This window comes from Drosophila obscura, unplaced genomic scaffold (genome assembly GCF_018151105.1).
Source record: "Drosophila obscura isolate BZ-5 IFL unplaced genomic scaffold, ASM1815110v1 contig_150, whole genome shotgun sequence".
NCBI lineage: Eukaryota > Metazoa > Arthropoda > Insecta > Diptera > Drosophilidae > Drosophila > Drosophila obscura.
Genome location: NW_024542736.1, coordinates 11,512,606 through 11,656,784, shown reverse-complemented (window position 1 = coordinate 11,656,784; position 144,179 = coordinate 11,512,606). Strand labels below are relative to the sequence as shown.

The 144,179-nt window shown below is 46.0% G+C and overlaps 1 protein-coding gene and 1 pseudogene across 4 annotated transcripts; both read right to left on the bottom strand.

Annotated features, from left to right (window-relative positions):
• Positions 1-4,230: 4,230 nt before the first annotated feature.
• Positions 4,231-6,257, bottom strand: LOC111066499 (annotated as a pseudogene).
• Positions 6,258-29,003: 22,746 nt separating this feature from the next.
• Positions 29,004-143,310, bottom strand: LOC111066512 (homeobox protein homothorax). Of its 4 annotated transcripts, none has more exons than XM_041591757.1 (14): positions 141,640-143,310; positions 132,570-132,850; positions 130,048-130,189; positions 119,341-119,391; positions 116,650-116,700; positions 110,357-110,542; positions 84,682-84,805; positions 79,739-79,741; positions 54,593-54,688; positions 49,986-50,009; positions 39,967-40,115; positions 32,642-32,718; positions 29,813-29,871; positions 29,004-29,604 (listed from the first exon to the last, which is right to left on the bottom strand). In XM_041591757.1, exons 1-14 carry the CDS (start codon positions 141,652-141,654, stop codon positions 29,444-29,446), a joined length of 1,419 nt encoding a protein of 472 aa, XP_041447691.1. In that variant the 5' UTR covers positions 141,655-143,310; the 3' UTR covers positions 29,004-29,443. The 4 variants fall into 4 exon arrangements, with proteins under 4 accessions (XP_041447691.1, XP_022210891.1, XP_022210892.1 ...); XM_022355199.2 differs by lacking the exon at positions 79,739-79,741 and adding an exon at positions 70,724-70,771; XM_022355200.2 differs by lacking the exon at positions 79,739-79,741 and adding an exon at positions 70,724-70,771 and having other exon boundaries at positions 29,004-29,586.
• Between the last annotated feature and the right edge of the window lie 869 nt (positions 143,311-144,179).

Sequence of the window (144,179 nt, the reverse complement as noted above, 5' to 3'; positions counted from 1 at the left end):
GATCCTGAACTTATGCTCAATTTTAATTAAACTTGCTGCTGGGTAATTAGAAATTGTGTGTAGGCCAAACTTTCGCCTCAAACAAGAAGATGCCCAGCCCCAGCCACAGCTCCAGCCCCTGCCCCTGCCACCTAGGCCGCCAACACTGTAGAAGATCCCCGAAAAGCCCAATAAACAAATTCCCTGACATGTTTAACACTTTCCGCTGGCAAAGCCCAGCCCAGCCCAGGAGGATACACAAAAATTAAGGGCCATCTCTGGTCTATGTCAGGGCAGGGGCTGTGAGCTGTGTGGTGTCTGTGGTACGCGGAGAAAGGCTGCTGTGCTGGGGGAAGGGAAAACTTTTGTGTTTAAATTTCATTTCGTTTGGCGATTAGTGTCGCTACTCTGGGGCGGGTTCCATTGTTGGAATTGTTATGCGACCATTAAGACATTTTATAATTCTTTATGGGCTCCCGGGCAACAGTGAAATTTAACTAATGGAAAAACGAAAGGGCTCTCCACGGGCGGTCGGGGTGGCAGGAGGATGCTCGAAATTAGCATTGAGTGGATGCCGCCAGCTCGAGCACAGGACTTCCCCTCCATTGTCCTGCTTATCGGCAATACATAAAGCGATAATTCGCCGCTTCCTGAGTCGCATATCAATATCTGTGGAGCCGAAGAGAACGAATCTCTTGTCCAGAGTCCTGTAAAACACATTCACAACTCAATTATCGTACACACACGCACACAGCCAACCCCTTTTCTCTCTTTGCAAAAGGAGAGTGCCAGGGGGTTGGAGGCTGCGGGTGGCGAGGTTGATTTACGACACCCAGGCGGCGTCACCTGAGATTAAAAAAGTAAAAAGCTTGTCGAAAGTCGAACAAAAAAAAAAGCAAGCACGGAGCCAGCAAAGAAATGAAGGAAGTCGCAATCGAATGCCGTGGCAAAGAAAAGGGCGAAAAGGGGTGGGAGTGGAGTGGGCTGGAGTGTGGGTAAAACTTGGTGGCAAGAGAAATAAAGGCATTAAAATCACTGACAGCCAAAAGGATTGTGCCGCAATCACACAGACACAGACACACATATAAAACACACACACATGCTTGCTCGGTTAACGGTAACGGCTTTCACAAGTGCCTCCCGTGCCCCCCGTGCCTCCTGCTTCGAGTGCCAGTGCGATTGCGACCTTTGTTGCTGCCTCGCCCGTTGCGTTGCCGTCAAAAAGGGCAGCATCATTGGCACCATATGTTGCGTAATTTGTGTTATTGCCACACCAAGTCGCATCTGCATATGTGTGTGTGTTGTATTTTCTTTGTAACCCTTTCAGTAAGCCTCAACCCTGCCACATTTCTCTCTGTCCCTCTGTGTAGTTGCCTCTTGCGGTTTCTTGCTTGCTGCAATCGATATTTAGTTTTTAATTTTAATTCCAATTGCTGCATAAAATATATGCCAACAGCACTTCATTTTAATTGAATTCACACACACATTCCACATATATATATATATATTTATATATCTGTGTTCGCGCATTGTCACGCCCCTTTTGCAGTGTATGTATAAATTACCTCATCGACGATAATTGCAGGCCATCAATCTTGGCCACATCACACAGCGAAAATTGTCAACGCGCGCAAAAAGTCATCAGACATGAGCACTTTTCCAGCTTAATGGCCAAAGGAGTAGCTACCTACCTACGAGCGGTGGGGTGGGGAGTGCCCATATAGGTGGGCTTCATTAGGGCGCCACATACCTGTGCCTCGTCGCTGTAACGTTGGGTGGTAATTGGTGGCACACACTCTCGGTTAATATTGTAATAGAGTGGCATAAAAGGCGGGCAGGCAGGCAGGCAGGCAGGCATAACCAGAGCCATCCTTGACTGCACCACTTGTGCTCCCCACCGTGCCCCATACCCCAGACCGACTTCATTAGTTGCTGCTGGTTGCTGCCTCTCCCGCTCCCCCTACCAACGCCAGCAGACTGGGTTGACAGCCGCTATGTCTTGGCCCGCAGCTGTCTTGCACTAGGCAATTACTCTTGGCTTGAAATCTTATCACGCATCCCACTGCTTGGCACCCCCCTCCCACTCCTGATGGCACTCCCACGCACGCACATCATTAACAAGGCCGCTCAGTTCCATTCGCAGCGCAAATTACTCATTAGAAAATGTTGTGTGTGTGTGTGGGGCAGGAGCCGCCGCAGCATCTGGGTGGCTGGCAAATCCTCGTTGAGTTGGAGGCCACCAGCCACGTCTAGCGTCCAAGCAGTAAACACAGGCGATACAACACCCATGCCAGCAGAAACCCATGCCGCGGGGGCAAGTTGTCGATGGCGAATCTGGGACTTTGTCGGCGGCACGGCACGAGACTGCGACAAAAGTCAAATTTTGTAGATTGCAATAAATCAAATAGCAATTACACGAAATTAGGCATGTTTTCTCAATTTTGCACACACACACAGGCAGACAGGGAGGGAGGCAGATAGGGGGGTGGGCTGGTAAATGCGTGGCACAATCCTCAATCCGCATCCCACATGGAGCATTAATTGCAGCAGCTGGGCAACGGCAATGGCAGCGACAACAACGGTGTTTTTGGGCCACATCCCCAGACCCAGCACCAGTCCCAGCCCCTGGCCAGGCTTGGCAATTGGTAAAAGGGTTCAAAGCGGCAACTTGAACTTGTCTGGCGGTGTCTGCGGTGGTTGCTGCCTCCCTCTCTGCCTCTGGTGTGGGCGGCAGCATATGTGGCAGCTTTCTAATTATGTAAACTTCTTGCTGCCACCAATGTTGCTGCTGTTGCTGTTGTTGGTGATTGCTTGGCTAGTTGCAATTTTCCCAGCCACAGCCACAGCAGCAGCAGAGGCAGCAGCTGCAACAAGCCCAAAACGCCGCCGGCCCTGACCATGGCCATGACGGGAACGACAACGAGGACAACGGCGACAACAGGCAGACAAACAGAGGGACAGAGGGACAGAGAGACAGACAGACAGGCAACTAGCCCGTACCGTACGTACATATAACATGCAGCAGAACCAATCCTGACCAGAACCCAGACCAGATCTGTTCCTGTTTCCCCGCTGTTGCTGTAGCCTGTAGCTGGAGTGCGTGCTTCAAGCATATTTATCTTATTTCTGCAACGTTTTGGATTTTTATTACAAATCAATTGAAGCATCATTAGCATAATTTATACAAAGCGTTCGCTTAATGAACCTCCATTGGGGTGCGGTTCGACTCGGTTGCGGTGACTCTGGCGGTGCAGGGCCCGAGAGTTGTTAGACTTGAGCCTGGGATCTGGTTCAGCCCATTCCAGAGATCCAAACAACTCCCAGCCCGCAGCCTAATCACGATCATCAGTCAAATGGTAAATCCGCCGCTCCAAACGGCGCCCTGACACTTTGACTTGTCTTGTCTCTTGGCCTGACTTGAACCGTGGGGTGTGGAGGGGGGAGACAAGGGACAAGGCACTGCACTGCCTTCCTGGTGCCCCAAGCCCGAAGCCCCAAGCCCAAAATAGTCGGCTGGGATCGCTGTGGCTGTGGCTGGGACTGCGACGCGTATCGCGAACGGCGATCGGTCACGTAGCGGCGCGTTGGTGCAGCTCCGTGGCCAAATGTAGCGCCAATTGCTACGCATTTGCGAGCACCGAGGCGCCTATAACAAATGCCAATCGTGTCGTGGACGACGCCAGCGATATTTAATTGTTTCTGCGGCGACAACTTATCGGGGAATTCCAATCGGAATTTTTAATTTCTGCAAGGTCTGCAAGGCCTGCCGACTCCGCCACTTGGCGTCCTCCTTCTGCTCCTGGTCTGATGAGTGTCACTGCAGAATGCATAAAGGCGGCGGCGGCACTTGCTGGATCGTTGCCTCTGCCTCTGCTGTTCCTCCTGCTTCTGCTTTCTGCTGATGTTGCAGCTTTATGCAAATATGAGAGACGAGTCACAAAGAGCGAGGCGGGGCCAGCGTATTGGGCAGCATCTGAAAAGTTGGCCAACTGTAATTACCGGCCCCGCCTTCGCCTTCGCCCTCAGCCCCCCCTGCTGACAACTTTTTCACACCTGTTCAAACAAGTTAATTAACAGCTCACACAACTACTTATTAAAAGTGAAAAAAAACACACAAACGCCAGCACAGAGAAAGAAAAGAAGAGGAAGGGTAAAAAACTGAAACAAACAGCCGCGGAGAGCAGTGAGTGGAGAGTGGAGCGCGGAGAGCTGGCCCCCGAGCCTATGGGAAAGTTTCTAATTAAATGATTGTCATCTCTTGTGCGCCGAGCGCGTCTCTGTCCTGTCTCGCGCGATGGCCACTCGCTGGACAAATGAATGCTGACCACCGACGAGCAGCAGCTGGAGCTGGAGCTGGAACTGAAACTCAAGCTGATGCTGGGACCTGGGACAACAGAGGCAGCGCAAACTTTTGTCATTATGCAGGCGGAATGCGCAAAACAAAGCCAACAAAAAGCAGCAACAAACTGAAATTATTAGCACCGATGGAGGGGCAGAGTTGGAGTCAGAGTCAGTGCCAGAGCCAGAGCCAGACCAAGTTAAAGTCCAGTCCAGGTTTTTGCATAATCTGCTAGCCCAGGCCTCTCCCCATCTGTGCTGGCAATGAGGTCATCAGCGCCATCGTCCCATACATCATCCGCAATGAAGTGATTCCCCCAGCAAACAAACAAAACAAAACACACAAAAAAAAAAACATATTAAAAGTTGCCTTTTACCTTGTGGTTGGTTGGCTGTTTGGTCCACCGATTTGGGGGTGCTGCACAGGCGAAGGCGACAAAAAATTAACAGAGTTTCTGGCTGAGAGTTGGCTGGCATGCCGTGTGTTTGCCATTCAATTAATATAACTAATGGAAAAGCAGCTACACAGCTGAAACTTTGGCCAGGCTGGACTGCCTGGTGACTGCCAGTCCGAGCCGGGGCTCGAGCTGCATCTCAATTAAGCGAGAAATCTGAAAAGCTAAATCTCGAATCGGCCATGTAATGAAGTTGCTCCGATGTCGACGGTGGGTGCCAGCTGCTGTCGCTGTCGCAGTTGCTGTTGCTCTTTAAGGATTGGCAATTTATGATGAGCCAACAAGCAACGGACAGAGAGAAAATGTCAATATTATTAGATGAAGATTAGCCAGCAGCAGCAGTCCACTGCCAGTGGACCAGTGGACCAGTGGAGAGCCTTGACCGCTTGATTGGAACACTCCGCATAAGCTGGCCAAATGTCAGCAGTTCGGTGTGAGCCTCAGTAAGTCTTGAACTTCCATAGAACTAGAAACAGACTCAATCAAAGCACCCATTGACCTTTTTCTTAGCTCTCTTGCACAGTGGTAAGTCCCTCTTGTGTCTGGTGTGCTGCTCCTGGGCTTATGCAAATGTCCACTTTCTTTTCATTAGACTAAAAGCGGCTCCAATCCGGCCCGGCCCGGCCCGGCCTCGACTCTGGCCTGGCCTTCAGTAAATCGATGCATTTCAAATGGACTTGGAGGGGACTTCATTAAGCGACATCGGAGTGCAGTTTGCAGCACGCAAAAGTGAAACTTTACCCCTGTGGAGTGTGGAGTGTGGGTGGTGGCTGGGGGGTGGCTATCATATCCAAATGGTTCGATTTCAATGGTAACGGGAGGGGGAAGAAACAAGAAAAAAACAAGCGACAGCCAGCAAGGAAAGCGAACCAACCAAAAAAGGGTTAAAAAAGCAATAAATAAAACAAGTGGCAGCCACGGCGACAGCAACGATATTTGGAGAGTTAGGAGTAGGACGGAATGGCCAACGGACGAGCAGAGCAGACGAAGGGGAAGTGGAAGTGGATGGCTGTGACAGGCAAATCGCCAAACGAATACCGTGGGGGATGCTGCCTCCTGCCATCTCCTGCCACCTCCTGCCACCTCCTGCCATCTCCTGCCACCTCCTGTATGTGGCATTTTCATTTTGTAAATTTGTTTTGCTTGTTCCGTTTGGCTTCATTTCCGTTTCCTAGCTATCTCTCATTCTCAGTAGATTTTAATGCGAAGGCAGAACAAGTTTGTTTTTTTGTTCGTTTTCCATTTGCCAGAAAGCGAATGTCCACCCATTCCCAGTGCCACTCGCACTCCCAATCATTCCCTGTCGATAAGAAAGTGCGTGTGAAAAGGGTTCCCTGGCTGCATAAATTTGAATTATAATATTGCAATCCGCCGTACAGTTAACAGGCGGGTAGGCGGTGACTCCATCGTTGAGGATGGCTATGGACTGGTCAGGGCGCTGTCGCTGGCTGGGCTGCAATTTGTGTGCGGAATATGTTCCGGCATATATTATGGAGATTTCTTTCTTTCCGGCTGCTGCTGCTCTTGCCGTTGCTGCTGCTGTTGGGGTGCCATCCGATCCGATCCGATGACTTCTGCCAATGCATGATATAGTGGTGCGGGTGCTTCACATATCCAAGTGGGGATTTGCCTAAATCAAAAGTGCGTGCTCTTGAATTGATCAAGGTGGTTGGACCGGCCAAGTCAGTCAATCCCCAGTCCTCCCCCAGCTGCCCAAACTTGGCTCCGACCCTTCGGAGTTGTTGCTGTTTGCCTGGCTGTGGTTCTGCTTTCCGGATTCTGGGACCACGGATTTGTTTGCCAGCTTGTTTGTTTGGCAAGCGCCGTGATTTATGGCTCAAAGTTTTTGGCGTTTGTTGCTGGCTCCGTGAAGGAGCGCGTGCCAAGTCTTGGATTAGGCAATGGCCACAAAGCAAAGGGGTGGGAGTGGGTGCGGGTGTGGGTGTAGGTCACTGGTGGTGGAATGGCCATTAGTAGGGGATTCGCTTGGCCCGAAAATCCATGATGCGTGGCCAGCTTAGACGCAGCCAGACCGAAAGTGCAGAACATGACACTTGGCGTTTATGTTAATCACCTGGCTGAAAGCCCCCGAGCAGCTGCAGCCACAAGGAGTCACCACACCACACCGCCAGCTAGCTAGCTGGCTCCTCCTGCTGCTGCTGCTCCTCCTTGACTGGCATCTTCTTCTCCTTCTTCGCCTTGTTCTACACCAATGTTGACAATGACAAATACGCACACGAGTCCACGAGATTCAGCACCAGACACAGACCAAGACACAGACTAGCGAGTCCCCACCCCGATCCTAATGTATGCAACAGTCGGTGGGGCATGGGACATGGGGCAGGCAGATGGAGACACATTTGCACTTTTTGGCTAGCAGGAAAAGTACAGCTAATGAGTCGAATTGAACATCGCTTGAGAACTCATTAAACGCACCCAGCCCAGCCCAGCCCAGCCCAGTCGGACGGGCTAGTGGCCATCGCTATCCGAGAGCCAGCCAGGAGAGGAGATAATGATGAATTTCCATAAGTCGCAGCAACAGAACGCGACTCGCCCATTAATCTTGCCCCGACACGGCATGCTGATGGTGTCTGTGTGCCACGGCACCTCCTCTACCAAACGATGTTCTTCCCTGTGCTTCTCTGCTGCTCTGCTGTTGTGTGTGGTGCTGCCCGCTCTTGTGTTGTGTTGACATGCGTATGCGTTGTTAATTGCGAAAAAAAGGATTACCAGCAGACATCCACTCGCATGGCCCCGTCAGCGTTTAGAAAGTTTAATTTCGCCAATAGCTCTTGAGATTAGCATAAGCGATGGCAATATATGCATTTACGCGGTAAATAAGTGGAGAAATATCAATGAAAAATCTTAAGCAGATCGCAGGAAATATTTCTTCTTCATTTCTTGAGAGCTGAAAGTCCACTGAAAATCTTACCTTTGGGGGGAAAGAAATAAAATCATAAATCTCCAATGGAAGCTCCCTGGAACAATTCAAAGCAAAAGTAAAATATATTGGAAAATCCCACAGATGATCAGAGAGACCAGCAGCACCCTCGCATACGCGCATTCGAAATTACTTTTCCCTTAATTAGCTGCAATATGAATGGGATTATTGTGCAGTTCCCAGCCACATTGCGCTGAGCAACCCCTGCAGGGCCCCTGCAACCCACATAATCCGCCTCATATTGGCCACATCGAACGTAATCAGGTTTCGGTAACTCTAGCCAAAATCCATCGATAACACTTCAATGGTCGTTTTCTTCTTTCGCCATTCGCCATTCGCCCCTCTCCATTGAAACGTTTTAAATTTCCTTCCGAAATGCCCAAAAACCTTCTGGCCGCAGACAATCCGGCAGTCTGACAGTCTGACAGCCTGACACTCCAGGGCACAATGCACGCCTCTCGATAATTAGTAGACATGCCCATTTAGAGGTTGCCCTTTCGCCACAGAGAGAGAAAGATGGCCAAGGGTAAGGGTAAGGGTAAGGGACCCAGAGACGAGGGATCAAGAGCGGTCCGTAGCAGACCGGAACGCGGCATAAGGACAGCCGATGACCATTTCGGTCACGACATAAATCGTGTGTCGGAGCGTCGTTTGCAATTAGCAGCGTTACGTTGTCGAACTCTTAATCAAAAGTATTGGGGGGGGGACCCCGAAACCCCTCTCGTGTCCTTTTATGGCACCATCCCACGCACACACACACAAACACACACATACTGGCAGTGAGAACAAAAACAAAAACAAGAGAGCAACAGCAACAGCAAACAGCAAACATGCGGATGTCCTCTGACACTTCCTGTTTTTCTTATTCACTGATTTTTATTCGCTGTTTGAGGATACGCAAATGACCCATTTGGGGGATGTTATTACAACGGGCCAACCAACCAACCAACCCAGCACAACACAACACAACCCACCGACACGACGACGACGACGTTGCTCCTTATCCCTCCACCCACTCCTTCATCCCTCACCCCGCTGGGCCATGGCCCCTGCCGACTTGGCCCCGGCTTTGGGTTTGGCATAACGGCACATGCCAAATGGTCCCATAAAAAGGATAAAGAAATTATTTTCACATTGAATACAGCAAGAGAGAGAGAGAGAGAGGGAGCGAGAGCTGCCATGAGATAAGAAAGAGACACAGAGAGGCTGTTAGGAGCAGAGAAAGCGAGAGAGAGAGAGCGAGAGATCTGAACTAAATCCATTGATGTAATTTTTACAGCATTTTGCGTCTTACTTCTTGAGATTCTGTGGCGCCGTTCCACTCCACTCGACACTCCACTCGACTGCCTGGATCCTTGGATCCATTCCATTCTCCTTCAATCTTTTTTCTTGCCCGAAACGAGCGCGCGGGGAGCTGTTTTGTGTGATATTATGACGGGAGGGGGCGAGCTTTGAGATTCTTTAATAGTTTGTTGTTGTTCCTGCTGTTATTGTTACTGTTATTTCTGCGGCATTCTGTTGCGGTCAGAGGTTGCGCATACGCCACGTGGCAAGGCGTCTCAGGTTCGCTCCTGCTGCTGCTACTGCTGCTGCCACTGGAGCGAGAACGAGCCAAAGTCAATGCGAAAAATTGCAACGCGTGCCAATAATTAAGTCGTCGTCGTCGTCAGCCGCCTGAGACCCGCTCCCAGTGCCAGTCGCTCGCCAGCATCTCAGTTTCCGACGCCAGCAGGGACCTCAGGCCGATGAACAACCCTTTTGAGGCACTGCCTTTGTGTGGCAGGGCATCAAATTGCAGGCCCCTTGCTGCAGTTGGTGTCCCTTTGTTAGACGACCTCACCAGGTTACTCGCCGAGTGTCCTTCTGGCCATTGTGCTGCTGCTGCCATTGTTGTGGGTGATGTTGCTGTTGTTTGCGTTAAATTTTTGGTATACGCCCTTTGTTGTTGCCTGCGCTTTTGTCTGGAAATTCTAAAAATTAAATGCACAAAAGGCGGATTTTATTTCATCAACAAAACGGGAAACAGCAGCTTCTGTTGTTTGTTAAAGCATCGCCCACGCAACAGCAGCAGCAGCAGAAGGAGACATTTTTTTATGCTCTGCTCAGTGAGCACAGCCCACAGTTGCCTGTCCTCCATCCTTCCTGGCTTCCTACTAGTCTTCCTGCCATTCTCCGCAGGCAGTGGCAGAGCCAGAGCCAGGCACAACAACAGTTCGAGAAACAGACGTTCCACTCAACGCAGCTGAGCTCTCCAGCACTACAGCACACCACACACCATACCATACCATCCTATGGCATCGCATAACTACCGTCTCATACCATTTCTATTTCCATTTGGTTCGAGCGGATCTGGACACAAAGGTAGGGCACACACAGCACACAGCACACAGAACACCGTAAACTGGAAACTGAAAACTGCAAAACTGAAAACTGCTGCGCTTTGCATTGTTTTCATTTCGGACTCCAGTTTCGAGGGGATTTTCCAGTAGGTTTATTTATTTTTTCCTGCTCTTCCTCTACCATTTTGTTGTTCCCGAGTGCAATCTCCTTTGAAAGGGTCCTGCAGGAATGACAGTGGAGGGAATTTGAATTTGTTCCGAAAACATACGCTAAATGTGGTGGAGGTGGGGCCGGTGCCGGTGCCATGTGATATATCGTTGCTTATGCAATCGAGTGTTGGCATATTTGCTCGAGTGGCATGCAACGTGCCCGAAGAGGGCTTACTTTCTGGATCTGTTGCTAGCACAATCGTTCACTTGATTGTCAATCCGTAAAGATTTGGCTGAGTGCTGCACCTGGTACAGTCTCAGCCATAGCCCTATGCCCATGCACATCCCACCACAGTTCCCCTCTTAGGGGTCAGTCGTAGCAGTTTCGGGCTCCCATCCGAAAGTTTCAGCTGCCGGGAGCACTTAAGTAATTGTAACTACTTGGCCTGACTGATATTGCCTATTTCACAAATTATTATGAGGCCCATTTGGAGGCACATTCCCCCTGCCTCTGCCCCTGTCGCCGTCGCCGTCGCCAGCCCACACTTACGCCGGCAGTCCCCAGGCAGAGCAGAGCTGTTGTTACGCCTGTTGTTTAACGGCTTGATGCCAAAAAACGACGCCAACGATGGCTATGAGCCTCATCGCATTCAATTATTTCGGCATTGTGTTTTCCTTTTGCCATCTCTGTCTTACCCCCTGTATACCGCCCGCCAGCCTGCTCTCTATCTGTGTCTGTTTCTGTGTCTGCCTTTCAGTCTAACTGTTACCCGGGAAAAAAGCAAACGCCCGCAGCCTGATAGTGGGTGGCAAGTGGCAGTGGAGGAGGTGGAGTCTGGGCAGGCTGAACTGAAGGTTGAATTGGTGCTGGGAACTGTTTCGGTGCGTACGCCGGAGTTTAATCTTATCGCCGTGCTAAGATCGCCTCGTACACATTCGGGGTCCAGAACTACTTCATTTGACTCCAGCTTCCCTTGGCCCCTGTGCTGTCTCCCCTCCACCCAGCCGGCGGAGTGCGGGAGCGTATTGCATAATTTCACAATTTTCCATTTGATGCTCGTTTTGTGCCCTGCCGCCGTCGAGATGTTTGTCTAATCAACTGTCATTTGTTTGACGTTTCCCTCAGGGAAGACACCAACGACAACTCTGGCTGAGCAAGAGGATGAGGTCTGTAGGACTGTGGGTCTATAGCACTGGATTGAGGCTTAGGTGGTGGAGTGTTGGGGTGGGGTGTGGAGGGAATATGACGACGCACTGAGACCAGGAACAACGCACCAGGACGCAATGCACAGCATCGTGAGCAGTGCCACTCTTGTTGATTGCTGCGGGGTGTGCTTCGTGCTGTGTGGGTTGAGGGGGAGACACAGAGACACTGGCTACAAAAAAGTTAAAAGCTAAATGTGTGGTGCCTTTTGCCGTTGCCGTTGCCTTCCCCTCCCCACAGCTCTCTTTCCGCCAGCGACAATGACAGCGAAACGTAAACGCAAAGCCAAATGTTGTTTTCAGTGAATTTGATGACTTTTATGTGCGCTCCGACAAGAGATCAGCCGTTTAAGATGTCCGTGGGGTGGCAGTGGCCCATTGTCATCCGGCGATTGTTGGTTTTACGGTTACTGTTTGCTTGTCGGCGGTTTAGATCGTTTTGTACGGCTTGTTTGCCGGCCACGGCAATTGGCCTAAGGCGCTTAAACTGAAATGATTTCTAATTAGCCAGCACTGGCTGAGGCACACCTGGGAGTAGAATTTCCTGACGCGGCTTAATCGATTATGGGCATCCTTCGCAATGGGTATTGGGGATTATCTTTCCTCTATTTCTATTGGATTTATTTGCTCCTGCTGCAGATCACCTTTGTCGCCGTTTGTCTTGGCCCTGCTCATTAGCCGAACGTGATGAGATTCTCGCTTGGCCCTCGCATTGTGCCACATAAATTCCAATTATGTCAAATGTAATATTTTAATAAACACTTTCGCAAAGGCCGCGCCGCACCGCACCGCAGCGCGGCGAGGAAAGTGGTGGAGCGCAATAAATCTTTTGGCTCTTGGCCGTGTCAGAACGGGCAAGCGGCGCAATTAATTAACGCCTCATTAAAACTCGAACCCAAACCCAAACCCGAAACCGACTCCGACTCCGTAGCCGTACTCGTGCACGTAGCGGGCCAGCCACACTCTCAACGGTGGCCGAAATACAAAAAGAAAAAAAAAAACAAACAAACTTTTCTCAACGAATGTGGGAAAATGCCAAAGCAGGCAGGCTGTCAGGCAGGCAGGCCATGAGCTTTGTTTGCCAACCCAACCCAACCCATTGGCTTGGCCGGCCAGGTAATGGTAATGGACCAGGAGAGATCACTCCAGCACTGTTCTTGTGGCTTGGGCGAACCTTATCGATGGCTCAATCGCCTGGCTGACTGGCTCACATAATGGCTTGATAAAGAGTTGCCCGACAAGCCGCGCAGGGTTGGTGGGAGGGTGCGGGGGCTCCAACTCCCAGTTGTAACATTGAAAATCAGCTCAAATTGCCATTAAGATTTTTGGCTTAGCATAGGTAGATAGGCAGGTCTCTGGCAGGATTGCATCGCTTTTGTGGCGAGCAGCAGGACCAAAATGAAGTTGCTTTGCCGGCCAGGATTGGTGCGGTAACTGTTCAAAGGGTTGCTCTGGCTCCCACTGCTGCTGCCTCCATCTAGCATTCCCAGGGGCGACATTTTGCGTTTTGGTTTATGCGTCAGATGGGCCCAAAGCAAAAGAAGCCGTCGCCGTCACCGTCATTGTCTTGACTTGGCATCGCCATTGCCTTTTTCCGCTTCTTGGCTGCGAGAGGGTTTTCTTCTCTGATATTTACCCTTTTTTTTTTGCTTACTCCGATTTTTATATACATAAAAAATTGCATTTTTAATTATCAGCTACGCGCCCGCAGGTTAGAAAACTAATTCCACAGCAACCCCAAGATGCTTGGGACGAGCTGTCGTTCGGGTTGAATTACGAGTGTGCGGCAGACAGGATACCCCCTGGTATCATGGCTGGATGGTGATGGGAAGGGGAAGGTCTGCGCTCGGTTTGGGGATCCTTTAATGGAGGGCTGTCCCACCTGACGGCATTGATTTGCCTTGTAGAACATCGGCAATTATTGAACTTTCAACGGGAAAATTTGCATAGAAAGGTGCTCTAATTGAATCCGCCCCAGCAAAGGATTTCCTCTCCCCCGGCCCCCACCACCAAAAGGAAATGCTGGAAAATTAAAAAAAAAGAAAAGAAACGAGGGAAATAGAAAAGCTGCTTTCCCCACTCCCACTCCCAGCACTTCCTTCTGCTCTCCTGCTTCGGCATGGCTCTGGCTCTGGGTCGGGGGCAGACTCCGTAATAAGAAATTCAAATAAACCGCGCGCTGTCATCTTAAGCTTTGCCACGCCTTCTACCAACGCACGCCCCAAAGTGGCACAGCCCCCCAGTCTGCCAACCGCCAACCGCCACCCGCTCCACTCTCCACTCTCCAATCCCCTCTCCAGCCCAGACCCAGTATTGTGGGTTTGGCTAAACTCGAGCTTAGCTGCTTTGGCAGTGCCCGCATTGGTCCTCGTCCTCGTGCTGCTCCTTCTGCCTGCTCTGCGCTCGTCCTGCTCTCGTCGTGGCCCTCGACGTGGCCTGCGCTCAGCGTCCTTGCGTACTTTCCAGTCGACAGGATTTCTCAAAGATAAGGGAATTGCTCTGTCAAGTAAAGTGATATATGGTCCGAAAGGACTTCAATTTATACAATTTCTCTTATTTTTTCGCTACTTTTTGCGTTTGCTTTTTTCACCATCTCCTTCTGCGTTCCCTTTTTGCCTCCCCCCACCCCTCTGCTGTTGTTGCTGCTGCTGGTGTTGATATTGGGTTCAGCTCCGAGGATGGAATCCGTTCCATTGGATGCCGGGATGCCGGGCTGCTGGAGTCCTTTCTTGGGGCTCGGGATCCGGGATCTGGGGTCTGGGGTCTCGGGTCTGCTGCGTGCTCGACAAAAATGCGAATTTGCGAGTTTAGTTTATTTTTCTGCTTTTAGACAATTTTCATTTATTTGTTGTTGCTTTTGGGGGGTCCGGGCCGGGGAAAAGGCAATACGTTAAATGGGAAAATAGGAATTCATGACCTTCGGTGTGTGCTATAATTTAATACACTACATCCAGCATACAGCATCCAGAATCCAGCCAAAGGATATTCATGCAATACGTTTTCAGCCTGGTCGAAAGGAGTCACCGAAGAGTTTGATCCTGTAGATTAACTGAGTGCAAGTGGAAATGTGCAAACAGAATGAAATAGAGCAGGGGCAAAAGTCGTTACCCAGAAAGAGTTACTGGACAGGAAAAAACATGTAATTGGTGTACACAAAATACGAACATATAGATGGAGTTTTTTGTATCATTTTTATCAAGGTATCTTCTGTTTTTGTTCTTAGCGTTCATTAAAATTGGTCTGCATACATATTTATTATTCTTCAGCTGTGTTTCGAAACTGAGTAGCCGCCTCTTACCCTACAAGAGCGCGCTAAGTGCTCAGGCACCTCCAAACGGAGGCTCCTAATGGATATTTACAACAAAAAAATCCACTGGGCTGTAAAGTGGAAGGAAACATTTTAAATGACAAACAAATAAGGCCAAGCATCTGCTTAAGTCGCTGCACTGAGAAAATTAAATAAATAATTTAAAAATAAAATGAAAATAAATATTAAATTTTATAATTAAAAGCCTATGTGAGAAAAATAATGAAAAGAGCATTTAATAATCGAATTTCAAATTTGGAAATTCACTATTAGGAAATTTATAGCCTTCCGTCAAAGTGGTTTTAGCGCTTTTGTGATGATCTCTTCTAAGATTAAAGATGGAACAATTCTCAGTACAGATAAAGAGAGAAAAACTCGATCATCAGAAACCGGAATATCCACTGATTCAAATCAATTGTCTATCGATTCCCACTAGAATTTTATCCAGCACAGTGTCAAGTTTATGAAGTCCAAATTAATCCAGCCGCACGGAAAAATAATTAAATACTTTCAGAAAGTGGAAGAAATATAAGAAAAATATCAAATGGATTTTAAACCAATAAAATGTAATCTAAATAAATAAAATTGCAATAAGCAAAATATCCATTAAAGAGTTTGAAATAACCAAAAAATTCATTAAAGAGTTTGCTGCGAGATTCAGAAATTGCTTTCTGGTCTGATTTTCGCGCAGTGCAGCTGCTAACTCAATAGAGAGAAAAGAAATTGCCAAACGAAACAGAAATATGTATTTTAATTTTAATAAATAAGCAAAATGGCGACTCGCAGATTTATGCGGCTGAGCCCCAGCCACCGACGCCGCCAGTAAATGGAGTAGACGACAATAACGACAACATCCAAGGAGGAGAGGGGTTTCTGGGCTGGGTGCTGGCTTATGGGCATGGGATATGGAACCAATTTACGAAACGAAGCATTCAGAAGGACACAAACAACAAACGGGAAAAAAAACAACAAGAAAAAGTCGCGACTCTGCTGGAAGATGAACCTCAAATCAAGCCCGAAATGAATAACTTGGTGAATGGCATCGCTGTCGGGAGCTGAGGACTCTGGACTCTGCCCTGAACTGGTTTGAACTGCTGTGGTTTGGTTTGGTTGGGTCTGAGTCCTGGTCCTGGTGCTGGTCCTGCCACTGATGCTGATGCTGAGTCTCTCCTAGAGCAGTCGAAAGGAGCTGTCAGCGACAGGCCAGCGAGATGCGTGTCTGCAATTGACGGACGCATTGTGCGGCGGCTGTTTTAGGACTGAGCCAACAAAGGAGCTTACACTCGCGCAACAGGGGCCGCCCCCATCCCCCATGCTAAGGTGGTTGTGGCGGTGGCATGCCAAGGGGGTGGCTTCTGCAAAAATTTCGGCCAAAGCATCCGAAGCACTTCGATTGCTTTAAAAGCAGCAAAAATAAAGCAGTCAGCCATAAGGACACAAAGACACAGACATCCCATCCACACACCCAACCACCCACACACCCAACCACCCATCCACCCACACATACTTAGCAGTATATTGTACGTATATATAATATATATTCTGCGCAGGATATTGTCGATGGCACAGACAAACGAATTTGCGTTAAATTATAATTAGAATTTCTTTTTTATAGGCAATCATCTCTCCCGCTCGTGTGGGTGTTGTCTGCCCCCGTTTGCTGTTGTTGTTGCTGCTGTTGTTGCTGCTGTTGTAATGTGTCCTTGGGGCGTCGTTTAATTGCTTTTACCAATTTGATTTTCAAGTGCCATTAAGCCAGGCACGCCCCACATGCCACAGTAGCACACCCAACCCACAACCCGCCTGCCCATTGCTCGCCCGCATGTGGTGGAAAAACGAAAAGCGAAAGCGAACCCGAAGCCGAAGCCCTGGAAAATGGAGGGAAGTGAAAGTAACCCGCGTGCTTCAATTAATTGGAAAATGAATGAAGCGGCGGCGACGGCGACGGCGACCACTCGCCTTTGTCTGTTTTCGGGGCAGCTCGAACTCCGCTCAATGGGAACCTCCGTGCCGCCGCCGCCGCTAGTGACTTTTGCAGTGGCAGTTGCAGTGGCATCTCCGAGCGGAAAATTCCTCGAGCCGCCATAATTAATTGCGTGTGTTCGGGCTGGGCTGGGCTGGGCGGGAAAAATTATTAATTGCCACAACTGGCAACTGTCGCCATGTTTGTTGCTTTTGCAGGCAGCCAAACTGACGCTGTCGTCGCGTTGTATTTTCAACAGAATTCTGACAGAAGTCTGCTCCTCGTTCCACGTTTCTTTGCCCCGCCCCCTCCCCCAGTGCCGTGCCCATGCCCATTCTCCTACCCATTGCCATGTCATAAGTCGTATGCAACACAGCGGCTAATTGTTAGCAGCTTCCTTTGGTCACACAGGCTCCTGGCCCCCCATGCCCCATGCCCATGCCCCATGCCACACCACACTGCCTGGTGGCTTATTAATAGAAAATTAAAGCAATTATCAGCGCGAGTACAACAAAAAGCGGAGGAAAGCTGAAAATATGGCAAAGAGATCGACTGGCTCTGCCGTGCATGAGTAATTCAGAGCCACATGGGTAATACGAATGACAAAAACACAGGCACACATGCCACAGCAGCAACAGCAGCAGCAACAGCAAATGGCAACAGCAGCCTGAGGCAGGCAGGCAGGGAAAAGACTTCTGTGCCGCTTCGTTGCATTCCGCATGAAATTAATTACTTTTGGCACTTTTCATTGAGCAAACACATTCTTTTTTTTTTTTGGTGTTGCTGGCTCCTTTGACTGCTGCTCGGGCTGCTGCTGCTGTTGTTTCATTCAGGGCCCCAAAATGAAAAATTGTTGTAAAAATTAATTACGCGCCAAACGCAGTCACAGCCTCAGAGGCAGGCAACAAAAACAAGAAGAAGAACAGCAACAGAAACAAGAAAAAGGAAAGAGAACAACTGCAATCGCAAGATATCTCCCCTAGAAGGAAAACCAGAAAACAAATCATCATTGGCTCGCTTCAAACACTCGCCAGCCAGCAAACCACTCAGGAATTCATTCATTCATTCGTTCGTTTGTTCGCCGCATCCGCATCCATCCATCGATGGCACATCCGTCCAGCAACGGCAACAGCAACAGCATCAGTTCGAGCTCCAGCTCTCCAGCTGCATCTCTGTCCATCTCTCCATCTATTATCCATCTCAACGCTCTCAGCGCTGGTCGGCACTTTCAATGCAACCTCGAGCGCAGGCTAATTAAAGTGGTGTCCACCCACCGAATGGCGAGGCCATGCCATCACCCCAGCCATAACATTCGTCCATCCAACACCACGGCCAATGTCCAACAACTTGGTCAAGAGTCCAACTGTCCAACTGTCCATCTGTCTGTCAGCGCCCTGACATTGCCACTCTGGCACTGGCACTGGCCCTGTCTCTGGCACTGGCCCTGTCCCTAGCCTTGGCAATGGAACTGCTCTGATGGAGTGAAGCCTGCCGTTCGGAGCGGCACTTTTGTTGCAACTTTCGTTGCGACTGCTTTCAATTTGCGATTTTTATGCGATTTTTGTTACTCTTCGGACATAACATATCCAATAGCTATGAGCCCTGGGCTGCGCTACACGAGACTGGGGCATAGGCGAAACAACAGAAAACGGGGAAACATATCGCGTTGCCTTATGTGTCGATTCAGAAAGCACTAATTTAGAGTTGGGAAAGAGGAAAGAAGGGAATCTAAACCCTTCCACGAAGTAGCGCACTCGCAATGTCCCACTAGCCGGATGAGGTCCGGTCGGTCCCCTTGCACTATCCTTCATATAGCTATCCCGTTTTACGACTCAGCGGCTGACGCTTCACATATATTTATTAAGACTTAAGGCCCGCACTTGAAGACTTTCTTCCCTCCCCACCCCCTCAGACAATCCATACCGCAGCGGCGAGAGAGATGGCAAAACCCTCGTCATAATTATATTTTTGTTTTATGGCCTGCAAAAGTGACCAGCCCACCAAAACGTCTCGAGCCCTGTGCCATAAAACAGAAACTGTTGCATAAATGACACCTAGACAGGATGGTGGGATCCTGGTCGAAATACAATGGGGCGCAGTGAGGGGCGCGCCTGCTGAGGGGTGCCAGCAGTTTATTAAAAGCGTTTTCCGTTTTGCCGACAGTTGGGTGGTGAGGAGAGGAGAACTGGGCGGGGAGGGGTTGGTGGTGGCATATTGGGGGCTTGGGTTCGGAAATAATTCAAATAAATTGACAGCCGCACATTACGCAATGGCCTCGTTGCAGCAGAAGGAGCAGCCAGAATGCAACGTTGCACTTTCCGAATGACCACAAAAACACGAACCCCAGCACCAATGCAACAACCAAACAACCAACAGCCAATAGCAGCAACAGCAACAACAACAACAGCAACAGCAACAATGAGAGCCAGAGCCAGCGCAACATGCACGGAGAATGCAGAGACAAATCTAATTGCCGAATGCAGTCGATGCGAAAGTGCAAAATCATGTCAACAGCAATTTTCCATTGTTAACTGTGTTGGCGACACCGAGAACCATAGAACCATATAGCCCAGAGAGCCCAGAGATGAACAGAGAGAGATGGAGAGCTAGAGAGACACAGAGCGCGAGAGAATGAGAATAGAAGTGAGCTGGCTGAGATGGGATTGGATGGCATGGGATGACATGGAATGGCACAGGGTTGGGTTGGGTTGGGACTGAGGGAAGCTAAGTGCAATGTACGTATACTTGATTATGGTTTTATTATTATCGAGGAGAACGAGAAAAGGAGAGAGAGAGAGCGCTGCCAGCTTCTCTTAGCCTTTTCTTTGGCTAATTTCGTAGAAAATCCCAGGCACTTAAATTTGAAAACTAAACCCAATCCCCCAGGCACTCATCCTTGCCGCAGTAGCAGCAGGAGCAGCAGCAGAAGCTGAGCACAGATTGCCACGTACAACTTAATGCGGTCTAAGTGCAATAATATTACTTTACTTCATTTATTTTGCGCAAAAATATAACAAAGATGTGACAGCCAGGAAGAAGAAGGAGCAGCAGCAGCAGCAGCATCCCATCCAAGACAACGACAAGGAATACAACGACAACGATGGTAACCAAGGAAGCCAAAGCTGATGCTGATGCAGGAACAGAATCTGCTTGCTGGATGCTGGAGCTGGATGCTGGAGCACGCAATAATGATGATGTCATTGTCAATGGTAGCGACAGCAACAACGATGTCACTCCACAGAGAAGCAAAGGCAGAGGCAGAGGCAGAAGCAGCAGTAGAAGCAGCAGCAACGATGTCAGGGGCTGGGAAGAGACCAAGCAGAGCAGCTGTAACTGAATTAAGCATTAAGTGCGGATATATAAACAACCCCACCGAAAAATCTCTCCATGTGTGTCCCATAGCTGTGTATCTGTGTGTGTATCTGTGTGTGTGGGTTGGAATGATCCAGCAAAGTTCGTCTTGAGCTAACGGAAGGAAGCATAAAATAAAATGCAAGGCAGCCACAAAAGCATCATCATCATAATCATCATCATCATACAGCATCTTCAGCTGCAGCTGCAGCAGCCTCATCCTCATCCTCTCAGCCTGCTCTCTTGCTCTTGTCCAGACAGCCAAAAATATGCAAAGATTTTATGAAATTATTATTGTGACTTTTATAATATGGCCCACACACAACACACAAGCAGAACAAACCCCATAAAGAAAAGCCATATAGCACTGGGAAATTTGTTGACATGCGCAGAGTGTTGGCCACAGACATTTGCAATTGTTGTAAAGTGTCTTGTTCTTGTTCTTATTCGACTGCAACATTTTCCATAGTTTTCGATATAAATTCTATTGTGTGCTTGTAGCTACATCTGCAATACGAAATGCAGATGCAAAACTTTCTCGTAGCTGTCCCCCCGTGCTGTACTTTTCAATACCTCTAGACAGCCTCGCCTCGCCTCGGCCCCTTGCTTTCCCATTCAAATGTACGAGTATTTGCTATTTTTCCCTTTGACAGCCACAACAGAAGACAGTGGGCGAGGGCGTGGGCGTGGCCGGACTGGCCTGCATTGACAGCATTTATATAAATTCTGTTGAAAGGTTTTTGTGTCAGGGAATGTAATTTTTGGCTGCGAGATTGCGGGGTTGGGTTGGACCACATCAAATGCCACTGAAGAAGAACAAACCATTTTTGATTGCAGTTAAATGCATTAAATCTGATTGGTTGCACATAGAAGTATGTATTTGCATATTAGTAGTCAGTCTTAATGACTAATTCAAAATTAAATTGCTTTTCGTTTGCGGCATTCACAGACTCACTCGTTTTAAAATAATTGAATTGAATTCCCTAAGCAGCGCCGGGCAGAAAAGTGAAAGATGCTTAAATTAATAATGGAAAATAATTTTAAATCATTTCTAAATCATTTCTGTCCTGGAATGGCAGCCTAACCCTTGGTTCTCTGGTTCCCAGCCACAACTCCGACTAAAATCCAGTGGGTAAGCGCCCGCAGGCACACTTCAGTCACTCAAACGGAGGAGATCTCTTCAAAATCCGAAGTGCACCATAATCTGATCATTTAATCTGCATTGGAAATCATTAAACGCATTAAAGTCAAGCAGGCACAGCGCATCCAAAAGTAACAGACAGCCGACGAGGGCCCGCAGAACGAGGCTGGAGCTGCCACAGAGGCAACCACCGAGAGGCAGGCCACAAAAGCAACCACACCACACCATACCATACCACACCACGCTTACTCGCTTACTCGCTTACTCGTATATGGACTATAATTTATGCCCGCCGATTGTTTCGAGCACATTCGCACACTTCACAATCTGTTCGAGTTACATTTTTATTGACAAATTGCGTTGATTTTTGCGCTCGCTGCGGATGAGGGCTCTGTTTCAGCCTCTGATGCTGATTCTGTTTCTGATTCGGTTTCTGGCTGTGGCTGTGGCTGTAGCTGTAGCTCGGGACCTGTGTCTGTCTGTCTCTGCTCTGCTCTGCTGGCCCAGCAGCATCGATGGCACTTCAAACTGAAAACGACCGGAACTAGCAATTGTCAATTTGATGATGCCTCCCGCACGGAGTCGAGCCATCGACAGCTCGACAATCAAGCAAACAAATTCAATTATGTAAATGTAGACATCAGCACAGACACGGAAACAGATACAGCGACAGCAACAGCAACAGATACAGATACTGGCAGATACTGGCAGAGATATGGATACAGATGTGAGATACAGATACTCGTACGGGGGAAATTATGCCAGGCCAGGCCAGGCCAGGCCAGGAATGTGGGACAAGTACGAGAGCACACGCGACATGCCGCCGCTCTTCCCAATGAAAGTGTAAAGCTAATCGAGACAAAAGTCGGCCTCATGACATATTGAAGCTGTCCGACGTCTGCCCACGCGGCCGCATCGGACACTGGACAGTGGACAGCAGGCACTAGACAGGCAGCATCCAGCGGGCAATGTCCAGTGCACTAAATATTTCATTGAATCAATTGTCAAAACAAAGTTTGGGATTGTCGCCACATCGTCCGCATGGTCCGCGTGGAGAGCCGCGACTGTGCCACCGTCCATGGTGTTACTTTCAATTGAGCTTAATTAAATTTGTAAGTGAATCTAGTGCGGGCACAGCCCAGCCCGCGCACATCCCTTTGCACGCCTTTCCTTGGACCCAGCCCCAGCCCCTGTAGATAGATCCATTCAGCAGATGCATTTCAAGAGAACATCGCGGGCTGCCTTGCCATTGTCTGGGGCGACAATTTACATAATTTAAGTCATTTAAATTATCCGAAAACATTTCAATTCAGGCTCTCGCTCCGCTCTCTCTCTGTCTCTTTTTCTTCATTTGACATCCACACCCACATCCAAAACCCACACCCACATCGCATCTCCTCCAGCCTGGGCCTTTGTCTGCCGCCTGACGCTGGCATTGTCGTCATCGTCATCGTCTGAATGATTTTGCGATTATGCAAAGTGCATTAATGAGCCTCGGACTTGGACACGGGCTCGATCTCCTAGCCCCGGGCCATTGTAGAAACGGATGAATGAATGGAGCCGCAGCCTAGCGAGTGAATGAGTGAGTGGATGAATGGATAGATTGTCAAACACGCAGCTCGGCTGAATGGCTGCATATCACATTACAAGCCAAAGACAATGGCTAATGCTGCTAAATAGATTTTGGCTCGGGGCAGGAGAACGGGAACGGGAACGGGAACGGCATGGGGAACGGGGAGAACTAAGTCCCATGAATGCAAAATTAGCTAACTAACAAAAGAAATCCATATCCATTGTAAGCTATGGCTAGATGGGTGACTTAAAGCTGGAAGGAAAAACCCCAAGAACAGAAATAGATTCTGGGTAACTTTTGGGGGAAACCTTTGACCCTTTAAGCTGTATTTCGCACCATCCCTATGCCACAATGCAACCCCAACCCGCCAACCCACCAAACCCATTCATATTTCTCTTCCCATTCCCATTTCCCATGAATCGAAGCCATAGAGCGAGTACTCTGCCCCCTTTGGCAGATATTGCTCATAATACGCTCGCACCTGCTTTGATCTGGCCGAGCATTTAACCCAATGCCTGGCTGATCCCACTTAAGACCCTGGCTGAACCCGCTGAACCCCTCGGAATACCCCAGGATACCCGGGACCGAGTCACACTTGCCTAGACGATGATGTTCGGGCTGATGATGATGATGCCATAAAGGAGATAAACCCGTCGCATAAAATGGTGTCACATATGCGCAACATTAATCTGTTTTGAAATTATAAAAGTGGAGAGTGCGCAACAAAGTCGGGCAAAAAATTCGAAATTAAAATAGCAACCACCACGAAAGGGCAGAGGCAAGGCCGGGCAAGGTGAGTGCTCTGGCAAGGGCAGGCAACCACCAGGGGATGAGCACGAGAATGTGGCAGGGGGCAGTAGGCAACAGTGACGTCTGCGGCTTTCGTAAGCGCAGTTTACAATGTTTTCTCGCTCTCTCTCTCTCAAATCATATTCATATGCAAAGCGAGAGGCAGCAAAATGGCAAAAGTAATGATGCCAGCACCAACCGTGACATTATATAGCAGGAACAACACGGAACAACGGGGAACAACAGGGAACATCGGGGAACATCAGGGAATAGGGTACAGGGTACCCGGTGCAGGAGGCAACAATAACGAGCGAATTACGAGCATCAAAATGCGCAATGAAAATAAATTAAAGTTTTAAAAACAAGAGCCACAGAGAGGCCAAGAGTGAGGTATCGGGGTGGATGCCCGATTCCGGATTCCGGATGCCCATGTCCTCTCCAATTGTGCAGACAATTTAAGGAACTTTGTGTAGGTGGACACACGGAATGGGAAAAATTACAAAACTTTTTCTGTTTCATTTTTTGTTTTGTTTTTTTTTTTGGGGAAATAAGAAATTTGCATAAATTGACAGCAGAAATTTTTATATGCCACCACATAATGACCACTCGGAGCAGCTGTAAACAGCTCGTAAAAGTAATTACAGTTGCCGACAGACAAAATGGGGGAAAGCGGAGAGATGCGTAAAGGGAAAGGAAGGGAAAGGGGCTGCCCCCAGGGCGGGGGTGTCACAAATGAGCGGGTGTTTTGCCGGACTGGCCCGACTGGCCACTAATTATAGGCAACTTAAACGCAACTAATTTTCACACTTGGAAAATGATTAAAACTCCATTTGTCCGTGTGCGTGTGTCTGTTTGTCTGTCTCTCTACGAGTATGTCTGCGAGGAGCAACAGCGTGAGATTCAGCGGGAGAACGAGAACGAGAACAAGAACGAGCTACCAGCCGACACCTTGGCTAATTAATATTAATTGAATTTCTTGGTCAAGCATGCGTCTGTTCGGGCCAGGCCGAGTGCGTGGAAATCTACGCAGCTGCTGCTGGGTGCCACTCGATTGGCAAACCCCCATAGAGGCCGCAAGAGAGCGCCGCCTGACTCTGATGGAGCGTTAGTGCTGGCAAAGTGCATTCACTTCACACCAACTTAGAACTTGGGACGTGGGACGGGCTAATGCCCGGCGTAAACGATCACGAAACCCGAGCGGAAGTCCAGCAGATGAAGCGTGCTCAGCACGAAAATTTCGAGGCAATTATAGTTCAATTATATTGGTCGAGAGAGCACCGGAGATATATGGCCACGCAACGGTCGGTCAGGCAGCGGGTCAGGTCAAGCAGGAGTTGACCGGCTGACAGCTGGCAAATTGCGAGGCCGTACCCACATCAGTTGTCAGTGGGTGAAGGACGCAGGACGCAGAATGCACGATACAGGATACAGGACACAGGGTTTCCCACGCTTAAGCTCCATCGTTGATATTAAAAGAGTTCGCATTTGGTTTTCATAATCTTTTATTTCATAATTTATTACAATTGAAAATTATGTTCAATATTTTCTCGTATTTTGTTTCGTTCTTGTTGCTCCTTCCCCACCATGATTATGGTTTCGCTAGAGATGGAGAGAGAGATCCCTAGCACTCTTCCATTTCCATTTCAATTTCCATCCACCCATCCATCCATACGTCCATTCATCGATCTCATACAACAAGTTCAGGAATTCGTTAATTGGTTTTTATTTCTTTACATAGAAGCTTCAATTAGTTAATTAATTTAATGATACTTTCCTTTCCATATATTTATAATTATATTTATTATAATTTACTTTAATTCATTCCGGCTTTAAGTCTAGCAATTTAGTTAAAGTTAATTTTTACACGCACAAACATTTATTTAATTCAATTCTCCATATAAATATATTTATAATTTTTTACTCCAATGCATTCTCGGATTTTATTTCGCAACTTTTTTGTTTTGTTTTTTGTTTTTCATTGATTTATGTATATATTTTCGTGCAACCAAAGAGCTAGCTCTCCCTATCTAACTCTTCAGTGCTTCAGGCGCACGCTCCCGCTCGCTGCCATGCTCGCTCGCTCGCTCTCCCGCTCATGTGTCTATATGCACCCATCTCTTTCATTCTTCTGGGTGTTTACTGATGCTTTCGCGTGGGTAAGTTTTATAAATTGTTGTCTCCTTCGTTCGTTATGTTCTGTTTCTTGTGCATTTTTTTTTAGTCTATGCTCAGGGTTGCATTTGCTCCGCTTCTGCTTCTTCTGCCATTTACGATCTAGCATTAGACTTAGGTTAAGATTAGCATTACAGTTAGTGTTTATGATGTACTTAAGTTGGGAGGGGGGGTGTGATCTATGCAAATGTTGCGCAGTATTTACAGAGTATTCTCAATGGGAATTGTCAAAAATGTACAATATTTATTACATACATATTACACTCGTAAATGTAGCGATTATGCTTATAATAATCCTCATAGTAATCATAATAATAATAATAATGTTGCTGTAGCACTTAATAATCATATTCATAATATTTACGGCGTATACATTTAAGTTTCGAGAAAAATCACATTTTAATTTAAATTCTGACACAAAAATTAGTTCAAACATAAAAAGCCTTCAAGTTTGTTTCCATATACAATGCGTATTATAAATCGTATTTTTACCGATCGCCATGGATCGGTTTGACATTTATCAACACTGACTTGACACACACACACACACACACTTACATATTGCATTCGCCCCAAAAGAATCGTACTATCCATCTACAACTGATTCAATTTACAAGCTTTTGTCGTACCAGAGTAGCGATGTGTTTTCTTCCCGAACCAACCCATCAAGCTGGTCGGGAGAGGAAGGAGAGCAGAGTAGATCCCCCTGAATATAGAATGTAGAAAAATGCATTAGCCAATGCATGATGGGGGTACCACACCAAAAAGCTCATACAAAATACTTGGAAGTGCTCAGCGATGGATGGGATGGGACTCTCTCGCAACTCCTTCCTCTCCAAACCTATCCAAAGTGGCCGTGTCCGGAGAAGGTGCTCACCGCTGTCTGGTGCGACTACATTTGGTTCGTTTTCTTATGCCATAATGCGTATGATATATGTATAGATATATGTACTAATCGAGATTTATTAAAATTTAGTTACTGTATAGCTATGTATCTATGGTTTATGTTCTCTATGTAGACTCGTATACATCATTCATTCATTCAATGCTTCCACTTTGGGTTTCTCATTTAAGGCGTTCTGTACAGTTTGCGTTTAAACGTTCTGAAGTCAATTGTGTCGATTATTTAGCTACTCTATATATATATATGTATATATAGTCTAATAAATTACTAGCGATGCGTACTCGTACTCGTATATCGTATCGTATCGTATAGATCTGTTGTATATTGGGAAAAGGTTTCAATTTGCTGTCAATTTCTCAGTTTCAGCTTTTGCGGCTTAGCAAATTTTGTAAATAAATTTATCGCTTCACGTGATAGGTGCAAAAAATTCGCATAAAGATTTTCATTCTTTGGGGATTCTTAGAGAAGTTCGTATACATTTGAGTGATTGTTTCGAGTGTGAGATAATTAGTTGGATGAGTGTTTTTTTGCCTAGATGTGTGTGCTAAACAAATGATGGGTTCCCATGCAAAAGAAGCTCGAGTTTCATCCAAAGCGCAGGCTAAACAATCTTTCGCTTGTGGGTTTTATTTTCTTGTTTTTCAAAAAAGGTACTCGCTTTTCCACACCCTCAACCACAATCGGTTTGTTCATCTTCAATAAATTCCAAATAAATTACTTAAATTTCGATTTGTTGCCCTCTGCATTTACGTATATTCGTTACCATTTATAATTAATCAGATTCACAAGCAATGTAAATTCAATTCAGTTCCTTAGCATGTGTCGGGTCGGTGATCCAATTGTACACTACACCAAAAGAAACAAATCATATCTGTGTGGGTGTGTAGGTGAGAGGATTCCATTCTCTTGGAGAATGTCTCCTCGGTGTATTGCAACGTAAATGATAAGTGCATGCCCCGCTGTAAAAATAAACCAAAATCAAATAAAAACACAAACACAAAATGTTATTTTTTCAAATATTTTCTCATATATGCATTTTGTTTTCATCAATAAATCATCGCTTGTACAATGGTTTGTTCCTCCTCTCATTGTTTGAATTAGTTAAATTTAAATCATTAATTAAGTAAATGTAATAATAATAATAATAATAGTTAACTAAGGATTAACGCATACAAATTAGAATACATAAATAAAAGTACAGTGTAAACGTAATCATAATTTATTATTAATATTTACGTATACATATTCAGAGCTACATATGTATATGCCTATGCCATTATTTGTATCGCTTTAGTCGTATCTCGCATAAGATCCATACATACATACATACATATGTATACATTTATATTTGTATATATTCAAATCGGTCCAATGTGCTTCAGTTGGAAAATAATACTACAAAATCCGCACACAATGAAAATGATTTCAAGCAAATTCCATTCAAATCAAAGGTTCTCCTAGTATAGTATATTGTGTATCTGCTATCTCTCGTCATTCTTCCTTCGTTTTTTTTGTAAAAATTAAATTCCATTTCGTTTTTACTTAAGTGTTGCAAGGCGTAAAATTAGAAAACAATTCAATTTATTTAAATTAATCGTCTAAACGTAGGATACAGTAGGGTTCTATCGCCTATAGATAGGGTTCTTCTAGGTGTATCGTATCGTATCGTAACTATGTATATATACTCGTATGTTTAGTTAGTTATCGATTTGTTTTGTATTTACATATACATATGCATAAAGGGTATAGAAAACAAAGCGTTACTACAACTGACTCGCATTACATAACTAAAAAGAAACTAAAAACTAGCAAAGAATTCTCCTCTCCTTCATTCTCCACTCTCTTCACTATCTTCACTCTCCATTTCGATCTCCATCTCTCCTATTCCACAAATTATATGCTCACTCACAAATTCAATTTATTGTGTATTCAAAACTGATCTAATTTCGTGCTGATTCTTCTGCATTGTCTGCTGGTGGTTTTGGTTGGCGGTTCGTGCGGGTCGTGGCGGGGGCGGTGCGGGGCATTTACTAAAATTCAAACTAAAATCTACTCAATTTTAAATGAAATAACAAAATCGCTTTTGTTGCTTGTTCTGTTTTGTGTTCTGCTCTGTGTTCCATCATTCCGGACTGCGCCTAAATTCATGCTTCAATAAAAATGTTTCATCTGAATTTTGAACCTAAAAATTTGCATTTTGTGTGTGTTTGTTTGTTTGTGTATGTGTGTGTGTGTATCTGTGTGGGTTCTGGCTTTCATTTTGTTTATTTAACTTATAGCTAAGCGTTCCATTTTGTTTATGCATAAATATCTTCTTCTTTTTTGCTTTTCTGCTGCGTTATTTATGTTTTTTTGTTTCGTTTTCATTTTCTTTTCTTTTTTAAGGTATACACAAATAGTTTCTTTTTTAAAATTGTAGTTTCTGGTGTTGCTGCTGATGTTGCTACTGATGTTGCTGCTGGATGTTGCTTCTGTTGTATCTGCCTTCTGCTTGGCGAATATCATTTTTAAGATTTCACTACACTTGTTCTTTGCTTTTGTATTTTGTTGCTTTTCCTATAACTTGACTGATATTGCCACTCGGTCTGCTTGGTTTCGGATGGGATCGGAATGATCCATGGTCCATTCCGGGGTCCTCTCCTGCTCCTGTTCCATGTCCTGCCGCTGATGCTGTTGCTGCTGCTCCTGATGATCCGCTCTCCGTTCCGCTGGATAGTAGTAAATTTAAGCTATGATTTTGGCTTTTTCGCTGTCGGCCAGCTGCTCGTATGCAGCTATTGGCTCAGCCTCCGCCGCTGCCGCTGCCTGTCCGACCGCCGCTGTCGGCTGGCCGCTGCATTACAAGTGCTGGCCATAGTACTCGGCGGGCGGGTAGTGCGGGTAGCCCTGATGGAAGCCGGGATCGCCGGGCGGACGGTGCATCATATGCGCCTGGCTGTCCATCATGTAGCCCATGGCGTCGTGTCCGTAGCCGGAGGGACCTGGATGCGGTGTATAGACTGTGGGTCAGTGATCGTCGGAGTGGGGAAAGAGAAGAGAGAAAAAAATGCGCATAATTAGAAATTGCGGTCGAAAGGATTGCGAAAGAAGGAGAGCTGAGAGCCCCTCCAGCTGAATGGGATCGATCAGCTCTCTTAATTCCTAATTAAATCAGCGCCATTTCATAGTTATGGTTATTTTTCGCATACAATTCAGAGCGATAGTTACCTGCACGATTGGATTGATCGATCATCGGCTGGACAATTCTTCGCCGCGCATTGATGAACCTGTAAGTGGAGCAAGAAGTGGAGACCGTTTTAGTGGCATTCGTTAATTAAACAAACCAAAATCGAAAACGAAACCGAGATAGAGTCGGAAATGGAATCGGAATCGGAGCTGGAATTGCAGAGTTGGAATTGGAATTGGAGTTGGAGACCGACCCAAAGATGGACGTATGAATTATGCATGAATAGGCTGGGATTTGCAGGGATGGCTGCTTTATGTGCCCAACTTAGCCATAAACCAAACCAAATCTCCGCCAGAGTCACACTTTTTGTTGAGTTGGCACGACCGGGCCAGGCCAGGCTGTGAGCTCTGGGCCAGATCAATGGGCCATGCCGACTCTGGTTATGATTGTCGTTTAATAAATGCAATAAGAAATAATAAGCAGTTGATCCAGCTACTGCGTGAAGGATCAACGGCGACACAGAAAAAGAGGAAAATGATTAAAGCGAAAAGCCGCCACCGGAGTGACAGTCACTTGGCTCTGACGATGTACCCGCCACAAAAAACCACATCCAGCAAACAGCAAAACACGCGAAAAAAAAATCTAAAGAAAACACACACACCAGACGCATCGGTTACAGATGCGAGTACAAGGCCAGCAGAGAGACAGAGAGAGGATACAAATACAAATACTCGCATTAGCCGAAAAACAACGCGGCTCAAACAGTTGTTGAACAGTTAGCGGGAAGGTTAATGCACTTCACGACTCCTCTTCAACGAAAATCTGCTGCTCCTCTCCTCCCCTCGTCACTCCTCGCCGACTTTGGACTTTTCAATTTGCAGTTGATTTCTGCTGTGTTCGAGCTCTGCTCATTTTAGGGCGGAAATTGTTGCAACGCCCTGAAATCGTTTATCAAAACGACAAAATGGAATTGAGTTCCGTTGCCTTGCATACATATAAACATCTTTCCTCTTTTTTTTTGAAGATACAGCAACAGCAGCAGTGGCAGAAGCAGCAGAAGATGCGGGGCCTTGTAAGCTGCAAATCGATTTGGCCGCTGGCCCAGGCAGTTGATTGGACTGATTGCAAGAGAGTTCGAGAAAGAGCGATACAGACACAGATACCATATACCAGATACAGATGGAGAGACCAACTTCTAGTTAATATTGGTTAGTAATGATGGCAGCTCGGGTGGGACACGGAGGACACGCAGGACATTCGGTTGGTACGGCGGTGAACATTTGCAGAGTTATTTATGTACTTAGGGCATAATTATAACTTTGCTTCTTGTGCAGCTGTACGAGTAACTAAGCGTTAATATTTAAAACTTGGCCACTGAGAAAAAAGCGAAACTTTTTCGATTACCAAAGTTCCTTGGGCCGTCTCCGCCATCTTATTGGGTGTTAATGGACTTTTCCTCCATCTCCATATCCATGTCTATCTCCAACTCTGCTCTGTGCTGCGATGGTCATTTGAATTGCTTCTTATGCAGTGTTTCTGTGTGTGTCTGCCCCTGCGCCCTTGCCACGATGTTGCCTGGCTTGCCTCAAATTGCGCAAAATAAATACACATTTAGAGGGAGATACGCAGAAGGCTCTTGGCTATTCCCCGAGGATTAGAGTCCTGTCCTGCCAGCCTTCTTGGGCCCCGGCTTTGCTCGGCTTTCTTCCAACCCCCAGCCCCCTGCAAAGGTGTCGTCCGTTAGCCCATAAATAACCAAAAGTGTCAACATTTTATTTTGCTATTTTCTGCTTAGGTTTTTCTTTTTTCCATGGCCATCCGCTACCTCCATCCGCCATCCTCCTGCCCTTTGGCCATCTCTCTCTCTACGCAGTGTTGCGTGCCTAAGCGAAACGGGCAGGACAGGACAGGACAGGAGGGGATAGCACAGGACAGTGGTCCTGACGCAGGTCCTTGCTACTATTTGTTAATTTGCAGTGTGCTTCAGTGAGCGCGAAATTCAATTTAATTGAGCTGAGTGCCTGCCTGCCTGCCAGCGTAACCCCAACTCGATTCAATCCCTGCTGCCTGCTCCCTGCTCCCTGCTCTTGCCTCACCGAATCAACCGACTCTCTCTCTCTCTCCTTACCTCGTTGGATAAAGCTCTCACACATTTTTCGCTAGATTTTATTATGGCCTGTCCCTGCTTAAAAGCATTCCAGGGCACATCGGAGCCGGGCCAAAGCCAGCTGCATAAAAGATTCAGCAAACGCTTTTAACTTGCTCTCCAGCGCTGCTGGCAGAACTTCTTTCGTATTTGCAACTGCAGGAGGCAGCTTAGGCAGCCTTGTCTTGTCTTCTGCATTGGCTGTGGCACAGTGTCAAGTTCTGCAGCATGTCGCATAATGTGTAAAATTTGATGAAGTTGCCTGCGAGAGCTGCTGCTGCAACTCTCCATCTCTCTATATCTCTTTCTTTGTCTCTGCCTCAAGCCTAATGCACTTCTGGATCTCCCTAGGATTTGGCTTTCAGTCTCCATCCCCATCCAACTGTCTGTCTGTCTGTCTGTCTGTCGGTCTCCTGTTCCGTTGCTTATGGTGCCGTCTAAGGTAACAAGGCCCATAATTTTGTTTGCCACATTCTTTTCAGCTCTCTGGCCTGTGGCAGGTTGACTTTGCCTTTGCCACTCTCAGCTCAACGAGTGTTTCCTTGGCGTGGGCTGCGTGGATGTGCTCTGGTTTTCGGTTCAGTCTGCTCCCCCTAGAGGCATAAAGCGGCTAAGTGATGGCCTGCATTTGCATTCGCTCTGTTTATTGTGATCTTTGTCATGCAGATAAGCTGATCTTGGTCTAAATCCGCATCTACATCTTCATTTTTATTCTGTTACTTACCAATTATTCACTTGCAGTATCGTTAGGCCTGTATCCTGGGCCAATTGTTTCTTCTGGTCCTCGGATGGGTAGGGATGCTGCAATTCAAGAAAATAAAAGAAGGATATTTAATAAAGATATCAGGGCATAAAATAATCAATAATTAAATTAAAGTTTACTCCACTGCCTTTGGCACCTTCACATTTCACACACAGAGAAGAGAATGTTGCTGGGGGAAACTGTTACAGGCCAAAATTTACAATCTATCTATCTATCAGGGGGCGGAGACAGGAGAAGGAGAATCGATCAATCATTGCCAGTAAGCAGCCGCAATAAAACCAAATGGGAACCTGTCACCCCGGACCCGGACCCGGTCCCTGGGCTGGGAGCTGCCTTCGCACTTGAAATGCTGCACAAGAGAGTGTATTTTTCGGCTGTTTTTTTGTTGTTTTGTTTTGTTTATCAGACGAGAGTGCACTTCTTATCAGCAGTGCCACTCAAAATGTCCTCAATTTGCTGCCACTGCCGCTGCCTCTGCCACTGCTGCCTCTGCTGGCTGGGCTGCAGTGCGTACGCGTGTCTAGCGCCAAATGGGCAAACAAAGGCCAGGGGGAGTGCTGCCTGTGACTGGGTCTTTGACAGGGGCTACTTCCCCATAAATCTTGCAGTCGACCCGCCGACACAGTGGCGTCAGTGTGCAAACAATCCGAAAAACAGAGCCGAGTGAAAGTGCTTCCCCCTTAGCTGTGTGGAGCTGTGGAGCTATGGAGCAGCTAATCTAATCGTTTGTTTTGGGGGGCTGGCGCTTATTACAATTTGTTTTATTTGCCTTGTTGTTGGCTGTGCTGTGCTGTGCACTTTCTGTTGATTTAACGATTCCGATCGCAACACAAATTCACTGTACTTACTACTGTACAAATGCTTGTTTCGGCGGGGCTTCAGAAGGGGGAACCCGGCACCTGGCTGCTGTCAAAATTTCTAAGGATCTGTGGCGGAAGTTGCTGTCAAACGGTTTGGCTTTGTTTCGCCCTCGAATCGGGACATCGCTTTGCGCGTGCTCCGCACTCCGCTCCACTCCTCACTCCGCACTCCGACTGCGACTCTGTCTGAGGCTCTGCCTCTGCCTCTGCCTCTGGCCTTTGTATTAACCCTTGATTGCCGCAACGTTTCCGGCAGCTGTGGGCGTCGCTTCAGCTTTTGGCACTCGTCACTGCCGGAGTGGAGTGCTCAAACGATAATTGTGATTCTATAGAGCCCAAAACTCTGTTCGAAACGGGAGGGGCAAGTGACGGAGAAGGAGGAGTAGAAGGGCTGTCTGCAAATGCAATTTGCTTCTCAGCTAAGAAATTGTTTGGAAATTTACGGTTTTATGTCTTGCACCCCGCCACTGCGCCCCAAAATATATGAACTGTCTCGTGTATGGTATGAGAATTGCATGTGGCATGTATTCGATGGCCAGTGGAGTCGCCAGAGGAGAGTCGCCAGCAATTCCAATCGAAATGTGCAACGCTGCACATCCTTGTCTGTGTCGCCTGTCTTCGTCTGTCTGTCTGTCTGTCTGTCTGTCTGACTGTCTGACTGCCTGAGTGTATCTGTGTGTCACTGTTTGTCTCCACTGTCTGTGTGTGTGTGTGTGTGTGTGTGCCAGCATGTCCTGCCTGTCTGTAATGCAATTTAGTAGCCGTTGTAGTCCTGCCCTGACCACACACTCCTCCACACCTCCAAAAAGGCTTGGCCTGGCCTGTTTGGTAGCTCCTTAAATGCATTTGCCTTATTGTTTGTGTTTAATAAATTTTACGTGTTGTCTTGTTGCTGCTGCTGCTGCTTAGCTTGTTCGTTGTTGTTGTCTTGTGTCCTGCCTCCGGCAGCAATATTTGTTTGCTGTCTTGGCCAGGTCGAGGCCAGGCCATCCATCCCAACCCATCCCTCCCTTGCCACGCCCGCACGCTGGCCAACAGCAAATACCAAAACTATATGAAATTTGCGTATTGACAAATAAACGTAGAAGCCATGTAAATACAATGGACATGCCAATGGCAATGTTCCTCCTCCTCCCATTTATTGCTGCTGCTGCTGCTGTTGCTGCTGCTGCATTTGGCTATTCTCCTATACACCTCCCACAGTAGTAGTAGTGCTCGTATACCCGTAAAATGTCTAAGAAGTCAGAAGGCATAAATTACATGCAGGTAAATTAAAACGGAATTTATAGCATACTTTGTGGCGCACATCTATTTACAGAGATGCTGCCATTCCGTTCCGGAGAGAGAGAGAGAGTAGGAGTGGAGCAGCCTGGTTATTGATTTGATATTGCGGACAAACAAAAGCCAAGACAGCTGCCAGTGACAGTGCAAATGCAGCATGAGATCATTGTGGTTGGAGATAGTTTAAGAGACAGAAAGAGCCTCTGCACACATGTCTTCAGATGACTTAATAATCACAACATTAGTTATATATATTGCCGAAATATAATTAATATAAGTATCAAAGATCAGAGAGATACTGTGGCCTAGGCAGGCTAAGGAATCTGCGGAACTAGTCTGCATTTAGTCCACATTAAAGAAATGCATTTCTAGCACTGCTGTATTTGCCATGCCCCCAAGTTCAAGTTCGTTGACTTTTGCGATCCGAATAATATGCATTTCATTTGCAAAAGCTTTCAATTCAACGCCTACACCAACAACAGCAGCAACAGCAGCAGCTGCAGATATATCCCCAAGAGCTTAGCACTTTTTGCCCTGAATGTCTCTTTAAGCGTTTTTCTTTCAGACTCCACTTTGTTGCACCAATTAGACTAATGAAAGCAATTATGCATTTTGCACACACACACAAACTGCACACAGTGTAGACACACACACAGAGGTAGCAAAGACAGGCACACTAGCCCGGCGAGTGCATAACATGTCAAGTAGAAACAAAGTCCATTTGGTTTATTAATTTACCATACGACAAAATAATTAATTACTGTCACGCCTTTAAGTTGCTTTTGCCATGTCGCCCCAGCCCCAGCCACAGTCCCTAGCCGCCTCTCCTCGTCTGCCGTCTCTCTGCCACTTCACTGCCCCTGATTTCTGCTGTCTTGCTGTGGCTCTTGTCTATGTGGCAACTTAACTCGCTCCACTTTTTCCAACATACATATTTTCACTTTGTTGTGTGTTTATTTAAACTTGGCAAATGAATTTAAAACAATCATCGCACACACTCACACACTGTAGGAGTGAGGAGTGAGAGAGGGAGGCCGAGGGCTGTGCGGACTCCTTTCCCCCTGCTGACAAGTGGCAGGCATAGGGACTGGCATTGTGGCAGAGCCAGAGACAGAGGCTCCCCTCCCTTCATTGGACCTGGGCCTGGGCCCAATGATGTCAACATGACTGCAGCGCTGTGACACATGGCACAACAAGCCCAAGAAGTCGAGGCTGGCCCCGGCTCGGTAATGCACACACGTACAGCCAAAGCCCAGAGCCACAGCCAGAGCCAGAGCCAGTGAGACCAGGCCAGACCAGACCAGCGATGCCGACGCCATTAACAACGCCAAATGCGACGCCATTTGTGAAACAAGCAACAACAACAACAGCAACAGCAAATTGCAACGGCGGCGGCGTTGGCGGCGCAACGTGAAAATTGCATTGCCACAACGAAGAAGGCGACGGCCTCTGCTGTTGGCCATTATGAAGATTTTTTCCGTTGCACTGCATGTCTAAACAAAGCCAAATGAGTGTTTCTCTTCCACTCTTCCAGTCCTTCACTCCTCCACTCGGCGCCCTGTGTGCCATGCCCCCTGGGAAGGGGGCAGGAGCAGAAGCAGGAGGGTGCCAGAGCGGGACAGCTACGGTGGGCTAGAGGGAGAGAGCCAGGCACTAATCGCAATGTTGTCCACATCCCCAACCTCAACATGTGGCAAACAACAACAGCAACAAAAAAAGAAGCGGCAGAAAAGAATCATAATAATTTGCAAGAGCCACAGGAACGCGGGGCATTAAGTTATGAAGATGCCCTACGCTTGGCAGCAGGTCGTGAACCGCAGCCAGAGCCGCGAAGGGGTCAAGGAACAGGCTCAAAGGCTCATGTGGGGGTCCAATCTCTTATAGAAGCGATGACTTGGATAGTTTCCTTTTCGCTGTTTAATTGGAAAGTGCTTCAGGGGTGGAGTAGGGACAGAGAGCAATAGCTTGTGGCCTTTCATTATATTCTATATCACATCTAACCAGAGGGAAAATTTAGATTTGAAGATCAGAAATAATTGTAAATATTTTTCCATTATTTATCTCTAGCTTTGATTCTTTGCCATTTTTATGTCTGATTGATGGCTCTGTGCTGCATAGAAATCTCATCAGCATCTTGCTGTTGCCTTTATTGCCATGCCATATCCTTTCATATCCTTTCCATATCCTTTTCCTTCCCGTATTCTCGTGTAGCGCATCGCGACTTCGACTTGCGCCGCCACCATAAACATGCCACACACTAAGCGCCGTTGCAACATGACTCGCTGACAACAATGCAACTCTTTCACCGCTGCTGCACCTACATACACACACCGACTCGCTCCTCCTCCTGCCCCCTCAGCAACCTCCTCATTTCTCGCACTATGGCTTCCTTTGGCCATTTTTGCCATGGCTTAAAATTTCGCGCTTTGCGCAGTCTTTTTTTTTGGGGGTTGCAACGGCAACGGCAACGGTTGCCAGCAAAACGTAGGCCCAAAACGGAGCCAGACAACAGCGAAGGCCGGAAGAAAATTGCATGCAGTGGCAGTGGCAGGGACAGGGGTAGCGGCAGGGGCAGGAGAATGTGAAACGGGAATGGGAACGGACCGACCTGGGGCATATGGGCACATGGGCACATGGACACATGTGGCTGGCTGTTCGAGTAGGCGGAGCACGCGAAAATTAAACTTTTTTTGTTCCCCTTCTTTCTTTCGTTCTGTGGTGTTTGCCCGTTGGTGTTGCTGCCGTACGTTGCCTTGGTTGCAAGTGCTGTTGTTGCCTGTCTGCAGTGCGCGCCAAATGTAAACAAAATATTCGCGCGCCTGCCATAATTATGGCAACAACAGCCGCAGCAACAACAGCAGCAGCAACAACAGCAGCAGCAGCAACAACAGCAGCAGAAACAGCAACAACAGCAGCAATCAGCAATAAGCAACCAAGCATTGCCCTCAATGCTGCCGCTGTCTGGCTGGCTTTTGTTTTTTGGTTGGCCAGTCGCCGCCGCTGCCACCGCCACTGCGCTTAACCCAGCCCCAAGTTGCAGCCCCGGCCCCACTGCCATGCACTTCATTAGCACCATCATTGGAGTCGTCGTTGTCGTTGTCGCGGCGGTCTTATTAGGGGTATGCGACTCGGTCTGGGTCTGAGCACTTGGGGGGGTTTGGTTTCTTGACGACATCGTCGCGTCGCCATTTGCCGACACATATCCGTCATGGCCGCCTCGCAATACACTTGTTAATTATCTCAATTGAACGGCACTCTGCTCTCTCTCTCTCCCCCCCGACCCAAGATGGGTGATAAATCAAATTGCCAAAACATTGCATTATCTCAAATCGAAGTCTTTGAATACGAAATTAAAGTTTCCATCGAACGCATGTTCTATCCAAAAAAAAAAAAAAGGCACAGAGAGAGGCAAAGAAAATGAAAGAAAACAATTTCCCTAATGCGTTGAAAAACTGTTAATGGCATTAAGCCGGGTACAACGGAATCAGTCAAGGATATGCAGGCCAAACAACCGCCGCCCGTCGCCCTCCGCCTTGAGGCTGGGGAAGTCGAGACGTTGCCGCCGGGCAAACATGAGTGATGCGCCGATTTAAACGGCAATTCATCAATGTCAGCCAAGAGCCAAGCGGCAGGGAGCAGGGGGGGGGGGGGCAGCACCCAGTGTGGGTGGGTGGTTGGGCTAATGCCACTTCCTTGCTTTCCTTTGCTTTCGCTTGCCAGAGGGGTGGGTGCGGTGCCACCATTTTAAACTGTGGATTGGTCCTGTGCGGCAGCCTCAACTTTAATTTCCGATTTGCTTGCTTATCGCTTGCTCTTCTAGCCAGAGTCTGGGCAGGATCTGGGCAGGGTCTGGGCAGGGTCTGGGCGTTGGTCAGCCAGCGCTGCTAGCCGGTTGCCGGTTGCTGGCGCTGCTGGTCTTTAGCTTTGGCCACACATTTACAAAATTCCATTAAGATTTTTATCATATTACATACGCAGCAGCCACAGCAGCAGCCACAGATACAGCAAGTCCCCACTCCAAGAAAAAAGTCACCCAGCTAAGAGCTAATGGCCAAGGAACGTAGTTTGAACTTCCTTGACCGCCGAGCATAAAATCTTATAGTTTTGTTTTTCCCTCTTTCGGTCAAGTCAACCCTTATGGAGCGCCCCCCGGCCACTCTACCCGTTCGTGTGTACCTTTGCCATCCGGGCATCCTTTTTTTTGGTTGCTCCCCTCAAAGGATTCCTGCGTCGTTCTGCTTAACATAAAGTGGCGCATAACAAATCTGTTTATTTGTATTACACATCCGTTGGATTGGAATCGACTCGACTGGACTTCCGCTAGGCAGATCTGAAGCAACTTTGAACTGCAGTTTGAATAGTTTTTGCCTCCGGCAATTTATTTTTACTGCCGCATTCAGGACAGGGCTGAGGCCGTTTAGCCAAGCTCTTTGATGGCCCCAAATGGAAATCTAATTGGACGCGATGACCGAGCTAAGAAGCTGCCGCTTGCCGTCATTTCAAAGGGTATTGGGTCTAAATGGGATGCTAGGGTCTTAGCGTGAATGGACTGCGGATAAGGACTTCGATTGAGTCACGCAGTTGAGGTTTGCCAAGTGGTTGCCCGCCCCACAAATCCCGCTGACCGTGCGGACCCCTTTCGACCATGCACACACACAATCTTGTTTGCATTTCCCACCCTAATGGCCATATAATCAAGGTTCCAATGGCGCCTCGCCTCGCCCGCTATCGTTTACATCATCGTGCACCCATCAGAGCTCCCAGGCCCACCCCATTGACGCAAGCCATTCATTGGGAGGGAGCCCATGAGGGAGGCAAGGTAATCTTATCAACCTGCCACGCCACGCCAGGCCAGGCCCCGAACAAAAAATACCCACTAACTACGAAGTGGGGTCGACGAAGCTCTCTCCCTCTCTTATCAGTTGGAGCAGCAGCAGCAGTATTGCGGCTGTGTCAGCGAGTGGCACTGCGGCTGAGGGTGGGGCCAGACCAGGCCGGGCCGGGCTGGGCCGCTGCCTAGGCAGCCAGTAAGAGATTCCCGTGGAGATCCCGATAACATCTCTGACGTGTGTGCGCCCCATTGGCCGGAATCTGGTGTGTTGGGAGTGGTAGGTGGGGGGTAGAGGGGCTTTAGTTTGGACTCACCGTTAAATGCTGAAACAGCCACGCTCTCAATATGTTGGTTGCTACTTTTGGGAAAATGCCACGTTTCTTTTGGTTCTTTTTGCCGCTGGAGTCGTCGTCCTCCTCGCCGGTGCCCTCGCCACTTCCTATGCTGGCGTTGCTGGCATCACCTGGAAAATGGGAAAGAAAATGTTGGTAGAAAGATGAGTACTGCACTGCTCAGAGATCTGTTCTATGCCTTTGCCTAGCCTATGTCAATGTTGTCCCCGTCCCATACTCTGCCACACTGCCTCTGAGGCTGAGCATCAGTCTCTGCTCTGGTGCTGTTTGCTCTGCTGGTTTATGGCTGTTTGTCAAGTGGGCATAAAATTACTTTACTAGCCATAACGATAATCATATGGATGACATTGTTTGTGGCTGCCGTTCAAGACACTGCAGGTCACCGGACTGGATCTCTCTGGGCTCTGCTCTTGCTCTTGGGTCTTGGGTCTTGGTCTTGTTTAGAAACAAAATTAATATTTGTCAGGGGTCGGCTGCTACTGGAGCTGTAGCTGTAGCTGTTGGAGCTTCTTTGGTAATGTTCGTGCATAATTTTTGGTTAATTTAAATTTTCCAGGCTTTTATCTTTTGTTTGCCCTGGCCAACAAATGCCTTTCTCTTCTCCCAACACCACCACACAGAGGCGTTTCCGCTTTCGGTCTTTGTTTTCCCTCTCATCATCATCATGACCATCAGTACTGGGATATCTTTTTGGATTTTGTATATTTTTGTTTAATATTAAGTATGTTATTTGTGTGTTTACCTAAAGTTTTAGTTACACTTAAGTAACTCAAATGCCCCTCAAACAGGAAGCCCAAATCGCTGCGCACATGCAAACAAAATAAACCAGAGACACCCCAGCCCAATCCCCCCATCAGAGATTGCATAATTTCACGCTCCTCGGCATACCCTCGGTCTGCATTCCACCCCCATCACCATCATGCTCATCATCAGCCTCATCAGATTTCGGGCCAAAACAAATATTTCCCAACACCAAACATGGTGCGGTGCGTCGCCTACGAATGTCTAACTTGGTAGCCATTGCCATTGCCACTGCCACTGCCTCTCCTCCTTAGATCGCTTTTGGTTTGCTTTGGTTTGCTTTGGTTTGGTTCGGTGCTGGTCTTGCTGTTCCTTGAGTGGTTCATAAATTTTCCATGCTTTATCTTTTGCACAACACCTTTGGCATTTGCTTTCGCTCCACCTTCACTGTGGCTGCTTTTCATTAATTTTTCAGTTAACTCATTCATTAATTTTCACACTCTGAGCTAAAAGTATATGCACAGTAGCCACACACACACACACACACACACACACACAGTCGGACAGCCACAAACAGCGACGAAGACGGAGACGGACATGGTGGCAGACTTCACGCCATTTTGCGTAAACCGGAAGTTCGTTTTGATTAATTTAGTCGCCGATGGAGACGTTCGCTCATTCGTTCCATTCCGGCCAGGTCTCGACAGAGGGGCCGGGTGGGGTGTGCTTGATTTTCTAAACATACCATAAAACAAAAGCTGATGGTGGGCATACCAAATAAAAAATAAAACACACAACCGAACAGAAACCAGAAGAACACCACGCGAGAAAAAGCAGAACACTGGATACCCTCTTGCTCCACGATGAAGGTGGGAGAGGGGGAAGCAGAGCCACTAACCAAATCAGTGGACTCCACACCGGAAAACCCTCTGCGGGGGGAGGAGGGGTAGAAGAAAAAGCGCATTGCATTAAAAGTTGTAAAATTAATTTACCAGAAACACCCGAAAAAAAGAACAAAAGAAGTTCCCAAAACAATCACTTGTTGGACCCTTTCTAGCGCCTCGCCCGCTCCGCTCTCTGGCTTGCATAATTTAGCAATTATGGAAATGCGTCGCCCCAATGAGATAGGCGCTGAATGACCAACCGAATCTGGCCAAATCGGAGAGGAGACCGACCCCGAGACCCACAGACAGCTCGGAGCATGCGGAGGAGTCCATTACGGAGAGTGGTAGAACAGATGCCGCCCGCTCTTCTGGGCCTTATCGAACTCTCTTCTCTCTCTTATCGCTCTCTTAGGCTCTCTGCCTGAGCTGCACTTTAGCCGGAGCAACAACGCATTGAGCAACTAGCTGCTGGCACTTAACAACTTCATTAAAAGTTGTTTATGATCCTCGAAATTGATTATTCCACTCGTACGGAAAGCGGAGACGAGGCTCCAGAGTCGCGAGTGGGGAGGCCAGAGGAGGCCACGGACTGTGGCACTCAAATCGCGACGGGCGCGCGCTTAAGAAAACATGAAATTGATTAATGCATTTGCCTGCAACATGGTCAGGAGATGGAGTTGGAGTTGGGGGCTGCGACGACGACTGCGACTGCAACTGAAGATGGGTATGGGATGGGATGCGATGGAATGGAATGGAATGGATTGGGACTGGTGCAAGAGCCAGCCACGGTATCTGCTGGTGATATGTAAATTCCTTCAAGTGGATTGCACTTTACGCCGACGACTCTCGATGCGCCGCCGCCACCGCCGCCTCTCGTCTTTCGTCTCTCCTCACTGCCAGCATTTCGAAGCAATTTCTGTGTGTGTGTGGGGTTTTTTTTTTTTTTGTTTTTGGTTTAGTTTGGTTTGGATTTCGGTTTGGTGTGTGCTCCCATTTCCATTTCCAGAGACCCAAACACAATTAATCTTTGGCAAGAGCCGCATCTTCGTCCCCGCGACTGCCCCGCGACTGCTATCCGAATGCTGCTTATTATTGTTATAATAACGATGTGCAAAAGCACTTGTGCCACTTGAGCGGGGCACTCGTGTAACAGGGAGATTAGGACGGAGGCCCTGAGTCCGCAGAGTCCGCAGAGGATCGGTGCGTATCTGGGGCTGCCGCCGCCAAGTGCCAGCGGATGGGATGGGGTTGGGGGATGGGGATGGGATTCGGGTTTGAAGCTTTCCAAAGTGCTTTTCGCTGTACCCGCTGTACGGGCGAGACGATAAAGCCGCTTGCATTTTTCTTTTAATTGAATTGTTAAGCGCAGCGCAAAACTTAATTAATTTCCACTATAACTTTGTCGACTTTATGGGGGCCCAACTCCAGCTACCCCAACTCCCAGCTCCCACAGCTGCCAGCTCCCAGCTCCCTGTTCGCAGCTCGCAGCTTCTGGCTCCGATTCTGCCGCCCCTCGATTCCCAATAAGTTGTTGCTGCTGTTTTTTGGTGTGCCGAGGGGAGTGGGGAAATAAATTTGATGCCGTCGCAATTTTCGTTGCCATTTCTGTCGTGGGCGAGGGGGTGGGGGGTGGTTGGTTGGTGGTTCATTCGCATTCGTTGGGGCGGTCGGGCGCTTCTTGTGGCAAGCATTTTTATTTATTATTGGCTTAAAGGACGAAGGATGCAGGAACCAAAGACGCCATTTCAGAGGCAGACAGACAGACAGACATGTGTGTCTGTGTGTGTGTCTGTGTGTCTGTGTGTGTGTGTTGGTATTGTTGCAAGAAACCTTCTTTCCTATTCCAGAACAAAAACCGAAAAAAAGAAATAGTTTCCCCAGTTGTTGTTGTTGGACTGTGCTCTGCTTGCCACATTTTCATGTTTGTTTTCTGTACTCCCTTTTCCTTCTCCTCCTTTTTTTTTTCTGTTATATTTTTTTTTTTTTTGTTGCCTTCTACAATTGCGCAAAATTCCAATTTGCAGTAAATTTTGCGATTTTTCCTTTATACGGACATACAAAACATTTTTAGTTTCCTGCTGGCTTTTCCTTGCCTGCTGCCCTCCTTCCCTCCCTCCCAGGGAATGCAATTATAGAGTAAAGCTGACCCAAAATGCTTGCAGTGGAGAAGGTTGAGGAAAGTTCCTCGATTGATTAAGATTTCTGCGTAGCAAACGGGGCAACTCCTACTAAATCTTTTGGACTTCAATTAGATACCAAAATGTTTGCTTTCTATACGGATTTCCCAGAGAAATCTCAGTGAAATAAATGTATAATGTAGGAGGATGGTAGCCACACAAATAAATATCTGTGGATTCTGCATAAAATTCAATAACAAAATGCACTTTCCGGACAGCAAAAACAAACAAATTGTACAAGAAACAAACAGGGAGAAAGAGACCGCCAGGGAAAAGCAGAATGAAATGCGAATAGAGACTGTTTTCCCACTCTTCTGGCCTGGCAAAATATTTCCAAACTACTTGACTGCACAGTGAGGAAAGAGGAGGGGCAGGGGGAGGGGCAGCAGTTCCGAGCAGTTTTCAATTAGTTTTTAAATAAACTTTTCCTCACAAAATGAAAAATGCCAAATGCCCCCTCTATGCCGCACTCGCCAAGAAAACTTTCCATTTTCCATCGGCCGATTGCGATGGCGAGTGTGAGTTTTTCCCATTTCAAACTGTTTTTGCGCCTGGCGCGTCTTTCAGGGGCCCAGGCATTTGTTTATACAAATCCATGCCAATCGTCTGTCAATCATTTTCCAATAGGAACGCACCGAACCGAACCGAACCGGGTCCCAGTCCGGGCACCAGAGAATATGGCGGAAGTCTGCTTAGACTCATCGACATGGACCGGCCCCTGTGCTCGAGTGCTTTGCCACTGGTTCGGGACTGTGGCTGTGTCTGTGGCTGTGTCTGTGTCTGGGCCTGACCGTCGACCAACTAACAACTAATTGAGTTCTGCTTTAAATGATAATAAACAGCAGCCGGGGCGGCGGCAGGAACAACAGCAATTGTCTATTGGGGCACGGCACTGGTAGTCAGCGGACTGGTACGTGCAGATTGCGACTTGTGTGCCTTTGGGGTCGGTAATTGAATTCAAAACATGTCAAAAGAAATCAGCCAGAAACGCCTTGGGTGGCCACTCCAGCAGCAATGTTGGGGAACGTTTGTCACAAGAGCTCCAAGACACCCAAGACACCCGAGTCCCGTACCCAGCTACAGCTTCAGCTGCAGCTCAGCAAACACTTGAGCCAGCTGTGTGCTGTTCAAGTGTAGGCAAAGAAGCTGCGCTTGAGCTGAGCCTCCAACTTGAACACTTCAGCAGAAGCAGCAGCAGAGGCAGAAGCAGCAGCTACAGCAGCCACACACATGGCTCACAAAAGCTAAGAAAAGGGCGTCATCATCATCAGCTACACCAACAACTTGGCGATTGTCAAGTGGGTGGCTGACTGAACAGCAAACACTAGAGCCGGGATCCAAAGTGAGACCTCCAAAGGTGTTGGCGCGCTTATTAGCCACCAGCCACCAGCTTGAGCTGCCGGGGCATGATTTATGTGACTGCATTTGTGGCTTTGCTCGTTTCAGTGAAACGTTTAATTGAATCGAATTGAATCTCTAGCCAACAGTGATAAAGATCTGCGATTAATCTAACTTTAGTCGGGATCAGCAGTGACAATTATACGCCAGTGCACGAGTCCACAAATGATCGGCCAATTAATAAAGCTCTAGCCGGAGAGTACCAGTGAGTGAGTGCCTGTGAGTGAGTGCCTGGGCTACGACTTAATTAAACATTGAATAATGTGCACCGCTGAACTCTGCTTTGATCGGCAATGCCAATTGACATGATCTATTGGCTGCAAGTGCGGAATACTTGCACATTTTGGTAGCCCTTTGCACATAGTTCTCTTCCAGCCTGTGCAATTTTGCTGGCCAATTTTCATGTGCGAATAACCCCAAAAAAAAAAAAACAGGATGAATAAACTGCAAATTATCAGAGGCCACAGAATGATGATGGATCACCCAATCGCGCAACGCCATAAAACGGCAACAAGTCAATAAGAACAACAACCTCAGCTCGGTACAGCGCTGGCCAGCAGACTCCAAAGTCAATAGCAATTTTTGTGGCCATTTTTTTTTTTGATTTGGCGGGGTCTCTTCCCAGAGAGTAGCGGCAGCACACACAAAAAACAGTTTGAAGTATTAACACAAAAGCCGCTTTGGCTTTTGGCTTTGCACCGTCCCCTACCCTACCCTACCCTCCCTCCCCCGAACCACTATGTACGTGTACATATGGAGAGGCTTTTTATGGAGGATTTGTGTGATCCGCTGCAATATTTTGAGCCCCGGCAAACCAGGCGAACCAGACAAAACCAGGCAAACAGCCACGGCCAACGGGGCATCATCATTGTCGGCTTGTTGCATTGTTTTGGCCGGCAAACAACCGGGCGGAAAAAAAATGAGAATAATAATAAAAATAATAATAATGTTGCAAACAAAAAAGGCAAAGCAAAGCAAAGCTGTTGTTGGTAGTTGCTGCGGGATGCTGCAACATGTTCATGCCTCATTATTTTCGTACGGATTTTTGCGGTTCGCTTGGATCATGAGAGGCAGAAGCAGAAGCAGAAGCAGCCTTGGACCCGTTGGATCTGGGACTCGACTTTGGTTCTCAGGCTGCTGCTGCCAATGGCTGGTGCTGGTGCTGGTGCTGGAGCTGTTCCATTCATTCAATAGGCTTACTTTTTGCGCTTTCCAGCCTCAAATTGCAAAAAGTTTATTAAAATTCCAAGCCAGGCAATACACACAGAAAAAAAACACCGAAAAAGCCAACACATGTTTTCACGCCTACCCACAGAAAAACTCGAACCAAAAAATGGCTTAAAAAAGAAAGAAAGAAAAAAGCTGTCGGAGGCAACCGCCTTATATGCAGATTAGCCATATGTGTAGCCGCGGTCCCAGTCTTCAGACTTGAGTCTTGAGTCTCCAGTCTCGCCCCGGTCGCTGTCGTCTCTCCCTCTGCCTCTCCCTACACATATGCAAAATCAAATTATTCAAATTCAATTATTGTCAATTTTATTTATTATTAATGCGCATAATTGTCAAATTTGCCAAATTTATGAACCTCTTTCGAGCGATACACACCGAAACCCACCATACTCGTATATCGTTCATATCGTTGTATGGGTGCGTACATCTGTGTGTGTTTGTATGTATGTGTAAGGGAGCTTTATGCAAATGCCAGGCACCGCAGATACCTCCTGGACAGGATTGTCTCTTTTTTCTTTCGTGGTGTGCGCCTCGCGCTCAATCCGCTCGAATTTATGAGACATGTTGAAATGCATCTCACCTTGATTATGTGGATGTGGATGTGCATGTGCCACGGAGTGGGGACCGCGACTCTGGCTGGGATTGAAACTGAGCCTCAGACTGAGGTCTGAGCTCTCTGAGGTCTCTGAGCTGATCTGCCACCAAGGGAGTCGGGTCTCTGCCATTGGCTGAGGCTTGTCTCACAGCACACAGCTCCGAAGATTAATGGCAGCGGGTTTAATTTGTTTTTGGGTGTTCTCCCCGACAGAGTGTTAGGCTTTGGGAGTGGGCTGCAGCTGCAGCTGGGGCTGGGGCTCGGATTCATTATTCTTTATGCACTCGCATTGACACCTTGCGTGGCGTGGTGGAGTGGTGCGGGGGCTGGGGGGTGTCCACAGGTGACTGACTTGAGCTGAATCTGATTCCCTTTGACTTGGGCCCATGAACCTTCCTTCAGCCCTGCTCTGTCTGCTGTTTTTCTTTCCCTCTGCTCTACGTTTATTTTCTCTGCGGTTCGTTTTTTTTTATTATTTTATTTTATACATGATATTAAGCAATTCATAAGCGTGTAATTTCGTTTAGCGTACAACAAACGAACCACAAAAAATAAACACAGGCAACAACAACAACAAAATAAAAGGAATGTCTGCAGTTGATTTTTGACATCAAAATTGCAGTCGCGCCGCAGCAGACAACGCGGCAAAGTCAAGGCGGGCCCCACAGCACCAACGGGCAACCCAGACAGACATTGGGGATGTTACCCTTCTTCTTCCTCTTCGTCTTCCTCTTCAGCTTCCTTCCTGCCGCCTGCCCCTGCCACTTGCCCTTCTCGTGCTTCCTGGGTTGTCTTCTCTTTTTTCCATTTTTTATTTTGTTTTTTTTTCTTCTCTTAATAACACACTGAAAATGTTTTTTTAACAGCATGAAAATTATAACGCATCAGTCACGAAACACGAAGACAACAACGAAACTTTGTTTGTTGCACTGCACTCCCCTCACCGTCCCACCCACCCATCAGCCCCTCCTAGGGATTCGACTGCATGTGAAAATCTTTCAGCGCCCAAGTGCAAAAAACGTTTTTCTCCCCGTCTCTCTGTGTGTGTTACCCCATTTTGTGCAGCTTTGTCGGCCATATTGGAGGGGAAAAGTCAGGCAAAAGAGTGAGTGAGCGAGCGAGAGAGAGAGAGAGGGCAGAAAGGGAGGTACTATGCAGAAAGAGACAGCGAGAGGGCGAGCAAAAAAAATAAGCGCACTTTTTTTCCAGCCAACAAAATGGTTTATTAACTTGAAAAATAAGGCTCGGGAAAGGAAGGGAAAAGCCAACAAAACAGAAAACTAAAAAAAAGTCTAGAAAAATGTTCCGCATTCGTTTTCAGTTTTAGAATATGCAAATTAAGTGAAATAACAACAGAACAAAAACGGCATAAATTATAAAATGAAAAAAAAAACACACAGAGACTCCAAATGAACAACAGAATCTAGAGATTGGATGGCAGATGGGAGATGGAAGATTGAAGATGGGATCAGATGAATCTCTGAGTTTTGGGGGCCCGCTCGGCAACTGTCTAATAATAATGAAATATTTCCAGCTCGAACCCCACCATTATCAAGAGGGAAGAACACGCTTGTAAAGATATGTATGCTGCTGCTGCCGCTGCTGCTGCTGCTGTAGTTATTTATGTTCCCTCCACTAATTTCGAATTTGAATCTTTTGCTGTGACCTTTCATGCCTACCACGCCAGATCGATACGACTGTGTGGATGTATTTTTTTTTCTCTTAATTTTGAAAGCGTATTAAATTACATATACTCGTAGAGGGAGACCCAGAGCCCCTTCGCCCGCCCCCTTAAGCGGCAACAACCAAATTGAAACAAGAATTTCAAGTATGTTTAACCCAAAACACAACACACACACACACACACAAGCAAACTGGGAATCAGAATCAGAAACCAAAACTGAAACAGAACCGAAAACCGAAAACTGAAAACTGAAAACCGAACCGTACTGAACCGAACCGAAAAGAAGAGTCAAAAACAGGCCTCCTCCTGTTCATGCCATGGGCATGCCTGGGCTTAAAGTATTTCACAGGAAATCTTCGGAAACGAAATGAAACGAAACGAAACCCCAGCAACAATATGTTCTACACATTTCTCTTCCCCTGCCCCAACCCCATCCACATCCCCATCCACATCCTCATCCCAATCTTCTTTCGCTGTTGGGTGTGTGAGAAATCGAAATCCCAAAAACTAAATCCTATAATGCCTTAAAGGGGCACAGCACAGCACACACACACAGAGACCCGACCAACAGACCAACCGACCGACCCGCACTCCTCACGCACGGCTACATTTTGAAATATCTCTCCCTGGATGTGTGTGTGTGTGTTCGGTTTTGGTATTTCTTTTTTGTTTCACATCCCCAGCCAATGCCCCACACCATGCCCCATACACCATACACCATACCCCATACCAATTCCGAGTCCCTCCATTCAAAAGTCACAGGGCAGGCCCTGGCACAGTCACAGGCACAGGCCCGAGCGTGCGCTCACTCTATAATAATGATAAGATGGCTCTTAATCAGAAAATTTATATGCCCCGGCATTTAGTTGTTCGTTCTCTCTGGCCCGGACTGGCCTCACGCTCACGCTCACGCTCCCCCCCAACCAGAACAGAACTCAACTGGACGGATCCGAGCAGTCTTGAACCGAACTGATGATGGGTTATGCTCGTTTATAATTATGGGTCCTGTCAGGGGCTAAATGAAAGCCGCATCTCAAACTCAAACTCAAACACTACAATTTTCAGTTTAGAGCCAGACGAAAGGAGTGAGAGAGAGAGATCTGCTGCTTGCTATGTCTTTCCCTGTCCCTTGATGCTGAATCTGCCATTTTGGCCGAAAGTGGACCAAGGAACTTTCTGTTCGTGGGGCGTGTCACCTTCTTGCGCCTCCCGTTTTCATTTCATTCAAAAAAAAAAAATACAAAAAATTATATTTTAATAAAGAGAAAACTTACCGCTTGCACTCGTTCCAAAGTTGTCTGAAAGTAGAACAAGAAGAGTGGGAATTAGATAATTATTTGGCCAAGAGCAACCTGTCTGTCCCACATAGCCCAGAAATATTTCTCAGCCCTAGCTACAATAAATCTTCCCGTATTTGCTGTGGCCCAGCGCGTAACCCAAACACACAAAACATTTCAAAAACCCAAAACCAGAAAAAAAAAGATTGAAAAATTTCGTGCAGACTTTGACCGCAAATTGTTGTAGTGCCCGTCGCAGTGGTTTTTGTTGGCTATAAAATATGAGATGTATATTCACACGCAGCATAGACCCAAGCAAGGGCAGCGACAGAGGGAGAGTCGGGGCGAGCAATCAATCAAAACTATGTGAAGCCTGTGGAATCAACGCCAAGTGTGAACCAAAAATATTTGGAGCAAATCAAATGCAGTCCCAGTCCCAGCAAAAAGCGAAAAGGTAAAGTCCGTTTCGTTTCGGTTCCGAATTTGTTATATACACGTATAAACATTTTAGTTTATTATTTTTACTTTGTTGTTGTGGCTGGGAAACCTACAGCCATACATCTTCTCTTTTATTTGTTTGATATTTTCGCACGCAAATCATTTGGGAAGAATTTTTTGTATGATTTCGCTTTGGGCATTATGCAAATGTCTGCTTGGGGCTTAAGTATCTATAGAATATCCCATATCGGGCAGATCTTCAGCTGAGTTTGCTGAACTAATCTCTGGCTTAAGGCAGGGTCTCTTTCCTCCGATCATTCGGACCTGAGTCTCTGCTCTGCGCCACGTCTGGCGGTGTCATTTAGTCAGTTTGTAATGACATGGCTAAGAGTATTTTGTGAACTTGGTTTGTCTGCTTCCCTGCCCTCTGGCCTCCCCAGCCCATGTCCCCGATCCAGCTCAATTGCAGCGCTGGCATCTTCCATCTCCCATCGTCCATCTCCATCTCCGTCTGCAGTGGACGCGTTCTTCTTGTCATTTAAGTCATCGAACACGCATTGGTACAATGTACATGGTGTCGGTGTCGGGTTTGTTGTCGTTTCTCCTTCTCGTACTCCATCTCCAACTCCATCTCCATCTGCAGCCCCATGGCCATTGCTGTGTGGATGTCAGTGTCCTGGAACGGCCATTGCCAGCCAGCCAGTCAGTTCCCGTTCCCTGCCCTCCCCTTTTCTGCTCCTGCTTCCAGCGCAGTTCATAAATAATCGTCTTAAGTTGATGGCAATGCGGTGACTGTCGACGATTGCTGGGTGGCGTGGCACTCGCTGCAACTGATGGCCTCTATGCCCGACTCGGTTCTCAGCCCCAGCCCCGTTCCCGTCCGCAGATTAAGCCCGACTTCGACTGGGCTGTCCAAGCCCTGCTTGAGTACTTAACATTGCATTTCGAAAATGAAAAGGAACAGAAATGTACACGGGTATCGCTGCAGTGCAGTTCAGTGCCCAAAAGAAAGCCGGGGGAACCGTTCAAATATTCCAAAAACGTTTCAATGAATGTCAGCAACGCATTGCTTCAATTTTTTCACCGTCTCCCCAAAGCCGCGCTCTTAACTCGCCAAAAAAAAAACCAAAACAGAAAACTGAAAACAGACGAAGAGTCAGCCAGCCAGTCAGCCAGCAAGCAAGCACTTTGGTCGTGTCTGATCCCATTTTAATATTCTAGATACTTAAATAAAATACGTGTCTGGCCTGGCCAACAAACGTTTATTGTTTGTTAATTGATTTCGCAGCAAAGTTCTCTGCTCTGCTCTGCTCCTCTGGTTAAAATGCAAAGTGCAACTTTTCTCAAAACCGAAAACAAAACGAAGAGCAGAGCAGAGCAGAGCAGAGCAGAGAAACTTTGCACAAGCCTCAGGCCTGAAATGAACTGAAACCGAACTGAACTTGTATTTGGTATGCAAAATTTGTTTGCCTTGCCTCTGGGCCAGGCCAGGCCGGGCCGTCCCAGGCCAAGTCATCTTCCTCTACCTCTACACTGCGCGCGATACTCCTCAGCTGCTTTGGGGGCTTTGGCTTTGGCGTTGGCTGGTGCCGGTGCCGGTGCTGGTGCTGGGGGCTTTGGCTTTTGGGCGCAATTAATTTGCAGACAGCGAAGCAGCCTTGAGGCTGCCAACAGTTGACAATTGTCAAGGACTGCGACAACTTGGCGGCAAGAGTCAACGTTGTTCGTCTGCCTGTGGTTGCCGTTGCTGTTGCAGTGCTGTTGCCGTTGTCTACTTTGGCCTGACAGCTGACAGTCGGCGGAGACTTGGATACTTTGTCTCTGTGTCTTGGACTTGGGTCATTTAACGGTAATTACCAAAACGCTCTTCGCACAAAAAGCTTTGCGCGAAAGAAAACTGCCCTGGAAAACGCTTGCCTCTTCTCGGCCAGCTTTTCAGACACCACCAAGAGCCAAAAGCCAACAGCCGCCGCTCAAGTGCCGACAAAGCCGGCCAAGTGAAGCATAAAAATGAAGCACCCAAAACGAAGAAAAACCTTTAGAAGAGCAGCCAGCCAAAATGGAAGAGGCAGCAGCAGCAGCAGCAAAGGCAGAAGGCAGCCACACGATTTTCCATTTGGGCCCAACACACAAAGTTGGGAGAGACGAGACTCTCGAGCGCGACTCAAAGTCTATTTATGTGACTATTGAAGTGGGCCTTTCGGCTCTTGGGTTCTTCTGGCTGGGGCCTTCTTCAAAAATACAGTCCCAGCCAGTCCCAGCACACATACTCCATAATACTCCATCCAGCCCTGAAGAGGCTGAATCTGAAGCTGAACTCAGTCTGTGGCTGTGGCTGAGACTGAGGCGGCTTTGGCTTTGATTTTTGCTTGATTTCTTTCAAAATCGGGCGGCTTCGGATCCGCTGAAGCAAAATAGAGATGCAGAGCAGAGTCGAGTCGAGTCGAGCAGAGCCGAGAGTGGAGATGCTCGAGTTGTGGTTGTTGTTCCTCTGGCTGGTGCTGCTGCTGCTGTTGTTGTTGCCTGTTGCTGTTGTTGCATGTGCATTGACTGTGACGCCATTTTCAGGCAGACAACCCAAGAGTGGAGCGTATGCAAAAGAGAGACTCTGACTGAGGGCTGAGACCCAAGCCCAGGCCCAGGCCCGAGCCGAACCGAACATGTCCAAAGGCAAACCGCCAAAAGGATAATCAGCAACAATTTAGTATTATTACACCACGTTCGAAGCCATCGAAGAAGCACCCAAGCAAGCTTGTCTGCGGCGGAGGGGTGAGGAAGGAGGTGGAGGAGGAGCTGTGGGCAGAGGCAGAGGCAGCCACACAAAGTTGTCTGTCAGAGCCGGGGCTGGCTGATTCTCTTTCCGTGCTTCGTTCTCCCTCTTTAAGCCGGGTCCAGGCCTGGCCTGGTCTGGCCTGGCTGAGCTCTCAAGTATGCATTTCAAAGAAAATCATTATTATCGATGCGGCAAAGGCAACTCCAATGGATTTAGCTCAGGCTTAGGCTCAGGCTGAGGCCGCGGATGCGGCTGTGGCTGTGGATGAGGAAGAGCCAGGCAGTGCCTCAAGTTTACCTTTTGGTATTTTCACGTAGTCGTAGATTGAGTTTCAATGGAAAAATGATTTGCAAATTGACTTTAACGAATTGCTAGAGTGAGCAACCTGCTGTTGGGGCATATGGCATGCTTTTTTCTGGTTGCTTTTGGGCATGTTATGGAATTTTGATTACAGCATTTGCCCGCCAAGAGGAGCGCAGGCGGAGGAGATCGCCTCTCTATTAGAAAAGAGCTGCGGCTGGGGCTGCATGTAATTGGCACGCATTTGACTGGAGCCAGGGACTCCGAATACAATGCCCAGTGTCGGGGAGTGGGAGTCGGAGTCGGATCCAACTGGGAGTCTCCTTTGGGCCACTGCCATTCAAAAGACAATCGAAGGCGTATGCCTGGACTGGCCTGGCCTGTTCTGGCCTGGTCTGAACACAGCCATGTCTGTCCCGATGCCATTTTGATGGCCATTTCATTGGCATTGGCCAAGTTTAGGGCCGCAGGCGGGCCTCAATGACGTCGACGTCTGATCCATGGCCGATCCATGGCGGCCGCTATCAGCCGCACTCTCCGAACCAGTTGGTGGACTGAGACTGACTCTGGGACTGGGACTGTGACTCCACTCCAGTCGATCCCCGGCTGTTGGTTGCTTTTTGGCCGTTGGGCGATGCCAGTTCGTATATCATTATAGAAATTACCTACTCTCTGCTCTATGGCAGCAACGGCAACGGCAGCAGCAGCAGCAGCCGCTCCGGCAACGGCAGCAGCCATTGTTAGTATTTTGCCATTAACGTTAACTCTTTGGCACAATCTGAGCCGGTTGATCTCTTGTTGGCCGCCACATCGATGGGGCAGCAACAGAAATTAAAAGCAGCCAACCAACAACCAGGCAGGCCCAGCCCCGAGAGGCAACAAAAACTGTCAAGCGGAAGGCAAAGGCCGGGCAAAAAAAATTGATGTTGTAAATTATTGAAATCTAATGGAAACGTTGACGTCAGTTGGTCGCCTGATGATACCTCAAGTCAGCTGATAGGGCACGGGCATCCGTATCCGTATCAGCGGTGCACACTTAGTAGGAGCTGGACAGATGCAGGGATGCAGAGATACAGAGGAAGGAAATACTTACCAGGACTACCAAGGAAGACTGAGGAATACAGTCGCCTGGAGGCGTCTGCGTTGCGAGCATCGGCAGGTGAGGACCATTCTCTTCGACACCATCGTCCTGCAAGAGATAGAAAAGCCGCGCATTAGCATTGTGAAAAACTCCTTTTTTTAATTAGCTTAAAAATAGAAACAATGAAAGTTTTTTTTTGCTACGTACAACAAGTTGTACGTGAAATAATCAAAGTGAAACTCCGCTATAAATATCTGAGATCCCATGAGCAAAAACGAATAGCTGTTAATATCAGCAGTTGAACTACGCAAATAAATACACAGTGAATAAATTCATTCCAACTCTGTGTACCTTTGGATGCGAAAACATAAATTATATGTCCACAAATTAACCAAAGGCTCCACCACTTGGCTATCAGGCAGCGTGAAATAAAGTCTACAATTATTAATTCAATTTTCCACGTACCAAAGCCTTTCGTAAACTAAAACTAAAACTCATTTCCAGGCAAAGGCATCCACCACAGCATTAAGATCTTAAGCCACTCTAAGCCACACCGACTGACTGACACAATTTGCAACACTTGTCAACTTAATGCCTCTCCAGCGATATTGACAGCACGCTGAATATCTTAAGCCAACGCATATCTCTTCCATATTCATATTCGTATTCATATGGATAAGGTGCGACTGCCGACTGTCGACTGGGGTGGAAGGTGGACGGAGAATATTTGTCTTCGCTTTCGTCAAACGCCTTTCATTGAGTGACAGGTGCGCCTACAATTGCAGCCGAAAAGCAGCCTGCTCCCATAATCTCCCAATGAACCAAAAAGAAAACAACAAAAACCTCCAGTCAATGTCGTTGCTAAGGCAGTGTCTCTCCAGCCACAGCCACAGGCACTGCCCCCCCTCGTGAGTCAGCTGCGTGCCGCTTATCAGAAATCGGCCTACCATGACCACAAATATTACCTACATATATACTTACCGTATACCCGGGTGTTTTTATAAGAACCTCCTCAATGGACACTTTGCAGCCGTAAAACTTTAAATGAAATACGTAGTGTAAAAAAGCGAGCAAGAACGAATGAAAATGGCGCTAATAATAATTTGGTTTATTGGCTTTAAAGCACAATGAAGACGGCCAGAATAAAGAGGCGGAAAGTGGAAAGTGGAGGGGCGTGCCAGGGTGCGAGGGTGGGTGCGAGTCGGGTCAACCCCCGGCCAATCTGCACGGCAATTTCTATTATTTTTTTAAGCACTTTCTTCAGCTCAACTACGGGGGCAGACGCCCAGTCGACGCACCTTTATTTAAATTTTCATTCTTTACCATTTTTTTTTCTTCTTCTTTTCTGTCCAGCTCAAGAAGAAGGAGGATTGCGTGAAGGGGATGCAGGGGGCAGGGGGTAGTCTGCGCTTCTTTTTTTCCTCTTAATGGGCAATTTTCTTGGTAGTAAATGGGCACGTTTTATGAACGCTTTTGTGGGGTGTTTATGGCGGGCGGGCGGGGATGGATGCCGACTGGAGCCAACGCCAACCCCCTGGCCGAGCATCGAGCGATGGGCGTGTGTGCCGACGACGAGTGCCGAGTGCAGTCCGCAGCAGGGTTGACAGCAGTCTCGCAGTCGCGTCGCTCTTTTTAATGGAACATTAAATCGCCACTGACACTGCACCTGTCCAATTAAAATGTAACATAATCGCAGCGAAATAAATTTAAAATGCAAACCAAGAACAAACCAAACCAACAAGCAGCAAATCAATAATAAAATTAATAGAGTTTTCTTTGCTGCTGCTGCCAACAAGAGCGGCAACAAAACAATAACAACAACAGCAGCAACAACAACAATGAGCCACCGAAAAAATTGTTCGCACATAAATCTTTGCACTAAAAAATTTTATTGTCGTTTTTATTGTAAAGAAATAAAATTAAAAAAAAGACACAGAGAGAAAAGCAAAACAAAATGAGACAGAGAAGAGCCAAACAGTCTGCGGCTGTATGGCGGCGCTCTCTCAGAGAGCACACACACTCACACGCACACAGTTATAGCGATGTGCTGCTCTCACTTCTCACTCATTTCCCCTGACGACTGCCTTATCGTATCGTAAGTTGGCTGCTTACGAGCAAATATCGTAAGAAGGCAGCGCCATTTGCTTTGGCGAGCACGCCGCGAGTGTGAGCGGGACGAAGCTAGTGAAGAAGTCCAAGGCGAATTGGCAGAGCGAATTGAAATGCCAGTCAATGAGAGGAAACACTCTCCTCTTCTCCGCCAGCGACACGACCCGTTGTTGCTGTTGCTTGGTTCGAGCCAAGTTAATGATTTTCGTTCAGACTGTCTTGACTAATTCGATTTTGGATGAGTTTGTGCTTTTTTCCAACGGTTTCTTATGCAATATTAAATCAATAAACCAGCGGATTCGCCTCGCTTTAACCGTGGCACAAGCTTGAAAAATTCACTAAAATATAAATGTTTTTGAATTTATTTCGCTATGGTTTTATTGCACTATAAATTGAATATAAGAAATGCACTTTTATTTGGCAAATTTCACGCTACAGCTGATCGCTGAAACAACAAGAAATGAAATCTAAAAGAAACCCATTTATTTCTTGAGTTCTGTTTGCGAGTTAATTTGTAAAGATTTCTTTGTTTATGGGGCTTTTAAATGTCACAATTCTCAATTTTTGAAAATGTGCTAAAACATTTATTGTTTGCTTGTTTCCCCAAAATGTATTTTAAATTATCTTTCTGTGGCATTTTGTTGTTTTGTTGTTTTGTTGTTTCTTTGCTGCTTTTGTTTCGTGTTTCTTGTCGCTTTTTTATTTGCTTTTTGGCCTTTTGTCGGTGAAACGATTTTCATTTTCTATTCTTACTGGCACTATTTTTGGTGGCGACCCCATTTGCCGCTGTGCCTCTAGCTAAGTGTATTCTTCTCATCCTCTCCCTGTCCCTCTTGCCACCTCCCCCCTTCCCACTCACACAACCAATGCCGCCATGCATTGGGTATCTCTTGGGTGAAGTGCCTGTGGGGCTGATAAATGGCGCTTAGGCATTGATTAGATGCCAGCCAGCCAGCAAGCCAGCCAGCCTGCAGCAAGAGCAACAGACAAATGCATTTGCCTTATCACCAATGCACTCCACAGACACTGGCACACATTATAACCGACACCCATTACCCATTACCCTGGCCCCCATGTGCACCCCTGCCATTGCCACTGCCACTGGCCCCTGCCCGTGCTCTCCTCCTCATCACACAACACTCTTCCCCCCATGAAAAGAAAAACACAACAGTCAAAACGAAACGAAACGAATTTTCCATTTTCCATAGAGTTCTCCTCCTCCTCCTCCTCCTCTGCACCCTCCCCCCACAAAATGCCAGAGACTCTTCAATTCTATTCCGTCTATGTATGTCTGTCTCTGTGTGTGTGTGTGTGTGTGCCTCTGCTGTATCTGTGTGTGTGCTTAGATAAAATTGTGTTTCGAAAGTGACAGTTGAAATGATTTATCACTTGCCAGCGACTGCAAGGCGCAAACGCCAACGCTGCCATGCCCTGCCCTGCCCCCGGTCCCACAGCACCCTCCCTGCTGCCCACCACTTCTTGGCTGTCGTCAAAGTTTTTAGCACAAGCTCGAATGCCCTCCTCTGGCAACCCCACCCCCGCCTACTACCAAGGCATGTTTGGCATTTTTGTGTAGAAAAATTGAAAATTGCTTTTTTCGTCAGCAGCCGCCGCAGCGTACTCCACTCCCCGCGCCCTACCCTGCTATCAGGGGCAACTTCATCTTTCCAATTTTCTACTATTTGGCTTTGTGCCCCTCCAGCAGCAGGTCCTACTCCTCATCCTCCTCCTCCTCCTTCGCAACGCTCACTATTGTCGTTGTTTTTGTTGTTGTTGTTATCTGTGAGTTTTTCATATGAAAATTTAATTCCGGACTGGAAGCCCCTCCCACTACCCCTCCTTTCCACCCTACCAGCACACACAGAGTCATTTCCCATGCGAGCTAATTTAAAAATTTTTGTAATTTTTTCGCTTTGCTCTTTTGGAATTTTTGCAATGCGCGACAAAATGATTTATGTCGCTGCCTGGGCGAAATTAAAAATATTACAAAAAGCAGCAGCAACAGCAATGCGAACACATTTAAATAACATAAAAAAAGTATACATATATGCAAACAGGAGAAAGAGGCGGTGGAGGAGGGAGAGCAGGGAGAGCGAGTGAGATACATTTGTATATTGTGTCACTTGAAGCTTTAAAATGAAATTGTTGCCGTGTGGAAATTTACGCTGGCTTTTCTCAATTTTTATGCCCAACAATTTCGAACAAGAGCAGACCATGAAAAGCAACAACAGCAACAAGCGGCAGAAGCGACAAAAAGTTAAAATAAAATACATAAACCGCAACAATTTTTCAACATTTTGCACGTGTAAATTTTCCAATTGGCTGAACGCGTTCGCCAAATGACTGCAGGGGGTAGAGGGAAAGAGTGCCGCAGAGTGGAGTGAGAGGACGGAAGGTAGGGGGAGTGTAGATTGAGGATGGTGTACAGAGTGGGTGGGCGGCTGGTTCGCTGCTGGGCGTGTCTGCTATTATGAACCATCTGATGGATTCATTTAGTCTATTCTTGAGGCAGGTGCTCCAGCAGACAGAGAGAGAGAGAGAGGGAGACACAGGGGAAACCCCCCGAGGAGAATTATGGCGGAACATGAAATTTGCATTGACATGGCAACCTCTTAGGGTTGCTGTTACTCCTGTGCGAGAGTGAGTGACCAGCAATTGTCGCTGCCTCGATTCTTTTTGCTCTGGAGTCTCTCGTCTGGCCATTTGCATTGCCGTCGGCAGTTGTCGGCCCGCTTTTTTCTGGCGCTGTTTCGACTAAGCGATACAAAAAGTGCACCCAGTGATCCCTTAGTTTCCATTGAAATATATTTTATATATATACTATATATATGCTATAAGTTAAAGCTCATCGGAAGAGATTACGACACATCAAAACAGTACATTTCTAAGAAACGAGAGGGAACGTTGTGAGTCGCTGATGTGGCCACGACTCTACTTCAGTATATATGTAAATATTTTAACAGTTTACAATTTTTTGCTACATCTGTCATCTACATCTACAATGTAGATTCTACATCTGAAAGGGGATGGGGTAGAAACTGAAAATTAATTTTTTCATTCTGGCTATAATAATCTGATCTGGTAGGTATGGTCATTTTCTATGATACGGACAGACAGACAGACAGACAGACAGATATATATATGTACTCGATAAGGTCGAAACCGTTTCCTTCTGTGAGTTACACACATTCACTTTGACCACAAATCTAATATACCCCTTAACTATTCGAGTACGGGTATAAAAATACGTAAAAGATTCACTAAGCAATTCCACAAAATATTTCTAAGAAAGTCCAATTATTTTGTGAATGAATGTAGTTTAAAGGTTTACGTGGAACTTGATAAGATTAGCCCCGGACTAGATTAATTTTTAATTCAGCTGGGTTTTTTCTTCTTGGAGTACTCCAAGTACTCTTAGGTCTTTATCGTTGGCCCTACTCACTCTACGCAATTACAAAGGTAAAACCAAATATTGTTATTGGTATTTCATCTGTGCAATCTTTCAGTTTGCAACCTTTTCCATTTTTACTCATTTAAATTGTTTTTTTTTTCTGGCTTTTTGTGTAATTATTCACATTCCCAAAACGAATTTCTGATGCAGTTTTGCGCCGGAAGGTTGAGTTGCTTTACGAGCAGAAAAGAAACAAAAACCAGAATAGTTATCTATGTATTTTGTTGTTGTGGTTGTTGGCCGGCATTTTCCGCCGCCGTTTTCACAGCATTTTCCATGTTTTATTTTTTTGTTGTATTTTTTTGTTTTTGTTGTTTGTTTCAATTTAAATGAAAAAGCTTTTCGCGCATAGTTATAAAAATAATGGCTGGAACTCAACGAAAGAGACAGGCATGCAGAGCAAGAGAGAGAGAAAGAGAGAGAGAGAGAGATAGGCTTATACAATGTGCATCTAGAAAGCCAGTTCTAATGCATTAAACTCGGATAAATGGATTTAAAAAAGGTTTTAGCTCGCTTTCGGCTTTAAAGGCAATTTCTTTTTGTTTTTTTCCCATGCAAAAATTCAATAAAACTAAAGGGCCACACCTCGACACAGAACCACATGAACATTCGGCCCTGAACATGACTTGTAACTTAAGCTATGCAATTTTTGTGTCCCCTTCTTTTGAGCCTTTTCCCCCCTACACCCTCCAACATCCCCTGGCTGTGTGTGAGTGTGTGTCATCAGTTTTGGCGACATCCTCGAGCCACATATCGCTTTACACTTGAAACGAATTTGAAAGTCTGGATCGAGCAGCTCGTAACTCTTGTCTCGCATTCCCCTGCCCTACCCTATATCCCCCCCACACATACACATACATATGTATGCAGTTACCCCTCTCCCACCCCACCGCTCACAAGCTTCATTGGCGTTCTTTATCTGGGCGAGCTGGGCCGCGACTAATATAAACGTACAATGGACCAACTTAAGCTGAAATGACAGTTGCGACATGTTTGCGTAGGCGTGTGCGATCTCTCCCAGACAGACAGACCTGCGGGACAGACGGACTGAAGGAATGAACGACCCAAGGAGGCAACCAGTCAGCCCCAACCCCAGCCCCAGTCGACACCAGCAAATGTTTTGGTATTAATTTTTTCTTGCTGTTGCCTTTTGGCATCTGGTGGTCTCCTCCTCCTGCTGCTGCTGCTGCTCCTCCAAACCAGGCTGACAATAAACTTTATCGCATTCATGTGAATGCACTTTATGACACCTAACCAGTCGGAGAAAGAGACAGAACGAGCGGTGTGGACGGGGGGAGAAACTCGTTTACCTGCCTGTAATTTCTGTGGCCGTTTAAAGACCCAACAAAGAATCTGCTGGAATTCGAGGCAATTTTTGCACGACTGATTTGAATTGAAAGACTTTGATGAGCTCTCTATGTGTAACCCCCCCAACAGTACAAGTAAATACATATATATTTATATGTGTGTGTATGTATTTATGTATGTATGGGTAAGGTTATTTTGTGGTCGTCTGGCTGGCTCGTGACTCGTGCAATTTCAGTCGTCCGTTTGACGGTCACGTGACCCTAATAAATCACAGAATTAATGTTACGTAAAATGGAGTTCGCATTCGGCTTTGGTTCTGGCTTTGGCTCTGGCTCTGGGCTTTCCTCGCCTCGCCCCGACTCGGACTGGACTGCAATGTCCTGCCAGCAACCACCGTTGAGTGGTTAAACTATGCCAGCCGGAAATTGAAAAACGTTTGCGGCATTTCTGATAAGCCGTACAATGGCGAGAGTAAGGCGACGAGTACGAATGTTGCTCCAACTTAAAGATCAACTGGTAGAGCGTTCGGTTAATAAAGCATATTTTAAATTGTTAACCAACGCAGATGAGTCCCTCACAGACAGAGAGAAAGACACACGAGAGAGAGATAGCTGAGGAGCGCCAGCGGCAAGCGACAACATTACGGCCATTAAAAATACCCAAAACGACAACGACAATTTCCTCATTATCGTAAAATTTATTCAAGCAAAATAAATTCATTGGTCGTTAACCTTGACACTGGTTTTTCTTTTTATATTTTTATTCTCCCTCTCCCACTCTCTCTCTCTCTCTCTCACCCTGGGTGAGTGTTGTTCGAGTGTGTGTGAGTGCTGTCTTTTGTGTGCGCATAAAATTCATGCCATGACGCGTGTTAAATAGTCGCTGTCATTTGTCGACAACTGGGGAAAACTTTTCAGCTCAGAGCTGTAAAATGATTTTCGCAGACCAGACATGCTGGCCCAGACTGAGTGGGTTGTGGTGATGGCAGAGAAAGAGAGAGAGAGAGAGACACAGAGATAGGCTCAAGATCGCCTTAAGTTAGACTACATTAAATAAAGGCAGACAAACAAATTGTGATTACAGGCAGAAAAGCGGCAGAGAAAGAGAACCAAAACTGAGCATGACTTTCATTATTTTAGGCATACCCTGCACACCCCCTGGCCAACATTAAGCTCTGGCTTTATAGGGAGAGTAATCCGCACTACCCACAAAATGTAGCAAAAAAAAAGCGAAAAGGAAATTACGCCTGTAAGTATGCTACAATAATCAATAAGTGTATGGCGAGTAGGCACGTTAGTGTGTGTGTGTGTGTGTGCATGCGAGTGTGTGCGAGTCTCTGTTTCTGTTTTCTGCCGCTTGACTGCGTTTTAGGCTGCCAGACACACACACAGAGAAGTATAGAGAAAGAGCTGGAGAGGGAGGGAGGCAGGTTGTTGGGTGATTTGTCATGGGCCTGCCGCGAGTTTTGGGAGTTTCCATTGCAGTCCTAGTACTCGCCGCCAACCCAACGATTTTTCCAGCTCAGACAGCGCTCTGTTTGTTTGCTATTGCCGCTGCCGTTTCCCCTGGGCTGTTTTCGGGCTTAAAGTGTTAATGTATCTCATATTGGTGTGTGACAGTTTGGCATTGTTCTTCTCGTCTCGGGAGCAGAACTCCCGCTCTGTCCGTCTGTCTGTCTGCCTGTCTGTCTGTCAGTGAAATTTATGCACCGAGTTTCGGCGAGCCTCGAACTTGTTGAATTGCATTCCAGAGAGATGCTTGTCTCAAGATTTATGGGTCTATACCTGGGCAGGTACCTCCCCCTCCACCCCCTACAAACTTAAAGCTGCAGCACCCAAAATTGCCTGCCAGTTAAAGCCATTGAATGTGGAATTCTGCGATTCGCCTTAAGCGTTCGACATTAGCCATAAAAGCAATTCATATGCAAAATAGAGACTCCAGGACTCAATATCCCATATATAAATTATGGACCCGAGCAGTTCTTAGCAGCGACAGAAATAGGATCCCTGGGCCATGGGCAGAAGGGATAAATAAAAAAGGCAAAGAAAACCATATAGAATGAAGGAAAGCTTTTTCATCCCAAAAGCTAGCAAAGCAAGGCAAGTCAAGGCATGGCAAGTCCTTCTCTACTCTCGTGGAGTGTGTTCGTGAGTGTGAGTGTGAGTGTGCGGCAGCTGTCTGTGTGCGTATTGGCGAGGACTCTAGCTTCAGCCCCGACCAACTCCGACTCCGACGTCGTTTTGCGGGCTCCTCTCCTCCGCCTCGTGCCCAGCTCAATGCTGTCGTCGTCGTCGTCATTTCGTTCTTTATATAAAACCGAGTCGAGCACAGCCAAGGAGAATGCTCTCTGACACACACACACACTTGCACACAGGACAATATAATGTTGTTGCTTTTTTCTACATTCTTCTTTTCTTTTTTTTTCTCTACTATTTTTCTACATTTCTTTTATTTCCAGTCAGCAGAAAAAATTCTTATACACAAGCTGCGTTTGTCAGAGTGTGTTTGTGTCTCTATGTGTGTGTGTGTGTGTGTGTGTGTGTGTGTGTGAGGAAAAGCTCTCTTGGCATGTGTGTGTGCGTGAGCTGGAGCAGTCAGCTCAGTTTTCTTTTGAATGATTCGATGATTTTAAGCGCCTGCGTTATATGAAAACCAATCGCATCAAAGCACCCCATTAAATTTCATCGTCAGGCATATATCCTTGCCACACTCACACTTACACACACACACACACATATCACACACAGAGAGACATGGGTCCTGGCAGCTGCTGCCGCTGTGCTGTGACTCCTGGGTGGCTCTTGGCTCTTGGCCGTGTCTGCATCTACGTCTGTCTAAGCCGCCCAAGGCAATGTTTGCTATATGCCAGGGAAATCCGTCAGAAAGCGCAGCCGCTGCAGCTGCTCCTCCAGCTTCAGCAGCCTTCCTCCCCTCCCCTCCCCAACCCTCCGCCATTCCTGTATAGTCCAGAGAGGGGGGGGTACGGCAGCCTCTCTGTCCCATCATCATCATCATTATGTGCTGACGGCGTAAATGGCTCTATCAGCACATTGTGCAGCGCCTTTTCGTGGCACTGACATGTGGCAAGGCCCCGCTCGATACCAGCTTAAAGTTGCATATTTTTGGCCAATTTAAAGTGCTCTTAATGGCTTTATGCTATGTTGAGGAATGGCAAAAAAAAAAAAAGGAAAAATGAAATGCCAAGTCATGGTGGGATTGGGCTGGGTTCGCTGCTCGGTGTTCGGTGCTGGGGGCTCGGGGTTGGTGTTGGGATACTGTCGTTAGTTTTATATACTTTCTATATGCACATAGTCCCAGTCTATCACAGGACAGAGACGCCATCTTCTGGCTCGGCTTTTGCTTTTGCTTTATTTGCAGTGGGTTCTACTCCATCTGCCCCGCCGTCCAGGCCCCACCTCCACCTCCACCTCCGGCTTGGATTCTTGCTTTCTTTTATTCTGCTATTCCCGTACTCCTTCTATCCTCCCTCCCTCTCTCACGCTTTTCTTTTTTTCTTTCTTTTTTTTTTTTGATGGCAAACATTTAATGGGTTTTTCAGAAAATTGCATTTTCTTCTTTGGCACTCTTTAGCCTTTTTGTTTAGCTGCTACTTTGCAGCAGCAGCAGCAGCAGTGGCAGCAGCAGAGGACTCGACTCCGCTCGACGCTCGAGTCTCAGTTGGTCCTGTTGTTGTTGTTCCTGCTGCTGCTGCTGCTGCTCATGACCATGGCTGCCATATTAGATTTTGAATGCATTTCCGCTTTTTGCCGCAGCGAGCAAAACTTTTGTTCGCCATGTTGGCTCTGCTCTGCTCTTCTCTCTCTCTCTCCACTGTCTTCTCCTAGTGTGTGTGTGTGTGTGTGGTGCTGGTTTGGGTATATTTTCCACTGACTGACAGCTGTGCAAATGGGCGGCAACAAGGACGAGGCGCGTTGCAAGTTTGTCTATCTTTTGCCGCCTCCTTCGCTCCATTTCACTTCCAACCCACTCCGAGTGGGAGTGTGTTTTGGTTGGTTTAGTTGGCTCTTGGTTGGCTGCCTGGCTGCCTGGCTCCTCCGTCTCCCAGCTCGTGTTTCTGGCTGCATTAAAACTTTGTTTCATTTTCCCAATGCCTGTGTGTGTGTGAGTGTGTGGGTGCTTTTCCTTTTGCTTTTGTTTGATGAAAAAGTCCAAGTTGTTGCGCAAAAGTTTTTATGCAAGTTTTGCTATTTTGGCAAATGGATATCCTTCTGCCACTGCTCCGCCTTCGCCTCCACATCCATCTCCCCCGATCACCCGTTGTGGGTGTTGTGCTGCTTGCTATCTATCCGACTTATAGGAAAGTTGGTCATGTATACGGACGGATACATAAGTATATGTATATGTATTCGACGCTTGCTATTGGCATTTCTCGACTGGGGGCTTAATCAAACTTTGCTCCACCGGCACTCCGCTGCACTCCGCTGGGAATCAGCTGAAGTCTGAGTTGGGCAAAGCATTTAACCCGATGAATTAATGTGAAATTCTTGTCTGTCACAGGAGGCATGCTCTCCACACACCTTCCAGCTATGCCACACACACTCGAGAGAGAGAGAGAAACCAGAGCGTAACAAAAAGTGCTGCATAGCTCAGGGCGCTGGCTGCATATATGCAAATGAAACAAACATTCCACACATTCCCCCAGGCAGGCAGGCAGGCAGGCAGGCAGTCAGGCAAAGGCCATAAAGCGTCAAGCCCCAGACAACACACACACAAAAAGCGTTAAGGTTTTCAACCCGTTTTTCGTTGACCAAATTAAAAAGCCATTTAGGTTGTAGGCCCACCAAAGCGACAAGAGACAAATTTCCATTCGAAGTTACCTCCGAGGTGGCAATTATACATCGATGGCCGAATAATTTGGCTGGAGAAAAGCGAGCACAACCGGTCCGGGGCTAATCAAAGTCTTTCGTTTCATTTCGATTATGCGACAAGCGACAGCAGTTCGTCTGTTGAATTGATCCGAACCACGGGTCTTCGCCACTGTGAAGCAGATCTTAACGATTTTGAACGGCACTAAATCTTCAAGGACAGGCGCACCAGCTCAGCAGCAGCTGAAGTGAGTTAATCATCCATGATTTAACGATTCGTAGACCATTTAATTGCCATTCAGACCCAGACATGACAACCGATCGGTGATTAAAACTAAACAAGACAAAGACAAAGAGAAACAACAGACACACTTTTTTTTTGGTGTTATTCACTTTTAACGACTTGACAAAGTCATTTAAAGAATTTCTTTGGACAATTTTTGACGCACCAACAAGTTTTGCCATCAATTGGAAATGGAACTGGCATCAACTGGCACCTGTAAGTGGTGGGTGGGCGGTAGCTGGGGGTAGCTACCAGCTGCGGGTGTGCCAGCAGCAGCACGCGCCATTTCGTTGGAAATTGAAAACGTGTCCAACATCGAGACATCAATTTTTAAACAGAAGTAATCACTTTGTAAACGTTGCCAACGGGACCAACAGCAGATACTCGCACATACAATATATCCATCCTTTGGGGGTTGACTTTGGCTAAGCCAGAGGCCAGGGACCAGGGCCCAGGGACCAGAGTGCTTTTGGTCCTTTAGTTCTTGTGGCTGGGGGGACCAGACCCCTGGCACCCGCTACCACTGACAAGTATGCCTCAAATTTCTGGGGCTGTCTGCTCGGCGCTTGATTTCCAAATTTCTGCACGTAACCACGTAAAGTTGCAGAAATTTTTATACAATTTGTTGCATGCATAATTCACGAGGACCAAGGGCAGGCATTTGCTGCTGCTGGATTTATGTGGGTGTGGCGTGTGTCTGGCCAAGTAACTTTTCTGGCTCCGGAATTATGATGAGCCAAAGCATCAAAGAGAAGTTCCCCCTTCCCTGCTGCAAGGGAATGGAAGGGCTTAGCTCGTAAGTTAGATGAGAACTCAATTCAATTTGATAAAAGTGAAGCAGACATAAAGTACTGCGAAAAATCATTTAAAAGATACCAAATCCAAATCCAAAACGAAACAGCAACAAACACTGAGACACTGAGAGACAGCATTAAACAACATTAAGACCCTGTTAATCTATTGAAATAAGCGCCACCATTTGTCTATCGAATGCCGAATCTGAAGCTTTATGGAGAGCGTACTCCTACCCCGCCATTCCATTCAGATATCCCCCAATTTTAATTGCCATTCCGGCAATGGCTTTACAGTCAGTCACACACACTAAAAACTGTCAGAAAAAAGCAGCTAAATAAGCAAAATTTATTAAATTCTCATTTATCAAACATCATAAATCAAAGTGTCTGTGTTGTATTTATTTCGAATGATCTATCAACAGTTTGCCATTTGGATGGATACCACGCTCACCCCTTCGCTCTCTCCCTCTCCCCGTCTCCACTGTATCTGTATCTTTTATGACTAGCTAATTTGGTTTGTTTTTGATTTTGATTTGTCAGTTTATTGTTTCTGGCTGTCAATGATGATGATGCTGCTGATGCTGCTGCTGCTGCTGCCTGTGCTGCTCCTCTTCTTTCACGAGAATGGAGCTCAATGAACTATAAAAAACTAATGTTTCAGCGGCAGACAGGCACGCCGTGCCGTGGTGCCGTGCACTTGACAAGTGAATGAAAGGCTGAATGATGTCAATCTATCATGCAGACCGCCCCGCCCCCCCAGGGCTGTGTCGCCACGCCACGCGACGCGTCGCGTCCGTCAACTTTTACTTTCAGTGTGACCTTTGCTAACTGTCAAAATTCGCTGTCGCCTGCAATGTGTCAAAAGTGTGGCAGTAGCTGTTGTTACTGTATTTGCATTTGACAGCTCCTGTCCGGTGTCCGCTGTCTGGTGTCCGTTCCCCACTGTCCGCATCATTTTTCGCACTTTTGCAGCAGAGGCATGGGGCAGCGACTGCGACGGCGACGACGACGGTGGCGGCATCGAGCACAAAACGCGGCTTTGAACTACTAAATCATTTTTGACAGTTGGCAGCGACGCCGGGGAAAGCCCCAAGCAGCGCAGTCGGCGTCTGTTTTGCTGGCCCTGGCTCTGAATATACATGTGTGTCGGTGTCGGTGTCTGTGTGTGCGGACACTCTTTAACCATGACCTTGAAAGCCGTTACACACACATACACATTGTTGCTGCTGCTGCCTTTGTTTATGCAATAAATTAAAAGCAATAATTTTTCATCTTGAGGCAGCAGCGGCAACGGCGGCTGAAGCAACAGTTGAAAGTTCGCCCGCTGCGGCGCAGCGCATTAATTTTGTGTAAACTTCAACAAACACACACAAACACACACTGCCACACAGCCATGCACACAGATACTCCAGAGAGGGACAGGGACAGAAAGCAGCAGCAATAGCAGCAGCAGCAGCGGCAGCGGCAAAAGTGATAAAGCACCGCAATGGCAATGGCAGCGACGTCGACATTGTTTTTAGCTCGCTGCGACTGCGCTGCTCTGCTCTGCCGCTGCTCCCTTAGCAATAAATACAACAGCAGCAACAGCAGCAACAAAACAGCAACAAGAGGCAGCAGCAACAGAAACAATAATTCAACTTGTGGCAACTTTGGCACTGTGCTCCACATACCACACGGCCGGGTCCGGGCCCGGGCAGGGCACAGTGCAGGTTCAATGGACGCTTTGCGCCTGCGCAGGGCCCAACAAATTGCAGCCAGCAGCTGTCTCTCTCTCGCTCTCGCTCTCTTGCTCTTACGCCATTAATTCTAGCGCTTGCCGGCTTGTTTGACAGTTCTGACAGACGATTATTTAAAGTTGTGCTTAAATGCTCGCCTCTCGCTCTCGCTCGCTGTCTCCTGCCCTGTCTGGGGCCTGCGATTGGGCCTGGGCCTGGCCCTGACCCCCCGGCTGTCTGCACCCCCCCGCCGCAACCAGGGGAAAATAATACAAATTACACTTTTGGCATATTGTTCTGCGGGGCTCCGTCTGGTCTCATCGCCCAGCCAGCCTACAAGCGAACCACTTGTTTCTGTGGGTTAGTGGGTCTCGCTAGTGGGTCTTCCGCCTTCGCTCCACGCTTCCCGCTCCCTGCTCCGGAAGAATGCGGAATCGGGGAAAAACAATCGAATTGAAGGCGTTCGGGCAATATTTCTCAGATATTACCGCGCAGGTTTAACGATTTAAATGCCCCGGCACACCATTCTTCAATTTAACGCATCATAAAGATGAGGGAAAACTGTGTCCTACAGCGGGGACTTTTATGAGCCAAGAAGAGGCGGCTGACGCTGACTGGTACTGGCACAGGTATTGGTATTGGTATTGGCAGTGGGCATTTCTTAGTCGGGACAAGAACCCCCCACACTGTGGAGCGCGCGATCATAAATCAAATTTCAATTCACGTGCCGTTCGTTCGCCCGTCCATTTGCCTCATGTTCATTAATGAAAGCGAAATGCTTATACGCTTATATAATAATGCCACAAACGTCGGCTGGGCAGGCAGTGGGGGGCATGGCCATGACGCAAGCGTCCAACTATCAGCCCTCGGACATCATCAAAACTGCCACTGCGCACAGCACAGCAGAGCAGCGACCAGAACTGAAGAGCGCTGAACAGATTTTCACATCAAAAAAATTGGCACAAGTTCATCATCATTGTGATGGTTGGTCCCACTGAATGGGGATGACTGCTGTCCGTCTGGGGGGCGTGGCCACATGCACGTTGAAAGCTCGGAGACCGCCGATGTTCAATTTATGAGCCGCAGACAGTCGCCCGCCACTGGCCACTGTCCCTATCCCTATCCCTGAGCTGGCCTGGCCTGGGCTGGTCTGGCCTTTGTTTCCTTTGCTTTTTCCCCCGTTTTAATCGATTGTAGTTTTTAATTAAAATTTAACTTTATAATGATTTTTTATCAGCTGTCCCAAGTAGCGGCGGCGGCTGCCTTCGCAGCAGTCTGTTTAAGTCTAAATTAAAAAGAAATTTCTCATCTTGAATGGAGCATACGGGAAGCAGAACAGGAAGCCGCAACCGTGCGCAAAGTGGGCGTGGATCGGGCCGGAACGTGATCGCGAACAGGATTAGTGACAGACATCAGAGCCCCCTTCCCCCCGCCCATCCCAAACTGATCGATCGATGCCAGCAGCTAACTTGGGGCCAGCTTTGATTGATGTGCGAACTGGAGCTCAGCACGTGTATGCATCCTGTCTCTGTCGGTCAGCTGTGCTGTTTTGGCTCAGATCTAATCTAATCTATCTTCTAAGTAATATGTAGTATATGTACGTAGTATCTACTCTACACGTAATGTGTTAAATGACTTAATGTGGAATGTGACTTACCATCATATGTTAGTTCTGAAGGATTGAGTGATGATAAGAACTTACCATCTGAAATGGGAAGAAAATACAGCAAAGGGTTAGCCAAATGTATATTTATTTCAATTAGGGTTAATAAAGGTTCATAGAGGGGCAGGTAGAAGGTGTTGTGGTGGCATCATTGGTTGGCCGCATTCATTAAACTAATTACCAATAAATAATATTTACGGATTATACGCAAATGTTTTTATAAGCCCAAAAACGGCACTCAAATGGGGATTTTTGTATTTTTTTTTTCTTTTAATTCGATACCCTGGCTATACACAGAGGGTACTTCTGTTTTGCGCAATCCCCTAATTTCCGTTTAACCAAAGGATATTCAAGGCTTCGTGTTCATCCAATCGTTTTGTGTGTTTCTCACTCTTTATCCATAATTGCAGTATTAAAACGCTTAATTACAACCCTTTTATTTTGGTTCGTGTTGTCTATAGTTTTTGTGTGGCTTTGTTGGGCTTTTGTCTGTCACCTTCCTGCAATTTTTGGTTTTTCCGCCCCCTTCCACGCTCTTTATTCTAGCGCTTTTTTGTTGGTTTAATTTTGTTTTGTTGCTTGATTAATTTTATTATTGTGCAGCATTTAATTTAATACGCATTGCGGCGCATAATGTACAATAATTATTTTAAATTCACTTTGACAAGCACGCACACGCACTCCACTCCACTCCACACCTCCCCTTCTTGCCTAACCGCTCTCATTTCCCTGTTAATGTTAATTTAATATTTTTACATTGTGCTCGTGTTTTAATTTTGCCTGCGGTTTGCCATGTTTGTTGCTGAAAATGTTTAACTTTTTCATTTTCATTTAATTTTATTTTTGCTTTTTCTTTTTGTTATCATAAAACAAAAATGCAAATTAACGCAGAATCCTCTTCGGCCGCTTCATCTCTTTTTGTATTGTTAATTATTTATGGCTGTCAGGGTGTTTTTTTTTACGTTTTACGTTTTGTGCTTTATCTTTTTTTTCGAGCATTTTATTTGCACGCATTTTATTTCGATAAATTATTAAATTTGTTGTTATTTTTACTTTCTGACATTTAATGGCATTTTAAGGCCATAAACATTTGCAGCCACTCGTATACTTAAGCCGAAAAGTCGAAATAATATCGCATTAAATGTTTCATTTCGAATAAGCAAAGTGTTAATCGAGAAATCGCTTATAAACTGTTGGAAACTTAAGCCCCGACCTTTAAAGGGATACTTTTATCCTACCCTACTGAGAATAAGTATTTCCATGAGCATATATCGATCAGCCCTGATTTCCGTTCGTTTTTACAATGCTGTAAGTTTATTTTATTTATTTAATTTTATTGTATTTTTATCGTATTCCTCAACTTGATTTGTTGTAAATAAATCAACCATAATTAACCTTCTGCAGCGCGTAGAAATAATTTTACTGTCAATGTTGTCACCACTGACAGTCGAACATCTTAAATCATTTTGTGGCTGTTCTTTTTGTGTTTTTCGTATTTTGTTGTTGCCGTTGCTGTTGGGCACAAAACGAAATTAAAAAGCGCAACAACGACGGACACTAAACACGGCTAAATGATCAACGCTCCCCGAAAATGCCAAATGCGCCAAATGAAATGCCAATTTCGCACTCAATTGGAGGGCGGATCGGAGGCCCAGAGCGGTACTGGGTACCGGGCTCTCGACTGGCGACAAAACACCTTTCGGAAACACAGAGAGGGTCTTGGACTTTGACTGCGACTGGGACTGGCACTGGGTATGGCACTGGGACTCTGTCTCTGTTTCTGTCCTGGTCTCTCCCTGATGCGTAGACGTCAAAATGCCGTGGTGGCAATTAAATGCCTTCGACGCTCATTGCCAACGCCTCAGTCAGAGGTAGAGTCAGGCGCAGGCTCTGGCTCTGGCACTGGCACTGGCTCAGAGTCCAAGTCCCAGTCGGATACCCAGTCTTGAGCTGCTTGAGTGTCTTTGTCCTGAGGCTGCCTACTCTACTCCTCCTCCTGCTCTTCCTGCTCTACTCTTCCACCTTGAAGTCGGGCCACAAATAACGCCCAAATATGGCGCAATTTCATTCGCAACGCAACGAATCGATTGCCGATGGATGAGACGATGCCACCGCTGCTGCTGTTGCTGCTGTGGCTGCTGCTTTTGCTGTTGCCTCTGTCGATTCATTTCAATTCGTTGCGTTTCGATTTATTTATCACCTGTCGTTGAAAATTGAAATTGCATTCGCTTGGGCCATCACCCATCGCCCATCGCCTTCGCCCCAACCCCAACCCCAACCCCAACCAAAACACAGTCGCAAACCCAAAAGAGAACTCAGTGCCAGACCCAACAACCCGAGTCCGCTTTTTGCTTTAGTTTCGTTTCGTTTCATTTTCTTGAGGGCCAGGTAATCATTGTCAACAATTAATGAACAGCCATTGGTGGGCGTGGCAGTCATTTAATGAACAACCAGCAAGAGGCCAGCCGCATTTTGCTTTTCCTTTGGTTTATTTTGTTTCTCTTTCTTTTCTTCTATTTTTATAAATTAGCAGAGAGGCCTTTTCCTATTAGAATGGCCAAAAAACTCATCAGCATAATGTAAGATGTTGTGGCTCGGGGCGATAATGAGCTATAATGGAGTTGGCCAAAGAGCGGGAAAAGAGGTAATGGAGTGGGGGAATGGAGACTGGCGGCTGGCGACTGGGAGAGTCAGGTTCGGAGAGGTTCTGAAACTGGTTCGAGTCTTAAGAGCTCTTAGTGCCGCTGGCTTGGCTGGCTTCACTTTTTCCCTTTTTTTCCCCCTCTTTTTGCATATTTAAAAGCTTGATTCAGTTCAGAGCGAACATTGATCGACTAATCAGCAAAAGGCAAAGAAAGTGCAGACGGGGGGCGAACAGGACGAGCAGCCGCAGCACCAGCAGCAGCCTTATCAATGCACTTTGCCGTGCTACACGTAAACTTACTTTAAACGCGCCAAACTTTTCATTCCAGATAAGGAACCGAACCCAAAGCGAATCCCTCGAACGTTCTCCTCTCCATTGATAGCATTTTGCATTGATTTCAATCATTGTTTATGTACTCTGAGTCTGCTGCTGCTGCCCCAAGGATGTGCCATGCACTTGATTGGCGGGGACTGGCAAAAGTTGGCAAAAGTCAGAGGGAATCATTAGACCAGGCCCAAAGCAAAGCAAAGTAAAGCAAAGCAAAGCTGAGCGATGTTCGTGCCGTGCCGTGCCGTGCCATGCCGGCAGCGCGCGCTTCAACGCTTTGCAGCGGCCACAAGTTGGGGTCTGGTCTGCGCTCTGGTGCCTGGGGTCTGCGCTGCTCTGCTCTGCTCTGGTCTGGTCTTGTGGCATGCGGACTTTTGTAGCAGACAAAATTGTCGACAAATAGTTTACACAAGCATGAAATTTTGCTGCCCCGACGAGCAACAAAAGAATGTTGTTGCTGTACTCGTACTCGTACTTGCCGCAGTTGTTGTTGTGGTTTAGTTTGTAGTTGTGGCAGGAATGCAGGCAGCAACATTTGCTTGCAGCGTTTCAGCGAAGTCAAGCCGCATGCAATACAAACCTATTGGCAAATGTCAGCCAAAGAAAGCAGCAGCAAACAACAGAAAAAAAAAGGGGAAGGGTGGGCTGGGTGCAACATGATATCCTCCTCTACCCTGTCCCGCTGCACCTGCCACAAAATGTTTAATTAAATTATGTGAGGAGCGTTGCCAGAGGGTGCGAGAGTGCGATATGGAGCCTGAGGATTATGCATTGTTATGCGGTCATTAATTCATATCAAAGGGGTAATTGAAAACCGCATAAATTAAACAAAAAGCGCGAAAAAACAGTGCAATTATTTGCGCTTTTTTTTAATACGGCAGAGCATCATTTTTTCGCCGCTGTTTGGATTGCATTTGAGTGTGTTATCCGCTGGGGAATAAGCGCGCGCGGCTTTGACATTTGGCTGCATTATAGTTTAATCTTATTAAAATATTTATTTTATTAAAATATGCATGCAATTTGTTAATTTAACTGCTGCGTTTGCTGTCCTCCCCACCCATTGGCCAGACAGATTGCTTGCTTGCCTGCTGCACCAGCGCCACCCACAATTTTATTTATGCGGCATTTTTCTTTTTTTGATACCCTACGAGAGGTTCCGCCATGAAGTTTTTATGTGCACAGAGACCAATTGAAAAAAGTCTAAAACTAGCAACACGTTTCATTTATATATTACTTCCCCTTGTATGAAATTAATATATCAATAAATTCCACCAGACAGCATAGGGTATGCGGAGCTTCGACGATTCTTCGTTGCTGGTTTGGTTTGGTTTTTTTTTAGTTGGTCGTCACGGATTTCGTGTTTTTATTGTGGCAGCCACTGCGCTTAATTGCATTTTGTATATGAATTAATGAATTTTTTATCAGCAACAATACACCTACATACGTATACAATACACACGGACAGATGTGCCATATAAGCCTCTCTATATGCGAGTTTTATTTATTTGATGTTTTTTTCATCCACTTTTTTTGTGTGTGTTTTTTCTTGTCATGGCGCCTGATAATGCAATGAAAACAACAAATACAGCAGCCGCAGAGCTTCAATATTTTTATATCTCTTTTTTTCCAGCTGCGAATATTTAATTTCATTTGTGGTCTGACCAATAAGGCCAACCAGAGATAGATAGATAGAAGGTAAATCTCTCCCAAAGCCAAACTATGCCCCAAGAGAACTATCTCCAAGGACTGTGTGCACTTACCATATCATTAACAACTTTATACGTATCGGGCAGTTAGGATCTTGTTATAGATCTAGATTCCGCAGAAAAAGGGTTCGCTATGGGCCGGAAAGTTTCTGTTTCATTAAAATGCAATTAATATAGGCTTTCAGCACATTCTGATGACTTTGGGGACTTGGCCAGAGGCAAATTACCCAACTAACTTGGCCAACTCGGCCAGTTCGGCCCCGAAGGCAACAAATTAGGGTGCGCCTATAATTAATAACATTTTCAACAAACACATATAGAGTGGGAACCGTTTCATTAACTTCACATTACACATTACACGAGCCCAACGACAGAGAGACAGATAGACAGAGAGCGAAGACCAACTGCAATTGTTCCAAACTGGGACAGAGACACGTGTAAGTATGTATGTTTTTCCCTTATGCACACAAGAAGTGCACGCAACTATTCACAGAAAAAGAAGGGAAAGAGAGGGAGAGACAGACAGGGAAAGAGGAGACAGGTATGGTGTGTGAGTGTGAGTATGAGTATGAGTCAATCCATTAACGTTTTGATAAAAGATCTTTATGACGACACTCCAAGCGACGCCGGCAATCATCATCATCAGCAAAAGCAAAAGCAACAGCACCAACAGCCAGAGCCAGAGCCACAGAAATGGCTTTGGTACGTGTCAGCAAGAAGCGAGAGACCCACAAACAGACACACACCATCGAGTGAAAAGTAATTGCGTTTAAATGCGTTTACATTAGGGCCCAAAAAAGCCGTACATATCATACATGCATGATGTGCAATGGAACTCCAGCTCAGCTCGAGTTTGGACTAATTGCAGAGTTCCATTGTTGGCCAGGGGCGGGCAGCTCCATCAAGGACAATTATTACATTACACTTGTAATGCCGGCCCTTAATGGCATTATTAATGCAGCCACACTCATCCGACCCGTCCCGTATAATACCATTCCCAACGTGTTATCATCGGGGAAGCCCTGAAATAAGTCTCAATCGGCGACTTTACGACAGCCAAAGGCCGCCAGTAAAAACACTCACCCACAACCTCAACCTCAACTCTCTCAGTCGGTTCGGTTTGGTTTGGTTCCCCCAGTCCTCGCCCAGATAACTCTCACACCCCTGCACGGTTTTCCTTTACGACTTTTTAATAGTTCTCACATAGATTTTATAGTTTTTTTCCCCCATTCCGCGTGGCTCTGTCTATCTCCCTGGCCGCTTTGATGGGGCATTATTTGTTTTTCTTACTTTTGGCCAGAGCGCATAAAATTGATTTCCTTTCCCGGTTCCCGGTTCCCAGTTCCCGGTTTACGGAGCGTACTCGCTCGGGCGTTTACTCTTTCGCCTGTCATAAAATTTATGTTTATGTCGTAAAATTTAGTTCGATTTTTTCGCTGCTCCAGCTCCGTCTCTCTGTCTCTCTCTCTCTCTCTCTGGCTATAGTAATCAATGTGCGTGCATTTTACTGGATTTTCAGTGGACCACACCAGGTGTTTACAAAGGGTTTTCCCTCAAACACAGAAGCACAGACAATGCGGCGTATACGCAACTTTTTTTCGGCTTCTAGAGAAGGGAAATAAAAGCACGAGGGCAACAACAACAACAAAAAAAAGGAGGAAAAAAATTGTCGCTTTCTTGATATAAACAAACGACAGACATTTATTTTTATTACACACCTTTTTCGGCCTTTTCGGCAGAGGGTGATGGCCCACAGAGGGTGGGAGGGATGACACTTTGGTAGTAGATTCTAGTTATTCTAATGCACATTTCATAGGCAATTCCAAATTAGGCAATGTTTGGCAATGTACTTGGCTGTCACCCCTCCACACAACACACACCTCAGACCTCAACCCTCAGGATTCAGGCCGCCTCCCTGGTCTGGTTCTCAGGACTCGGTTTCGCTTTCGGTTTCGGTTCCCCTCAATGTGTGTACATCAAGGTGTGGCTGTGGCTGTGACTATGGCTATGGCTATGGTCGAGGGGTGGTTGGACTCATGCTTATAAAAAAGTAATTTTCTCATTTCTTGCCAACGTTCGAGGCTTTTTGTATATTAGAAGAAATGGCTTTATTTATTTCTTATTTCCTACAAGTGGAGAAAAACTTTTGCCGCTTTCTCTCTACTCTCTACTCTTCACTCTCCATCGTGCCCTGCTCCACTTTACTTTACTTGTATGCCTCTTTTTTTTCTGGTTGGGCGCCCGTTAAATTGGCAAGTTTGTTGTGCTAAGTTTTCGGGGTCTCGCTGCCTCGGAGAGCACATAAATTAGACGCACAAATTAGAAATTATGTGCGCATTTAAATGTGAAGAGGACTGGGGACTCCAGTTACAGCTGCAGAATGGCGCTGCCGCTGTTGGCCCCCTTCCCCCGTTCGCCCATTTGCCCATTCGCCGTTTTTCCAACTGTCTGCTCCATATGTTGGGCCAACTTCGAGCTAATGAAATGGCGGATGGAGGAGGCAGGAGAGACAGCAGGCAGGCTGAGTGTATGCCCTGCCTTTTAGTCAAACTCAATGAATATTTGAAGAGCCTCAAACGAATGGCAAAAGCAACCAAAAAAAAAAGGCACAGAAATACTCGTAAGTAAGGAAAAGCAAAAACCGAAATGGAAATGGAACTTTTATGCCACGGCGCCACAAAGATATTTTTCCATTGAAAGCGTACGGCTACGGGTACAAGAATATGGCCGGGCAAAAAATAACAAAAAAAATGGTTTAAATTTAGCCCAAGACACATGTGTGTATGCCCCGTGCATGCAGTGGGTGTGGGTGCTGGGTGCTGGGTGCTGGGTGGTGCTGGGTCTGGGGTTGGTGCTCCAGGGGCGGTGGTTACAATTCCGCATTTCGCGTTCTTTGTGGCTGGCGTCATTATTTGCTCTTCTTTTTCGGCCGGAGACAATTGTCAGGGCAGAGATTCACAAGAAGTTCAACGATCGATCCAAGGCTCTGAGGCTCTGGGTCTTTGCCCTCTCCCGCGGACAATTTGTGGCACTTCCTCCCACTTTATCGAAGCATTTGCATCCGCAACAACAACAACTTCATTTTTCCGTACCCTTCCCCTCGCTAATGTCGTTTATCATTAGGCTAACCCACAATTTCCATTCTGTTGAACAGGAAAATGTGTGTATAAATATACGTGTATCTGGCCCAATTTTCTACACAATTTTTTTCCCATTGACGCTAGATAATTTCTGTGTTGTGTTTCTCTTCGCAGAACAAATTACAAAATGTCAAATTTTCCCCAGCACACGCCCCGAACAAAACGCCCCCGGACACGCTCCAACTCCAGGTAAAGGGAGGCGGCAGTGAACTTGTAGGTTTGTAGGTGGCATAACGAAACAAGGCTGGCTGGCTGCCTCCTCGTCAGGTGAGCCGACCACGCCCCCTCAAGCACCGGGCGCATAATTTGTCATTGAATGTTTGCCTTTTGAGGGAGGTGGCACGCCCTCTTCTGGTCAGTGGCCACAGGATAATGGTAATGGTAATGCTAATGTCTTAGGTGTTGCTGTTGATCCAAGAATGTTTGTCCAGGAACAAAAAGCCCGAACAAGGTCGCTGACGCTGCCACTGCCGCAGAATGGGGGGAGCAAAGTGGTCGCGGTGAGGGGCGTGTCCACTCGAGAGGTTTGTTGCTGTATCCTGGCTAAAAACATTTGATGCCTAATTTTGTTGGCCGAGCATTTAAAAAGCATTTAGCATACAGTGGCGTCTCTCAAAACCTGTCCGCTTGCCGCTATCTGCATGTTCCACATAGACAGAGGAGGAAGAGCAACTAGGGGGAGAGAGAGAGCGAGCGAGGAAGAGGTCGTCAGAGCTCACTACACATACGGCCATACATATAAAGCCATATAATTATAATCGCTGATAAATGTTTCATACTAATAAACACTTAAAGAGAACAAGAGAAGCATGGCATGGAACTGTGATGGGGAACAGTGATGGGGAACTGGGTATGGGAACGGGGATCGGGATTGGGATCGGGACGTGTGACGCTAATGACACTTGGCTCCATCGCTGTCGTTGTCGTTGTCGCTGTCGTTGTCGTAGTCGTTGTGCTGGGCAAAAATGAAATGATTTGTGTGAGAGATTGCATGCCTCGCAGTGATTTGTGATTTGTGTGTTGAGAAATGCAATTTTAAACGGAGGGGAACGAGGGACGACGAACTTGCAACCGAACCGGCAGCTTGATAAGCCGGCACTGTCATCAGCAGCATACAGCACTTGATAGCTCTATTAACGGCACGCCAGACAGACCCCGCCGATTATTAACCCCCCTCCAACCGACCGACCACCATCTATCTCTATCTGTCTCTCCGAATTGCAGTTGGAAAGGAAAAATCCAAAATGAATGCGAAAATAATGAATAATAAAAGTCAAGAATACATGACTTTTAATGTTTCGCAGCGAATGAATGGCCGATGCTAGATGATAGAGCATCGAGGTTAAAAAACAAATCAAAAATAATCACAAAACAGAAAGATCTATCCCTGTCTCTCTCTCTCTCTATCTCTCTCTCGCTCCGTGTGTCTTATCATCTTTGTGGCTGAAGTGATCGTCCAACTGTGTCCAATTTATTCAACCGCCAGTGTTGCAGATCCATAACTAGACAAATTCCAAGGCAAAGTCAGCGACCAGGCGACCACCCATGAAACACGATTCCATCCCATGCCATCAGCGTCAGGATGAGCCGCCCTCAGCCCAGAGAGACAGAGAGAAAGATATGGAAAGGAAGTGTGCAGTTTGTCAGGAGTCGCAACCCTCCGCCGTGTGGCAGCATCAATGAGCCGTTTGTTGCCGCTGTTGGTGTTGCTTGTTTGTCAACTTCCTCCGCTGCTCTCCACACCCCACTGCTGTCCTATCCTCTCAACCGAAGCTGTTCCTTCTGGTGTTGATGATTCTGTTGATGTGAAGGTTACCTTACCGTACCGTACCCCCCTAAAAATGGAGAGCAAGCTGCTGTAGTCGAAAAAACCCAACCCAATCCCCGAGCTTGGGAAATTCGATGCGCATTCTATTCATTGGCGTGTCGGGCCCAGAAATATGATAATGTGAACGAGCGCAAACGAGCGCAAGCGAGAGGCAGAGCCAAACAAAAAAAAAGCAACAGTCAGTTCGTAAATTTTCATTGTAAAATAAGAAGTGCCGAGCGCTAGAGGAGTCCTGCCTGCGCCCTGCTCCTGCGCCTGCTCCTGCTCCTGTCGTTTGTTTTTTTTTTAGGGGATGAAGATGTATTGCCTTTTGTGCTATTTGACGTAATGTTACATAAGCTCTGGTGCCTGCTTCTGCTGCCCTTCCCTTCCCTGGTTCCTGTTCCCATTCCCATTGCCTGCTACTCATTATGAAACATCGTATTTCTGTTTCAATTTTTATGATTGTTAAAATTGGTGTGGTCCCAGAACAGTACAGAATAAAACCCAAAGCAAGTCCCGGGTGTTAGTTAGGTTGGGCCCAATCATACGTGCAGCAGCTGGTGTTCTTTATGCGGGGATTTCGGTGGTTCGGGCTCGACCAGATACCCAACAACAGATATGGGCAATTTCTGCCAGCCGGGGAGGAGATTTCCATTCAAAAGTTTTTTTGTTTTGTTTTTTTGCTTTTTGCTTTTTGTCAATTTTTGTTAATGCGTAAAATTTTAATTTCATTTTTTTGTGATCATCGTTGGTGGCTGGCTTGGCTGTTTGGGAAATTGTGTCATCGTTATGACAAAAGAGTTAAAAAGTTGTGGGAACAGCGATCCATATCATGGCAGATGCTGTCAAGGTGTGAATGGATGATGGTTATTCGAGGGGTCAAATGGGCGGAATGCAGATGCAGATAGCTGCCTTCAATTGAAGAGTGATCGGTCCCAGTGTCTCACTCTCTCTCTCTGTCTCTCTTTTGGAATTTGAATTTGCATGCGGAATGTGCATAGAATTTTCACTTCCTTTCACAGAGCCCAGCCCCATCCAACCAGCCCAAAAGTAATACAATTAAAAGCGAGCTAAAAGAATGGGAGTGAGGGAAATGCTTTCACATGGCCGCAGCCCAAGAAAAACTCCCAAGCCAAATCCCTGAGAAAAACTGTCAACGGGCGGCGGCCCTGGGGCAACAAATGGAAATTGTCTAATTGTGCGTGGCAAGATAACAAACAGAGTTAGAGCTTCCTGTTATTGTTACCCGAGCGAGTGAGTATTCCTTTTGCCGCTGCCTTTGCCTTTGCCTTTCCGATTTGAATGTGGATGGGATGTGGATGTTGTTGTGGTAGCTGTAACACATTTCATCAATGTAAATAACAAGAGCAACAACGGCAGATAATCGCCTTAGTGCTGGAAAAAGTGCACTCCAAGTAAGGTCAGCAGCAGCAGCAGCGGCAGCAGCAGAGGAGGAGGAGGATTTAAATGCCACAATGACAAAAACAAGCTGCCACACGGACAGATCCACCATCCCTCTCGGACGGCGGCAACCCTCCGCTCCCGGCACGGCTTTAAAACTGTAACAATTGGCAATTGTGTGGGTCTTGCGGCTTGACGAACTCCGTGCGTCGCCGATTGCCGACTGCCGAACAGGAAAGGATAACACGCACTTCTGGGACCAGCCCCCACCCTCTTTCTCCCTCTCTCTCTCTCTCTATTGCCACCCGGCGACCCGCTGCCATGAAAGTTAATTTACGTCACGCAGCATTTTCAATCAATGTCAGACGGAGGGTAGCCGGAATCACAAAACCCAGCCAAGGGGTTGCTGCTGCTGCGGCCCGCCTGCTGTTCTTGTTTATTTTCATTTTCGATTCTATTTTTTCATCGAATTGATCTCGTTTTGATTTGCATTTAAGCGCCGCAACGCAACACTTGACAAGTCGCCGTGCAAATAAACACATTGAGCTGTGTGGAGTGAACGAAATATGTACACATTGTACATGCAATAACAGTCGACACCCGTCTTAGGGGTCTTTAGCAGGGCATTACCGTCAAGTGTGACGGGCCGAGCGACCCTGCCAGCCATTAGCTCATCATCATCATCGTCAGGTCGAGACAAGTCGAAAATATATACATAGATATATTTTTTAATTGAAACTCTCTGTGATGGAAGAACTTGCGGAGTTGTGGTTGGGTTTTAGAGTTGCCTGTTGCCCGTTGCCGTTGATGAGGGTGCCATATAATTATGCGGACTCCCGAGGTCTGCGGCTGTCAGCTAGCTGGGGTTTTTACAGGGAAATCTATCGTTTGGTTGACGCCCCACACTCTCTCCTCGCTTATAGCTAGCCATCTATCTATCTAGCCACGAGTGTGTATAATTATGGACAAAATTAAAGACCAGAAAGATCTCACATTGAAGTTTTCCCCCACCGCCGCCAGCTGAAACCCACTTAGGGACTCTTTCTCTGGCTCCTTATTCATCGCACTGCCCTGCCCTGCCCTACCTCTCATGACCTCTCACATACAATTCGGGGAAATTTCAGGCCAGGCAGGACACGCATCCTTGTGCAGTGAGGTTTTTCCTTTGTCGGGGCATGAAATTCCTGTCAAAATTGATAAAAATCACATTTTCCATTTGAATAACATTTTACGAATTCGTGCATAAAATTACGACAGAGAAGTATCCCCGCTCCCCACTCTCGCTCTCTCACTCTCTCTCTCTCACCCCTGTGGCACTGTGGCACTGTGTACTCTGCAGTGGAATTTCTGCAGCTCGGAATATTCTTTGCTAACCACATTCCTTTCATTCCATCCACTCTGCTACTCCCCTCTCTGCAGAACCCGGTTGCCATGTCTACTTAAAATGTGGAAAATATCTATTTGCTACGCCCGAAATACGCGCCGCAAATTTAGCTAGACAGAGAGCGAGAGAAAGGGAGACAAAGCGATAGAGAGAGAGAAAGAGAGAGAGAGAAGTTTTCTTGCCATTTTCTTATCGCCGCAGCAGCAACAAAATGTACAAAATTAACATGAAAATTTTGCGCGTTGGCTGAAATTATTCAACTGTAGATAATTTTCATTGGCAGCGAACAGGGAGAGGGATATGGAGAGTGGGTGAGAGGGAGGGGAGGGATGGGGCGACAAAAGTGCACTGCTTGAACTATGCCAAAATTTAATTTGTCTACAAAGTCAGGCGACGTGTCGCGACGTGTAGATAAATCAATCAAAATGGCGCGTCAGAGCAGAGCCCACACAGCCAGACACACACACACACACACACATACAGATACACGCTTACTCATAAAAGTTTCGTCTCTGTTCGGCTCGCTTTAAAGTTTTGTCCGAGCAAAAATTTGACGTCAACGTCAATGGATTGGCTTCGGAACGCCTCCTCCTCGTCCCAGCTCGGAGCCTCCAGCCGCGTTCCCCTCCACTGCCATGCCTCTCACCCAATGACACTGCTGTGCTCAGTGGAAACTGCATTATCACCTTGGACCCCCACTCAGCCTTTTGGAGAAGAGCTGAGCGGAGCTGAGCGGAGACGAGCAGACGACGAGTGGCCCCAGAGTGTCTTTTTCGAGTGCTGCTTTGGGCCAGGGCTTTTGTTTTTGTTGCCGCCACAAACAAAGGGGAAAACAACGCACTCACACACACACACACACACACTAGAAGAGGGAAAAAATATATAATATTATTTTTGCCTATCACCATAAATAATTCACCTGACCCCCGCCAGAAGAGTCTCCCCTCGTGCACTCGTTGAATCTTCAAAAAGAAGCGCCAAGTGCAAAGTCAGTCGCACTCGAAAAAAAATATTGAAAAGCAACAAAAACAACAAAAATATGAGGAAGAAATACTAAAAAAATACACATAAAAATCTTTTCAAGTTGGCGTTGCTGGAGAGTGGACTGGAGTGTAGTTGGAGAGCTCCACAGAGCAGCACAGAGCTCCACAGAGCACCACACAGCACCACAGTGCCCCACGAAGACAGGCAGTCTAGGGTCTCGTCTCGTCTCGATCTTAGGGCTGTCCCTATGAGTAGTCTTCGGATCCAGTGCTCAAGTTGTTGCTGTTGCTGTTGCTCTTTTGTCAAGTTGTTGTACGATTACGCTAGAGCGCATGTTCAAAGCTTTGGCGGCACTTGAAACTGAGGCAAACAACATAATCAAACGAGAGAGCGCCCAATACCTGTCCAACAGCCTCAAGAGGCGTGAAGTGAAGTGTGTAACACATTCAATAGGGATTAAGGCGATCATCTGGATCGATTTAACAGCCATGGCCCATGGGCAGTGATTAAGATACACCCCTCAAATATAGAATAGAATACGAGCAAATACACTTACCAGGGTCTGATGTATCTAGGACAGGTGGCTGCTGTGACAAGGGACCCGGTGTACTACCAGCGCCCGGCGATCGGGCGTCGTCGTTCATTGCTCCGCCATAGGAAAGCGATGAGCTTGGCGGCCGCTGCAAGTAGAATTATTTCAAATGAAAATAAATAAATTAATACGGTGCACAATAAAGGTACATATATATGGTATAGGTATGGCGGGATTGAGACACTAATGTGTGGCATAGTCAAGAGGTAAGGTATGTTGTATGTAGGGGCATGCGTTAGCTGTTTGTTAGAATTGATTACAAATTGGTTATAAATGTCGCTTTAAATTGACACGCCTGGCCATTAAATGAGCCAGACGATATGGCCAAAGTGGCCCGAGCTCTGGCCAATTGCTATTGCTATTGGTATTGGTATTGCCATGGCCAATGCCAAAGGCAGACATTGTCATGTCTTGTCCGGATTCTTCCGCCTGCCGCCCCCCGGCCCCGTCTGACTGTCTGCACGACTGTCAAGTTGTCAAAACTGCCACGGCCTGGCCATATTGTGGCCAAACAAATGCTCAAGATTGTCGTGGCCTAGGCCTAGACCAGGCCAGACCAGACCAGGCCAGGACCGAACACAACAGACAAGAAAACTTCGTGTGCAAAAATAAATATAGCTATATATATATATATATATATATATATGTATATAACTATATAAGTTATCAAATTAATATGCAGCGACTGGCTCTGACTCTCTGACCGTCTTCTAACTAGGAGTAGACTCGACTCGTCTTCATCATCATCCCCATCATCGCCATCGTCAGCAGCAAAGGCAACGGCAACGGCAACAGCCGACAACAACAGACGACAACCAGCCATCGACAACGACGACAACGACGGCATATTAAGCGCTGCTAAAAACTTATGCAGAAACCAAAAATGTCAATGTCCAGGTATATTGTATGTGGCGTACGTAAACCCCCTCCGCTGCTCGAAATCGATCGGTAAGAGCAATTTAAATTCTGCTAATAACAAATATACAAACCCGGGGGGCATTAATTTCATGCACGTGCAACCAGGGGGGCACAGGGGTAGTGGCTTTGGCCTGGACTGTGACTGTGGCTGGGGGCTCTCTTCCAGCTACAATTTTTAGCCATAAAATTATTATTTTCCCAAGCTCGTAAAAATTCTTGACTTTCGAATACAATAAATTCGAGCGGCCGTTTCGTTTCGTTTTGATTTCGGTTTTGGTTTCGGTTTTGGAGATTCATTTGCCATTCGAGTCACAGTTCGTGTGTTTTCGCTAAATATTTGTTAAATCGCATATTAATAGCGCCCTGCTATAGACAATTTGTCGGATGTCTTATAATTGTTATTGGCGTTGGGGGATGTGTCTGTCTGTGTGAGTTGTGTGTGTGTCCCCCGCCAGTCATAAATTTTGATTTGCTAGATAAATGAATGTTTGTGGAGTGCCGAGAGACCAATGAACTGTCTGTCATATATCAATGTACAGCAATAGATAATCCTTCCTTAGATATATGCTTAGATAGGTAGGGTTATCTTCTGGCAGGTTGCAGACTTGGCCAAGTTCCAATGGAGCGGTTCCTGCCTTCCTACTTTCAATTTCGAACACACTCAGCCGCACTCTGGCAAATCTATTAATAATTAGACAACGTTGTCTGCATTTTAAACAATATATAGTAGACTCCACCTTCTGTGCTATTCTATCCCCGGGTTTATGAGCCATAAGGTGTCTCTTGATAGTCGCATAAACAATTTCCACTATAAACGAGTGGGACCCGCCTGCAATTGTAGCAATTGTCGTTCCGTTTATGGCTTATAAACAAAGTATAAAACGCTCAACTCTAGACTCAACTGACCGCAAACTAATTTGTTGGCTCCAAATGGAAATACTACTCGTACGTACATTTAATTAGCGCGGAGCTGGGAAAACCAAACTCAAATAAAACGGCTATAAAAAAGATAAAAGCAACGCAACAACAACAACTTTCCTTTTATGACAGTGACATTTGATAGGCCTGTCGGCCAGTCTTGGCCTCTCTTGGCCCGGTTGAGAGTCTGGCTCTGGGACATGGTCGAATCTTTCACACTTGCCGCACACTTTGACTTCCCTATTCTTTTTTTTTGTTTTTTATTTTGGGTTAGGGAAGGCTCTTCTGAGCCGAGCTTGGGCGGCTTGCGAGGCGATTGAAAGTGTATCGGGTGACGGCTGAGCTCAGGCCATGTGAGCGTGAGGAACACGCTCGAGTGTTGGCCAGTGCGTTCCCTGGTCCGTGCTAAATGCCAGGCGTGCTCCTTGGACAGTACAGGACAGCAGAGCACAGGACGGAGGACCAATCGAAGCGTGCATTAATTACATTTTCAATTAGCTAGCGGCCAGTGGCCAGCAAATGAAGCTATCGAATTGCTTTTGCCTGCTGCTGATGCCTTTGCATGTCCTGTGACAATTATTATCGAATATTGGTTTTATTTAAATGATGCCCTGCCCTGTGGGGCGACAGCTTTTAATATTAATGAAAGCGAAACGGGAGCCAAAGGTCTCAGTGTCAGTCCCAGTCCCAGTCGCACTTCTGTGTCCCCATCTAACCCCAATTCCGATTCCACGTCACGTAATGTTGGGCCTGTGCACCTCCCTTCCACCTCCACCTCCATCTCCTTCCGGAGCAAAGAAACTTTTTCACTTTTTCCTTTTCTTTTTTTTTGTTTTTGGTGGGGCTGGCTGGCCCTTTGGGTGCATTAAAATGATCAAGAAACAATTTTCGTTTACCTGCCAGCCCGGGCTGGGGACTCTCTAAATTATTTATTTAATGCCCACTCCCAGGCCTCCCATTCCGCGCCATTCCCCCCCCCATCCCCTGGAGTCGCTAAATTTTTGATGATAGCCAGAGAGGAACGACAAAATTGTGTGCTCAAAATTCAGATATGATGCGGCCTCCACAACCGCAAATTTCTATGGCCAAGCGGGGCCATAAAAAAACCATCAAAAAGTAGAACCCAATGCTGTGGGAGGGGGGTGGGGGGAACTTTGCTCAATTGTTTTGGGTTTGCACTTCATTAGGGGCCCTGGCCAGAAGTAAGTTGGACTGCGGTCAGTCCGAGTGCGAGTGCGGAAACTTTCCAAGTGACTGCTCTAAGTCGGCTCAGCTGCTGGAGATACTCATTTAGGTACACGCTCGTAATTGCCCAGGAGGGCTTGGGGTTGGGGTTGGTGCTGGTGCTGGTGCTGGGGGTTGTGTATCGACGTTCGACGCGTGTCGTCAGAGTCCCACCCAAAAAGTCAAAACATGCAATTTGCAGTGAGCAAAAGTTGAACTGTATAATTTCGGGGAAAACTCTCAATCACAGCTCCTTGCTGGTTAATCACTACAATCAACAGTTGGACGCAGTCTGGCACTGCCAGACCCTTCAGCTCCCAGGGCACTGGCAAAACAATCAAATTATGGCCGAAGCTCAGTTAGTTTGGCGCGTGGGAAGTTTTCTTATATGGGGCGTGGCCGCAGAGACAGAGTCAGAGAGGGAGAGAGAGAGATTTCTCCCTTGTAATTGTGCCGAGTCCTGCGTTTGACATCTGAGAGGGGTTCCATGGGGTGTAGGCCGCTGCATGGCCCACGGCGGAGGCTGAATCTGAATCTGAATCCGAGTCTGAGTCTGGCCGGGATTAGGACTTTGCTTCGGGCTCATTTCACAATTAAAAATACAAACTACCGCTTAACTGGGTATGGGAAATGGGAATCAGGAATGGGATTGGAAAAAAGGGATTGACAGAGAGAGAAAAAAACAACAGCAATAATCATTGGTTTGGGTTTTGTTTGTTGAGTCCGTGCAAAGTGGACGTGAAACATATTTTTCTCTATTTGTCGGCAAACACTCGGGCAGACAGTCCGTACAAGCACCCTCTCTCTCTGTCTCTCTCTGCCTGATGGCCTGCGTGGATATATATCCTTAGAGCAAATAATTAAATCCTTTTTACACGGCCGCATCGAATGAAAGTTGTTTGTGTGCTCTTCATGCGGTTTTTGGTTTCCGTTTCGCAGGGTTCTCGAGGATTTTGCGGGAGATGTCTAGCTGGCAGAACTGAGTGGCAGAAGAAGCAGAAGCAGAAGCTAAGACCAAACCCCAAGCCGAGGCAATCCCTGACGGCTGTTGGTTTTGATGGATTTGCCGTTGGTGTTTTTCCCGGGCACAAAAGCTTTTGTTTGTCTGTTTGTGTCATGTTTGTTGTTCTGCTGATTCTCTCATGTGGCTGTTGTTGCTGCCACTGCTGCTGCCACTGCTGCTGCCCCTGCTGGCTGTTTGAGCGCCCTCCAGCTGAAGACTCTGGCGTCTTTTCCCCCTACCGCCATTTCTGGGCTGGGTGGCTTTGGGGGTTCACAGGCTGCTTAATTAACGGTATATAAGAGTGCCACCCATGGCACCCCTTTTGCTGAAGTGGAGAGTGTTTGTGTATGTGTGTGTGTGCCACTTGAGGAGCAGCAGCAGATGTTGTTGTTGCCACCTTTTGTGTATTTAATTGCGCGCATGGCATTTAATTGTTTTTCAAATTTGCTCAACTTGTAAAATGTTTTTGCTCCCCTCCCCCCACAAACCAAACATACATATGCGTTTAGCTTGTATGTGTGTGTGTGTGCTTGCCATTTTGTATGAGGGTTGAATTTTTAATTAAAGCTCCTGCCTGCCTGACAGTCAGTCGAGAGAGGTGCAAAACTCGAAGGAGCAGACAGGCAGGCAGAGAGACCAATGGGTGAAACAATTCAATATGGCTGACAGTAGCTACCCCCCTCCACTTATGGCATGCAAATTGCTTTAGTTAGAAACACACACACACACACAGATGGCAGGGAGTGTGTGCGTTAGTGCTGAGGTATAATTTCAATCAAATGGCAAGTTAATTACACACAATTATTTTGAACATACTCAGACACACAGCCAAACAGACACCCCAGACAAAGGGAAAGGAAAGGATGGCTTTAACCTTGCTGCAGGTTAGCCTTAAATTAGTTGAAGAACTTTAAGTCGAAGTGGAAATTCAGGAGCAACGTTTCATTAATAGAATTCAAAACGATTCAAGGATTCATGAAATTCCCAGCATTATTCAGCATTTTCCATAATTAAATAATATTTACTTGCAATCAATAATTACTGGGCCTGTGTCTGGGCTGCTTTCATATCTGCAGAATTTAAAGTTAAATACACCCAACGACAATCTAATTTTCGTATCATTGATTCTGCCTCGAGTGGCAACATTTTAATTTCGTGTCGAAACACTTGACATAATTAAACTAAACCAAAGAAAAATATGCTAGATATAAACCAACAGAGACAGAGACAGGGCCAGGCTGCGGTCATTACTCATACGCGACGGTGTGCCAGCACCAAAATCTTTGCTGGAAATGCTCGACTATCAGCAGCAAATGAAATAAGAATAAAAATAATAAAGAATGAAAGAATGGGAATGGGAATGGGCATAGAAATGGAAATGGAAGTGGGAGCCTAAAGTACAGGTCTGTGATTAAATATTTATAAGCTGATAAGCGCAAATTGAAGCAGGTAACGTACATGCATACGTACGTACATACATACATACATATGTACAACAGCAACAAGAAATTTGGAAATCTTGTGCAAACAATGAAATTAGTATTTTGATAATAAAAATTCAGAAGCTACCTGAAACTACTCCAGAATCAGGCAAACAACAACAAAAAAGAAGGCAACGAAGAAGTCAAGCAGATAAGGAAAGGCAGCAGTCAGACGGAGCGAGAGAGAGAGCGGCATATAGCTGTTAGAGTGAGAGGGGAAATGCCAAAAGAAAGATACAGTGACGGAGGCAACGGAGGCAACGGTGGCGCGCAATTGTGAGTCTATGAAACTTATCATTTGTTTGCCCTTGTTATTATGCTCCACAAACAGTGGAAACGTTGAGGAAACTGCAGGCCTGCGCCAGGCCTCAAAACCAACATGGAAACAGTGGGCAGGGGGTAACAGAGGGCCGGTATACCGCACCAGAAAGAGAGCGGAAATGAAGCAAATGGAGCTGCACGCGATTTTGCATTTCACACAGAATGTCAAAGGGGGGAGGGAGCGTGGCAGAGCGGATCGTATCGGATCGGATTGGGTTTATCTGCTCCACAAATCTCCGAGCTATCAATTTGAACTTTTCACAGCGGAGATTAACAAATGAGACTGAGAGCTGAGCGCAGCGCAGACGAGACGAGGAGAGCGGGGGGAGCAAGAACTTTGGACTGCATTTTGTAGTTTCCTCTTTTTATTTATTTGTTGTTGTTTTTTTTTTTGCTTTCTGTAATTTGCACTTGAGTGCATTTCTTGTGCTGGCTGTCCCGGGCAATGCAAATAAGATAATTATTCAAATGGCATGTTTCACACAATTCCAACACAAATTCCTGCCTCTAAGCAAGCGGGGATGTGCATGGGGCATGGGGTATGGGGCATGGAGCATGGAGCAGGCGAATCACGAAAGGCAATGGAATCATTTTCTTAGCGGCAAAGATATCAAGATAGCAGTGCATGCAAATGCTGCAATGATCGCGAGAAATAGATTTGCATAAGCCCAGAGAGGCAGAGAAAGAAGGGGGGCCAGAGCGCGCAAGAGGCAGATAAAAACTGAGAGACTGAGACGGAGACAGCGAGAAGACTGGGTTGCATGTGAGAACATTAATCGTGTAATTAATTTGATGCATGTGTATGCAAAGTAATTTCATGTAAACTGTCACACCCGGCCACCTCTTTCTCTCTCTCTCTCTCCATCTCTCTCGCCAGTATATGGCCAGATATAGCGTGCTTAAAAGTCTCCCGGGGCAGACAAAAATCAAGCCAGGCGCAAACGGAAAGACAACGACAGCCCCAGAGCAGACCCAGGCCCAAGCCAGAGCCAGAGCAGTCGAAGGCATACCAAAAACTCAACCCGGGACAGAGCCAGACAGTGTCAAATAGATTCCGCAAGGCGATAGAGACGACAGACGTCCAGACTGGGCCAGAAAGAGGGCTGAGACGACGGGGCACGGTGGACAGAGATTAGCCAAGACATGGGGCCAAGACAGGACAGGACAGGATCGGGATCCGGATCGGGGTCGGGATCTGTTCGTGGACGTTTCCCTGTCAGCAGCCAAACACAAATCCCCCGACCAAAAGGAAAACATTTCCATTTCGAATGAGAGATTTCATAGATTGCATTTTGCATGACATACGATTACAAGGCGGCCAAAGGTGTTGGCCAACACTTATCGCCGCTTGGAGCGGGCCAACATGCAGACCAACGGGGACCCGAGCGCGATAAGCTGACAGCTGAAATTAGCCTGACTCTCTCGAATGGGGCGCACATAGAGGAAACATGCCCATAGACAAGGCATTACAAGGATTTGTCGCTATCCCAGCTAACTCGGCGAGTCATGCCAGGCCAGGGACAGGGACGGGGGGTGGTGGGTGCCCGGCTAACAGCCCAAATAGTTGTCGAGTCATTTGGCCAAGCGGCGGCATACTCGTAATATGAAATTTATATACATAGTATTATTGATATGACCCCACTGATAAATGGACTACAGTGACTCAAATGTAGATCAAAGATTCGCGCACAGTAAAACTCATACCTCGTACTCGTACCTCTCTGAACACAGAGGCGGGCACACAGGGGGAGGGGGCACACACTTCACTGCCCAAACAATCCGCATCTGAATGCGATCCAAACACTCTTGTTTCGATTTTAGTCCAGTCATCTTTGCCGCGAACTTCAGCACGGCGCTTTTCATTCTACTATAGTTTTTTTTTTTTCTTCTCTGTCTGTATTTCTGTTCATTCTTTCTGAGATTGTCTTGCCTCTGAGTAGGGGCGGCGGCGGCGAACGCCGACTCTTTAAAAGCCTCTGAAAAATGTGTCGCATCATGGCCGGGGCGAGCAGCAGACTGGAAGACGACGTCTTCGTCGTCGCCATTGCCATGACGCGGCACAAGTTCCGCCCCTCAACTCCGGCTTTACGGAAAGAAAAACCCTCCCAGAAAGTACAGATTTCGGCCGAAAAGCCTCTCCATCGCGAGTGCGGAGTGCTTAAGGTTGGTTGAATCATGCCGGAGCTGCCGGCCACTGCCAAATCAATTAGAGTTGGTCGTGAGCCTCACTTTTTGGCCATTACTCGCCCATGGAGAGCCATAAAAATTAGAAAATTTGATTATTGCAACACGAAGCCCGGCCAGAGATTCACTTTACCCTCGCTCGCTCGCTCACTCACTCAGTTAGTCAGCGAATCGGAGCGGAGGAGGGTGGAGAGTTGGAGGAGTGGACGAAGGACGTCCCACTGGGCCTTGCTATTTGCATATTATCGTGGTAGGCCGACTGGCAGCCTGGCTGGCTGGCTGGCAGGCAAAAGATGCTCTACCAAAAATTTCATTACCCAAACCCCGAAAAAGAGGCAAAACGCAAAAACCGAAAAACCAAAGCAGTCCAACAAACTGAGAGCCCCAGAGTGACGGTAGCGACGTTTAAATGAGTTTATTACATCTTTTGGCGCCTTTTACAGCATTTAGCCGGGGAATGATGGAAAAAACTTTTCAGACTGTAGCTGGGGCGGGGCCTGCCCCGCCCTGCAAAAGGGGTGCATGATAATGAAATTTCCATAGATTTGCATAAAGCCAAGTCAAACGAGAGAACTCGAGTCAGTCAGCAGTCGGCAGTCAGCAGTCAGCGGTGGGAGATGCGATGCCCTAAATTAGATAATGTCTAAATTGGATTTAAAACACGCATTTTGCGGGTTTCCAACCGGTAAGAACCCACAGAGAGAGACCCCCAGCACCCATTGAAGACCCATCGAGACAACATCAAAATATCATTAGACGGTTGTTTTTTTTCCACTCCTCCTCCTCCTCCTCCACCGCTCTGCTGTGCTCTGGGTGTCTGGGCATTTGAAGGGTTGCGTTGCCAGAGCCCTCGTCTGATGGCGCCCTGATTTGTATGCAAATGTTTTTGGCCGGGATGCATGAAATTTGATTTTCCATTGGGTGGCAGGTGGACAGGTGGCAGGCCGGGATGGTTGCCTCTCGCTGCATGTAAGCCGATTATAAAGCGTAATTAAATTACGCTGCAAAAGTGTGTTCTAGCGCCTGTATAGGTAGCACTACATGGTAGCTGCTGTAATCATATCTTTGCTTGAATATATCGAAATATTACAAAATAAATTGTCTGCATGGAGGCGAGCAATAAGGAAATTATTTGATTTGATTAACAGTCCTTTCTGGCCCTGATACTGCGAGACAGGATGCTCAATCGGTGTAGGGGACTTTCTCCACTTCCTTTACGTTTGACTCCTCATTGGTTAAGTTTTGACGCGGCTAATAAATCCTGCCGCTAGCCACATTGTCATTACGTCATTTGCATGCAACGTCATTGGGTCAGCCATTTACGTATGACCCCCACACTCACACATCACACGTGCAGCACACATACTAACGCACACACCCACAGAGTCGGACAAGTTCATAAACTTTCATTTCATTGTGCCTGAGGAGGCGTTCGTTCTCGTGCTGTTTTGCTGTTTTCGTTTTTAGTGTGGAGATTGCGTGGCATTTTTCGCATATTTCTGCTGCACATTTCGTGCAAAACTTAATTATATTAACTGAGTTATTTGCGGCATTTGGCGCGCTCTGCAACTCCGTCTGGCCCTCGAGAGTGCTTGTGTCCAGGTACCCCGTCCCCGTCCCCAGTTGCCGCCACCATCACCATAGCCATCTCCATCTCCATCTCTCTGTCCGAGTGCAGGTGTTGTTGAACGACAAAAATTATGACAACTTAACTTGACTAACTGGTGTAGATGGTCGGGTCGTCGGTAAGTCGCTACGTCGGTCGGTACGTTGGTGGGATCGGGTCGAGTCGGGGGCTGATTGCTGCCGGAGTTGGTGTTGCTATTGCTGTTGCTGTTGCAGTTGGAGCGCAAGGGAGATGCAGATAGTTGTTCGCACCTAAATGGCCAGAATGACGGACAGAAAGCGGACAGTTGGACCCGCGGACAGCGACAGGGACAGCGGGCAATCAACAACATAATTAAAGACAACAAATGCTCATGTCCCCAGTCAAGACTCTCTCCTCCTGCTGCTGCTGCTGCTGCTGCACGATCTGACGAGTCGAGTGGTTGTGTTTTATGTGGCTCTGTGTCCCGTCTTGTGGTATGCAACGAGTTGCAATTAAAAATCAATAAAATGCGTGATTTTTGCAATTTTTGCGCTTGCCACTGCAATTTGTAATTGCAATAATTAAAATGTTGCCCAGACGCAGACCGAGAGAGAGTGTTCCCATACCTCCCTCCCTCCCTCGCACTCCATCTGTGTCAGTCTCTTTCTCTTAATCAAATTTTCACCTACGAAAATCCCGACTGGCAGAAAACCAACTGAGCTCTGAGTCACTGTCAGAGTCAGAGTCACAGTCAGATGGCAATGAGATGCAATTAAATGCGTTTTCAAACAATTTCACTTCACCCATACACACACACACACACACACACACACACAGACAGAGCTATGTACGCGTTTGCAGGGGAAGCGGATGGCTTGGGCATGGGGTCCAGAAACCAACCCTGACAAAATCAGGCAATCAATCACAGAGCCGCCGCATAACTCACCCTTCGGCGGGCATCGCTGGGAGGGCGCAACAAATCGGATTAACTCCGCCAGACTGTACCCAACCCGAACCCGAACCCAAATACCCAAAAACCCAAAAATCCACGCAGGCGCAGTCGCTCGCGAGGATGCCCAGGATGATTTCTGATTCCTCACTCTGCCTCGCTCTCGCTTGCTCTCTCACTCTTTCGCTCGCTCGCTGGCTCTTTGCCTCCCTCTGCTCATGCCAGGGGGTAGCTGGGAAATAACAATTAACTTTTTTGTTGAGGTTTTTTTTCTGCCCTTCTTGTCTCTTTTTGTATGGGCGTGCCCGGGGCCCTCCCTAAACTAGAGTCGAACCTGAAAGCGAGCAATCAACTGTAGCCCGAGATTCCGGCTCCAGCTGCGCTTGTTGATCGTTAGCCAACACTGGCCTGGAACTGTGCGAGAGCGAGATCACGTGGCCCTGCAGGGGGAAGCGTGGAAGTGGAAATGGGATTGGAAATGGAAATGGCACACTGTCCGCCGTGTCAGTTGGCTGTCAAAATAATCATTATCGATGGTACCGACTAGTAAAGAAGAGATCACGAGCGAGCATCGGTTCAGGATCGGGGTTCAAGCGGAGATTGTCTGAGTCAGATAAGGACTGTGCATGAGGCGGTGCAAAGGTTGACTTTGCCACCGAACTATATCAATCAAGGGGCCTACGATTTGAATCTAACTCTGAGAATCGATCTGCAGCTCTTTCATTCAATCTGTTAGCCAGCCATGTATCTCCATCTGCTGCTCACTAATTCTATCTATTGGAGACAGCATTTACTTCTAGGGAATCTATCTCTATCTACATTTCTCTCCTCTGCTAGAGGTCTATCTGTCTGTCTGTTTCTACACGCGGCCCACAGTCAATTGAAATTCTACGCATTCCAACAAACAACAAACAAATGCATACACACACACACACACACACAGATACGCACGAGCACACACAGATACAGAGAGAGAGAGAGAGAGTTGCATATATAGAATTCTCAATTGCTTTCGCATCATTACGTCTGCGAACAATTTATTTTTATAAAAGCGAAGCGACCGCCGCCAGTCCAAAGTTGGCGTCATCATCATCATCCTCCTCATCTCAGTCGCAGTTGCCGTTGCTGCATTTTCATTTTCCCGCTTTTCAGTGGAGCAACAGAAACAACAACAACAGCAACAACAACAACGATCATGTTCAAAAGTGCAGAGAAAATTGAAGAGAAATACTGAGGCATGAAAGCGGCGTAAAGAAATCAAATAAATTTTATTGTATAAAAGCGCAGCAGCAACAAAACTCAGGCAAAACAATCATTGAGCCTGCTCGGCCGTAAATAGTTTACAGTTCTCCACTCTGCTCCACTCCACACCGCTCCTCAGCCTCTGTCTCTGTGGCCGCTGCGGTTGCTCACACTTTTCCTTTGGCTGCCTGCAATCGATCGCAAAATTTCCTCAGTTTTTCCCTCACTTTTTTTTGTACGAGTTTGTATTGTAAACAATTCTGTTGGCGGCTAGCGGCTGGCGGCCACATCATCATCATCATCAGCAGCAGCAGCAGCGGCAGCCAGACCGACAGCCAGAGGCCTAGCTAAATGGGTGTTGAGTGCAAAGTGTTTGTATTCCCTGCCCCATCCTCATATCCATCCATCTACCCCATGGAAAATGCAATATGGCGCTGCTGCTGCTGCTGCCTCGTTCTCAATCCGCATCTGCATCTGCATCTGCCTCTGCATCGGATTCCCATTCTGATTTCGATTCTGATTCTGATTCTCAATCGGAATCTCTCCACATTTCGAACTGCGATCGGATGGCTGGCAGTGTTAAATGCTCGATAATTTTCGTGTGCATATTTTTCGCCCGGGGGAACGGTGGGACTGTGTGTCTCCTCAACTGCTCGTACTTGGCGACCCATTGCCCAACGAAATGGATTTTATTTTGTTCCTCTTGTTTCGATCTCTGTTCGATTCTTTTTGGGTCGCAGCGGGAGATGCATCTTTTGTGCCGCTGCTGCTGCTGCTGCTTCTTGTTCGCTTTGTGTGTCTTTTTAATTTTATGTCTGGCCTTGTGCACTGAACACTAAAGGGGGGCAGGGATGTGGAGGGGAGTTTTTGGAGCTGACACTAAAAATACAATTTTAAAATACGAAAAATTCGAAATCAAAGTAAACCCAGAAAGAAATCATACAAAGGCCACGGCCAAAGTCACAAAACAAAAAGCAAAAACAAAAACTTCTCTCCTTTTTTTTTGAGAGATTTTTCATAATTTTTGCGCTGACCACAAAAAGGCTGCTGCAACAACAGCAACGGGGCAATGGCAACGACCACCATGTTAACGACTCTGGGCGCAGCTTTAACTTCAACTTCCAGCAACAGCAACAGCATCATCATCATCATCTGGGGCTCCGGTCCCAGTCGATTCCATTCCCCACTCCTCAATCCTATATAACATTGTCTGCCGGATCGTTTCCTTAACGTAAAAGTTTCATTTTCGTTACCTTTGCAGTGATACGATACCAAAAGGCTAACGAACGACCAGCCAAATGAAATGAGACTTTGTTCGGGGGGGCCAGAACCAAACAAAACCCAAGCCAAAACCAAAACCAAACCGAAACCCAAACGAACCCAACAGAACAGAACAGAGAACCTCAGAATCGGAATCAACAGCGGCGAGCGACCTGCAACAAATGAGTTTTTTTTTCTCTCTCCATATCTCCCTCCCTCCACTTCCATCTGCGTCCCGTCTCTGATGATTTTTGAATTGATTTGTGTTGTTAAATATTAAATTCTTATAAGTCATTTGCACTCGGCGTTGTCCGGGGCCCTGGACCTCAACCTGGTCCCGAGCTGGTGGCTGCTGGCTGGGGCTGGTGGCTGCTGCTGCTGGGAGCTTTGTGTGGCTCCGAAATGACAGACAAGACCCGGCCCCTGTACCGCCTGCCCACATATATCATTTACACTCTGCCAGATCTCGGAGAGCCTCGCAATTGGAAACGGAATCGAGCTGTAGAGTCGGTCAGAGAGTCGGACATTCAGTTGGACACGTCTGTGGGTCTGTGAGTCGCTCACAGCGGTCGGTCCGTCCAAAAATGGCAACGGGGCAGCATCTCCCCCCTGCCCCCATACGATTGTGGTGGTGTGGTGTGGGGGGCGCAGCTAGGTGGGGAGCCTCTTGGTCAGCCGCTGTGTGGCGCGCAAAATAACAAAAATTATATTTTCAAGGTGTTCTTTTGCACATTTTTTTATAATTTTAATTAACATTGCTCTGGCTCTTAAAATTGCAATTCGCGTTCAGCTCATTCGTAGAGAGGGGGCACGGGGGAGGGTAGCTGTTTAACAAAAGTTAATAAGCTTTCGGCTCTGTGTTCTGTGCTGATTTTATAATGCATGAATGTATGAAGCTGGGTTTTATTGCCATTTTATGGCATTTTATTAATATTTGTTAATGTCCGGAGACGAGACAGCCAAATTGGCCAGTTCTGGCCCCTTCCCCTCAACAGACTTTCTTTCTGAGTTTACGCTGCGCTCCGCTCTGCTCTGCACTCTCCTCCTGGTTAGCTTTCACGCAACATTCAATAAACACTCACGCAGTGCACAAAATGGACTTTAAACAAGTGCCACATGAAGTCAGGAAATTTATATGGAAAGCTTTAAGTAAGTCTCCAGCTGCTGCCTGGCTGCCTGCCTGCCTGCCTGCCTGGCCATCCGCCTTCCTTCCTTTGCTCGTTCTCCATGGCTCTGGCACTGGCACTGGGTCTGGGTCTGAGTCTGTCCTCTGCGGCTCGGTTCGGTTGCATTCATTACAAGCGAGCCAAAGGTTAACATGCAACGAACGGCAAACAGCAACAGCAACAGAAACAACTGCTAAAAAGCTTAAATTTCACAACACGCTCTCCGGCAACAGCAGCAGCAGCAGCAACAACGAGGCATGAGGCAGACACACAGACACTCAGACACACAGCATCAACATCAACGTTCGTTGTCGTCGTCGTCTCTCAACTTTTGCGTTTGAGCATTTAAGTGCCAATTAATAACAATTTTTATGAACCGAAGAAATAGTTGACAACACGGCATGGCCGCATCCCATCGCCTCGCTTTACTTCGAGTCGACTCGACTCTCTCGTCTCGTCTTGGCTTGGCTTGGCTTGGCTTGTCTTGTGTGTGGTGTGGTGTCCGTCGAGTGATGAGCGTTGCATGCAACAAGCAACATGCAACATGAGCCTGTGAGTGCGAGAGCCAGCCAAACCTCATTTGAAAACACATAATATTGTACATTTTATGAACAATTATTATATAAGTTTTATTGGCCGCTCAAAAAAAGCAACAGCAGCGGCAGCAGCAGCAAAAGGAGGAACCAAGGAAGCGATACAACGCGAGAAACTCTTTAATTAATTTGTGATTTTTCTGCATCAGCCACAGAAGCGAAGCGGCAGGAACAACGGCAGCAGAGTCTACGCCAGTAATTGCAGCTACTTTTGTGGCAGCTTCGGCAGGCACGGCAGCAGCAACAGCTGCAAAATCCGTTGCAGTTGCAGCAGCCACATATACTGCAGTGGCAGGAGCTAGCACAGTCGCAGACGTAAGAAACAACAGCCACTCAGCAACTTTGTGAGCATTTCCAGAAGCCACAATGTCCGTAACATTCGATTTGGCTTCAAGATCAATGCATGAGAAACAACTGAAGGAAAATCTTTAGTAAAGATTCTACATTTGAAGGCAACAGCTGACCCCTTCCAGTGCATTAGTGGCAATTTATGCCGGCTTATTGACAGGATGCCAGAGCCACGAAAAACCCTCCGAGGCGCGGCAATAAGCATGCAAAAGTAGGGCCGTTGGGGTGGGCTAAGAGAGGCAGGCTGACTTTGAAACATTTGGCGACATTAATATGATTTAATGCGTTAATTAGCGCCCGGCAAACAGGCACAGCAACAACAGCAGCAGCAGCAGCAAAAGAGCAGCCACAAGAGGGTGCGAAACCAGCAACAGCACAGACGAGGAGGCAGCCACTCGAGAGCATCTGACGCAAAGTGTTGCGTTGCTGCTGCTTATGGAAATCCTCCTCCCGGAAAAGTATGCTATGCCGCCGCTCTGGTGCTCTGCCCGAGAATTCCCCAAATCCCCGAAGCGGATTAGACCCAAAGCAAAGGCATGCAAAGGATGTGGAACTGGTGTCTGGCTGGTGGTGTTCCTGCCCCTGTTCCTGCTCCTTTGTTCCTGCCACGGTGTGCATTGCGTAATTGACGTCAATTTTGTTTTCGCACCGCGCATACCAACGAAAGCTTGGGGGGATTGAGGGCGCGCTGTTCTTATCCACAAGGGGAAATCCAATACCAAACAGCAAAAAAATAATTTGCCAAAATATAGAAATTGTGTCGCCGTGCGGAAGTCGTCTGCCCACACCACACCACACCATCTCCCCGAGTTCCTGGGGACTGAGGAGTGAGGGAGATATTGAAAAGTTGAGGCCGGGCCAATAAACAGGAGCTACGACAATGCGAGAGGGTGGCCGTGGACCCAGCCATTGGCATCATATTTCATTTATTAGCAGGCAGAAGGCAGCCGGCAGCAGGCAGCCGGCAGCGTGGCAAGCATTTTTATTTATGCCCCATAATGCTGGGCATATGTGGCCCAAATGGGAATTGGCTCGGCGGATAAGCAACCAAGCAAACGGAGACACTAAGAGCTCTCAGCGAACTCTGACAAGCGGGGAGAGACAGCGAGAGACAGAGAGAGTTCTCAGAGCTGAGTGCCGCCTCGCTAGTAAAAGTAGCTTAGAGATTTATGCGGCATTTGCTTAATAGAAATTCCTCGCTGAGCTGCTGCACTTCAGTAACTCTCACAGATGTCTGCAAACTTTTGCAGATAATTAAACCTCCGGAAAGAAAAAAGTTTCTGCATCTCTGGCAGGAATTATTGAAAAATATTTATATTTCTATAAAGCATATTTTGTAGGCCAAGGCTCCGAGAATGGCAAGGAGGAGACTGGGCACCACCCAGGCACGTGCGCCATTAAATATGCAATAAATTATTTCTGTTAGTTTTTCTTTTTCTATTGGGGAATCTTTTGCTAAGCTGCCTGCAAATTATAGAAAATCCCCCAAAGACGCGGGGACCAAAAGAAAAATCCAATGTAAGCAATAAGCAGGAACACCATTATCTAATGCTCGGCGCGCCATTCAGGCATAAAGCCCATCCCCATCTCTCCTGCCCCAGTACAGACAGACACTGGACAAACTTCTTAGGCCCAAAAAATAGTGCGCAGGAAATAAAGCACAAAAAGGCAATAAAATTGCCAGAAAGCCCCCCAAACAATACGAGCTCCGGGGCTGACTATTTTGTACATGCTCGCCGCACAGCTTCCGGGCCAATAGAAATGCCAGCACAACAAAGCCAACAGCGAGCAACCCCCCCGAAAAAGGACCAAAACTGGGCCTAATGGCCAAGGCAAACAGACAGATAGAGATTGGGACTGAGACGTCGCCAGCAGCGGATTTAAGTGCAAGTGATTTATGGGCTGCTGGCCAAGATGTGGGTGAGATGTAGCCAGAACCAGCGACAGGCTATGGGGGCCATGGCCAGAGCCATATTCTAACCGAAAGCAACGACAAATTAGCCAAAGAAAAAGATTGAACTAAAGCCAAATATCAATCAGAAAAAGCATTGCATTAAATATTAAAGAAGTAATACTGCAGAAGGGCTAAGCGGGGCTAACCCCAGAAGGAAAGATTAAAGCCAATTCAATTAGTGGCTGCCCCTTTTTGATACTTGAGCCGCCTCCTTCTGGTATAGGCAATAGTTTTTCCTTTTGGGCTGGATTCAGTTACAATTTACAAGTGGTCAATAGAGGCTAAGCGGACTTAAGGGCCGACCCCCTCACTCCACGGGCAAAGAGCAGAACGCAGCGTACCCCTTTTACTTCTGTGGTCAGTCGCGTGATGATAATTGAAAAGCACTCAACATGCTCAATGGTCAATGGTCAATGAGGCCTGGGGGGGAGATCGAAGGGAGTGAGTAGATAGGATCAAATGCTGACTAATCGAGTTTAAAACAAGCGTAAATTGTCCTGTTGGCTTTTCCTTTTGATATCCGAGCGGACTTCAATGGCCTTTGCGGTGCCAAGTGCAGCTCCCGACTCGTCCGGGTAATTAATGGTAATTGTTCGAGCACTCGCTGGGCCCCACATAGGGCTTCCCTCAGGTGTTCCAAGCTGCGAGCCAAAGGCCGGTTGGGGGACCCAGAGACACCTTTGGTTAAGCTCTGGTTCCTCGACTGCATTTGCCTAATGACACAAAAGTAAAACGACCAACGGACTTTGTATAATTTTTTTTTTTTTTCTGTTAAGCTCTTAAACCGATTTGCAGCAGCTTAGTTGAGTGGCCCAGAGATAGGGAATGGGACGGACGGACGGTGTAGATGTGGCAGAGGAGTGCAAATATTTCGCGCGCAAAAAAAAAAAACGGAGAAACAAAATCATTGTGCGTATATGTTTCATTGGAAAAAATGCTTTGGCCAAGACAAAGACTCGTTGGCTTTTTGGTGGCTTGTTCTGTGGCATTTTTACGGCATAAATTTCCATTGAATTGATACTTTTTTTGTTGGTCGATACTCCCTCAACCAGCACACCACAGGCGAACCCTCAACAGTAAAAAAAAGGGTTGACACAATCAGGTAGAGTATTGGACCTGTCGGCTGCCTTCCTTTGAAGGCAACACTTGACTAGGGGACCGGGGAATGCGAACTAGGGGCTAAGCATAAAAATTTCATTAAGTTTTCAAATGTTTTTTTTGGCCATCCAAGATTTCCTGGAACTGGTTAAAAGAGTTAAAATTCAACAATCAATATAATTCTTATGACTAGAAATTAACTTTGTGAACAGAGTTTTCTTTTTGTCGGGGATCCCGTGCGTTCGAGTATATGACAAAACCTCTTCTTCAATGAATTGGGGACCCGTCAGTTTGGCATGTCTGTTCACGCCACCAGAATGCTGCCTGCCCCCAGAGGTATCGCATTCAACGCTCTCGAATCGACTGCGACTCGAGCCGCGATCTGACAGCCCCAGGCCCAGCCCCGTGCAATTCCCTCGACGAAACCAAATTCTGATCAAAAATTGCTAACAAAAAAAAAACACACGAGAACATCAGATCAGCCGCAGACGAAATCTTGTGGCAACTGCATTGAAACATTAGCAGTGATGACATTTTTGCGGTCAAACTTTGCCCCTGGGCCGCCTACCCCTCTCGGGCTGACAGTGTCTGCGGAGCGTCTGCTGGGCAGCTTTTGTGTTTGTTGCACAGACATTCCTGCCAACGCGACACTTCATACATAATAACAAAAGATCGCCAGATCACAGGGGCACAGCTCGTCAAGCACGCACGATCCACTGCACAGGGGACAAATGCTCGACTTTGGGGTTTTTTTTGGTACCCTCTTTTATGACGAGGGGTGTATAAGTTAGAGAGACTAGGAGTAGGAATAGCCAAAAATAAGAAGTAATTTGAACACTAAGATCTGTAGGAATCACGTAGATTCTTTTATAGAAAGAAATCACGGAATACTTTTATTACAACTTAATCTTCAAGGGTATTCAAAGCTTCGTTACTTAAAGACCATCTTTCACAATTCGGTTCGTTTTTTTGGGGGCTTTGGGAAGCGGGCATTTGTAGGGCTTTCGTGGACTGTTGGTTTATTAATTGTAGCCTTGGACTTGGAGTTGGCCCGTCTTTGTTTCACAAATGAATGCACAAATTTCGGGACAGGTCTGCGCTGCGGTTTCGTTTGTGCCACAAAACGCAGACAGTATGACGACGCCGAAAAAGCCGCAAAAACAACAAAATATAAAAGTAAATTATAAGAAAGAAATCCTTTTGGCTAACTCGTATTTCGGTGGGCCCGAGAACCGAGAGCCGAGAGTCCAAAGTCTTTGAGGTGAGAGTGCGGCTAATGAGCCGAGGCCAAAGCCAAAGCCAACACCAAAACCAAAGACTTGGATCCTTTTATACTTTTTTATCTTACGTTTGGCTTTCGTTTGGCTTGGGTTTGTTGTCTTCGATTTCAGACAAAAAAAAAAACAGAAAACCAGTTCACGGAGAGTGGGAATGGGAGAAAGGGAGTGGATTGACTTAATGCCTAAAAAATTATAGGTTTCTTCTGCTTCTGCTGGCTGGAAAATTGTGTGTCAGATTGTGTGAGCTGGCCGGGGCGTTGCTCAAGAAATTAATACAAAACTCATCCAGCACGAAAGAGCATTTTCTTCTTGGGTCTGGAGTGGAGCGGAGTGGAAAATGCCCTCTCGAGTTCGACTGACTTTGAAGAGCCCAGAAACACGCCCCAGGCAATCACGCAAAATGCCAAATTACACGGAGCTACCATTAACCGAACAAAATCATCTAACACGCACACACGGCAATCCCCAGCACGGTGACGGAGACGGAGACCGGCAGCAGAGGGAAAACAAACGCAACCAAAAACAAGAAGAAAAAAAAGAGTCATTTAAGGTGTTCTACACACGTCCCTCTCCGGCAGCTGGCCAGACCGATCGGGTTTACTGCTCAAATTTCAACAGACAGACTGGGAGAACTACAGAGGATCTGGCGCACTTATGTCCTGTGATCCTTGTGCTGATGACACACGAGAGGAGGCAACGGCACCCCCAGCTCCGGTACTCCCTCAGCGTCCTAATCGGCTTACACGTGCCGCCCGCTCTTATGACTGGGGTAATATGAGACGAGTTTCACTCAATTTACACCAGCTGATAGCAGAACAGGAGCCCGAACTGTTTCCAGTTACCGTTTCCAGTCCAACTTTAACCTATGTATTCCCTGGCCTGCGTTGAAAGTCACATGCAAGTTTTCATTTTTCACATATCGATTTTGAGCACAATAATATTATAAAGCTTCAGCTTCCAGGTTCAACGCACGCAAACAATCGTAACTCTCTCGATATTATTCCAGAAATCATTTTGAGTTCCATGAAAACATAAAGACAGTTTGATCAATTGCATGGGCAAACCAGAGAAGAGTTTGAACGTACGAAATCGCGGCTGAAATAGAGAAAAGTCCCTAAAAGATAGTTTTGATGGTACGTCTAGGGGGATTCGTGTGATTGATTCATGGCTCTTTGACCAAGATGCAGCGGTTCCTTTAGAGATGGTTGAGAAATTGCTAACTGATATCTAGAAAAGGTCCCTTGATATAAGGGGCCCTAGTAAGTTATCCAGCTGTTTATTGTTATCCTTCGGGGGTATAGCTTTCCAGAGTTTCCTCAGACGATGGTCTTCCATTACTTTGGCGATGATCTTCAGTTTCGTTCTCGGCTGGTTCTTCTTCTCCTCTACGCGACTTACGTACTAGTGTACTCAGAAAAAAATCGATGTTGTTTTGTTTTATACTTTTCAAATATATTTTGGTTTTTTTTGTTTTTTTTTTCTGTTTCTTCGTTTGTTTCATATAATTATTGGCTAACTCTTTAAACTTTACTCTGTACTTTTTGTTTTGTTTTCTTCTTAATTCTTCTGGTTTTTTGTTTTCCTTTTTTTAATTATATTATTAGTATACATATAAATAATTAAAAATATTACATTAAAATGTATTCGTATATCGTATAGAAGTTGCTGGTTGTTTTGTTGGATTTTATGTTTTAGTTTCTTTCTTTCTTAATTTTTGATTGCGTTTTTCTTCTCCATTTCAATTCGTCTCCTTTATAACATTTACTCTCATTTTACAATTTTGCTAAAAACTAAATAAAATTTCTTGTTTGTAAAAACAATAATAATTATTAAAAAAATGTATGCTCAAATAAGTTTAATATTTACTTTTCATATTTTATTTATTTTATATATTTTAAAAATAGCAAAAAGCAAAAAAAGCGCCTTTCTATCGATTTTTAAAACATATTTACGTATATTTTTTTGCATCATCTTTTCATCTTTAAGTTTATTTTTATGCTATTATTTTTACTTTTGTTATATTTTTATAAAATATCACCTAAAGCAATTACGTATTTCAGTTTCAGTATTTTTTTGTTTGTATTTTAAATTTATTTTTACAATGCAACAAAATTTTGCTTTGTTTTTTGTGTGTGTTGTATATGATTTTTTTGTTTTTGGTAGCAAAATATTTAATACAAAAATTAATAATGAAATGATTTCAACAAATATGTAAAAAGCTCACACAATAAAAATCATATCAGTTTTTTGCAACAACTATTGGTTGTTGGGGTTTTTTTTTAAACTAAAAAGCAGCGAATTATGCTAACAGAAATGGTTACATAATTACAGCAAGTTTTAAGTTTAATTTAAATTTCTTACATACAAATTTTTGTTTAGGGTTTTAGGTTTTTGGGGTTTGAGACAAAGTACAACAACTAATTATTTTTTTTTTTGTATTTCTGCAAATTTCTAACCTTTGCAAGAACATTTTCTTTTTGTAGTTTTGAAAAAATAGTACAAAAGCTTTACACGTTGTTGGTTTTTTTTTTTGTTTGTTTTTATATTTTTGTAGTTTAGTTAGTTGGCTATAATAAACCGCTGGGAATCGGCTCGACTATAGTCTAAGTATACAAATGACTGCCCATATAGCTGAGGAACTGCTCTCGACTGAGGCAGCCCGATTTAAGTACATTTCTGTGGTTTTTGTTGTTGGTTTAGTAGTCTAGAACTCAAAATAGTAGTAGAAATTAGCAGAAGAAAGTGTTTGGTTGGTTTTGGTAGCTAGAAGAAGAATAGCTGCTAAGGTTTTTCCCTTTTCTAGATTGAGTTTGGATTCCATTAAATTTCCAGTTTGCAAGTTTAGTTTAGCTTAGCATACAACTCCTAAGTTGAGGGGTTCAAGGGTTCAGGGGCTCAGAGGTCTGACTAAGAACTATATAACGTACGCTATAGTATACAATGTGGGGGCGGGGGATGGAGCGAGGGGTCTCTAAGTATCTCCGCTGAGCACCAGAAGCTGCCGCTCACTAATTCAATTCATTAAATTACATTTAGCTTTCCTCTCTTTTCATTACATTTATATAATAATAATAGTATCGCGTAGTTTTCTTCTTTTTCTTATCTTTCTTCTTCTTTTTTTGCTTTAGTAAATGCTTAAAGTTTGTTTGCTGTTGCTGTCGTAGTTTGTTTGATTTACGTATATCAATTGTTCTCGAAAGTGTCTCGCACGCTTCCTTGGCTCATTTAAAATGTCGTTCGTATAGGTGCGTTGCAATCCTCAATTAATTAAATTAACTTTAAGTTTTTATTTTGTTTTTGTATTTTTTTTTTGTTGTAATAAACAATAATGTTTTATTCGTATACTTTGCATTTGAACTCAGGTTGGGGTTTCTTTTCTGGTATCTCTTTTTACGTATATGCGTTGCATGATGAGAGTTGAACAAAAAAGATCAACGAAAATGTTTTTTATTTTATTTTGTTTTGTGTTTTTTTTTTCTTTCTTTTTTTTTTGCAAGTTCTCTTTAGTGTTGTAAAACACCAAAGGAAAAAGGACGTATTATTTTGAAAAATCGTATACACGTTGGCTAAGGTGAAATATTCCCAAAACACAAATAAATTGAAACAATATAATAACTAAGCAAAGAAAATATATGGATACAAATTTCTAGGAATTTACTATTCTCTTAGCGTTTGTTCTCTTAATCCCAAGTTTTGTTTTTAGATCTGTAAGCAGCAGCCTAGACTTGATTTTTAGTTACAAACTACATGGCTAGAGTTTATCTTTATATTATATAGTTTTCTTTATATATATATATAGAGAACTTTTTGGGGTTCGAATGGGGGAGAGAGGGTTGGATCTGAGGTCTGGACTAGAAGTCCGCCTCGTGCTTGATGCGATAGCTGGCATAGGTCTCCTCCAGCGGTGAAAAATCTTGGGTGCTGGGCTGTGATCAAGTTCCAAATGATTGGCACAGATACATACATATATACAACAGATATATGCATATAGATAGACAGAGAGAGATAGAGAGATTTTAGAGAAATTATAGGATAGGACCAAAGGGACTCTTGAGTCTGGAGTCTAGAGTCTGGTTCTTGTCTGTGTGTGTTTGTGGGCTATGTCAGTGTCGTTGTTGTTGCTGTTGTTTTTCTGGTGGTTCTTTGAGAGGGGACGAGGGGCTGTCAATTATTTACAAAATTACAAACTCAAAGACCGATAACATTCATCGAACTGAAGCTATCGATCCCACTGGCTGACTGTACCCAAAGCAGCTCAGAGTTAAAGAGTCGGGGCCAGCTTTCGTATATCATACATATCATATCATATCAGTATACATATATAAATAAATATATATTTATACATATATATGTATGCATATGTGTGGGGCGTATATATATGTATATATATATTTATATATAGTTTCTATATAGAGTTATGTGCATATGTAAAATTGTTAAAAATTGGTTAGTTTTTGGGGTTAGTAAACTTTTTCTGATAATATATATAGTAGGTTTCATTACTTGAATTTTTGTTTCTTGTGGTTCGTGTGTTAAGTAAAGAAAACAATAATAAAAGTAGTTGGTTAATGGTGTGTGAGTGTTGGGTTTGTTAATAATATTTAATAATATATTGGCGAGCTATATGGGCCTCTTGCAAAAACGAAGTTCTGGAACATTTTCTTGTCTTGTAATTTAGTTCTCATTCTTTTTTTTAGTTTTAACTTGATTTCTTTCTCATTCTTTCAATTCATTTCATATTCTTTTTTTCTTTCTTTCTTTCTAGTTGTTGGTACTTTTTACAAATTAAGCGAAATTGTTTGTTTGTTTCTCTAATTATTGTTGCTCAGTTGCTTTAGTTCTTGTAGTTTTGTTGTTGTTGTTGTTTTGTAGTTGTTACTCTATATTCATTTACAATCTGCTTGGTTGAGATGGACAGTGTGTGTTGGTTGTGAGAGAAAGTGAGATAGACTGACACAGCTGGGCATGCGGGCGCACAGTCGTCGTCGCATTGTTTTTAAGACTGACTTCCTTTAGTGTGGCCTTGCATTCACAGCTGTTTCGGAACTTAAATTTATGGCCTGTACTGTACACAGAGGAGAGCAAACGAAGTCCAGCAGTAGCAGTGTTGTCAGCAGTAGCGCACATAGCAGCAGCATCAATCGTCCATCAATCGGGTAGTATAAGTGGTACTATAACTGTTCTCTGTCTGTTCAGTTCGGCGCAGTTCGGTTCGATTCGGTTGGGTTCTGTTGGTTGTTGTTGTTCGGGTCAGTTCGGTTTGTGGTAGGAGGGCCGAAGCCGCTTGGAAGCTCGTTTGTCGCTTTGTCGCTTGTTTTTTGTTCTTGTTGCGGTACTTTGCTGTCTCGTGTTATCGTGGTCTCTGTCTGGCTGCGGCTGCTGCTGCTGCTGCTGGCATCCTGGCCAGCCATCGCTGTCGCTAATGCTGCTTATGCTGCTGCTGCTGCTGTTGTGGCTGGCTGCTGCTGGCTGCTGCTTCCGCTAGATGTTCCTTTGCTCTCCCTTTCGCTTCTATGGATAATATATATTTTTTTTGTTGTTTTTTCTGTTAAGTTTGCTTTTGTTTTTGCATTCGCTTTGCTTTTGCTTTGCTTCTGCTTTTGCTTCTGCTTTTGCTCTTGACTAATTTACAATGTGTGTGTGTGTGTTTGTTCTTGACGTACAACTTCTTCTGCTTTTGAATTTTTGGATTTGAATTCATCAATATTAATATTCTGATTATTATTGGGTTTTTTTTTTAATTTAATTTAGTTAATGCTTCGCTGCGTGTCGCTGTTGCGCGCTGCTGTTGTTCTGCTGCTGCTGTGGCTGCAACAGGTGAATTAATGTGACTTAATTTCCTTATGCAGGTGGTAGCAACATCAGCATCAGCATCAGCTCCGCGTGGCATGGCATCTCTTGCATCATTTGGATGATACACGTGGCTTTAGTCATTGATTGATTGATTTATTGATCATTATCATTATTATTATTGATTCATTTAATCCCAGGGCATTGTGAGCACCCGCTTCGTTTTTGCAAGAAGGTCGTTATCGTACTACGAACATGGGTGCACCACCGCATTGTAGCTCGCCAATATAGGACCATGTGCTCCCGCGAAGGGGGTACTCACAACGTCTGGTGTACTAGCTCCATCGGTGTGCGATGTGGAGTCGGCGTTACTCCGTCCCTCACCATTTGCCGAACCGAGTTCTGGTGGTTTGGTGGTGTCCCGTTCGTCGATCACTAAATCTATTGGCATTTTACCCTTTAAACACGATATATAGCGGTGACAGAAGTTGTCGCACAGTTCGTGTACCTGCAACGAGACATTCCCGCGATCATTTCAGAGCACAGAGAACAGAGCAGAGGAAGAGAGAGAAAGGAGAGAGAGAGAGAGAGAGCATCAGTATGGGTTCTTTTGTTTTTTGGAGTACGATTACTCCAAAATTTCACTTATCATCTAATAATGGGATCGGGTTGGGGTTGGGGTTCGGTTGTGCAAGGGGGGTGCTGAAACTGTATAGATATATATAATGGGAAGGGGAATAATGGTGGATACATAGATCATCTACATACATTATCGTACATACTTAAACTAAGCTTAAACATTGCAATACCTTCACAGAAAGAGAGACAGAGACAGAAAGAGAGGGAGAGATGGGCAGACAGCTGCCACACTTAGCGCCATTGCATTCTTGCCACGCCAAGCGGCAGCGGCTGCGGCCTAAAACCTGCTTCCTCCATCGCCTTGCAAATGGCATGCAAATTGCTTTTGATGCGTTGCCCCAGACACAGACCCCAGACCCAGAGCCAGAGCCCAGAACCAGAACCAGGCAAATGGTTGATGATGGCACTCAAAAATGGCCGTAGACAACAGCTAACCTAAACCTGGCTCAGAGCTTGACTCTCTGACTCTGGTTCAGGCCGTATAAATATGCATAGAGACTCTCGGACCCGAAAAAGAAACGGCAACAGCAACAGAAACAACAACAGCAACAAAATAATGCATTGGCCAAAAAGGAAGTGCTGGGGCAGCCAGGCTTAGCCGCAGGGCACACTTTTAAGCATCCAAGCAGCGCAACAGCACAACAGCAACATGGGGCAGCACGTGCAACATTCACATTAGCAACATGGAGACGCACTCGCCGCTCAGAGATAGCCGTCCAGGGAGAAGATCACTGGCGTCAGACCAGGGTAGACTCAGAGCCACAGTCACAGCCACAGCCAGAGACGGAGCCAGGCCAAGACCAGTGCCAGGGCCAACAAAATGCGTTTTTAAAACCCTGTTGTTGCTGCTGCTTCTCTTGTGTCTGTGGCAGTGATGTTGCGCAGGCAGCGTCTCTGCCTCGGTGTGTGTGATAAAACAAATGCGATAAGGCCAAAGTGAGTGTGAGTCAGGCAGGCAGGCAGGCAGGCAGGCAGGCAAAGGCAAGCAGGCAGGCAACGGCGTTGGCGGAGGGGGAGCCGCCAGCCGAGGCACATATGCAAATATGCAACAAAGAGAGGAATGCAGCCGCCGCCACGGCTAAAAAGAAATTAATTGCACTGGGCTATGGTAGCAGACAACAACAGCAGCAGCAGCACCAGCAGCAACAGCAGCAACAACAGGGTGCTCCATTTAGCCGGGGCCAGGCATTTAATTTACGAAAAAGTGCGCGTTGCTTATGCAAATTGTTTGCTGCTGTTGCTGCTGCTGCTGCTTGATGCTTCTTTTCTTCATTTTTGTGGATCGTTTTTTGGCCTGCGAAAGCTGCAACAGTGGCTGGCTGGCTGGCTGGCTGGCGGGCTGGCTTTCTGGCTCTGTGGCTGCTGCTGCCACTATTAACTTGTTGCCCATTGCCCAAACTTGTCAAACTCGTTTGCAGGCTGCTGCTTTCAATGTTATTGTCACCAAAAAAAAATACAAAAAGATGATGATAAAAAAAGCAACGGCCTGCAACTGGTTTATGACAGGACAATGTCAAATTTGTCGCTGTTGCTGATAAGCAGCAGCAGCTCTCCACAGCAGCAACAGCATGTTGCAGGCAACATATCAGTGTCCCAGTCCGAGTCCGAATTCGAGTCGAAGTCCAAGTTTTATGATTGTGTTTGCTGTGTGGTGTAGCTGTCAAAGTGACCATAACAATATCCATAAAGCTTGCAATTAGCACGCCAGCAACATGTTGCTGCCACTGCAGCACTGCTGCACTGCAACTGCACACATGCAACATGAGCACACACTAAATTGATATGTTGGAGAAGAGGGCCCTTCGGAGACTGCCAGACTGGCCGAGACGATGCTGGGACGCTGATAACTTTTGATTAATTTGTCAGCATTGTATGTGACATTTTCGAACGGCTCATTGCGATATTTATGACTCGCGGGGCCCCCATGATGTGGCTGCTGTTGCACATCGCTGCTGCACATTGGGTGGGCCCCCAAGCAGCAGCAAGAGGGAGACGGACGGACAGTCAAAGCAGAGAGGGCGTTGCTTGTAAATGCCACACACTCGTTTGTACATCCTGTTAAGCACAGCTTTTCACAGCAGCAGCGTACTCATTCTGCCCCCTTTCTGCAGCAGCTGCCTGTTCTGGCCGGACGGGCCGGGACGGGACGACCGTCAACTAAGTGCAGAATCCAATCTAATCGCAATGCAAATCGCTCCAATCTGCGCAGTGGTAATTCTCGATTTCCGCTCATAGATAGCATTAAATATTCCCCCCCAACCAGATTCAGATTCAGAGTCACACGCAAGCCACAGCAACAGCCTCCCCACACACACGAGTCGCCGTCTAACAAGTTCCAGCTCGGACTCGGTTCTCTTTCTTCTTGCCACTGACATTTAAATGAAATGTAATTAAAAATAATTTGAAATAAATAAATGTTTGACAGCGGGGGGGGCATTGAGATGAAGTCGAGTAGATCTGCGGCGCTGTGCTGTCTTCGCAAATTTATTTCAAATCGCTGTAACTTATTTCTACATATTTTATCCGTGTTCATAATCCGCTTCTAGCATTATCTTCTGTCTCGATTTCTATATATTGTCAGGGAATATTTTTGCCAGGTTTTCCTAGCATTCATCGCATCATTTAAAATCTTCAAAAAATCTCCCCCAATCTGCTGTGTATCCCTTAGCTTGCATCATCATCATCATCGGCTGGCTAAGGCTAACCAAAAGTATACAGCTGTCGATGTCGATGTCGTTGTTGTTTCTGTTGCTGGTTGCTGGTTCTGGTGCTTGTGCTGTTGTATAGCGATCCCAAAGCGATCTGGCCAAGCCATCAAAACAAGGCCCCCAAATCGGTGTTGTTGCTGTTGTAGTTGCCCCCATGCCGGCATTACCCCAGCCGATTCTCTGGTGCTGTTGGTGCTGCTGCTGCTTACCCCCTGCCGGAGAAGCGTGTGCAACTGACCCAACGTGTTGTCTCGACAGTCTCTCGTTCTGTCTCAGTGTCTCTCTGTCTATCAGTCCGTTTGTCTCTCTGTCCATCAGTCTGTTTGTCTCTCTGTCTATCAGTCTGTTCGTCTCTCTGTCTGTTTGTCTGTTTGTCAATTGCAATGCCTGCCTGCCTAATGCTGTATTTTTTTTGCTGTGTGATGTTTTTTTGTTGTTTTGTTTTTTTTTTTTGCATGTGACTCTGTGACGAGAATTGTCCGTGTGCTGGGGATCTGGGGGAGCCGTAGAGCTGGAGCTGGTGCTGGTGCTGGAGCTGGAGCTGGTGCTGGTGCTGGAGCTGGGCCTGGAACTCTCGAGCTCCAAGCTGGGGCTTCGACTCTGGGACTGAGACTGGGACTGAGGCAAACCAGTTTTGACAGACACAAGTCTTGAAACGTCTTTTTAACTGATTCTGTTTTGTTGGTGGTGTTGTTGTTGTTGTTGCTGTAGCAGCGGCAACAAATATGCACAGATATACATATATATAAAATGTTCAGATCTACAGATATATATTCCATACACACACACATACATATATAGATGTAGTATTTCAGTTTTCGTTTCGTTGTTGTTTTTTTTTTTGCAAGTCAGCCCGCACATTTTATTTAAGTATATTTTGTATTTCTTTTCATTTATTTCGGTATTGTTTTTTTTGTTTTTGTTGTTTTTGTTGTGTGTAGTTTTTTGTTGTATTTTTTTGTTTTGTGTTTTTTTTTATATTTATTTTATACACCAAAAATCGACCGCTGCATTTTGTTGGCTGCATATAAATGAATGTGTTGTGTGTGTGTGCTTCTTTTTTTATGTACAAGTTGCTACAGTTCTTTGTGCTGATTGTTGCAGTTGTTGGAGCTGCAATTGTTGCGTTGTTGCTGTTGTTGTTGCTTTCATATGTGTCGCAAGCTGTGTGAGTGACAAATGACAAAACAAAAACCTGTCGTGGACTCTCCGGCACTGCTGCTGCTGGTGCTGGTGGTGCTGCTGCTGCTGCTGTGCTGTTGATAAAGATCTTGACTCTTTCTGGGTCCCCGTGTGGCTGTCTCTTACCCACCTTACAGGGTGCTGCCTGCAACAAATTGCAGCTGGCTGACTGACAGACAGACACACAGACAGACAGAGTGACTGATCAACTGACTGACTGACTGATGAACTGATGAACTGATGATCAACTCACTTTCCTTAGTGACTTAGTCTTACTGCTCCAGTTTTGGCCTGGCTTAGAAAGCGTTTTTTTGGTAATTAACATTGTCCATAGCACTAATTGCAGATTGATTGACTTCTGCGACTGTATCTGCCAGCTACTCGCACGTTTGATTCGTTCGCCTGTCATTAGCCCCATGGCCCACTCTCCATGGAGACAGCAGCATTCCACAGCAAATGACTCGGATATACGAGTCCCCCCCGACCATAACTTCTCTATACTTATTCTCCGAGCGTTTTGTCTTGTTTGGTTTTGGTTCAGCTTTTCTGTTCTTTTTTTGTTGTTGTTGTTTGTATTTTGTAGAATGTTTTGCATAATTTCTTACTTAAGACTTAATTGAAAAAGAGTGAAGAGAGACTTGGAAGCTCTTCGGACGGGTTTTTGGCCTGTTCTACTCCGCTCTGGCCGGGCTTAACTACGGCTCAGCCTCGACTTCGCAGCTTCGACTGGGAGTCCGACTTTGGGCTTCAGTTTCGGCTTCGGCTTCGGTTTAGGTTTAGGTTCGCGTTCCACGCTTCGTTGCGCATTTGCCTAATTAATTTTCTCGACACAGCACCAGCGACAGAAGGGACGGAAGGGCGGGATGGGGTGGGCAGATCGGGCAGCATTAATTACGACCCACGTTTGAGGAACAACTTCCATTAAGCAGCAGAATGAGAGACACGCACCCGAGTGTCTGAGTCGCTTGCATATTATTTGAAATTAAAACAAATTAGGCAACCTGTAATTTTTCCATTTAGACTATAAAGTGTCTAATAATCAAGTAGGTGTTGTAGGAGAACAGCCCACCCCTCAAACGAAAATGAAATGAAAACATTCAGTTGGGAGACTAATTTATGTGGCTCTCTTATCAGGACTGAAACATCTTGGAATTCTATGAGGCACAGTCTGTAGGCATGTAGGGGAGAGGATAGCTGGGATGGGTGGGATGCCGTCATCACACCTCATGTATCAACAACAAAAGGGAAGCCGAAAACTGAATGCATTCCATTGTTCCATTGCAATTGCAGCAGAAAACATAAAAATGGAAGGGAAATTCTTTTCTTTTATCTTACGCATGAAACTGTAACCAGCGACAAACAACTACAACAAACACCTGCCGCTTTGTCGCCTTGCCGCTTTGCCGCTGGCCAAATATTTGTTGCCACAAAAAACTAATCCCCGGCACACATCCTGCTCCAGCGACGAATCGGCTACAACTATTCCACTTTGATTGGCAATTAATTCAATTCAATTTTCAGCTGCATTTTTGTTTCTGACTTTAATTTAGACATACTGCAAGTGTATTAGACAGGCCAAAGATATATGGTCGCCTGCTGTGGGACCGAATCCGAACCCGACCGCTCCCCACCCCTCCCCTCCCTTTGCGAGTATGCCCCTCAATGAAATGTCAACACAAATGTTGGTAATTGAAATGCGCGCCCGCTGGAAACTATTTTAACTCCATTTTTTTTTCTTTTGCTGTTTTGCTTTTTTGCTGTTTCTGTTTTGGCCTGGTTTATTTATTAGCCTGGTCGGGGGGGTTCGTGTCTGATCTGTGTCTGGTCCTGTTCCCGGTCCTGCTCTCAGTGTGTGTCCGCGACATTTGGGTGGTCTTTTTGGGGCGTTGATAAATGATTGGAGCCGACTCGGCCCGTCCCAGCCTATGCCTGTCATTTTTGCCGTTAATTGCAATGACTAAACAAATGTATTTTCTGGTTCTTCGCAAGATGATTTCGCCTAAATGTTTTCCAGTATCTCCAAGGTATTGCAATGTTTAGGCCTTAGCTGGTAATTGATTCAAGAAATTCAAAATGTTTTACTTACTTTTTCTAATTCTAAAAGGTGAAACCGAAGTACTTGTATTGCTTGCACCATCTGCAAAAAGGAAAGGGAAAGAAAATATTAATATACATATATATAATCGTGTAATAATCGTGAAAATACAAGCGGATTTACTATTAAACAAACACACACTCAATCACGCATACACTTCATTCCAGAGAGCCCTAAAAGTCTTTGGCTTTGTTGTTTGCTCATTTCTCTTAGGGTTTTGCTGGACCCCACCGCTAATTAAAACATCAGTTTGACATTTGACATTTTTACGATGCTGCTAACTGCTCAACTGCTGCTGTGTGGCCTGCCCTGCCCCGGCCTGGCATTCAGCTTCAGTTCTGTTCATGTTGGTGGTGCCTTGTGGTGGTTCTGGTGGTTCTGGTGGGGCTGGCTACTGCTACAACTGACAAGAATTTCATTTAACCGCGCTGCTGCATGCTGCCTGCATGCTGCCTGCTGGTGCAGAGCTCTTCTAGCGCAGCAGAAGACAAGACATGCTATAAACATTTTTATAGCAGGCGACCTCAACTGCTTGGGTTTTTTTCTGGCTCTTCCTTTAAGTAAGTGTTACTAAATGCACTTTTAAATGTTCAAACACGATAGCGGATGGTTGATGGTGGATGGTGCTCGGAGGAGAAGGAACAAAATTGGAGGCAAAGAAGGCAAAACCCAACCACAGAGTGGCATGCCAAAATGATTTATGGCCAAAGTACGCAGACGCAAGCGAGGCACACATGGCCATGGCCAAGACGAGAGATCCGCCAGACGCAGTCGCAGTCGCAGACTGGCCCAGTAGGTGCAGTGGGGTGCGGTGGGGTGGTGCTCATTCGGGGGATTGGGTGGCCTGGGCAGTCAGTGATTTTGTACTACAACTAATAAACTAATCTGCAAGTGCATAAAATTAGGGCCACCAGAGATCGCTCTCTCCCTCTCTCTCCGTGCTCCGTCTGTGTGTCGCTGCAGAGGCATCTTTGTGTGGCAGATGCAACTTCTGCTGCCCTGAGTGAGTGGGTAAGTGAGTGACACATTTACGACTGCCAAGAGTCGTTCGAGTGCGGTGTGGTGGCAATTAAAATTAGTTTTGCCCATAATCTCTTTATATGTGTGCCAGCCCAGCCCCAGATATGTCCGAGACGGGACCAGGCCAGGCCAGGCCAGGCCAGGCCAGGCCAGAGCAACTGTTCTCCATCCGCATTTCGCATCTTCTTCAGTTAGCTGCGCTGCTGCTACCCAATTGCATGGCTCGTTTTGCACTTTTTGCACGCGGCATTTCCGTCTTGATTTACATGCCAACCGAAATGATCTCTCGCTCCCCCCCCCCTATTCCACTCTGCCTCTGCCACTGCCTTTGACTCTGACTCATGGTGGGGCCATTAAAATTGTTATGACTCGGATGCCAGCGGAATGCCAGGCAGAAAACTGAGCAAGAAAGGGAGAGACAGAGAGATAGAGAGACACAGCGAGGGAGAAGATGAGATGATCTGATGGCTTTTTGCCTGGATAATGCCCCTTTGCGCTGCGCATAAAAATTGAACCATTTATTCCATAACTGGATTAAGCAAACATCTTTTGGTATCTGCACAACTTTAACACGATTTTACATCTGGAATTTATAATCTTTGGAACTGTTTGCGTTTCGATCTTACAGCACTTTCAGGGTAGGTGTCCCTAAAAGGAGTTACTCCAAATAATAATATTGGCTATGTATATTTATGGATTAAATATAATTTGGGAGCCCGTGCCTCTGCTCGTTCTTCTACGACCATTTCCTCTAGCAGATTATCATACTACATATACTCCCTCCCATGTACTGGGTGTCCTATAAAAATGATCATGATCAACACCACCAAGGTTGCCTTGGTCTTTTGGTTCTTTTGCTGCTGGCATTTGCCTTTGCCTTTGCCTTGGACGGAACTGTTGTTAATCTTCTCCTGCACCCCACAAGGCAGCGCTCCACTCCACGCCACGCCATGCCACGCCAGAGATATCGCCACTACCCCGCAGCAATAAAGAGATCCGAATGCATATTCCACAATCCTAAAGCCGTTGGCTTCATTGTTGTTGCCGTTGCTGCTGCTGCTGGTGCACACCCAAGGCTGCTGGCTGCCCCAAGCTGCAGGCAGGCAGGCAGCCCATTTAGAGAGTGCAAAAATGTCATATGCATCATTAAATCGTTCTGCTTCATATTGTCGTTCGCTTGGGTTCGTACGCGCAGTCACAGAGAGAGAGCAGAAAATAGAGACAGATACAGAGAGAGCGAGAAAGAGAGCAAGAGCAGTGAGAACGAAAAGTATGGCAACGCTGTCCGATAAAATGTCTAAACAACTCAGTTTGTCCCGCTCCAACAACAAAAACAACAAAGCTGCTTGCTGCTTGCTGCTGGCTGCTTTGATGAACAAATGCTCATAAATTGTTCGTTCGTTGATGCTTTGCTCTTTTGCTAAATTCACTGTGATTTATTCTAAATAAAAGAAAATTATTCAATTGTCGTCGTTGTTTTGGGTCAAGGTGATGCAGACTACAACACACACACAGATACACCCCCCACAAACACAAATGCAAAATGTATAGCCATGATCTTTGGCATCGCAACATGCTGCCAGATCAGAGGCAACATAGTTGATTTTGCTTTTGTTTTTGTGCTTCATTTCATTTGTTTTGTTTTTTTTTTTTTTTACTTACCAGTGAGTCGACTTCGGGATCTGCGGTATAGTAGGGTTTCTGTGATCTTATCTGCAAGCAGAGAACGAGAGAAGAATTAAAGTTAGTGAGTGTGAAGAAAAATCGCAATATGGACAGCAGGAAGGAACCGCTCCATCCATTCCAAACAGCTGTCCTGATCCAAAACATAATCATCATCTACGAACGGCGGAGACACGGGTATTGCTATTATTTTATGATGGTCTTTTGGAGAGCCGATAAGGGAGGGCTCCGCCTGTCCCGGCAAAATATTGTACACATTATAAAACTACAACAACCATGAGCAAATCGGTTCCAAAACAGACCATGGGAAACGAAACATTTGCTCATCCATTGGGGCAACACCACACAGATCCAGTGCCGGTGCCAGTGCCAGTGTCAGACCCCGAAGAGGTGACGGTGACTCGCCTGTGACCATAAAAGAGATTCTCGTTTTTATAGCCACCCCGAGAGACCGAGCCGGAGCCGGAGCCCAAGCCCAAGCCCCCGGCCAAAGCCGTGCCAAAGCAAAAAAAAAAACAACAAAAACGCTGCATAGATATAAAAATAAACCACACACTTAGATAAAAATCACAAAAGCAATATCTGACTAGATAAAATACCACACAGACAGACAGACAGACAGACGGAGCCAAGCAGAGATGGAGACCCAAACTGAACCCAGCGACGACAGCAGAAGGTCATCATCAACGGCATCGCATCGCAGCAGCTGAAAATGCTGCGCGAATTATTTGAAATTTCTTTGTTGCTGATATTTTGTTTGGCTCTCACGGAACTGCCACACCAGGCGCAGCCGTAATAAATGGCCGAGACAAGCTCGGCTCTTCACAGATAACCAACCGGCAGATCAGATTGGACACACACACACACACCCCCGCTGCGATCTTATATAACGGGCGAGAGGCGACCTTGTCCAAATGTGTGGCATGTTTGCATGGAACCGAACGACCAACCGACCACCCAGAAACACATGCAACAAGGTTGCACTGATGGCGGGAGGTCCACAGCCACAACGGAGTTGATCTTGTCCCTGGATTATGGACGTGACCCTGAACCGAGTCGGAGTTATTATTGATCTGCCATTCCTGCTATGCAAAACCATCTATGAGATTTATTCTCAAGAGATTTTGAGTCCCTATCAAATGAAGATCAGTTGAAGATCGGCCAGTCTTCAATTTCAGCTGAGATTGAGGATAATGAATGAAGTTAAAATAAACCTAATAAAATATGTAAAGTCTAAGCAATAAATGACTGGTTCCCCACTGATCTAAGCCTATCTTGGTACACATTAAAATTCCAATAGAAAGTCAACGCATGCCCTACTGATCTCCGACAGTTAAACGTGCAATCTTCTGCAGCAGCAGCAGCCCACACTCAGATACTGCTCGAAGATACAGATACAAAGGCACCCATGTCAGAGCTTACTTGCCAGTCGTCCAAGGCAGTAACGGCAATTTGAAATCAACTGAGGCATGTGCAGCTAATAATTACACACTTTGCACACAGACAGACTGACAGGCAGGCAAAGCGAGTACAAGTAGAAGAGTACCAGAGTACGAGTAGATCGCTGGGGAGTTGGTGGAAGTGGTAGAGTGGTAGACTTAGAGACGGACGTACCCACAGAGTATATAGTATCTAGATATGTGGGCACTTCCATCCGTACCGTACAATGGCTGTATGAGAAAAACGCCCCATTGTGCGGCTGCAACAACAGCAACCATAATGCGAGTAACAACACACAAAGCACAGCCATTGAAGACGACGACGACGATGATGACGATCAAGGAGGAGGTCGACAGCGACGGAGCAGGAGACGAGCGGAGTGGAGGAGGTTGCGTGTTGGGTATTTTGCAAAAGTTGTTGCCTGTTGGCTTTAATGTTGCATTTTCAAATGCTGGTTGGTGGATGGTGCTGGTGTTGCACACACACACACACAGACACTGTGGCACACAGAGAGAGAGAGCGAGAGAGAGAGGGACAGATGGGAGAACTTGCCAAACTGGTTTCGCCATGCAGGTCTCTGTGCTGGCCCGGAGTCGCGGCCTGGCCAGGTCGCGCTTTAGCTTTAACTGATATGAAAAGCAGTCAGCCAGAAGTTGGCCGGGAATATTGCACACGCACTTTACTGGATGCGCCTCAAAATGGCTGCCCCCGAAAAAACCTTGAGAAGTAATATCTCTCCAAATCCTGCAAGTATCGCTCTCTTTAAGAGCGCGCGAGAATGTTTTTAAAAATATATAAATCATGCGACCAACTAGTAAAATGCACAGCATGAGACAAGTCTATAAATACCCTCCCGGACAGCAGTTGGGGCGTGAAAATGGGAATGGAAATGCGAATGGAAATGGAAATGCTTTTCTCCCTTTCTTTCCATCTTTCTCTGATGTGTGCGCGAGTTCCCTGACAATTTTGTCAACATGCAGCAGTGCGTGGGCGTCTCTTGCAGCTGACAATTTCATATTTATAGTTAAAGAAATACACACACACACACACACGCACACGCAGACATTTCCGTATAAATAAATATAGTCTAGTCCCGTTACTCTATGGCCAGTCTTATTTGGGATCTCCAATCTCATATTGAGTGTGCGGAAAGCCCCCAAAAACAAATCGCCAGCAACGTCACGCGCCCCAGACGAGCCACCGATTGGGACCGCGAACCCCCCTTTTCTAATCAGTTTCATATGAGCCGCTCATAAATTTATATTTCTTTTTTTTTGTTTTCTGCCCCGCTGTTCTTTTTATTTTGTAGTTGCCTCTGTTTCGTTTTTTTTTTTTTTTTTTGCAATCCCCCATTGTCGAGGCGAAAAGAAATCACTACTGTTTAGATACTGCTCTTCAGAACACTTTTATGATGCCAATAAATGCAATTATACAACACAAAAATGGTTTACAATGTCAGCGGCAGGCAACTGCTGGCGGTTGCCGGTGGCGGTGACAGCGACGGCGATCGACAGACGTCTGTCTCCAAATCGGTGGCCCGAAAGATACAAAAATAAAACACCAAACTGGCCCGCGTAGGTGGTCATAAATTTCCCCCCTCGAATGTGTGTGATTATGCGGGGGAAATTTTGAAATCAATTCCGCTTCATCAAACTGCACAGAAACGCCACGTGCTATCTCATCCAGCCATCATAAAAGAGCTCGACTATATATACATTATTAATATATGTAGATATATATATAGGGAACTTGGTCCAACAAATTATGATTCAATCAAAATTCTCTTGCCACAATTAACGAAACATGAGACACGGCTGTGGGGGGGCGGGTAGGTCGAAACCAAAACTATGCCACAAAATCTGGGTTCATAAAGCAAGAAATACGCATACCCATTTTTCTTTAGTTTGTTTTAGCTAGACGCTATTTTTTTATAGTGCCAATACAGCTAGCTAGGAGGAATTTTATAGCCCCGCGACCTGGCGTTGTGTGTTGGCCATAAAATCATCCAGAGACCTGGGCCTGTGACTGGGCCTATGCCTGGGTGGGTGAGTGAGGAGATAGGCCATAGACCAGGTCTACACCCAACAGTAGCAGCAGCAGCAACAGCAACAGCAGCAGCAGAAGTGTGTGGTGTGTGGCGTGTGATGGTGGAAGGCACTTGAGTAATGTGGCCATAAAGCCCAGTAACAACCCCCAACCCCAGTAGTCAGTCCCCAGTCTCTGTACCAGTCCCAGTACGGGGACCATAAAACAATTTATGCACTACTATAGCCCGACTTTTGGAATCAGCGCTGGCAGCAGCACAGTAGCCAGCGTTGTTGTTGACGTCGTCGACATTGTCGATCGCCGTTGAGCCTTTGCCCACTTGAGAAAAGAGTGCAGTGATAACAGTGATAACAGCGCGGCCCAAAGGCAACAGCAACAACAAAAGAGATTCGCCAGCAGTAAAGGAAGATATAACAAAGAAGGAAACTGAAAGGGCAGTGTGAAAAAATTATCAAAATAGAATTTAAAAATTATAAAAATTTCAATTTGGAACTTGTACATGCCACTGGCACACTCTTCCATCTCTTATTAGTTGCTCTAAGGGACAGCGGGAGGCATGAAGGCGCCTAAATTGCAGCACGTAGCCACATTATGTATATTATTTGAATTTTTCGTGCCACGGCGCCAGCCTCATGCGGGTCCCCCACTCCCCAACCCAACCCAACCCAGCCACACCAAGCAACTAACATTATAAACAAACACAAATACAAACAAAATATATTTGAGAGCGTGCACGAGGGAGAGATAGAGAGAGAGAGAGTCAGTTGGAATTTTATCAAAATTTATATCTCACTTGGACAAACAATCTCTCGCGCCCGCTCGTTCCCCATCGCTCATCTCTTTTAAAATATATCTAAAGATAGATTTGAATGAACCCCGAAAAGCAGTTAGATGTTTTGTGGTATATTCTGCAGTGATCTATCATTTAGTGGAGACCCAGACAATGTTGCTGTGGTCACCTGGCGATGATGAAGAACAACAAACAGCGTCATGGAAATCTCTGCTCATTCACTGCGAAATTGCACTTGGGCTTAAGGTGAAACCAAAAACCGAACCGAACAGCGCCAAAAGCCTATCGAATTTCTCACACCTACACAATGGGGGAATGGACTCACGGTTAGGTACCTAAAAGCTTGCACAATGCCCCAAAACAGGGACGACGCACCAACCAAAAAGGGGAGTGGGGGGTTGGATTGGATATTGTAACAACTCAATTGATGGCCTGGCTTGCATTGAGTGCGAGTGCGAAAGAGAGAGAGAAAACATCTTGGGAATTTTATGGCTTACATTTTGAGCACCCCTCAACACCCTGTCATCCTTCGACGCCACTGTGCCACTGTAACCCACAAAAAACGCATAAAAAAATATACCAAAACTGAACAATAATAATTTTGTTGTAATACAAAACCAAACTTTATTTGCCTAGCTGATGACGATGATGGCACCAACAACGCTCATGATGATGATAATAATGATAATAGCGATGATGATGATGATGTTGTTGGACTTGTTTAATGTTGTTGATTACTTTTACCCGACATTAACATCCAAAAGGCAAACACAAATAGTACAAAAACAAAGGCGCATCGCAACGCAACGCATCGCATCGTGGCGTAGCGTAGCGTAGTTGTTGTTGTTTTTATCTATCTATCTATCTTTATAATGGGCGCACAATATCGGTAGTAAAACAGCCACAATTGAGGTGACACAACCAGAGCCTGGGCAGCAGAAGCAGTCAAGAACACAGAAACCAAACCAGACCGAACCGAACACAGACCCCCCCACTGACAGTTTCTTTTTATAACCCCACAGAGTGAGAGAGAGAGAGAGAGCGGGAGGGAGACTCCTCCATTCCATTCCACTCCAGTTTACGACCCGAAAGCAAACGGTGAACGCAATGTGGCAGCTACTGCCGCCGCCACAACAGCAGCAGCAGCAGCAGCAGCAGCAGCAGATACACTTCTAACGCTCTTGTGGCAGACGGGGCAGAGTGGGTAAACATTGGCAAACAGCACACAGATAGACAGACAGAGAGTGTCAATATTTGCATGGCCACAAGAGATTTCTTCGGTCTCCTCTTACCTGCACCACAAAGATAATCATAATATTCGTGTCTCTCCACCCCGAAAAGCTATAACATCCGGTCTTAACTATGCCTGATAATCGCCCAAATAACTATATGCGAGTGTGTACGAGTGTGTTTATATTGTATGGAAAGATGAGCGACATTGTGGCAACATTCATTGACACAATTTGTCACTTACAGCTCGGCTGTTTGGCATTTAATTGAAAGCGTTTAGCAGAGACATCTTGTCTAGAGAGCAGAGCACTCATAAATCATTTCGGGTGCTGGTTCGGCGGGGGGGCCCCATAAGTAACGCCACATAAATAAAAGCGCAGCGAAAGAGTGAAAAAAGTATCTGTGGCGGCTGCAGGAGAGAAACGAACGAAGGAGAGAGAGAGCGAGAAAAATCCCAACGATTTCCATAAGCAAATCAAACTATTCCCCATATCATTTGTGGCTCTATTTCTCGAAATACCAAATTGATTTTGGGCTGTGCAACACCCAAATGGGTTAAGCTATTTGATGAACGTATTAGAGGCCACTGCGCACTGCGATAATGTAGCTAGCAGATGCACACAGACACAGGCACAGACACATTCGATCCCTGAAATATAGAGCTGTTAAAAAGGGTCAAACTACTGTACAAATATTGGGAGTCATCAGGGCCAGCAGCAGCAGCAACAGCAGCTACAGAATGGAAATGGAAATGGTGGCATAATCCAAACATAAACTCGTCCAGATACATTAAGGCAGTTAACTAAATAATCACATTTAAAAGGCGCCAAGTGGTTCCATAAACAAATATTTGAATTTGGGACGCAGCTCGTCTGGCTGTCTGGCTGTCTGCCTGTCTGGCTGCTAATGGAGGTGGCAGGCTGCTGCTCGGAATCTGAAATCGGTGAACCACATGCACCATGCACCCATGCACCACTCCAAAGTAAATAATCCGAGGCCTCTGGTGGGTGGGTGGTTGGCTTGGATGGGTGTCGGGCCCTACACTCTCGCATTTATTTCCTCCCAGGGGCTGTGCCAAATCATTTCACGCTGTGCCACCAACTGAATGCAACGCAATTCCAACCAACAAAAACCAAAAGCCTCCCCTTGGAAATTATTCCTCCCATTTTGGGAACTCATTCCCTCTGGCAACAGTTGCGTCTGCGCCTTGCTCATTTCGCAGTTAGGCTACTACAAAAAGTACAACAAAAAAAAAATAGAAAACGAAGAACGAATCTTTTGTTCCACTCCAGAAAGAAGAAATTCAAAACCCGCTAAGGGTTGGATCAGCCGGGGGAAAAAAACAACACTCATACACACAGAACTAAAAAGAAAAAGAACAATGCCTTAATAATGTTCGTACAACTAGAACGAGGGAGAGAAAGAGCCATAGCCATAGCCATAGCCAGAGCGAGAGGCAGATTAAAAAGGTACCAAATTCCAAATAAAAAGGTAAAGGTTTCTGTATTTTTTATCATTAAAAGAACAAAACAACAGAACCAACATACACACAGTTTGAGGGAAGCAAGAGAGAGAGAGGTTGAGATAGAGGGGGAACCAACTGAGTCAGGGAATATTGCACAAAAGAGATTAAGTTCCTTTTTCTTACCCGATGCGATGCTGCCTCCAGGCCCCGAGAAACAGAAACAGACAGAGACAGAGAAACGAACGCAAATGCGTAGAGCCCAGAGATATCTCTCCTATATAGAGAGGGGTAGGGGGGAAGATGAGAGATCCCAGCCCTGGCAAAGTGAACATTCCAATGAGAAGCAGAGGCCGAGGCCGTTGCCGATGCCGAGGTAGAGCCCTGCCTGCTCCTGCTGACAATACAACTGCGCAAGCGTAACCTTTCATACCTGATTATGAACCGCACCGAAGAGCTGAACCTCAGCACATCCCATCCCATCCCGTCCCATCCTCTCTTGCCTTTTGCGTTTCAGACGAAATCAGAAAATGCAATTTACGAAACAAAAACGACGAAAAAAACACAGCCAGAGCCGGAGAAACAAAAGAGAGAGGGGGAGAAAAAGGAATCTTGGCCATCGGAATTGCCTTTTGTGCGGGGAAAACCCAAAAAGAAAACCAAAATACATTGATTGGCATTAGGGCTTAACCTGTTCTACCTGCCGGGAAAGTTGGTCACTTTTCCTGTTGGCCAGTTGAAATGTTGTGACAGTCTAGTTAATGTCAAGGACAGACAACTGCCCATCATCATCAGCAGCAGCATCATGATCATATTCAGAGAAAATGAGTGTGAAGAGACGAGAGACAGTGTGCATGTGATGGGATGATGAAATCAAAAATCATCGGGCACATTTAGCCGCACTTCATTAATCATCAGGCCCAAGCAGACAATCCTTCCTACCCAGGGCACCCAGGCCAGACGTGGCACGCATGGCCTGCAACTGCATCAAGCAGGAACCACAGACAGCCACAGCCACAAGAGCACAAGAGCAGAAGAGCAACAACCAGCAATGACAAGGAGACAATGGCCCAATGTTGTCAGCGGCGGAATCAACTCGTTGCATGTACAAACTATTAGCCAAACTGCCACAAAACTCTTGTCAAACCACAAGGAGGCATCGCCATCGTGGGGTAGGGGAAACAACCGAAAGAAAGAACCCAAAAGTCGACTGCCAAACGAGATGATTTTCATTAAAAATTACTTAAAATGAAATCATAAAAATATATACGTATATTCTGTTTTTGGGCAGACTTTCCTTTGTCTTTCGGGGGGATAGGGGGATCCTCCAACAAAGACACAAAGCACATTAACCAATGGGGAGAAATGATAATAATGATCATCATTATCAAGCAACAACAGCCAACGAACTTTTGTTGGATCCCCATTCCCATTCCCATGCCGAGTATTTATACATGTATACACCACATACATATATTCGTATTCTCTTAGTATGTATTTATTTTTCTTATATTTTTGTTGTTGTTTTTGTTTGGTCTTGTGGTCCATCATTTGCATCACATGTTTCTGGTTTTAAAGAGAAATTATAAAGCGTTTCCTTAGCTGCATCATTAGCAGCGCCAACACCAAAAGTCGCCTAACTATGTATGTACTGCGAGTATATCATCCATCCATCCAGCCAACAGAGCAGAGGATCTGATCTCTCTTGGATCTGTCGGATCTGTGGGATCTCTCGGATCTGTCGACTCTTGATGAGGGGGGAATCGCACCCAATGTCTGTGGCGTTGGCGTGGCGCATTTTACGCAGTTGCTTAGTCCAAATTAAAGTGAATTTATATATAGAGGAGGGACTGATGAACACACACACAAGCAGAGTGAGAACGAAGAGATATATCTATGCAATCTATCTATATAAAATGCATCGGCATCGGCATCATCATCATCAACAACAGCAACAGCAGCGGCAACAACTGCTTCAACAGCAACTAAAAAAGTGCCAAAGCATTATTTTTAGCGTCCTCTTCTGGGGCGAGGCGACGACGACGACAACGACGACGACGATGTCTCCTCTCCATTCCACTCTGCACCGATGTGCTGCTCACTGCCTCAGTCGCTCGTTTGTTAAAATTCGATGGGCGAATGACATTTTTGAGTTATTTTTGTCAGCCCGACAACGACGACGACAACGACAACCCTGCTGTCCCCGAAATGGCCAAAGTGTTCAGTTCTGAACCGAAATGAAACCGAAATGAAATGAAATGCAAGCGACAACTTAGTTGTTGACGTTCAGTTTGGTGAATGATCAACAAACGGTGCCTGCAATCTGCTCTGATCTGAACACCCCAACAGGGTTTTGAACTTTGCCAAATGGGCAACGCAACGCAACTGCAGCTGAAGATCAGTTAAAGGTGGGATGGGTGATCAATCAATGAGCAAGGTGTGGAATAGAAATGATACGAAACCGAAACAGATACAGATGCAGAGATACGAACCGAAGTCTGCCAAAGGTTCGATGATCGGTTCGTGTTCTAGTTAGGCAGGGTTTTAATCTCTCACATTTATCTTCATGCGCTGATGTTGCCATATCTTTAAGAGATACTTTAAGAGACATTTCATTGACAAAAGTTCATCAAAATCTCGCCCCAGCACCAGACGGAAAGTGCCAAGAGATGCGCAGCAGCATCTTGATAAATGTCTCTCCCCGCGAAGATGGTGTTCGGGTGTTGTTCCTGTTGTTGGCTGGGTTTATTGCCCATAGCAGGGGCCTGTCAAAATTCCAAATGGACCATAAATAAAAACATCATTTTTATAATATTCAACTGGCCAGGGCGGAACCGCCTGAGGGGGCGTTGCTGTGGTGGTTGTTGCTTGGCATTGCCAAAAATGTCACAAACCGTAGAATGGAGCCATAAGTTTTGCTCACTTTTGGCATCATCATCAGCATCGGCGTCATCATCATCGTCTGCCTGGGACTCTCGTCTGGTTGTGTGCTTCTGTTCTCCTCCAAGGCGATCTTCAGTGCCTCATAAAAATAGCTGCCCCAAAGGGGAGCAGGATGCACATACAAGCACACACCAGAGCGAAAGACAAAACGACTTGCAACATTATAATTTGTATGTTAAAACATCGTAAATTACTTAAATGTCAGTGTGTGGCAGAATACTTTTCTCCACCGTCTTCTCTGTTTTTTTTTTTATGAACTCCAATAGTGGAGCGTGGACGGGGGAGGCTACAGGGAGGAAGTGTCAAGTGTGGGCAGCGCCAGGCTGGAGTCGCCTCGCATATTTGTGACATATGGCGGCAAGACATTGTCAGCGGAGACTGTAATTAAGTGCAGACTGCCCCGCTCATTGAAGATGGGACAAAGACAGCCCAGTCAGCCAGCCAGTCAGCCAGCTAGCGAGAGGAAGGAATCGATCCCAAGCAAAAACCAAAACCAAAACCGAACCGAAACCGAACCGAACTGAGCTGAAGCGATCCTCTCCGCTGGGTAACGTAATCCGATCATTTAGCGGCTTGCTTCGTTAAGTTCGTGTGCCGCGATTTAGTGCCACATGTGGGCCATGTGTTCCCACAGAGATTCCAGTATGCCTGCCTCTTGTACTCGTAGCAGGAGTGAGAGGAAGCGAGAGAGAGAGCAGATCTCCAATTACACGGAGAGATTGGGAGTGGGAGTGGGGGGTTTTTGAGGGTCAAAACTTGATCCATTATTTCTTACCTGTTTACTGAACATTGCAATATCCTCGTTAAACGATTCCGATGAACAAACATCGCCACCTTGCACCCCGGGCTCCCTCGGCGTACATGTGGCCAATTCGCATTTCTCGAATATGAGCGCCAATAGCGGGAATAGCGGATGTCTGTAACGAGAAAGAGAGAGAGAGTTTCCAAATGAAATATCAGTTAAGCAACAAATTTTTCAGGACAATTTCCTGTTCCGATCCTGCAAATGCAAATGAGCAGCCGCATGGGGAACAGCTGCTGCTGCCGCTGCTGCTGCCGCTCTATCTGCGAGTATATCTAAATAAATAATCCCCCCTGGGCCACTTGGACTCTTTATGCTGACGGATTAGTTCAACAACTCAACATGATTTGACCATTTTTTTTTTTTTCCAGGAGATGTATGCTAGTATTTCCCTTTCTTTTTCACTGTTTCTGCTTTTTTGTTCTCTTTTCCGTTCACGCTTAGAGACGCACAAATTGCACCTGAACAAAATTAGGCGGGGTTGGTCCCTGTCCCCTGTGCCTGTTCCTCTCCTGTACCTTCCCTTGACCGAAAAACCCATTAGATGGCACAAAAAGTGACCAGCCAGAGTCCAGAACCCCAGCCCAATACAGAACCCAGAGGGGGTGTGGACCTGCGCTTAACAAACTATTAATAAGACTCGGACTCGGACGCGGCCTCGGACTGTGTTCGTTCTGAACCTTTTACAGTTGAGTGCGTTTCCAGTTTAGGATCAGGAACAGAACGAAAAGTAAAACCCAGCAACAGAAACAGAAACTGAATTTCTGTGGCACTCATTTGCCATGACTAAGCAAAAGAGCAGCAGCTGAAGTTGTTCTGCGCACTCGGGGAAGGTGTTAAAAGAGAGTGTGTGTGTCCCTCTCTCTCTGTATGCGTTCCTTCTTTTTTCCCATAAAAATTAATTTAAATTTCATATACTCGTACACGAAAAAAGGTGCCAAAAAATAATAATAATCATAACAATGTTGTTGCTGCTGCACACAGGTGCCCAATGAAGTCATAATCATCATCATTCGGTTTAGGAGGGGGAACCTTTGTTTGGCCAGACACTCGAGACGGACGGCCGGACAGTCATCAAACAGTCATCAAACAGCTGATGGATGGGCCAAGTCATTCATGAAATTCTGTGTGTCTCTCCCTCTCACGACAAATATTTGCTTAAATAAACATAAAAAAAAAATGCAGCAGCAAAAAAGCAAAGAAGGTCGGCAACGATCGAAAGACAAACAAGCATTTCAGGCAGTCAGGCAGCTGGCAAAACAGTTGCAACACATGAAAATTGGCAGTCAGAGAGTCAGTCCAACAGGACACGCAATGACACAAGGGACTCATCGGAACGGCAGGCCCGGCCAAAGCCTTCGATCGTGTTAGAAAAAACGAAGAGAGCCATAAAAAAAAAAGAAAGATCAAACAAAAAAGAAACCACAATTTTGGCAAATTAACACCCAGGAACCGCAAAGGGAACGCAACCGCAACAACTGCAGCTCATTTTGGATGGATGGATGGTTGGACTGGTCTGGTCTGGGCTGGTCTGGAGTGACTCCCTAATGCCTAAGCACGTTCATGTTCCGTGTCCGTCACTAAACTCTTGCCACACCCCCACAGAGAGACAGAAAAGACAGAGTGGAGAATTGGAAAACAGACATTTTTGGTCGAGCCAAACCCATAATTTTGTATTTTGCGCAAAACGCACAAGGATCACGCCCATTTCTATAAAAAAAAGGATCGCTTGCCTCTCCCTACCTCTTCCATTTTGAGCAGAGTTACGCGTGCGTTAAAATGATGTCGACTCCCTCGCCGCGGTGTGAACAGGTGGCAGATTGGGTCGCAACCACTCGAACATGCCCAAAATTATTAATCAATTGGGAGGAGAACTCTTGATTGAATTGCGGTTTGGAAATTGATTGAGCGCTTGAAAATGGACCACTGATCAATATATGCGGCGTGGAAAACTAGCAGATGATAATTGAAAGTTTGCACTTAACATTTGGGATCGTTGATCGCCGATGGAAGATTCCCATATGAATGGAAACTTTTCTCAGTGAAATCATTGCTAAAATGCTGACTGCTGACTGTGAGCTGATCTCAAGTGAATATTGCAGTCCTTTTGCTAATCTAGAATTTATTTGTAGTTGGAAAATTGACATTAATCTCGGCGGATCTCTGTGAAACACCTTTGATGATTATTTGAGCTGGTGTTCCATTGAGTTAGCGAACGGATCTTTATGAATGTAATACAGTGATCATGATCTAAGTTCTATAGTGTGTATGTACTTTAAATTTTATTTGCGCAAGCTTGATAACACATGAAAAATGGGATCATCATTTAGTCAGCGATATGGAAATGTTTTTTCAAATTCCTCACTTAATCAATTTAATTTCTAATCAGTCTTAGATGACCCCCCTAACAAGGATTATCGTAGGCGATCATTTACAGCTCAAAAAAAATGAGCTGTGGGATTCTGTCTGGAATCTGCTGTGCGAGGGATACTTACTCATAAATCGCATCCTTATCACGTTTGTGTACTTCGGGTATTGCGCCCATTAGGTGATTACCAACCGGTGATACATGACTAGGTGTACCATGACCCCCGGCACCCGAATGGTAGCCGTGCATGCCGACTGTGGCCGCAGCCGCCGCGACATGCGTCATGTGCGGTGAGTGGTGCGAGGGGAGGCCTTGCAGGCCGGGCGGCCTATGTCCAGCATGTGGATCGTACATAGCCGCCGCCGCGGCACCGGAGTCCATGCCGTAGCCGTGCAGGCCATCGTCATACTGCAAAAACGGAGATAATACAGATTAGTTATTGACCAAAAGAGTAGTAGATGAATGGATGTTGAAGAAGTGTTGTTCCCAGCCAAACAAAAAAAAACCAAAACAGAAAAAATATATCTAAATATATGCATTTAAATATTTGGCTGTGGGCAAAGCTAAAGACACAGAAACAAAACACAAAAAAAAAGCGATTCGCTTTGACCTTGTGATTACTTTGCCGCCGCTTCGACATTATATGGATATATATACAAATATACCCACGTATAAACATATATATGCATATATATTTAGTTACCTTTACCTCGGTCTTTGCTCGTCTTTTCTTTCAACGTTTTTTGCATATTAATTAAGCGCCAAAAGCAGCCAACAGCCAACAGCAAAATGCCAACAACAAAGAGACAATTTTTAATGTTATCAGTTAATCTCTCTATACGTATGTATGTACCTATGTATGTATGTGTGTATGGTTGTGTGTGATTGTTCTCTATCTCTGTCTAAAGTTGTACAACATTTTTTGGATCCGCGCAATTGCAAACTGGTTTGTGTGCAACGGGCAACAACAGTACGTACTCGCAATACACACTACAAACAGAAACCGAGAACTTATTGTGCTGATACCCTATGCAGAGCAGAGGGTGTACTCCAGTGTTTGGTGAGCAGTTTGGCACTCAGCGAGGGATGCATCAGCCATCAGAATATCAATAGAAGCATGCAGATAATCCAATCAAACATTTGTAATTAGAATCAAGGCTGTGTCTTTATCCCTTAACCATTCATCCAGCAGTGTATCTGTGGTTTCGGCCTTGCTTGTGGCTGTCATTTAACCAAAGTTCAACTGCTGCTGATGCCTCTGATTCTTTTTCGTTGGCTGTAGTGTATGTATGTGTGTTTTTGTCAGATTTTTATCATTTGTACTCAAGTGGCGTCCGTCGCCTGAGAAGCTTCTCTGCTGCTCTTCACACTGCATAATTTGAGGCAAGTTTGCTTGGTGAGAGAGAGAGACAGAGAGAGAGGGAGAAAGAGAGGCCGAAGAAGTTGACAAAAAGATTTTTGTGCAGCGACAAGAAATGATGGTGGGCCTGTTGCCCCCTTCCCACTCCGCCCCGTCTTCACACACATGAAAAGTCTCGCCAGCAAGTTGGAGTTTTTTTTGTGTTGTTATCAGCCTGGAAAAATCTTTGACACTAAATGAGCAATTGACTTGAGCTGAAGTTGAAGAGAAGAGATGGCGGGTGAAGAGCGGCGGAGCTGCAAAAGACAGACAGGGAGCCACACTTGACTGAAGATTTTGAGCGAAATGTCAAGGATTTGCACCTGGAAGCCAGAGCCAATGATATATGTACGAGTATCTGTATCTGCTGCTGTGCATCTGTATCTATACTTTGAAATAGTGCAACTGGCTCATAAAGCAGCTGCCTCCGTTTGCTGCAGTCGCGCAGTGGCAGTGGCAGTGCCACCTGCAGCAAGCCCCGAGTTGACTTCAATTCGATTGTCAACCTTTTGCAACGTTTTGTTTTCGCTCTGGCAATCCTTTAGATACACACAAAAGATTAGTCTACTGAGGAGGCAGAGCAGTCGTGCAATGCTGCTGCTGCTGCTGCCGTTTGGCGTTGGTGTTGGCCTCAGAGCCTGAGCCTGAGTCTGAGCCTTAGCCAGAGCCAGAGAGCGGGCGTATGCAAGATACAAGCCCATAGATACAGCCGCACAGGCCGAGCGGCCGGGTTAGTTCAGCTCAGATCAGCCGGGGTTCGAGTCGAGTCGACTCCAATCCAATCCACTCTCCACTCCACTCCGCTCCGCTCGCTACGGTTCGGCTTGGTTCGGTTCGGTTCATGGCAGTTAAACTATAAAGTTGTTATGCTAATTTTAGTGTTGGTGGCAACCGTACGTTGTCGCTGCTTTTTTTTCTGCTGCCATTCGAAATGAGGAAATTGTGGAGCAAAAGCCGTGCCAACAAAGAGATCTTGAAAATTACCACAATTTGTACTTGTACATAAGTAATGTGGGAATTTGAGTAACAGAGAAGATATACCACATACATATAGTAGTAGAGGGAGAGAGACAGAGACAGAGTGAGAGAGCGGAGAAGGTTTCTCTTTCTCTCGTTTTGTAGCCGAAACAAAAACCCCGGCACCAGACACACCAAACAAAAGAAGAGTAAAAATCGAACAGGCAAATACACTTAGCCCCCTCTGGGCCCATCCTAACCATTTGGGCCAGCTTTGATTGATGATCTCTTTCGGCTCAGACCTCAGACCCTATTTCGCTCCCCTCCCCTCCCCACCCTTCCCACCCTCCAGCTCTCACTCGCTGTCTTTCCCTGGCTGTTGTTTAGTGACCAAGCCATTGACCTTGTTGAATGGCGGCTCTGGTGGAAAGCTCTGCAACTGACAGCGGGGAAAATGTGGGGGCAGGCCACACTGAACGATGAAACGATTGTACGAGTGTATGTGTGTGTGTGTGTGTTTGTATGTTTGGATATTGATCCACCCAGAAACCAACCACTGAAAAGCCAACTGTAAACAGTCGTCGAGAGCCGCGCCGTCCGAGGAGGCCGGCATTTCATTCTGGTCTGATTTTGACAAGTTCAGCGTCGAAAATCCTTCAAAAATTTATGACGCCCCCTGGCCACACACACATTGACGGGATGAGAGGGACAGAGCAGAGGCAGTGGCAGTGGCCGCCCCCAACCCGACTGTCAGTGACAGGCGCTGAAGGAGCTGTGCGGCGCAGAGTTTTTCGGTAACCAGGCACAGGCACAGTCGGGGGGCAGTTGCTAGTGCCGGGGCTCTTGTCCTACTTGCTGCTGCCTCTGTCTGTCGCTGTGTTTGTATCTGTGTGTGTGTGTGTGTGCTTTTGTCGTGTTTGCGCGACATTAAGTCATACATACCCGAAAAAGCCTACTGCACCCACTGGCGGCCGGCCCCCTGCCCGCACAGGCACAACAACTCAATTGAAGCAAAAACCTTTAATGTTCAACAGAAATATGTATTTTGGCTTTAAGTTTGTGCCACAATAGTGGGAGCAAGGCAGGAAGGGGTTCCAAATGCGGGTCTGTGTGTGTGCAACAAAATGTTGCGTGAACTTGAAACCGAAAACGTTGCACGGCACATAGGCTAAAATAGAAACACAAACACAAACACACAAACAGCAACAGCAAGGACATTTAGTGGGTGAGGGAAAAGAGAGGAGTGGTGCAGCAAAGGGGAGTGGTGCCATGTGGCAGATAGGGTTAGAGAGAGGGCTGGAGACCGGGGGGGCCACCTTTATCTAAGGGGATGCCCGAAACTGACCAAAAGCCAGACACCAGGCGGGCAGGGCGTAGGGCGGCGTAGAGGTAGCAGGCGGAAACAGGAGAGTTATGAGTGCAAAAATGCAGGCATGCGAGAGAAACATAGTAGAGCCACCTCTCGCTCTCTCAGGCCTGTGTGTGTGTGCGTGTGTGTACGTTTTGGGCAAAATGGTGACAATGGCCGCCATTTTACATAGTCATGGTCGTAGTCGGAGCAGCAACAAAACCCCCAGCCCCACACAACACCCCACACAGAAAGCCTCAATATGTTTGGTGTTCGCTGCCGAAACTCCATTTCTATATCGATTTCTTGGCCTTCTTTCTCCACAACACTTTTGCTTTTCCTATTTTTTGTTGCTTTTGTTTTTGTTGTATTTCCATTTCATTTACGCCACCAACAAACCAACAAAAAAAAAAGGGTGGTAGGGACCAGGGAGCTGGGGCATATTGAAACCCGCAACATTCTTAATTGCGATGGCGCGGCCAAAGGCCTAATCAAAATTAATTGTTTATCATGTTATATTTGAATTTCTTTCCATTTCTTTGTATTTCTCTATAATTCTTTTTTCGGTCTGTTGTTGTCTTTCTTGACTTTTGCTTAATTAGCAGACGAGCCGCAGTCCCCAGTCCACAGTCCCCAGTCCGTGGTTGTTGGTTGTAGGTGTGTCCGTCGTCCCAATCCAATCCCTCCCGATACCCGTCTATCTGCTGTCCCGCCCAGTTTTGTTTCTGTTTTTGGGCCGCCTCAAAAGTTTTATTTGGTGTTAGACAATTAATTTTTGTTGCGTGTCTGGGTGTTATTTTAATTTACTTCCAACCAACATTTCGAACGCAACACGCTCTCTGTCCCATAGTTTTTCTGCTGTGTTTTTATTATAAACTTTTATTGCTTCTAATAACAATATTATCCAGCAGGCGGACATCAAACGTTGTGGGGGTTTGAGCGGTTTGTCAACGGCCCAAAACGTGCGCTAATTTTTTGGTTCCTTCCTCCCAAAAATTTATGTCTAAAAACAAATACTTAACGCAAAAAAAAATACGCAGATATATGTATATAAATAAATATAAAGCACAAAAATTAGATGCTCGGTAGCCAAATTGGAAGAGACCAATGGCAGAATGGTAGAACAAAAAAAAAAATGCAAATAAATGTATTCTTTGACGTTTCCACATTTATCAAAAATCAACAAAACATGACGTCAGTCTGCGGCATTTATTAAATTAAAATGAGCCCCAAACTGGCAGATGATTAACAAAAAACCAACAAACACAACAGCAGCAGCAGCAGCAGCGACAGCGGCATTTGTCCAAAAAGGTAAATTAAAATTTCGTGTTCAGAAAAACAAGAAACAAAATTCGATTCAAAAAAATATTGACAGAAACTGAATTTCTTGTTAGAAACAGAAATTAAGCAGAGAACAATTTTTGGAATAAACTGTCAAGGAAATATTTAAAATTAGAGAGGAAAATGTATTTAAAAAATGCAGGATATTTTGAAATTTGCATAGGCAAAGGAATTCGAATATTGTTTAGTTCAAAACAGCTTTGAATATTGTGAAAATAGAAGCAAACATTGCATACAAATTTTGAAAATGTTTTTGACAGATAAAAGTAGAGAGATGGAAGTAAAAAATATAATATAAAGTGGCTTTACACGGAATTTCCTAGAATAATAAATTGATGTCTTAGGAATCGCTATGCCATCAAAAACCCACCCAAGCAGCAATCTTTCTTAGCTATCTAATTAAATAGCCAAGTCTCGAGGACCTCTGAAACCTCCCAAAAACAAAAGCACTTTCTTTCTACCATTTAGAGCTACAGCGAAAACCCAAACAAAAATCTCTTGGAGTTTTTGGCATTCGCAGCGTCTCCTGGCTGGGGCCAAAACAAAAAGTTACTCAAAAATACGAAAATAAATTGCGTGCTGATGGCTCATTTAATTTAATGAGCGGCGTGTAACTTGTCTAAATGATTTTTCCTCTACTTTAAAGCAGTTTTTTTTTTCTATTAATTTTTCAGAGTTTTTGTTGTTTGGCGCTGGCCGCGCATGGAGGGCCTGGCCTGGCCTCTTTCATAGATGGATCGGATCTCCACGAAAGAGTTTTCTACAAAAATGTAATTTAGTTTTACTTGAAAATTAGCGAAACACTTTGACTTAATGTCAGAGGGAAATTACACACACACACAGCACACAAAAGGAAGGGAGAAGGAGAGCAGAGAAGAAACAGATTATTTAAAATACTTTATAAGACGATTTAGGCGTAAATGTAAAAAGAAATGAAACTAATGAAAACACTTCCAACGGCAGCCAGCAGCAGCAGCAGAAACAGCAGAGGAGGCAGGCAACATACTGTTGCGACCTCGTCAAACTTGGCAACTATGTGTACCTACAGCAACAGCAACAACAACAACTACAACACGAGCAACAACCAGAGCAACAACCACAACAAACAGAGCACCAACAGGCACCAACGCCGACCCAAGAACGAGGCACGCAATTTGATCATTAAACATGAAGCTCTTTAGCACACGAAAAACAACATCGACAAGAGAAAGAGACAGCGACAAAGATGGAGCAAGAGAAAGAGAGAGAGCGAGCGAGCTACAGTGGAGGAGCAGCTCATGTGGATAGGCCCCATATAGAGCCTGGCAAAAATATGCATATGTAATTTGTTTATAAATATTCCTCGCAGCCTGCTTCCTGCTCTTCTCTGAAATAATTCGCTGGCCTGAGAGAATTCCCAACTTTCGTTGAGGAACCGAACTAAACCGAGATACATATAACTGATAGCCGGGCCCAGGCCCAGTCCCAGCTATAACTGATCAAAAGATACAACGGAGAAACTCTCTTCTGGAGCCACCATGACTCACGGGGAAGCTGAGAGTCGCAAGAATTTCTCACTTAATTAGAAAAGAATTTCCAGCGAAGGTTAACCATCTCCGGGAGATGTAACAGAGATAGAGAAATCAGTGGGGGGAATATTACTAATGAAAAAAGCCACAAATTTGCAAAATATTTCACATGGAACTTCACTTTCGGCTTAAAGGTGGGAAAAATATAAACATAAAAATAATAAATGATTCTATTAACTAGAAACATGAAGGAGATGAAGGAAAGAGTGCTTTCAATATCTCAAAATATTATTTTGCATTCGCATTAAATCCCCAATCTTTCAATCAACTTTTCGCCGAGTGTGTTCGGCAAAAATCTAACAAGTAACGGCCTCACGTTGCACATCGAATGGCATTTGCAGCAGCATGCCCCGCGATTTATCCGCTCGCTCGCGCGCTCTCCCCAACCAATTCCTTTCTATTTTGATTTTATTTCTGCAAAAAGAAATAGAGGCAAAGCAATCACAGAACGAACAAACACACAGCGAGAACGAGGGAAACACACACTAGACGAATTATATTTTATGCCACAAATTACGCTGCGGTTAACCTTTAAATTAAAATAACACCAAAACAATTTTTGTGGTGCATTTTGCAGGCGTTTGAAATGGCACGGAAGAGGCAGGGACAGTGGCACTGGGAGTGCCAGTGCCAGGGACGGGGTGCCGAGGAGGTGCTTGTGGCAGCTGCACATTGCACATTTTTATACAAATTGCAATTGCACATTTTTTTGCTGGCTCTCTATCCTCTCTCTCTCTCTGCTTTTGTAAAGGCATAAAATAATCAAATTAAATATATATAAAAATACATTTGTGAAAAAAAAGAGCGCTTCCCGCCATTTTCCGGCACGCACAAATGTCCAAAAATTATAGTAGAGTCATGGAAAATTATAAAAATAAAATTGTAAATAATAAAACCGCAAAAAGAGAGCGGGAAAGCGAAAGAGAGAAAGAGAGAGAGATTGAATGAATGTCTGCCGCGGCCTCAGCCTCTTTTCGCTCATGTGCAATAAAATTATATGCATCAAATGCACACAGAAACAGATACAGACACTCTGACACTCTGGCACACAGATGCAGATACAGATACAGCCACGGACACACAGTGGAACCCGTATGTATATTGTGCCCAGAGTCGAAAAATTCATTTGATGGAATTGAAATGGCGCGATTCGGCCAAAGAGCCGCAGGAGAATAGCGAATACAGACAACGGGCAGCCGGGAAAAAAGAGGGAGGGGGACAGGAACTGGTACTGGGACTGGGACAGAATCGTGTATTAAACCACAAGCGTAAATTTATTCGCCAGTAACAGCAGCACCAACAACACACATATAAAAATCACCACACAACATTCCCGCGGGCATTTTCACATTTTTCGTTTTGTATATTTCATTTGGATTTTTGTTGTTGTTGTCTTTTAATGCTCCCAAAGAGCTCGGCCTACCTATGGCCAGTCATAATTCACTCTCCACATACACGCATACGCATATAGACACAAATGTAGATGTTAATTGCTAACACACACACACATATCGAGAGTCTTTGCTCCGTTTAATAAAAATCAAGTTCACTTCGCAGGTCCATGTTAATCAATTGATAAAGTCGAAAGCAACAAACCAACAAACCAAAAAAAAAAATAGTAAAGAGGCAACTCTAACTGCGATTTTGGTCACCTGATTAGCATATTATTTATGATCCATATGAGTGGTAAAACATAAACGGTTCACCATATTTTACCATATAAAGCATATAGAATTGTGGAAGAGGGTAATGAAGCACTGATCCCAAAGGCACTCGTTATTTCTCAGATATTCAAATTATCGTGGAATTATCGCTTGTCTATCTTTTCAGTATTATTAATAGGAAATGTATACATATAAGATTCATAATAAATATGATCTTGTATGCTAGAAATCTTTTAATGACAATACGATTAAGTGCCAGAAAATGTTTAAGAATTGGACAATGGCCCATAAACCTCCAAAGGGCATCTAACGAAATCAACTGGGAAACGGCTAAAGACTCTTAGGAATTTCCATAGCTATCATGAGAGGTTGAAGTTAATCCGTCGTAGTTTTTACAGACTTCTATGGATATGTTACACAGCTGTTTGAAGATAATCCAAGATGTTTGGATGATTCCTAATTGTTCGAATGGCTTCTTGAAATTAATTTTCACTGATTTTATAATATCTTGGTCATTCTATAATCCAACAGAATACCAAATATCGGCAGGGCACAACACAAATTTAACTAAATAATTCCATAAACTTGTATGAGAAAGTGACCCGCATAAATCATATTTGAGAGAGAGACTCTGCTATGAGAGCCCCCCGCACACACACGCAATTCAAATTGAACTCGATTAATGTTGCTCCACGATTGAAAATTCACTATTGATACGAGCATAGAGACTTTAAGATGTGTCAGAGAACTTGCTGCCACACTTTGCTGATAACTGTTTGTGCCGACGGCATTTGATTTGAACCAAAAAACAAAAGATGTGCGATATCCGACGGTGCCGTCGCTTATTTGGCTGGGGAGTAACAACACTTCTGGGGATAGCCCTAGATAATTTTAGGGGAACATTTTTTGATGGTACTTACCCTGGGCTGAGCCATTAATGCTCTGGGAGCGACGTCTAACCCGATTTGTGCCACTTTTGGTGTAGAGAAGACTGTGGGGCGACGCAACACACAATTCGACGGCGGGGCCCGCGTCCCTTGTGTCTGCTCCTCGCTGTGGTTGCGGTCGGTTTTCTTCCAGTTGTTGTGGCTCCTCGGTGCTACGGGCTCTTATTCTGGCAGATCTGTTTTTTTTTTTTTTTTGGGGACCTCCTGCTTTGACGGGGAGGATTGGGGTCTCTGGAAATTCTTTTTCTGTTTTTCCCACTCAAAAATAGTGTTACCGGGGGAAAATCACGTTGTTTTTCCGGCTTTTCTTTTTAGGGGATTTATGCTTTTGCTTTTTGCTTTTATTTTGTTTTATTATTTTTGCACTCTTTTACAATATACTTCTTCTACTTCTGCTTTTCTCTTTTATTCATTTCTTTTAACACAGGCACATTTGTTAAGATTTATTTTATGTATTATTATTACGTTATTTTTTGTTGCTTGTATACTTGTTGTTGTTGTTGTTGTTGTTGTTACGCGCGCGTTGTTGTTTTTGTTGTTAAGCGGGGAGATCTCTTAAGAACTTTTTCTTTATCTTTTTTTTTCGATTGAGTTAAGTGTTCTTTTTTTGTGTGTTTAGTTGTATTTACATATAATAATGTTTTGGTTTATAAAAATCGTATACAATTTGTTGTTGCTTTTGTTGTAGTTGTAGTTGTTGTTTTTGTTCTTAGTATACTGCTGTATTGTTGTGGCTGTTGTTGCCACATAATTTTGCAATTTGTTTTTGTTGTCTTGCAGTTGTCTGTAGTTGTCATAAATCCATGGCTCAACTACAGTACAGCTTCCTCTTCGATCGATCCTATTCTATTCGGTTTGATCTTTCTTGCAGATTTTCAGATTGATTTCCTTTTCCGCTTTCCGTTTTGCTTAGGGTTTTAGTTGTTGTTGTTGTTGTCGTATACTCTTTTTGCTTTTCGTATAATATGCGCACTATTTATCACAGCTGCTTCTACATACTATATATGTAACTAGATCCTGAACCAAAATGAAAACGCAAAAAACTTTAGTTGTTGTCGTCGTCGTCGTTGCTGGGTAAAAAAGTCTTTTACGATTTAGCGACGGCACAACACAACGTACATAAGTAGGTAGGTGTTTGCTCTTCTCTTGTGGGTGGTTCGAAAGAGAGAGAGAGGGGCGACAGCTACGGACAGGGGATCGTCGGGATCCCCTCTGCAACAGGAACGTACCCGTTGAAACACGCGCTCTACCCTTGACGGTTCATTTAGTTGATTTTGTTTCGATGGATGCGATGCGATGCAACTGCTGGTGAGGTGGTATATACCGTTAAAACGAAACCGAACGCGGGAACCCGATCCGTTGCGCGCGCGATTTTTGTTGGCGATTTCTTCGATGAAAATTTATGCGTTTTTTATCCTCTTATTTTTTTCTCGCTGAGTTCTTGTATTTTCTGTTGCTGTGCGGCGGCAATAATAATACGAATAATAAAAGTGGCGCTCCGCGGTTGGCAATAATAATAATAGAATAGTAATAATAATAATTCTTTGCTCCCAACGACCAACGAGACTTCGCTACTCGCTTCGCACACGACACAACACAGAGGAGGCACAACACAACACGTCGGCCCGAAAGCAAAAGATACACTGTCATTGTCAATCATTCGCCGTGGTGCCGGTCGTTTTCGGAGAGTGTTGGTCTGAGCAAGAGAGAGAGGGAAGTCCCACACACACACACACACTCGCACGGGAACACGGGCACACACGGACACGGCGACGCAACAATTGTGCCATTAAAATAAAGTAGCAGTGCAAGCGGGATGGCCATACAGCACTCGCGTTGCCACTTCTGGTTCCACTGTCTGTGTGTGTGTGTGCGGCGAAGAGAGCGCATGCGCCTGATCGCACGATGACTGATTTGTTAGTACGCCTTTTCTGTCATACAGCAACTTGTCCCAGAGTCGAGTCTCTCTGCTCTCTCTCGCCTTGCCGTTTTTTGACTCTTTTTGCGCAATGTTTTCGCTTCGTTTTCTCTGTTTCTGTTTCTGCTTGTGCTTCTGCCCTGCCTCTGTCGTCGTGCGTTCGTACGTTCGTACGTTCGTTTGAAATTTATTTGGCTTTGGCCAAAAGGAGACGGCTTATAGGTTTTTGGCTCTCTGCTTCTGCTGCTGCTGTCGCTGTCGCTGCCTGCGCTGCCACTGCCGTTGTTGCTGCTGTTGCTGTTGCTGTTAGCGTTTCTCTGGTGCGTGCGTTGAAAATCAGCAAAAACCAATCCCATTTGTTATTTTCGCTTGAGTGAGTGGCAGTTTGCATCAGTTTTGCCATTCAGTCTTGTGCGCTCTCAGTGCCCGCCCCACCTGTGCTGCTATGTGCTGCTGCTGCTGCCGTGGCTGCCACCAGAGGGGTGGGTGGGAGTTCCCAGTCCCAGTCCGAGCACGAGACCGAGTCCAAGTCAAAGTCTCGTTGAGTGCTTTCAGGTGTTTCTCCAGACGCTGTCCGTCAGTCAGCTTTCGCTCA

Coding starts and splice junctions, on each gene's coding strand:
- LOC111066512 (XM_022355199.2), bottom strand. Junction 84,806..110,356: donor GAGCTAGTACACCAGACGTT/GTGAGTACCCCC, acceptor TTCTACTTGCAG/CGGCCGCCAAGCTCATCGCT. Junction 54,689..70,723: donor TTCAGAACTAACATATGATG/GTAAGTCACATT, acceptor TATCTCTTGCAG/GACGATGGTGTCGAAGAGAA.